Consider the following 130,890-nt stretch of genomic DNA (forward strand, 5'->3'; position numbering starts at 1 on the left):
TAAGACCACTGAAAAACACTGACATTCACATTGCAATTCAGTACAGTAGCAAACTTACAGTTATAAAGTAGCAGTGAAAATAATTTCATGGTTGGGGGGGTGGAAGCACTAGGAAGGTTGAGAACCACCGTCCTAGTGGAAGTTGAAACAAAGTCTGAATGTATAGCAGAATTATCTGGTTGGTTAAGTAGTGCTAAGTGACCTCCATAGGTATTATAAACTTACCTGTGAGTGCCAGCAAAAGTTCCAGTCCCTTAGAATGTAAAAGGTATTTTCACAAAAATAATATCAGTACACCAGATCACCACAAATAGACACTCGTGGATCGTGCCCCTAATAGTCATCTATTTGGAGAAACCGTCAGATTAAAAGTAAAATTGAAGCCACAATCTTTCTAAATAAGTAAGTTATGTTGTTTATAAAAATAGAAATTAAAACCACAATCTTCTTCCTGACTGAAAGGACAAGTTATTCATTCTTTTTTTTTCAAGTGTTTACTTAAAAAAAAAAAACTTTTATTGAATGTCTATGATTTACACGTCTAAATTATTCATTCTTAAAAATAAAAATTTGAACCAGAATCTTCTTCCTGCCCCAAACAGCCAAAGAATCAACAAATAAGCTTTATGTATAGCAGGTTAACTTAGGACCAAAATGGCAATAACACATCCTTTCTTCTTTATCAATGGAATCTCTGCTGCTCAGTTTTCATTCTATGTAGCTCTGTGTCCTGCTTTCCCTTCATATGTGGGGATAGTCGCTGGTCTATATTTTATACATTCTATATTGAAAATATGTAATCTTATATATAGTTATATTGATACAGATTTTAATTGCAGTTTATATTTTTTAAATGTTACACAATTGTTCACTATAGACAATCTGCAAGGGGAGTGGAGAGGTGGATCAGAGGTTTAAGGCACTGACTGGCCTTCCTGGGGACCTGGGTTTGATTTGTGGCAGCTATGAAGTCACAACATCTGTAACTCCAGTTCGAAGGGATCCACACTTTCCTCTGGCCTCTGAGGGCACCAGGCAGACACATGGTACCCATAGCCATGAAAAGAAGTTATGCAAGACCCAGGAAGAGACAATGGAAAACACAGGAAGAAAACACACAATCGGCCTCACCTTTTGAATCTCACTTGCACAATTTGGAGGACAAGGTAGTTATCTTGGCCATGTTAGTTTTCCAAACCCTTGGCATAAAACGTGAAGCATACGGAGTAACATCTACCCGTAAGTTTACATGGAAGATGGGCTGCTGTTGTATGTGGAAAGAAAGGCTCATTCCTCTGGCCAAGGAACACCACACTGGGGCTCTCTGTTTTCCCAGAATGCTAGGCAGTTGGCTTCTTTTAGAGCAAATTATTTAAGAGAAGGAAAGCCACAAGTTGCAATGTCTTATGTTGCCTTGATCAGATAATCACACTGCTTCATTTTACATTTCCTTAGTTACCTGATCAATGTCTGAAAGCTTGGAGAAATGTCCACAGAGTGAAAAGTATTTTGTTTTAGGCAAGTATTGATGAGAAAAATTATTTCTTGAAAGTTTGAGAAAACCATTTAAGTATCACTATGTGTGTATACACTTAGAAATATGTGTGTACATACATATAAGTATATTCAAATGCATTTAAAATATGAGTTACATGGAGACTAAGTTTGGAAGAAGTTACCAAATACAAATACTTAGGTATAATTAGAGATTCTTACACACATATTGGGTGACTGTAAATGATTGTTTAACCACTGATTTTATCTTCTGTTTGAAAAAAAAAACAAAAAACACACAAGTCTTGGTTCATTCTGAAGTATCGTTTTGAATCAGAAGCCGGTGAATTTTTATGTTTTTCTTATATCATTCATTCAGCAGGTTTTAATTGAAACTTTACTGACCTAGCTATTGAAGACATAGACTTTGCTTTATGCTATTGCTTGGTGTTCATGGTCAGGGGACAGATTGAAAATCAAGTGTACAAAAAAAAAAAAAAAAAAAAAAAAAAAGAACCGAACACAGCAACAACAGCAAAACAAAACAAAAACAAAAAACAACAGACCTTGTGAGTTTTTAAGCAGATACAGAAAAAGGTTCCAGGTTTGGAGGGTGGATCAGACAATTCTTCCAAATGCCAAATGTTATGATAATACATTTGAGCAGAGTCCAGAATGAGTTATAATTACACAAGCAGGTGCAGAGAGAAAGGAGAGGCCTTTCCAGGGGAAGGAATTTAGCAGCCATGGATTCCAAGACATGAGAGAGGCTGATGCTATGTGCTAGAGATGCAGAGAGCACCAATCATCAGAGTTGGCATGCAAAGGCTGAGAAAACCACTGCTGTGTGTGTAAAACAGACCACGGAAGACAAGCCTCGTTTACAGGCTGATATTTAACTTGTGGGCAGTGAGAAAACTGCTAAGGAATTTATGGCAAGGAAGGTAATACTGACATTTCAAGGATGGTATAGTAATAGCCATTTGGAGGAACAATCAGAAAGAATGGGTCTGGTAAGCCGGAGAGCAACCTCAGCACAGACAAAGTCATGGAGCTGAGAGCTAACACAGACAATGTGTGTGATCTTCTCTGCCTTTGGCTTGTGTGACAAATGGGCATTACAGTGCTTTATAGGGGAATTTTCCATTTTCTAACCATTTATCATTGTGTTTGGAACTGAGTGTTTGTCCCCTTCCTATGCTGTCTCACCGGTCTTTTGCTTTAGGCTCCTAGTGAGTGAGGTCTTATGTGGCTATTTGCCAAGTGTTTTTTAGTATGATTGTGGGCCTATTTTCCATACAATAAATACAACCACTCCCAGTCAAATTCAAAGATACAGAAAGCAGCATAATATTTGTCAGACACTACAGGAATAGGAGAAGCAGGGAGTTGGTGCAGACATTCAGTTTGGGAAAATGAAAAACTCTGGCAATGAACAGCTATGATGGATACATAGTATTGTCTGTGTATAGCATAACACTGAACTGTACATGCAATGATTAAATAGTAGCTTTTAAAACATATACAGCTTACCATATTAAGAACAACAACAACAAAAAAAAAATAAATAAAACTTCTATGGCAAATCTACAAAGAAATTCACCCAAGAGTGAAACATTTGAATTCAGTGAACTGAGAAATTCCCAATTGCAGCTCTATGACAAAACATCTTTAGTAGAAAAAGAAATGGCTCTCCTGCTTATGTAAAACTTTTTTTCTTTTCTTTTTCGAGAGTGAGACTCACTGTGAATGTAGTCCTGGCTGGCCTCAACCCTGGGATGATTTTGTTACTGGGGCTTCCCCAGTGCTGGGAATACAGATGTGCTCCACCACACCTGGTGAAAACATATTTTTAGAGATGAATAAACTAAGAGTCAGGATGTTGACAAATCATATACTGATTTCCCATAGACAAAACAAATGAATGGATTCTCCAAACAGAAATGAGATCTATAAATATGGAGGCAGGGGTTCTCTAGTTAGGATCTGTGGCTTTTAGTGTAATTTGTTTCTGTTGCATTTGGATGAGTTCCTTAATGTTTATTGGCTCCAACTCTGAATTTTTCCAATACACTATATATTCTGATGATTATGTTGTACTTGACCTTTATTCTGATTTTTTTTTTTTGCAATAGACTCATTTAAGTTAGAATATAATGTGGTTTTCCAGTAAAACTCTATTAGATGTGATTATTAGCCAGTGTGGCCTTAAGAAAATAGCAGAGCCCAACTTCAAAGCAGCCATCTAACGAGACTGGTGATAGTGAAAATAGGCACATATTGGGACAGTTGTCCTGTGGCAGGAACTCAGGGCATATTTGAAATTCCTTCCAAACATTTTCTCCAATGCTAGTTAATGAAATATGCAGGAAACTTATTATTATACAATCATATGTCGAGCCCAATCAGAACTAAACAATTTGATCATTTACCTCATTCATAAGATCTGGCTTCCAGAGACCTCAAACAATGACCGATATGTGACTCAAACCTTAACGACTGCACAACTAATGTAACTGAAACTGTGCCTAAAGTTCCCCTTGCAAGATACACGCCAGCCGGCTCCCCGTCACTGGGAGAATTATAAAAGAGGAAAGATGTAGTCAGTTCCCAGTCTTAGATGTTCCATCATCTAAGATGGTTGTCTGGCCCCACTGCTTTGGGCCTGTGCCCTGTTGAACACAATGGCACGGAGTGTAGCAGAACAAAGCTGTTCACCTCATCACAAGCAGCAAGCAGAGATCTCAAATCTCAATATACTTTTCAAGGTACACCTTGATTGACCCCTAACATGGTGTTGTTGGTCCTGAAACGTACCTGAGGAGAAAGCTGGCGCGTACTAGGTTTGCCTATCTTCTCTGACAGGCTACAGGCTTCTAGGAAAAGACTCTGGATGACTGTTAATCCTGGTGCAAAATTTACACTTTGGGCAAACACATGCAAGAAAGGTAAAAAAAACAAAAACAAAAATGAAATAAACAAACAACTCCTTAATAAACAACAAACAAACGAACAACCCCCCCCCCCCCCGCCAAGAACACAAAACAAGATAACAATGCAGAAATAAATTGTTTTTTTTCCATCTTGGCTAGACCTATGGGGATGCAGAAAGAAACAACTGTGATTGGTAGAAATCTTTAGTATGCACTAAATGGCTTTGAAAGTACATCTCCCTGACCCCTGCATGGATGCTCCAAGCGGCAAATTCATATTCAGATTCAGATGGGTTCATTCCTCTCACACAGAACAGTAAAGATGTAAAGCTTAGACTGCCAGCCATGGGCATTTACAAAGAGCCTTTAGGTGCTGGAGAGATGACTCAGTAATTAAGAGCACTTGCTACTCCTGCAGAAGATCCATTTTTAGTTTCCAAGCGCCGTGTGGTTACTCATAACTGTCTGTAAGTCCAGTTTCAGGAGATGCAACTCTGCCCTCTAGCCTCTGAAATCACTAGGCATGCGTATGGTGCGTATACGTACATGCAGGCAAATGTTCTTAAACAATAAACAAACAAAAATAAATAGCCCAAATAAATAAATAAATATGAGGAGTCAATCACTTTAATGTCTGCTAGGGTAAGATCCTGCAATGTTCTCTAACTATAAGATTAATATATTCCTGAAGTGCCTTTACACTTCCCCTAACAAACCCTTAAGTGCTTATATCAACCTAAAAGAAAAAAACAGTAACTGTTCATTGTTCTTGAGAGTTTGGGCCATTAGCTTATATACGTATGTATGTAGTGTGTGTGTATGAATGTATGTAGATATGTTCTGTGTATTTTGCTTTTGATTATATTTTAGTTTTTTAAAATTAATATGTTTTTATTTTTTGCCTTCTCTTTTTCTTTTCTCACTCCAACCCCTCCATGCACCTGCCTTGATTTGTCTTAAAATCATGGCCTCTTTTTCTTTAATTATCATTACATACATATGCATATATTTTCTACATTCTCTCTCTCCCTCTCTCTCTCTCTCACAAATGCACACATATGTGTGCGCACACAAGCACACAAACACACACACACACACACACACACACACACACACACACGCCTAACTATATAAATACAACCTTCTCAATCCATTTAGTGTTAATTACATGTATCTGGGGTCAGGGCTGACCATTTGGTATTGGCTAACCAATTAAGCATCTCATTGTTAGGGAAGACCATTTCAACTGCTCTCAGCATCTCTTGATTGCCTGCAGTTCTTCATCTAAGGGTAGGGGGCTGTGAGATTCTCCCTTTCATATCAGCATGTGTATTGGTGGTTTACTTCTTCAGGTCTTCTTTAGGGAGCCATTTATATTTGAAAAAAAAAATCACACAGGGTTTTCAAGTTTAAATCAAGTATGTGGCATTTGGTTGGTAGTTTGAGAACAAATTTAATTATTTATTTGCCTTGGGGTTATCTTTTCTCAGAACCTCTCTGGGCTTCTGTAGAATCCTGAGTTAATGGTCATGGTGGGGTTTGCGTTTGGCCTTTTTTCCCCCTTTCGGTCCTCCTCTACTGTGAATACCAAGAAAGGAGAGTTTATTTGCATGCCGAAGAACATAAATGTGGCCAAAGAACACCATCTAACTAAAGTCTGAGGGTAGAAAGAAAAACCACAGTCATGTCCACCATGTGAATATTTGGTGTCCACATCGGGGTATGACCAAATGGCTCTGCTAGCCTTCCTGCTGAAGAAAAGGGAATCCTTGAACAAGGAAGTCAGCTATCCTGTCCTATGACACTGAAATGCTAGTTTCTTTTTCTCTCTTTGCTCCCTGTCCCATAACACTGAAATGTTGGATTGTTTTCTTCCCCACTTGTTTCTTGTTTCCTCCTAAGCAAGTGAATTTTCCAGGCAATAGAAGAGTGTTTTGAATTTAGCTCAGTGGCATCTACTGAGTGTTACTTTGAGCTAGAGAGCTCTCTGCAGGCGATGGAAAGCCTGGATTCTCTGCTGTGCCCGGGACAGCACATTTCTATGAATGTGGGTCCAGCCAGCTAGTGGTCTACTTTCTGGATGTCTTTTTCTTTATACCCACTTTGACTTTCAATAGAAAACTACGTCTGTCTTAGTTAGGGTTTCATTGGTTAGATGAGACATCATGACCAAGGTAACTCTTATAAAGGAAGCCATTTAATTGCAGATGGCTTCAGTGTCAGAGGTTTAGTCCATGATCACCATGGTGGGAAGCATGGTGGCATGCAGTCGGCCATGCTGCTGGAGAAGGAGCTGAGAGCTCTGCATCTGGACCCATAGGCAGGAAGACGATACTGACTCGCAATTCCCCCATCGATGCTATACCTATTCCAACAAGGCCACAACCCCTAATAGTGCTACTCCTTCTGAGCCTATGGGGATCATTTTCTTTCAGACCACCACAATCTCCTACCCCCATTTTTCTAAAGCAGTCCTGATAACCGATTCTTTCCTCCTGCTCAATTACTATGCAGTCAACACCAGGTAGTTTCCTGCCTCAAAATCTCCAAGTTAGATTTACTCTTGTTTGGGGTAAGGAGGGGTACACCTCTAATTCCAGTACTCAGACGCAGAAGCAGGAAGATCTCTTTGAGTTCAAGGCCAGTCTGGTCTATGTAGTGAGTTCCAGAGACACACAGGGCTACAAGACCAACAACTAAACCAAACAATCCCTCTCAAATTAGTCCATATTTCCTTTTGCCTTTGACTGAGTACACATCCACCCAGCATTGGCATCTGCTCTAGATACGCCCCATCCTTAAACTAAATGATGTCTTTCTTAGGTTTCAGGAAGACAGAGCTTGAAAGAAATAGAAATTCAGATCCTTGTAAGCCACAAATCATTATAGGTCTCCCCATAAAGGGATAGAAGTGAACCTGTTCTTTAAATTCTTCTTACTGGACTCACGCACCCTAGATGTCCCTGGAGAGTTTTTCTGAAGTCCCAGTGAGGGTTTACATTCAAGATGGAAAACTGAACAAGCGAGAGAAATCCCAGTGGCATCAGCAGGTCTGCTCGCACTCATGTGTTTAGTGCGCCATCTACTGGCAAAGTCTCACAGGAGGAAGGAGAGCCTAACATCTGATGAAGAGAAAGGCAGCTCAGAGTGGCTTCCAGTTTGGACACCACCAGCTTGTTGATATAACTGGATCTCAGCTTTACTCTCACAAGGGGCACAGGTTTCCAGTGTTGTGCCTATGCTTGGGGAGTTCATAGAATCCATGAGAACTCAGGAAAAAAGAGTGATATTTTTAAGGAAGGCAAAAGGTAAGCATACACAATTATTTCAGAAAGCAGAACTCTAAAAGGATACATTAGCTCTGGTTGAACAAATCAACAAAAGACTCTTTTTATGAAAATTGGAAACATAAAGGAACTGAGAGTATATTTTAAAAAGGAAGGACGTAGGCAGAAAATGAGAGGTGAAGGCAGAACAGCACTCTCTGTAGGACACCTGTCTGAACTGCAGTGCCATCACAGTCAATTATTTGTGTAACAACAAGAAATTTATTGAAACATGCCAGGCCTCTGCTGAGTTATAATGTGAGGGAATCATCCTGTAATCTCCCAGGTGTGTGAAATAACACAAACTGTGAAAGCACTAAGTCCTGGAAAAAGCCTGGTAACCTGGAAGCTGCTGTCAGTAGAGGAGAAGAGAAGAAAACAGCAAGAAGAAATGAGAAGGAAGGTTTACTGAGCATAGTGTGGAACACATCTGAGGATAATAAAAATAACATCTAGACTCCATTACTGAGCATGAAGCATTGGCCAGCTTTACGGTTTGAACTGAAATTCTGACTTTAATGTGTTCACAATGGTGCACAGCGAGCAGACAGGGAAACTTCCTGCTTGGTACCCTGTGCACTCTAAACAATGAGATAAAAGCAATACAACCAAGATTGTCTCCACTCTGCACTCAGAACTTCCTGTGCAGGGAAAGCACGTGTGACTGGGAGAGATGGAGCTGACTGAGGCATGCAACTAGGGCTGAGGTTTTTACCCACTGAGAGAAGCCATTTGTTTTGGTGGACCCTGGGTTGCCACTGTTGGTGTAAGCTGACACTGAACTGGAAAGATTGGAAGAAAAACCCACAGAACCTGGGATGTTTTCCATTCTCTCCTAAAGCTGAATCCTCATGGCAGACCTAGACGATGGAAGCTAAAAGCTGCCACAATCTCTCCTGTAGACCCTGATATGATCCCCCCCCCGTGTGTGTATCTGTGTGTTATGTGTATATGTGCATATTTGTCTGTGTGCACACATGTAGCAGGAAGTGGAGCTCAAATAATGATGTCAGTCATATTCCTTAGTCGCTCTCTACCTTATTTATTTAATGTGTATGAATGTTTTTCCTGTACACTCACACATAATATATATATATATATATCATGTGCATGCTTTGTAGTGGCCTCAGAAAGGTCCAGATTGCCTGGAACTGTAGCTCTGAATGGCCGTGAAGTACCAAGTGATGCTGGAAATCAAACCCAAGACCTCTGCAAGAGCAATGAATGCTCTGAGTCTGCCTAGCCCCTTGGCCTTACATTCTTGAGAAAGGGTCTCTCACTGAACCTGGACTTGTTGATTCAGCTAGGCTGGCTGGCCAGTGAGCTCCAGGGATTCATCTGTCTCTCTGTTCCTTCTCTTTAGTGAGGGGGGCTATACCTGAGTGCCCAGTTTCTATGTGAGTGCTGAGAATCTGAACTTAGGGCCTCATACTTAACAACTGAGCCATCTTCCCAGCCACTCAGACAACTGCTTCTAGGGACTGACTAAAGAATTCCAGATTCCTAAAGTATCTGGAGAGCTGAACATTGCAACACACACACACACACACACACACACACACACACACACACACACACACTTTCTTCACCATCTCTGGAGAAGCTGGAAGCCAGGATGCCCATTCCCTGATGTAATGTCCAACTGCAGTCTCAGGAGGCAGCAGCCTTTGCCTGCATTGCCTGCCTTTTACCAGCTTCCACCTACCCCAAGGAGAAATAAGGACCAAGAATACAGTAACATGAGCCCAATTAGCATAATATAAAAACAACTTAGTCATGTTTTCCATGGGCTTTTCCAACCCCAAACTCAAAGCATAAAGCAGGCAGAAGGAGATAAAAAATACACGTGTGGAACTATAAATAGATGCATACTGTCTGGATATGCAATGCCAAGTTCTGTGGCCCAAACGAGCAGCTGTCTTTTAGAAAACCAGTCTGATGGAGAAATCTGAGGATTTCCCCCCTTCAAACCATAGTTTGAGAATCCACAAAGGGGGAGGGGGAGCTGTCTCATGGCTCGGCATAGAAGGGGTTAAGTCCTCGGTCTTCCTATTCTGAAGTGATTTATGATGATGATGTGCAGCATTTCAAAACTTTTCCCAGCCCAAGCTCAGCCCTCTCCTTCCTCACCAGGTTCACTGACTCTCCATGTATTGAAACGGGAAGGAGGCGTGTTTCTGCTGATCTGTTAAATTCTTAGCGAAGTTTCTTGATTTCCAGTGGCTGCTGTTGTTTGAGTTTGGTTTGGAACAAACCTGAGGTAGCCCTGACATTTCTGGGATGGAATCCAGATGAGGAAGAAGAAATAGAAGGAGAAGGAAAAAGAGAAGGAAAAAAAAAGGTGGGGAGAAATAAAGGGAGGAGAGACCGAAAGGACGGGAGAGATTGCTCCCTTTTTTCACACTCACGTTCCTCTGTTTTCCCTCAGCCTGGAAAACATATTAATCCCAGCGCTCTTACGCTCGGAAACAAAGGGGCTCAGCCAGGCTGCTGGAGAAAGGGTGATAAGAAAGATCTTGAAACTCCTCAGAGGGAAAGAGTCAGAAGTCTCTAGGAATTCACTTGCAGAACAATCCCTGTGGCAGCAAAGGACTGGCACCCGGAGACCCAGGAGAAAACTGCAGATCAATGGAGATCTGGACAGTCCCAAGGACAGCAACTTTCACCTCATCCCACTGGACCAGAAGGTAAAAAGACACAGCCAGAAAGAAAAGGAGTCAGCTCAGGCTGGGCTCCCTGGGGCTGCTTCACAAACACCTCCTTTTGTGTTACTCACCCTCCACAAGGAGACAGAGGGCTGGAAGGAACCGATCTCAGCTAGGAAACTGTCCTTGGAACCAACCTTCAAGTTTCTTTTTTGAAAGCCTCCGCATTTCCTCTCCATGAACCACGCACGACGTGAGTGTGCGATCTTGGCTCTCTGCTGTTTGTTTGCTTGCTGCTTGCTCGAAGAGACAAGGTGTGAATGCTGTTAGGATTGCAGTGCTTGGCTTACATGGTGTCTGGTGTACCCGGAGCACAGCTGAGGCAGAACTAGCATGCCTGCTGCCTGTGAAGCAAAGCTGGATTTCCTGCTTAGAATCTGCTAAACACTAACAATCACGGCAGCTTGAAAGAAGCCTTTACCCTGCTTTCTCCCCTCTACCCGCCCCCCCTTTTTTTCTTCTTTAGCAACCCCCTGCCCTTTCCCCTTGGCCAAAGTAGAGAAAGCGATAATAATGCCCAGCTGTGTTTGCAATTAATGTTTTTCTTTCTTTTTCTCCCTTCTCATTGTATTTAATTTATTTTTATTTTTATTTTTGTATTATGACCCCTCTGCGTCCCCAAGTGGATAACACAATGATGTGGAAAATGGGACCCCATTTCTCCGTGCTGCTTGCCGTGTGGCTGGTGTGTGGATCAGAATCTCACTCCCCTGGCTTGGATAGCGACAGCCTCACAGGGCAGAAAGTACCTTGGGCCTCTCCTATTGGCAGTAGGTCAGCTCGATATCTGAGGCACACGGGGAGGTCTGGTGGAACTGAGAAATCCACTCAGGAAGAACCAAACCCTCAGCCTCTCCAAAGGAGAAAGAACGTACCAGTGTTGAGATTAGCTTCCCCGACCATGAGGCCAGCGCCCTCAGGTATCAATGGAGTCCCAGTCAGACCTGAGTTGAGACCCATAGCTAGGAGCTCCCCGCGTGAGATGGTTCGAGATGAGGGGTCCTCCGCTCGGTCAAGAATGTTGCGTTTCCCCTCTGGGTCCAGCTCTCCCAATATCCTGGCCAGCTTTGCAGGGAAGAACAGAGTGTGGGTCATCTCAGCCCCTCATGCCTCAGAGGGCTACTACCGCCTCATGATGAGTCTCCTAAAGGACGATGTGTATTGCGAGCTGGCAGAAAGGCACATCCAACAGATCGTGCTGTTCCACCAGGCAGGTGAGGAAGGGGGCAAGGTACGGAGGATCACCAGTGAGGGCCAGATTCTGGAGCAGCCACTGGATCCCAGTCTCATCCCGAAGCTGATGAGCTTCCTGAAACTGGAGAAGGGCAAGTTTAGCATGGTATTGTTAAAGAAGACTCTCCAGGTGGAGGAGCGCTACCCTTACCCGGTTAGACTGGAGGCCATGTATGAGGTCATTGATCAAGGCCCCATCCGCAGGATCGAGAAGCTCAGGCAGAAGGGTTTTGTCCAAAAGTGTAAGGCCTCGGGCATGGAGGGGCACGTGGTCCAGGAAGGAAACAATGGCGGCGGAGGGGCGGGAAGCACAGGCCCGAGCAGTGAGAAGAGGAAAGAGGACCCAAAGAGAGCCCAAGTCCACCCGACCAGAGAGCCTCACAGAAAGCTGGCCATCACCAAGGCAGCCACTCCCCAACCTCCCCCAACTCCAAGGGCCACCACCCTTCCTCCTGCTCCAGTCACAACAGCCACTCGGGCCACATCCCGAGCGGTGACAGTAGCTGCAAGACCTACAACCACAACTGTCTATCCAGCCACCCAAAGGCCCTGGACATCCCGGCTGCATTCCTTCTCAGTCTCCCACAGGCCCTCTGCAACAGCTGAGGTGATCACCACTAAGGGCCCCTCAGCCTCAGAGCAGCTCTACCCTCTGCCTCGGAAGGGGCAACAGAGGGAGAAGCCACAGGCCACCAAGAGGCCCAGCAAAGCTACCAACTATGGGAGCTTCATGACCACCCCGCCTACCACCCTCTGGGAGGGCAGCACAAGAGTTGCGGGCACAAGCCGCTTCCGCGACAACCGGACAGACAGACGAGAGCATGGCCCTCAGGATCCAAATGTAGTACTAGGTCCTCACAAGCCAGCAAAGGGGAAGCTGTCCAGAAAGAAGGACAAAATTCTCAGCAATGAGTATGAAGCTAAGTACGACCTCAGCCTCAGCCGGCCCACCAATCCTCACGGGGAGGAAGAGAGGCAGGTGGATAACATTCCCTCCCAGAATGCCAAGGAGTCGAAAAAGCACGAGAAGCTTGAGAAACCCGAGAAGGAGAAGAAAAAAAAAGGGAAGAGTGCAAAACCAGACAAGTTACTCAAGAGTGAAAAGCAAACGAAAAAAGCTGAGAAAAAGAGCAAGCAAGAGAAAGAAAAGAACAAGAAGAAAAAGGCCGGCAAAACAGAGCAGGATGGCTATCACAAGCCCGTGCCAAAGCATCTCACTCCAAGTCCCAGGAAGTCAGTGACCGACCTGCTGGGGTCTTTCGAAGGCAGACGAAGACTCCTCGTAAGTAACCCATTTGGCACTTTCTCCTGTTAGCTGAGGTTGGGGCATTGATACATTTGTTTTATAGGTTTTTAAATCACTTCTTGGGACACAGACAGGGATTGAACCTGCCTCACGTTCATGAAGATTGGGGGCAGGGTGTTGTGGCCGATGCCTTCAATCTTAGCACTTGGGAGGCAGAGGCAGATGGATTTCTGGGAGTTTAAGGTCAGTCTGGTCTGCATAGTGAGTTGGTCGCTGTGAAACTCAAGAGCGGTTATTAAAACCAGTGAGCAGATATCTTCTCTCCAGGAAGGTGCCTCCTCCATCATTGCTCTAATTATTAGAAAGAGCAGAAAAAAGCCCAGGACGGCATGTGGCCTGAGTCGTTTGCTCCAGTTTCTAGCGCCCCAGAGGTGTGCATGATTTTGAAGTCAGGTGTCAGTTTCTTCTGAGGCTGTATTGGAAATGGGCATGTGTGGCCATGTTGGGAAGGGAGATATTCAATCCTCACCTTTTTGCCCGGCATTCTGAGTACCATCAGTGTTGAGTGTGCTCACATTCATCTCTGGAAGCTTCTCTGTGGCCGTTAGTTGCCACCATCTGTAAAACGGTGAAAGGGTCTAGATAAATTGGAGGAGGGTTTTGGGCAGGAACAGGCCAATCCTAAATGAAAAGTCTTTTCCTCATCAAGGACAGAGCAATGACTCCTTCTGTTTATGACGCCTTCTGTATGTGCCCATGTTTTGAGAACACCTCCAAGATGTCTACCCTAACCCTGGCTTCTTAACACCATGGTATTAGCCTAGGCTGCCAAGGAAAAGTTTAATATGTTACACATAACACGTAGTAAAAGATCAGCAAGTTCATTTTGGGTGAGGCTTTTTTTGGATGTTGGTTGAGGGAGCCATGTCAGGCCATTGTGACCACGCCCATTCCCCCAAACGTAGGAGCTGGCTCCTGGCCTGCATCCATCTTGCAAGCCAGACAGACACTCCTCTCTAGGGCATTTCTCAAGAGTCTTTTAGTTTGTCCAAAGTGTCCTAAATTTGGATTAATGGCCTGAGCAGAGAGACTTTGATGACAATGTATCTTTTAGTGGTTTCACCATTTTTAAAATGCACATTTGAAACGTTAACCAGGACAGAGGCCTTTGTGGAATTTGTTCTGGGTGGAGTGTGTCCTGGATTTTTCTTTTCATTTATATCAATAGTGGTGTTAGGGATTAGAATAAAACCTAACCTCTGGGGGAGAGAGAGAAGGAGGGAGGGAGGGAGAAAGGAAGAGAGAGAAGAGAGAGAGAGAGAGAGAGAGAGAGAGAGAGAGAGAGAGAGAGAGAGAGAGAGAGAGACTGACTCCCCCCTTTTGTCTTTTGTGTAGTTTGATGGTGTTTTAAAGCAGAGTTTTCAAGTGACTGTACAAATTTGGGTCATCAGATGGTAGGTTATTTGTTAAAGTCCTTTAATAGCTGCTTGTGTATTTCCAGAACACATAAACTGAAATGGAAATATTCCAGTTAGTTCTATAAGAATCACTGACTTCAAAGTACAGCTCAGGCTGCTTGGTACCTGAATGTTTGTGTGGCATCCAAGGAGCCAAGCTGCTCTCTTGGGGGCATGGGAAAGCATTAGCATGTTGGCTGCTTTGCTCTCTGAGTACCTGGGACTTTGCCCAGCCCACTAAAGCACCCTCTCACCCAATTCTGCCCATTTAGCCAACAAGGCTGGCAGAGCATGCCTCATGGCTAGAAATTAAACACAGAAAGAAGTCATCAAGGGTAAAATGCCAGGATTGTTACTGTGCACCCGCCTGATAAACACTCTCACTGCCCCAAGTGGGTAAGTCAAAAGAATGGGATTTCACGTGCCATACCGGATGTTAGCTGTGCCTTCGACTTCTCCTGCCTGTTCCCAGCTCTCTGTTAGTTTGCAATGCCCAGCTGGGGCTTCTCTGCTTTTAACAGTATTCCTTGTCATAAATTGTTATCAAATGAAACTCAAAGGACAGTTTCTGCTGATGTGATACGAGGCAAAAAAGAAGCCAGCTGGGATTGCTTCTGCCTACGCTGGCTCTTTGGAGCTAGCCAGAGAATCAGGTTTGTTATTAGAAAGAAAATCCCAGCAGGATACAGTTTAGTCTGTCAGTCCTGTGTGTGACCAGCTGATCATATCACTAGTGTGTTTTCTGGAGCTCTAATGATGTATGAAGGAAGGGTGGGGTAGGAAAGACAAGGTGGCACCATCACGACATCAAAACAATGCTTCTGGGTGAAAGGCTTTACTGATGCATGCATCCCTTCCCACTCACTTTTTCCATCAAACTCAGCTGACATTATGCAGGAAGTGTGGCGATTCAATTAGCATTCATTAAGGCTTAGCAGTCCTGAGCTGTTAAAGTATGGCTTACCTCTAGCTAGCCTTAACTTAACCCGTGTGCTCAACGTATGAGTGGGGCTGCGTTCCAAGAAATGGTGTGGACTTTCTGGCTCACGTCTCTAGCTTTTCAGTAACTGGATCCCTGACTCTAATTTATCGTAAAACCCTCTGGTGCTTTGTATTCATTCATATCATTCTTTAGATTAAAAAACACCCCATAGCTGCTATTTAACCAATTAGTTAGGGGAACTCTAGCAGCAACTGTGTAAGTTGTGGTTGAACCAATGGCTTCTTCCAGGCCTCCAAGCACATTGCAGATAGATCCAGGTATCCTGCTTTTAGGTCAGAGCTCAGTCCTTTAAGCCCCCCTGCCTCTCAGTTCGTTTAATTAAAAAAAAAAAAAAAAAAAAAAAAAGAGCAGTTTCTACTCTGTTGAAACTGCATGGTTTAGTTCTCACAATTGCTACAAGGAATGATTTTTTAACCCCCTTTCCCCAATGAGAAAACAGAAGTTTAGATTACTTGAGATGGTCACTCAAGGCATGCAGCTATTGTATAACAAAGATCTTTATCTGTCAATCAAAGTCAGTCCGCACTCCAACCTCCCTTCTATTGGGTATGAGCTTTGCCAGGTATGTGCCACAAAGAAAATGGAAAATTGGAAAACAAAACTATTCATTAATAATTATGAACATTTAAAACTTCATATTAAGGTTAGTGAAGTGGCTCAGCAGGTAAAAGGGCCCAGTACCAAGCTTAACAGCCCGAGTTCAACCCCCAGGACCCACATGGTAGAACCAGAAGTTGTCCCTGACTTCCATATGCACCACACACCTACAAGCCCTACATACAATAAATAAGTAATATATAGTTTTGAATTTTCATTTTGAGCTTTGAGTTTTTGAGACAAGTGAAGAAATAGCCACATTGTGTAGTAAGTGCAAATATGGAGTTACTGTCATTACCACACAGCCAGGTGTTGAAGAACATTTCCTTATTCCTTCAGACTGCTTGATGTCCATTTGGGGTTGGCTACAGAGACAGGGGATAGCTTTTTATTACTAAAACGATAGTCTTTGTAAAGGAAAGCTAACAGATAGTCATTTGGTGGCTCTGAGATCCACCTACTTGTCACCATACAGGGATCTTGATATGCTGAACAGCATGAATTCAAGCTCAGCTTTCTTTGACCATGGGATCTCCTATAATCCAAGTGAGTCAATATTTTCAACATTGCTTCAGATACTTGGATATTGAGATGACCATCCACTTACACGGTTTAGTTTTAGAAAAGGATTGAAGGTTCTGTTTTACAAGGCAGAAAGTTAGCTTATGGAATCCTTTCAAAATCTAATGTTTTGTGCCAAATCCAGTACTTAGACTAAGTGGAGACTTAAACTACTCCATAACTTCCCTGGTATCTTCTGAATCTTGTTTGTTCCCTTTACTTTATACAACCAGACTTCATTCTCCTCTGGGACTCATTGGCCCAACACACCATTGGAACAGAAACACAAATAAAATCACAGCACACTGTAAATTCATGACACATACCCCGAGTTACTGCCATTAAGCTGGAAAGAAGGCAAAGGACAGGACCGGTCTCTGAGGAGTGCTGTGGCACTCTTTCTAGGAAGAGAAAACTGGAAAGAGTTTCCATTTTAAGCCCTGTTAGAAACTCCGCCAAGCTAGAAAATGGATGTGACAGGGATGTCAACACACAGGGAAAGGCTCTGACATGTCAGATGATCAGCTGCTCCCTTTTCCCTGTGCAGACTCCATCAGCCGATTAAGTGTAAGGAGGTTTTCATCTGGTTTATGAGCTCTGTCTTGATTTTCCTAGTCAGGGATCCCCCTGTTCCTGGTACGGATGGACCTGATCTCTGTAGCTTGAGGAACGTAGGCAGGCCAGCATGGATCACAGAATAGGGAACAGGGTCCAAGATCTTAATGCCTTAAGGAACTTGATGTCAACATAAAAAAGTACATATAATGGGGATACAAAACTTTCATGTGAGATGGGCAGAGAACTATAGCTATAATTAAAAGCAGTAAGAGTTTGGAGGGTGTAAGAAGCTGGAGAACATGGACAAACACAGAGAGTATGAGAGTGGCAACTAGTCAAGGGCAACAGACATGTGTGTGCTTGGATGCACAGCCCATACAAAGATCTATGCCTATTGCTCAATCCCTGAGACTTTATGAAGTTCACACAGAGGTTTCTCCATGGCAAAGGTGACGAAGGTAAGAGGCCACAGGCTACCCAGGGATTGAGCTAAGCCAAAAGTGCTAGACTTTCAACAGCAGACATCACCTTCTCCTTTGTGACACTCTGCCTAAAGTGGCTTTTGTTTTTGTCATTGAGATTGTTCTGATAACAAGGGTAGAGAGGGCTCATAATTATGGCCTGGGGAGAGAGCCTGCTAGGCCAGAAGCCAGGAGGTGAGTTGTGCCACGTGGACATCACCTTACTGGTGAGTTGCAACATCCCTGGGCAATAGCTCTGTGGGAGAAGCTGCCGTGCAAGGGAGGAACAGCAACTCTGAGATTACATATTGTCTGAAATTCTTAATTAGACATGCCCAGGAGGGGAACACTGGAGGAGGCTTTGAGAACTCTTAAAATATGATCATGGACCACAGGGCTCCATGACAAAGAATGAGGCAATGAAACGGAGCTGGAGCAGGGATATGAGGGGAGTGGATGATAATTATCAGTCATCTAGCGTCTGGGAGTCCAAAACCATGAGCAGCCAATCTCTTTATCTTTGTCGTCACTGTTTTATCTTCTCATGTACACAGCATTTTGCTCATCCCAAAATGGTCTACTTGTGACCAAAGACAAGGCACAAAGGGAAACATCTAAAATGTGACACGTTAAAATAAAATTTCAAAACTCATCCTTTCGTATCAAAACATACAGCTAACGAAAAACAAACTAACAACCAAACAGATGGTCAGCATATTATTTTAGAACCCCACCCTCGCCCGCATAATTTTTTTTCTCAAGGCTGTGTCTGAATTAATGGATACATTTTAGGTAGTGTGTGGAATGTTTATACTTTTTCTCATGGAAATTAGCTTTTTAAAAACATATTTTCTGGCTGCTATGTCCATCCAAACAGGCACGAAACACAAAACTGAAAATGAACTGCAACATGCCTGCTTAAATTAATGAACTAAGAAAAAAAAAATTAAAAAGCAAAACCAAAAACCTTTGCTAATGTTCCACTCACAGGCTTCCAGAAAACACTTTAATTTCCAAGAGACACTATTTTGTCAAAGCCAGAAGCTACAGCAGGAAAAGTCTGTGGGCATCAATAAACAACTCTGATGGAGAAAAATAAACAGCAAGATAAATTTGGAGCCAAGTTGACTGGCCACTCTTGATAAAACGTTTGACAGAGATTAACAATATAGTAACATCTCCCACTCAAAATGCTAACCTGGTAGACACAGACTTTAGAAATAGCTTATAAGTTTTGGGTGGGTGAATGGAAAAATGACTGTTAAATTTGAGCATGGCTAAATGCAAGAAAATGTTTACAGAAAAAAAGAAACATATACGGCTTGCCTCCAAGCCCAGGGGTGAGCCAACAAAGAGGGATGGGCAGGCCTTACTGCAGACACCTGTGTTATGAGGTCTGGTTCAGGGGTGGGGGTGGGGCAGTGTCAAGAAGGACCTGAGCATCATCAGAAAACAACCTCATGTCTTTCTGCTTCCAGAGCAAGCAAGATTCTGTTGCCTGTTCTCACAGTGTGGGAGATAGTTTTGCTTTCAGCTTGGAAAAAATCTGTGACAATGGAGAAGGCAACTAAAATGACCAAAGGACCAGAGAAGCTTCTGTGTTCAACTAGACTCAAAACAGTGAGACAGAGCAGGGGTTCCATGTTTATTGCTTGTATTATCCTTGGATAATGCAGTAGTGTGAGCAGAACCCCCACCGGGCCCTACTCTGATCTAGCCAATGGACATGACATTCTCCACAGTTATGTGGAGAGTGGGGACTGACTCTGACATGAACTCTGGTGCCCCATATTTGACCACTTCCCCGTGGTTGGGAGGCCTGGTGGCACTCAGAGAAAGAATAAGTAGGCTACCAACATGAGACTTGGTAGCCTATGACCATATAGTGGGGGAGGAGGTCCCTCTCTGTCTTAGACTTAAAGGATGGGAATAGGGTCAAATCAGGAGGGAGGGAGGAACAGGAGGATACAAGGGATGGGATAACAATTTAGATGTAATCTGAATAAATTAATAAAATAAAAATTTAAAAAGTAAGACATTCTTAGAGGGTACAAGAAGACCTAGGTAACTGACTAAATACACACATATATACATGCATACATACCCACACATATGTGCATTCATACACAGAATAGTCAAAGAATACTCATTTTAACCAAAACAAAATAAATAAAGCTTCTTGGATGGCTAATGACCAAAATATCTTTTAAGTGTCTTTTCATCAGAAGAGTCATAAACTATGGGTAAAAACACAAAACAAAACAAAACAAAACCCAGGTCTGGTTTAGAGAAGGCTAAAGTAAGACAGTTAAAGCCATGTGATGGGGTGGGTCTAGGTTCTACTATCAAAACCCCCTCCTTGTGCCTGGGGTGGCAATGAATATCACCTGTGTGGCATAATGTAGCCCTAAAAGCCATCATAAAAACTGTCTTCAAGTTTACCTAATAAAAATTCTACTCCATAGTGTTCAAGGGCTGGCTGTGAAACTCTATCCACATAGTGGAAGTGATTAAAAAAAAAAAAAAAAAAAAAAAAGGATTGAATTAGTCAGTGTCTAATTACTTAGTTGGGATAATGAGGATCTAAATGAGGGAAGAAAGATAATTAGTGAGTGTCAGTTATTCATGGAATGTGGCATACTTGAAGAATAAATATTTCTGTGTACCCACAAATAGGAAAACCATGGCACAGATGAAATGAAGGTAAAGTAGAAAACTGAATAAAGATGTCTAAACTATCAGAACTAGTTTTTACTTTATTAAAAAAAAAAAAAAGAGTGTCTAAATGTCTGTTTGGGTTTGATTATGCAACTCCCTAAGAGAGCGGTTAACGGTTTGGGTGCCCTCTGCTCTCAGCTGTCTTTGGGTTTGGCCTAACGGTGACTTGGGCACTATAAGCTAACGCTTGCTTGTCCTCCTATACCTCCAGCTAATCACCACTCCCAAGGCTGAGAACAACATGTACGTGCAGCAGCGGGATGAGTATCTGGAGAGCTTCTGCAAGATGGCCACCAGGAGGATCTCTGTGGTCACCATCTTTGGTCCTGTCAACAACAGCACCATGAAAATTGACCACTTCCAGCTAGGTGCACTTTAGTATTTTATTGTTTGTTTTTGCCTCTTAGCTGGGGTGGGACAGTTGTTATGGGAGAGAGCTTGAGTGAGGGGTTGGGTATCAAGAGACATTGGGATGTTTGAAGGGTACACTAATCGTGGTGGCGTAGATGTTGCATACCTATCTGTCTATCTGTCTGTTTGTCCATCCATTCACCCATCTATCCGTCTACCCATCTTCCCATCCATCATCTGTCTATCTGTCTGTCTGTCTGTCTATCTATAAGATGTCAGCATTTGAAAACAAAGACATGAAGGTACTCTTCTTTTAAATCAGAAAGAAAGGGAAATGAGAAAAGTATTACATGATTGGGGGTAATGAAAGGAGTAGGTTCTTTTCTTTCCTCTTGGTTTCTGGGTCCTCTTGCCTGTGAGCAGTACCAGCGGCCATGCCTACAGGCTTTTTGCTACAGGTGATTTATTGCATATGGGAACCTACAAGACACCTAGATGCTGGCAGGCCTGCAGAGGTAATTGGCTAGAGTTAGAAACTGTTAGTTTAAATAAAAAGCCACAGAAAATATGGATTGAACCTCACCCAAATCCTCTTGAAAAGCAGAAGAACTTGGCTGAACTTTATAGAGTTTTGCAATTTTTCAAGTTGCTGATGTATATGAGGTTCATGAGGCGCAGCTCATGCAGGCAGCTGAGAAATGTTTTGCAGTAGTTCCCATGGGTATGATGCTAGATTCGCTAGTTAGTCAAGCCTCACACTCAGAAGACTGGGACCAGAGCCAATGGCTTCTTTTATAATTCTTTTATCTATAAAACTTTCCATGTGGCAAGTGTGTGTGTATGTGTGTGTGCGCGCGTGCGTGTGTGTGTATGTCTATATGTCTGTGTGTGTGTGTGTGCCTGTGTGTGAATTTGGTCATTTTTACCCCCAATTACCCCATCTCATTCCCCTCCCTATCCCACTAAAGCCCTTCTTCCCAACAAAAGTTTTATTTTTTGAGCATCCTTTCTGAAACATTAGTTCACTGATTTTGTTGTTTAGTTATAAAAAGTTCTTTGAATTAATTATTTATATTTCATTACATCTATATTTTTTCATAAGATACATTTCTTCTGAAAAGATGTGAAAGTATCTTTCCTACTAATTAACATTTACACAAAATAATATAGCAAAACTCAGATTTTTCTGATACAAGATCTCTGTACAAATGACATACCTGTCCTAATTATGATGTCAACTTAATTTGCATATGGACTAGTTTTCTAGACTATTCACTTTTAATTGTGACAACAATCGCTAACATAATATCTATTGTCTTAACAAATCTTTTAGCGTAAAATAAGAGTGGCCTAAGTACAGGCACAATGCTACACAGCGGCTCTCTAGAACGTGGCTGTACATTTTCAGTTACACATTCTCTTTCCTTAGCTCACCATTCCCTGAGCTGGCTGCAAAGGATACGTGAATAACACCCATTCCAGGCCCCCAACATAAATCATCATGTACCAGTAACTGATGTGTGAACTCCATCCCTCTGCCATGTGCATGTATGAGGGAGAGAACAACGTCCTCAACAACAGCTGCATATGGTGACACACGTCCTTAATCTTGTGAATCTGAGGGCAGCCTGGTCTACATAGTGATACTTTGCCTCAAAACAACAAAAACAACCACAATCAAGAAAACCAACGAAACCAAATGAGTAGTTCTTGGAGGCCAGTAGGTTCACATCCAGAGTTACAATTTATTCATTATCTTAGGCAGGTTAAATCTTAACTCTTATATTTTTGGTTGTGAGCCTAGCCTTTAATGGCTGAACCACCTCTCCAGGCCAGCTCTTAAGTCTTGAAAAAAATCAAACCTACTTCATAGGCTGTGGTGACGATGACGTAAGAATGTGTAGACACACCCCTATACTGATAATGGACACTGTTCTTGTGGCCATCTTGTGGCCATTGTTTTTGTGGCCATTGGAGCTGGTGATCAATGTGGTCTGATCGAAGTCATTTGGAGATCAAACGAGCTGTCACAATTGTCACCAGGAAAACAATTGCTATCGCTTCCTGCTAACTATAGAATGCTGACTTGCAAGTGCTGTTTCATGTCAGATTGCATTGGTATTTTGCATAAATGAGAAGCCCAAGTGACTAACAACATAAAGGTGTATTTGGTGGTTAACAGAGATTCAAACCATTTGTTTCCTGGAGTTTCACATAGTAGCTTGAGCCAGCAGGCTTCATGATGTTCCAGATGTCTAGAGAGGAAATAGGCATTCAATCCAGCACAGACTGGTGCTGGCAGGTGATGAAAGTCCTCCTCAACCAGGTCTTCCCAGTGTCACATGTGCTGCCTACCAACGCTTCCACCGTGTGTTCCCATTCCTTAGTCCAGAGGAGTGTGCAAAAGATGTTACGTCGTCTACTTCAAACTTGATATAGTCATATTATAAACATCTGGTACTGCCTTGGAAACATTTTTAGCATTATTCTGGTGTTTCCTAGAAATCTGGATTGAATGTGAACTGTAGGGGGGCTGAGGGCTTTATTTGTTTGTTTTTAACTTACTGGAAGTCAGGTCTTGGATTCTGTATCTTTGTCTCAGAGTGACAGCATTGGACTTATTTGGGGGGGGGGCGCTTTTTTCTCTCTCATGTAATTCCTGGAAGGCCCTTCCCTTCCTGTGTTGTGTCCCAGGTTACCTTTATGAGAAAGGCTTATAGGTCTTTCATCCAAGACTGTGAGTCAGTTATGGGAAAATAAAACTTGGCGTGAACCACAGTTTCAGTGAACCAAATCCCAGCTTTGTTTAGATTTTCAGCTGGAGATCTGTAAAGTGGCTTTACTCCTTAAATACGAAGCAAGTACTCTGTATGTCTCCAGATTTTTTACTAGACCTTGAAAGGAGACACTGATAAGCAGGCACAGTGTGAGCTGCCCTTATCAGCTAGTCCATATAGCTAACAAGAGTTGTAACATCTGGTGTGGGCCTACACACGCTGGGAAATTTAAGGTTTTGGACATTAGTGTAAAGAAAGTTAGGAGACTTGGGGAAATTCTAACGCCTGTATGGGTTTGCCAAGAGAGAAGGATATTATGCATGAGATGCTAAAATGGATTCACACCTAAATGCATTCTTTAGTGTTCGTATTTAAAATGTAACTCTAGCATAAGCGTATCGGTGTGTGTGCTGAGTAGAAAGACCATAGCATTGCTTAGACAGGAAGAAGTTTCTGGGTAATGATTCTTTATAAAAAAAACAAAACGAGGAAAGGGTAGAATACAGCAGGTGATCTTTTTTTTTTTCTCTAGAAAAACATAAACTGAAAAATATTTCGACATTTATATTGGTACCCAAATACTAAGGGCTAAAAGGCAAGGAATACTTTAAGTGAATACTCCTCCCCAGTGTGTGTGTGAGTGTGTGTGTGTGTGCACGCGCGCGCGCACGTGTGCACAGGTGTAGTGTGCAGATGTCTCACCTTCCTCCAGTATGTCTGCATTCAGAGGCCAGTGGAAGACATTTGATGTTTTCCTCTATCACTGTCACCTTATTTGAGACAGATTCTCTCATAGAATCTGAAGCACAGTTTCCACTAGAGGTCCTAATACCTGCCTGTTTCCACCCACTAATGCTGGAGTTGTAGGTTTTTACATGGGTGTTGGGGACTTGAACTCGGGTCTTCATGCTTGCAAAGCAAGCGCTCTTACCCATTGGGCTATCTCCCCAGCTCTGGCAGCTTCTTCTGAGGGAATGAGTGGTTAAGGGTAATTAATCAAAAGGAGGTAGAAAAATTGATGGGTGTGGAATACAATACAAAAAGAGACAAAGTATAAAATGTTTATGTAAATAAAGAGCACAAAGAGGTGAGTTTTAAACTAATGTTTACAAATCACAATGACAGAATACATTCTAGCCTGAAGTATGTTCTCCTTCGATTCTACTGAAGAGACTCACATTACGTGGTGAAGGGCACTCATAATTACCCATAACAGGCCCCCAAAGCCTGCTTTCCCTTTGAGGCAGTCCAGGAAAACTGATCCCCTGACTCCAACTGTTGTTTTCGTTTGTGGTACTATGTCTGGCAACTGCCCTTTCTAGACCCCACCAGCCTTAGTAAGGCAGGGAGCTGGGAGAATGGGATTCCAGTGTCTGGGGGTTTCCTGTGTCTCCAACAGTCAACAATCTCAATAGGCTACAAAGCCCAGCCCCGACTCACTCACCTTATTCCACCACTCTCTGCATTTATGATCAAATGTATCAGTGCTAAGATCAACCCTGATAATCAAGGGGATAAAAGTACATAGTCAAATGTGCAAAGTAGGTGATTGGACAATGTGGTGGGGAGATCAGGGAATCCCTCTCAGAAGATGAGCAAACACAGAGAACATGGTATATAAACCCAAGAGAATTTTAGTAACCATTAAGAGACTTGATACCCTATGAGCATATACAGGGGGAGGTAATCCCCCTCAGGAACAGTCATAGGGAAGGGGAATAATGGGAAAATGGGGGAGGGAGGGAAGAATGGGAGGATACAAGGGAGGGGATAAACATTGAGATGTAACAAGAATAAATTAATTAAAAAAATAAATAAAAATAAATATTTTCTTTTGGCAAAAAAAAAAAAAAAAAAGAAAGAAAAATGAAATTTGTGGAAAAATGGATAGAACCAGAAATCATGATAAGCAAAATAAGCCAGACTCATAAAGACAACTAGTACTTTCTCTCATGTGCAGAAGCTAAATTTAAACTTTTATGTGTATGTGTATACATATACATTAAAAAAGTAGACTCTTCCAACTGCCATACTCAGGAATAACACCATAGACAACAGAGAAATTTTAAATAGTGGTTTTATTAATTGAGAAGCCTTGGGAAATCAAATTTATACCATTCTAATTTTGGAAACCGAGGTATCTTTTTGATATTGATACATGTTATACCATTTATATAAGACATTGTACATAGATGGTTTTTGAATCTATGCCTGATCTTCTTTTATCATATTACTCTCTGCCCTCTGCAGGAAACCATATGTATAATTCTTTCTTTACTCATGTGTGCTTCTTAATACAAGTACAAATAAGTACAAATATCTATTTTCTATTTGTTATATATAAATATGCATTTGATATACAACACATACATAAAACAGGAGACACACCCTCCCATATATATATAGTCCAGATTGGCCTTGAACTTGCCATCCTCCTTCGTCAGTCTCCTGGGATTCCTCTAATAATTGAAAATAGATAGTTGGAGCATAGTGTGTGGAGGCAGTCTTAATAGATATATTCGCTAAGATACACTGGGTCCATAACATATACGCTGTGATGAGAACTCAGAGTTCTTCTGGGAGATAGTGGCTTTCTGCCCATTGAGTGCAGTACAGTTAGCTAGGAATTTGTTTAAATGCAGCCCACTTGGCCTTACTGTGAGTGATTCTAATTTGACTGGTCTGGATCCAAAGATTGTCATGGTGAGTTTCAGTGCCTGTGATGAAAATAGGCAATGGATTTCCCTCTTTTAAAAAAAAGCTAGAGAAAATGGGGGAGCACTGCAGCAACAGCAGAAGGTGAAATGGTCCTGGCGTTGGTGACTGTAAAGTGCAGCCCTTGCCCTAGGTAAACAATGGAGCTCATCATGATATAAATATGAGGGACCACGGCCTGTGAACATAGATTCACGTCACCCTGAATGGTATCATCTAGTATGAGAGAGGATATGAGCCTTCATAGTAATAGAACAAAAAGAAAACTCAGAAATCAGTGTACTTGGCAAATACATTAGTGGAAGATGAAGTTAGTGAGTACATCAAGGCGATGGTGTGTGTGTGTGTGTGTGTGTGTGTGCGCGCACGTCTGTTGGTGTGCATATATTCTTATGCATGCCGTTCTGTGCAGTGATCAAGGGCTGATGTCATATTTCTTTTAAATCACTTTCCACCCCATTCTCTTTTTTAAGACAGGGTCTCACTGTGTAGCCTGGGCAGGCCTGGAACTCTATATGAACGTCCAGATTCAGGCTCTTGTTCTTGTATGGCAAGCCCTGTACTGAATGAGTCATCTTTTCAGGCCCAGATGTTATCTGTTAACACTCATAGCTTTCGGGTTGGTGGAAGCTGCAGATCTGCTGAGTACCACATTCCAGAAGTTTTACTAATAGTCAGGAAGACATTAGGTCAAAATCATGGTTTGGGGAGTAAGTCGATATTAACGTAACTAAAGATAGCCTGGGAGAATTTTGTCTCTTAACCTGCAACATTCCATCTCTCCATAGTTACAACATTCTAGTCAGGCAGTCAGTCAGTCAGTCAGTCAGTCAGTTGTCAGTCAGTCTGTCTGCAGCACAGATATGGCATCCGTAGAGAACTTCAGTTCACAGCTTGAACATAGAAAAAAGTGAGAGGAAAAAAATCGTGGATGCCACAGTGCGGAAGTTGTCACAAGAGGGGAGTTTGGCCATAATGCCAGACATACAGTTGTTTAATAGCTTATAACTGAAGCTAATTTTTTAAGTGTCACTGTGGTGTCAATAGTCACTCACAAACATGAAGAAATGTACTGTAACACAACCTGAATTGTGCCACTGGTTTTTGGAATTGGGATTCTTAAAGGACAAGGAGCCAGGCAAGCATCGCATTCCTAGGCTGAGTGTAACAGTGTGAAAGAGACTTCCCCTCATCTGGCTAACCCTTTCTTTCTTTCTTTCTTTCTTTCTTTTTTTTTTTTATTAATTTACTCTTGTTACATCTCAATGGTTATCCCATCCCTTGTATCCTGCCATTCTTCCCTCCCTCCCATTTTCCCCTTACTTTAATAATCCTAGTCCAGGATGTGGACCTGTGAGTTGTGTTAGCTGGATCGGGAGAATGTTAACAGTTTCTAGGACTTCCTTAAAGAATGCATTCTTGTAAGTCCTCCACGAGAGCTGGTGTTCTCAGACAGAAGTGGGTAAACTTCAGAATCAGTACACTGTGTTTTTCCCAGACTAAAGAATATAATTGCCTAGCTCTGATTTGCACACAATGCGAGGATTGCATGGAGCTGCAGACAGGAGCTGGCTTTGCTCTCACACACCTCCCTCAGAATTTGGCCCAGAGTGGATTCTTCCCTGCTGTACACTTGCTTCCATCCTCCTTGGATGCAGCGCTGATCAGAGCCTTCACTGTTTTCCTTTGGCAGATTTTTTCCTCTCAGGGTGAACATGTAGACATTTCAGGAGCCTGAGAGTGCAAACTATTTTATTTCTAATGTTTGGCCAAATTACTTCGGAAAACATTTTGCTTGAAAGGAGAAACCAGACTGTGAAATCAGCTTCTTGCTGGTTAGAACAAAGTTTTGTCTTAAGGCCTTGAGCCAGGGTCCTCTTGGCCCATGATTGTGAGCTGTTTGTATAACACAGAGAGAGCTACAGGGGAATAGGTCTTGTTGTCTGAGGCCTACTGCCATTTTGCTTAGAGTTAGCAGTGTGAACTTGAGCTAGTCAGTCCTCTTTTTCTTGCTCAGAGTCTGTTCCAGATTGCGTTCTCTGAGAAGGAACCCCCTGACTCTCTGAGTTCTGAATGTTGGGGGGTTAAGGGAGTGTTGACTCCTTCCTTCTGTTCCTATGAGAGAAAGGAACGCAAGGACAGACAAGAGGTGGAGTTTGAACTCGAATGTGGTTGATACTCAGGGATGACAATTTTGAACTGGGCAGGATGGCTTTTATATCTGTTATCCCTGCCCAACCATGCACCCATCATTGCACATGTACAAGGTCAGGCCAGCACATGAGCACCACTTAAAGCCTGGTGACCTGAGTCTAACCCCTGGAGCCCATGTAAGGTGGAAGCAAAGACCAGATTGCACAAATTTGTCCTCTGACCTCCAAATATAATCATAAGCACCTACTTACTCACATCATGAACACACATAATAATAATAATAATAATAATAATAATAATAATAATAATAATAATAACGTTAATAATAATAATAATAATAACAACAACAATAATACATTAAAAAAAGAATTCAAGGCCCATTTTAGCTACAGAGTGAATCTAAGACCAGCCTGGGCTACATGAGACCCTGTTTCAAAAACAAGCAAACTAAAATAACAACAAAACCTCTCAAAATTATAATTCCTAGGCAAAGATGAAATCTGTTTGTAAAGATTTAAATATTCACTGCAAAGGATATTTTTATTTTTTCATAATTTTATTAACTATGCGTAATAATGGATTTCATTGCGACATTTCACATAGGTACATAATATATTTGATCATCTTAGTATTATTTCCATGTCTTGTCCTCTTCCCATTCTCACTTACCTCCTTACTCTTCCCAACTAGCTCTCCTGCTTTTATGACTTTTGTGTGTGTGTGTGTGTCCCAATTAGTTTCATTACTGTTGTTTACAGAAGCACAGGTAGGAGTCTGTTTATAGAAACATGGCTACCTTGTCAGTGTCTACAGCTCCAAGGAAAATGGTCTCTCAGCCTGTTTCCCTGTCAACCATTAACTTATAAGTCCTGATAGAGCAATAGAGCCCTATAGTCCTCTCCTCATTTGGTGACCAGGTGTTCATGGGTACCATCTTGTGTAGGTAATCAGGTTGGCCATGAGTATCAACAGTGAAACAGCCATGTCATCCCTAGGACTCGGGGTTCATCTCCTCTGCCTTCTTCTGGAACATTCTTTCTGTTCCTTCTTCTCTGATGTTCCTTGAGCCTTGGCGGCAGGGCTAAAGATGTCCCCTTCATGTCAACAGTCATTTATTCTCAGTAATTTGATTAATAGCAAGTCTTTGGAGTTACCACTTTACTGCAAAAATCTGACAAGCACACTATCCCGTGGGCACAACACAATCATTTAGAAGGCAGTTTGATGGACGTAGCATAGTTAAGGACATTTAAAATTTTCTTCATTATTATTCACAGAGTAAATTATGCCTTGTTGAAATTTGAATAATATAGACATGGAATAATATATAAACATTTGAATAATATAGACAAGTCAGTGTTCCACCTTATGTTTCCCACTCCCATGTCACAGAGGAAACCACTGTTAAAACTCTTTGTCCTCCACAATAGCTGCCTCATGTTATGTATTCCCATGCCCATTTTCTTTTGCCTTGTTTTTAACCAAGAATAATGTCATACTACACATTTGGTCCTGCAGCTTTCTATGTTGAAGAAGATATTCTAAAAACAAGCAAAACTACTATATCAGCCTGGCAGATTTTTAATTAGTATATATTTCATCAATAACAAACTGTACAATTGAAAAAGGAGATATGTGATCTATAGAATATGTCCTATCATATCCTTCTGCACACACACCACCTGCACACACAAATATATCAATGAAACGGAAAGTAATAAGTGCATTTAACCTAGTGCAAGTCTAAGCTGTGACGTGCAGTATTGTAATACATTGCTTGACAGAGTCAGCTGTTACCCATGATTAGATGGCTTCTGGTGCCTTTACGTCATGAGAGAATATTTGGAAAAGATAAAAATTCAAAGCACAGCTTCACTGAAATTTCATCACTTTCATAAAGTTGAAAAGAAACTTTAAATCAAGTTACAAGGTAGTGACAATCTGCAAAGCTGCCTTGTCCTTAGAAATGTTTTAATACTTTCAGATATGTAACTTGCATGAAAAGCCATAGCTACTTGTGTCTTGTGTTCTGGCTAGTTTTATGTTATTTTGACACAAGCTAGAGTCATTTTGGAAGAGAAAATGTCTCCACCAGACTTCCTGTGGGAAACCCTGCAGTGCAGTTTCTTTATTGACCATTGATGTGGGAGAGCCCAGCTCACTGTGGTACTTGTAGTGCCACCCCTAGGCTGGCAGTCCTGTGCTGCAGTCCTTCTGCATACACAGTACCTGCACACACAAATATATCAATGAAATTAAAAGCAAGAAGTGCACTTAACCTACTGCTAGTCTAAGCTATGATGTGCAGCATAGTAATACACTGTTTGACCGAGTCAGCTGTTACTCATGATCCAATGGCTTTTGGCGCTTTTACGTCATGAGAGAATATTTGGAAAAGATAAAAATTCAAAGCATGGCTTTGCTACAAGAAAGCAGGCCTAACAAGCCAGGAAGAGCAAGGCAGTAAGCAGTACTCCTCCATGGCTTCTGCATCAGCTCCTGTCTCCAGATTCCTTCCCTGTGTGAGTTCCTGTCCTGACTTCCCTCAGAGATGGGCTGTGCTGTGGAGCTAGAAGCTGAAATCAACCCTTTCCTCCTCAACCTGCTTTTGGTTAAAACACTGTTTTAACACAGCAATAGAAATCCTAGTCAAGATATTTGAATTTTCATGTTTCCCATTTACTCAGTGACAACTTCAGGAACTATTCTGAATTATAATGATTTTTTTTTTTTTACTAAAAACTTGCAAAATGCTTAAAGCTTTCCAAAAGACCTTAAACTGCTTGAAACTGTGTTCATTTTAGACATCTGTATAGCTTCTTGTAGAGCCAAAATGAACCTGTGGTTAGTTTTGAGCATGTTTACTGAGCTCCAAAGTTAATTATATGCTGAAAAAAGGAGCGAACAACACAGGCTTCAGACTCAGAATTATCTATAGTGGAAGTGAGCCCTAACAAACATGTCTGGTCTTTAGACAAAGACTCTTCCCCTGGCAGCATGAACACTTTTCTATCAACGCTAGGCAACATTAATGCTAACACTTCCGGTTCACATGAACAGAGTGGACATAGATGAGGTTGCTGTCTTCAGAGGAGTGGTTTTCAATACTATTTTATGTATTCCTTTGCTTGCTTTATACTTATTAATTCACTACAGAAGTGTTTTGATTTAATCCACTATAGAATTGTTCATACAGATTGTGAGTTAAGTCTGTAAAGCTAAAAAGGACTGTCTGGTTTGAGCTGGGTGAAAGTTTAGGGTACCCACCCAGCCTTACTCAATGGTTTCTGTTTTCCATACTCACTTATATTCACATTTTGTTTTCCTTAAGATAATGAGAAACCCATGCGTGTGGTGGATGATGAGGACTTGGTAGACCAACATCTCATCGGCGAGCTGAGAAAAGAGTACGGAATGACCTACAATGATTTCTTCATGGTGCTGACGGATGTGGATCTGAGAGTGAAGGTACAGGCTCTCACTGTGGGTGATGTGGCCCAATCCTTGGAATAGAACTATGGTTTCTTATGGTCAATGAGTCCACTCGATATATGATTACGCACAAACTATGCCATAATGATAAGGTTTTGAAAAGGCTCTGGAATTTCAGTTGTCCTATGAATTTTCATTCAGAAATGATCCCTCCAGAAAAAGACTGGGTTGAACTGAACCTAGCCCAGCTGCATGACTCAGGCTGAATCTTTCCATCACACTAAGGCTGTGAATTTATCAGACACTAGTTAAATAGCTGTAGTGATCCAAGCCCTGGGAATAAAAGAGAAAGAGGAGACCCTTTCTTCAAGAGACCTACACTTACCATAGTTCCTTCAGGGTAGTGGTTCTCAAACTGTAGGTCAAGACCCTTTGGGGGAGTCAAATGATGCTTTCATGGAGGTCACATATCAAATATCCTGCATAGCAGACATTTACATTATAATTCATAACAGTAGCAAAATACAGTTATGAAATAGCAACAAAATTCATTTTATGGTTAAGAGGTCACCACAATATGAGGATCTGTATTAAAAAGTCATGGCACTGGGCTGTTTGGAAGGCCCCTTTGGAAGGAAAATTGAGAACCACTGCTTTAGGAATAGGCTAGAAGTTTACCTCCTGATTTCAGATAAAAAAGACTGCAAGAATTTTCCATCTATTTTCTGTAGCAGCAAAGCTACTGAACCATCAAAAATCTGAGTTACACAATCACAATAATAACAAAAGAGCTAACTTTATCGTGTACTTTCCTTGCACCAAGTACCTTGCTCAAACCCTTGCAGTCCTTGTCCTAAAGATCTAAAATAAATCCCAACATCTTTCTTGTTTCACAGAAGAAAAAAATATAGTCCCAGAATGAATAGGTAGCTTGTCCTAGTTGATTCATCCTCACAGATGAAGTCTTCAGCATTCTAGGATACTGACAATATAGCAAGCTTTCAGGAAGACCTGAGGGTAAAGGAGTGTTGTCTGCACCATCAGAACAGCTGACTTGACCTGCAGTATCCTTGCAGTTCTGGGAAGATTTCATGCTATAATGTGTTCTACACAGGCATCGCATCATCACTCATGGGAGAAGTTGGACCAGATGATTTCTAAAGTGAAACAACACTGAGCAAAGTTGCAAGCCAAACCAGCTGGCCTGATGTATTGGTTCTGCTCAATAGGGCCCATGTCCACACCAGGTGCCTTTTGAAAGTCTGCGTAGCTGGGAATGAGTTTCACAGTCTTTAACTTGGCTCCTCACCTGTTTCTGAGAACATGTGAGCAAACATGACCTAATGTTAAATGACTCTATAAAACAGCATCTGGTGGGAAAGCTAACAGCTCTAGCATGCCACCTCCCTTGACTCTCTATGGTGGTATACTGCTCTTCACAACTCTGGTTTTGTCATAAGCAGGAACCAACTTAGTGTTAGGAGTATAGGTGTGCATGTAGGATTTGTATGGTAAAAAAATTAAATTGTTTTTAGTAAAAGAAGGCCAGAATAATTCTCTATAACTATACCAATTGCTTCCTGGGCTCCCAGTTTCAAGCAGTTTGTAGACAGTAGTATTTTAAGAGAGTACTTATAAAGCATCAAGCCCTCTACTCTATGCTCCAAAAGATCTTTCCAGACCTCTGTGGAAGGTATAAACTAGCTGTATCCTATGCTTGCTTAAACAGCAATACTATGAAGTGCCAATAGCAATGAAGTCTGTGTTTGATCTGGTCGATACTTTCCCATCCCGAATCAAAGACATGGAGAAGCAGAAGAAGGATGGCATTGCCTGCAAGGAGGACAAGAAGCAGTCCCTGGAGAATTTCCTGTCCAGGTACATCATCTTTGCGTACCCAGGAGATGCCAGTGGAATTTTGCCTGGAGGTTTTCTTCTTTTCTCTTCTCCCTTTTATTTTTGGAAAACTTGATGGTTGAATTTGATGATTCAGAATCAAAGAAACACAGAGGTTTGCATGTGCTTCTGGGAGACTGCTTGTCTCTTTCCGGGTACCCTGGCTATGGGACTTAGTCTTGTGTGTCTGGAAACGGTTCTGGGTGCAAGGCTAGCTAGGTCCAGCTCTAACTAATGAAGATTGATTCAGGGATATTGGATGGCTCTCTTCTGTTTGTTTGTTTTGGTACAGAGTATAGAATCCAGAACTTCCATGGCGATTGCTTCATGCTGTCAGTGAGTCTGAGAAGTTATGAGGGGGTGACGTTTTGTTTTACATGCGTCCACTTCTACTTCCAAATGGGACTGATACACTGTAGTTGTTTTCCAATTCCTTACAGCACAACTGTGAGAGCCCCACTACGGCCCTAGAAGTAGGGATCCTCCTGACCTAGATTCAGGATTCTCTGGGGAGTAGTCTTTACTCAAAGCCCTTTGATAGCAGGGCTGGGAGGCATGCCCCAGAGGAGAGCGTAAGAAAAACAAAATAACATTTCTTCTTTACTCCAAGCCCTTCCCAATGTTGGGTGAGAATTCACAGGGACTTTCACAGGGACTTTCAGTCCCTACGAGGGATAAAACTGAAGAACATGCTCACAACAAATAAAACCACAGAGACCTCAACATAAACATCACCCCAAGTGTACTTCATGGCTGACAGCCTCCAGAAATGAAACAAACATTTGCTGGAGGCTCATTGTTAAATGTGTTAGAATTTACATACTGCCTCGTGTCAGTCAGGATCCCAGGAAATAAAGAATTAGTAAGAGAGTGACTTGAATCCTTGCAGACTCAAGAGACTTGGGGGCTCTCAGGCATAACATCTCATTGAAAGAAGGTAAGATTTATCACATGAGGATTCAGTCGGCAACATATTCATTATGTTGACCCTGTGCTTCTCAACCAAACAGCCTCAGAAACCTCTCCACTATAAAACTGAAATAATAATGAGACCCTTCTCCGTCTGGGGTTTTTGTATACCCATCCATGTTGGGACCAAGAACTTCACCTGTTAAACGTGCAGATGTAAAATGTTGCCCATAGGTTCATGTGTCTTAATATTTTCAAATACCCCTGTGCCAACAATTATGTTCACTTAGATTTCAACTTGTGCTATACTTCCTCATTATTCAATTACACATCTTCATTTGTAGTTGCATGCTTGCCAGTAGGCCGAATTCTTTAAAACTTACCAAGAACGTATGTGTGTGTGTGTGTGTGTGTGTGTGTGTGTGTGTGTGTGTGTGTGTGTGTGTGTATACATATTTATCCACAGGTCTTATTCATAGTGTCACAATCTCTTTAAGGTTGTATTGCAACTGTTCTGTGTGTCCAGAAAACACTTTCCTTAGACTCAACCATCACCTCTAAATTTAAAATCTCCCTGTACCTCTTTCACGTTAGACACAACAATCCAACTAACTAGCTAAAGAGAGATTGACACTTGATGGCAGCTAGGGAGGGCGAGCCAGTGTTCTTTAGTAGTGCTCTGTGCTGGGCTGACCACCCTGCAGGGCAGGCTCCACTCCTAAGAATAGTTGGGCAATGCAAATGGCGCTTAATGGGTTTAAAAAGAATAAGAATAAAACTGGAAGTTGAGCTGGTATGAAGTTATGGGTAGACAGGGCAAGTCTGGGAGATTGGAGGGTGGAGAATATGATCAAAATATATTGTATGAAATAGGCAAAAATTAGTAAACACATTATTTTAAAATTTTAAGCAGAATAATGCAGTACTCAGAGGCAGGAATAAAATAGTCCTGTGTTGGAATTCTGCCTTTTTACCCCGCCTCATTCGCTGGCTGTGCAATCCTCAGACTTTGATTTTCTAATTTGCAAAATGATAATAATAAATGTTCTTGTTTCTTAAAATCATTGTGAAAGAGCAAAGGCTAGCTAATCCAGTATGTCAGTGTGTTGTACAAGTCCTGTACCATACTTTGTCAGTGAGAGAAGCTCAGTAAACAGTTAAGAATTGAAACCCAGGATAAGAGAAAAAGGAAAAAGAAAAAAGCACTGAAACCACCCCCACCCCCCCAAAAATCTATGACTAACCCAGTCCCTAAATGGGAATTTTCCTTAAATTTGCCGACTTGTTGTTGAGACTGTACAGCCTGGTTTCAACTGACCAGACCCTGAAGCCAGTCTGGTCTTCAGCACTGTACTTTAGGCTATAATTACCCTTCCTGAGACAGAAGTCCCAAAGAAGAGGCAAATGCACACTAATTTGGGATGCCAGTTAAAAGAAGCAAACACATGCAGAGCTTGTAGGGTTTCATTTACTGAGAAGCTAAAGTGACAGAAGAACAATTTGCCCCAAATGGGGACCTAAGCAGGGTCACAATTCTTGTCACAGGCCTTGGAAGTTGTTTCCTTCTACTGCCTTTGAGCTGGGGCCATGGGTCCCCATGTCCAATCATTCCCTGTGGGGAGCAACCTTTTCTGGGTTGTGTCTGAGACAGGGCGTCTCATCCCTCTCTCATCAAAACCTCATTCAGTGGTACATACAGGTAAACAAGTTAAAACGAAACTCACCAAAATAACTCAATGGCTCCATGTAGGCCAGAGGCAGGCCTGGTTAGAGCCTGGCTAGGGGCCAGCTCTGGTCTGGCATTCCTCCTAAGGAAGCAGGAAGATTCAGAGATCGTGCCTGTGACCCAGCAGCTGCCAGTGGTCCCTTTCCCAGGAACCTCTGTACTGTCTCATATGCTCCTTTCCCTCTGTCTGTGCCAAAACAGTCATCTCCTTATCCCCAGTGGAGACATGTTTTCCTTTCCTTTTGAAGACAAACAAGCAGAGGAAGCAAGTGTAATGTCACAGCAAGCAATTCTTGGCAGGTCTTAGGACATAGGCATCCATTGAGAGCTTGTATTTCATTAGATTATTATTTTCTCTCATTCAAAAAAAAAAAAAAAAAAAAAAGCCAAAATCCCACAGTTCCTTCTAAGAGGCCATTTTCTTTGGAGTTGAAAACTCTTGTGTCCACTTTGAAGCTAGGTGGGGTGGGCATAGGGAGAGAAACCATGAGCAAAATGGCTGGCTGTCAGCTCAGTGACTGTTAACACCTGCTGGTTGCCTGTATCTGAGGCAGAAAGCAACATTTCTTCTCCAGTTTGAGACAACTCTATTCAGCTTTCCCTTGGAAGCACACTGTATCATTTCATACCACACTGGGGACTCTGAGAGGACAAATACAGCATCAGCATTTTTAAGACTATATTTTGGTACCACTACCACCTTATATTTAATAGTTGTGCAAATTAATCACTTCATGATGGCTCATCATTCATAAAATTGGGAAAATAAAGCTTGCTTTCTTGAGCCTCAGTGAGGGACACTTACTATGTAGTGAAAGTGAGCTTTAAAATGACAAGCCAAACACAAGGATGGAATAGGTTGTCATGTCGCGTTGTGATGGATGTGATGGATGTCCAAGCTATGTTAATGACAAGGGGTTTTAAACTGGAAGCTGCAAATGAAGACATGATTTGCTAGTTCCATGCCATCGTGTGGCTAACTTACTGATGGGTTTTGGGGTTTAATTTTGTAACTTGAATTTAAGTCTCCAAGTATAAATTAAAAAGCTCTACTAGTGCACCGTGATAGCCATACTAAAAGTAGAAACTGGGTTTGCCAAAATCCCGTACTTCATAGGAGGAGTTTGCATTGAATTTTATTAATGATAATAAGATAAAGATCAGAACTTGCATTTGCTTCTAGAATAACAACCTCCTACTAAGGGACGTACATGGGTTTTATTTCTCTTTAACTCCTTTAGTGATTTTTCCATTTTTCTTCTTGCTGCCATGGCCATGCACTTAAAACTTACCAGTCTTTTTCTAACCTTTTCTCCTTTATATTCTAATTTCCCAACTCCCACTGAACTCCAAGGGGAATTCTGCTGGGACTTCAATTCTCTTCAGCATTCTCCTGTAGTCTTTGGCTTTGCTTCCTCCCTTACCACTTTGACTGAGAGCTTCACCTTACCCTAAGTGTCCTCATCAGGCCTGATGACCATGAGGCAACACATTGTGCAGGCAGACAGAAAAACTAAACGCATGTGGTAATTCAGCTAAATGGCTTTCAGAAACTGTGGGAGAGTTCCACGGGTCAGGGATTTTTATTCCGGGAATGGAAAAACCCTGAAGCCAAGGCTGCTCTGTTTTGTTACACTGGCCTCTGTTGTATGAAACAGTCATGTCGGTCCTCTGAATCTTTTCCAGGTTCCGATGGAGGAGGAGGCTGCTGGTGATCTCTGCCCCTAATGATGAAGACTGGGCCTATTCACAACAGCTCTCCGCCCTCAGTGGTCAGGCATGCAATTTTGGTGAGTAGGAGACACTTCATTTCTACTTTCCCATACCACTTTCTTTCTGGATGGTTCTCAGATGGATCATAGAACCTCAGCTCATGAAAATACACCCCAATCCAGATATAGATTCCCAGACACACACTCTATTATCTTGAGTGTGAAGTTGCTTTCAAAGTGCTGTTCTTGTCAATTATAGGCCCCCGCCTCTTCCTTTCACATTCTGCTCTGAAGTGTTTACAAGTATCCACTGCTTTACTTTTAATTAATTTTTATTTCTTTTTAAACATGACATCAGATGATGAACTACAGTTACTATCTCTTATCTGATACTTGGGTGCTGGCTACTAACACTGGATTCTTCTGCATAAGTTGGCCTTTTTCTGGGAATCAATGAAACAGGACCTTATCTTTTTAGAGACAGAATGTCACTCTGTAACCCCAAATCCTCCTACCTTATCTTCTTGTGTGTTGGAATTATGGGTATGTGTCACTGTGTCTGGTTCTGAACCTTTTTAAGCCAAGTCAGAAAAGAAAAGGGGAAAAAAAAAGTTTCTTTTCTCCTTGTTGCAAAATCCCTTAAGAGTTTGAAAAATAACATTGCACCTTACTCACTAAACATTTTCTGTTAGGCTAACTGAAAGCACCAGTATCATTTTTAATCAGGCCACAGAAGCATGCGCACAGTACCCAGAACTTCCTGCTAGGTTCAGTGTGAGAGGTTAATGATGGCAAGATCAATAGCGTCAGGGTTACAGTTGCCATCCACGTGCAGGGCAGCTGCCGACGGGGCACCAAGTCATTAGGGATATGGAGCGCTGGCTTCTGGTCACTGATTTAAAAATTCACCATTACAACATTAAAAAAAAAAATCAAGACTGTTTTTATACTTCTAGTAGGAAGCATCGAGTCTGTAATCATGGCACAGCTATATGACTGTACTTGGTTTTTGAAGGAAGAGTGTTCATAAGTTTTGTGAAGCATTATCAGGACCCGGTTCTGTGGTATGGCTCAGTACCTCTAAATTATAAGTAATTATTGATTGTAAGATGTGAAATAACTCAAAGGAAGGCAGAAAGCAAGATCAAAATGTTACAGTAACTCAAGAATTTCTCACTTATCATCCATCTATCAAGGCTAATAATTGACGACTATCAACACAATATCTGATTGTGTCAATATTCTGAATTGTATTCAAAACTCTTTAGAGTCATCAATGATGCTAATTATGACAGGTATTCTTAAAGTAGCCTCGGATCCATCTCAGTAAAAATGTAAATCAAAAGAAAACCCCCACTTTGATGGCACAGAGCTCTAATCTCTTGGCCAGGCGGCTCAAACCAGGGAATTGTGAGATCCGGGCCAGCCTGGATGTAGAGTGCGACCCTTGCCACAAACCAATGATGACAGACAAAATGACGGTTTCCTAGCTTTCTACAGATGCCTTTTCAAGAGCTAGGAAGTGGTGTTTGGCTTTATATTCTAGCATATGAGGCCTGTGCCGCATGAGTGTAAGCAACACCTTTTGTGACATGCAGGAAATGTGAATAAATCATGCTTTCCAGGGACTCATTAAATTTGTGGTCTTCAGTTCCTGAAAATATGACTCACTGGTGTTTGGAATAGAATGCTTCACCTTTCCGGAAAAAGATAAAGGTGGAAAACAAAACAAAACTATGGGAAACGGCAACTTGCTTTGATTTTTAGCTACTCCTGAATGGAGCTCTCCCATATAGAAGCTTTTAATTTTCTCTCCTGGGCAACAAACTCTGCTGATCTTATCACTGGCTCCAAGCTATTACCCCAGCCAGACTCTCATTTTGCTGTTTTCTTTCCAATCCCTTCACATGCTTTTCATCTTCAAAAGCATTCCAACAAGCTATCAAGGCATGGCCTTTCGTCCTTTGCTGAAACCTTAGCTGAAGATGGCAGGCAAGCTGTGCTTGCCTGGAGTTCCCCTGTGTATCCATCCTCTGTGAGTGAGACCCTGCCAGTCAAGTAAAGCATCTGTCCTGTGACTGGCTCTTTAGCCATCATTGCTTAGATGGTTTCTGTGGTTTTTCTCTCTGAGGGGAACTTATCCATAAAAGGTATAAAACTTTCAGGTTTCTTTTTTTTTTTTTTTTTCAGAATACCAGTCATTGTGCTTAGGTCACATTAGGTGTTTTACTTTCATATTTTGGCATTTTATAGCAAGAATCATTTTAAGAGCAAATCTTTGTATTTCAGTCCATCTGCCTCGCACCCAAAACCACCTGATTCTTGTTAATCCTAAATCTGTGACTGGTCTTTTCATCTTTACAAGTGTTTCCTGTCCTTGGGAAACACTGAAGACAACTTGTTCTAGTTGGCTTATTGTAGTCTACATACTTTTCAAATTTTAAGTCACTTTAAAGCCATCAGCTGTCAGGTCTGTGGAAGTGAAGGGTCTTTTCAGATCTTCTCTTCTGATTTCGTGTTTTTCACCTCTCATGTCAGGTCTGCGTCACATAACCATTCTGAAGCTTCTGGGGGTTGGAGAGGAAGTTGGAGGAGTCTTAGAACTGTTCCCAATTAATGGTAAGATCTTATAATTTTAAACCATTATGTCAAGCTATGTGCAAATTATATACCTCAAAGGAACAGGCTGTGTATACAAGCATGCTTGCGTGCTCATGATGTGTATGGGGCACGGGCTGGACTAAGAACTAATCTCAGTTTTTATATAAAATTATTCAAACTAAAAAAGCAACAGATTGATTTCCAAAGTGGTTGTACAAGTTTCCACTCCCATCAGCAATGAAGGAGTGTTCCCCTTTCTCCACATCCTTGCCAGCATGTGCTGTCATTTGAGATTTTGATCTTGGCCATTCGGTTGGGTGTAAGACGGAATCTCAGGGTTGTTTTGATTTGCATTTCTCTGATGCCTAAGGAAGCTGAGGCCTGGTAGCACTCAGAGAAAGAATAGGAAGGCTACCAAGATGAGACTTGATAGACTGTGAACATATGGTGGGGGAGAAGGTCGCCTTCTGTCACAGACACAGGGGGTGGGAACAAGGTGAAAGAGCAAGGGAGGGAGGAATGGGAAGAGATAAGCAAGGAGATAAAAAATTAAAATGTAATCTGAATAAATTAATAAATGAAAAAGAAAACAATTATTCAAACTAACAGGAAGCCTCCATTTTCATAATCAAAAGCATGCTTTTTGTCTATAAGGAGTTTTAAGGTTTTCAAAGCATTTTATGTTCTACCATTTAATCTCATAATTGTTTTATGAGGTTGTATCACCTTGATTTCCTTTCAAGAGATAAGGAAATGCAATAAAAGGTTCATAGAAGATAAAAAAAAAAAAATGACCAGACTGAAGGTTTCAGAAGGCATACCTACTCCTCCTTCCTATGGGCCCTTCTTTTGTAATAAATGCCAGAGTGTGAAATGACTGGCAGAGTATCAGAGTAGATACCCTGCCCACCACCACCAGAAAGCCTCAGTTTCCCATCACTTCTGTTTTCTTTTTATATGTACTACTAGTTGAGATACAGTCATTGGTTTTCAATATAATAGTAATTTTTTCACTCTGGACAAGAAAACAACCTTTCCATCATCCCTTGCAGGGAAAACTGGAATGAGAAAAAGCAAGCTACTTGGAAAGATGCCTAGAAATAGAAACACCGTTGTTTGTCAGTAAGATTGTCAAGATGTTAATGTTGCAGGACTAAATTAGGGCATGGGTTCTGTATTTTGTAACACTCTCAAAAGAGATGTCACTTGTCCATAGTTTGACACAAACAACCTTGTGCAAGGAGGCATTTACTTTCTAGTTGGACATTCCCAGAAGATAAGTGGATTTTGAGCTAAAGAGAATGGGTCTGTGAGTCTTCTGCTGTCACACTGATTTCCTCCTGCTTTGTTCTATCTATGAAGTCTGAGTGTTTAATCCACTAATGATCATTTCAATGCTATTTCAGGGAGCTCCACTGTTGAGCGGGAAGATGTGCCAGGCCACTTGGTCAAAGATATTCGCAACTATTTTCAAGTGAGCCCAGAGTACTTCTCCATGCTTCTAGTTGGAAAAGATGGGAATGTGAAATCGTGGTATCCTTCTCCTATGTGGTCGATGGTCATCGTGTATGACTTAATTGATTCCATGCAACTTCGGAGGCAGGAAATGGCCATTCAGCAGTCACTGGGGATGCGCTGCCCGGAAGATGAGTATGCAGGATATGGCTATCATAGTTACCATCAAGGCTACCAGGATGGCTACCAGGATGACTATCGTCATCATGAAAGTTACCACCATGGATACCCTTACTGAAGAGAAATATGTAACCCCATTCCCATCCAGTTCCCCCTCATCTGTTGAAGCTGTGTGTGGCCAGCTGCATAAGGGAATTCCTCCATACTCTACATGCTCTGCCTTTTTCTTCCAGTGTTCTTCCAAGATTAAAGAAATAGCAAACTTTCCCTTACTCATGAGTTGTCATTAAGACATTTAAAAGAACTCTTTAACTTGAGAGAGGAAAATCTGGTGCTAAATAATTTGTACTGAAGAAAATAAGTAGTTTCATTTCTTATATAATAACTATTATTTGACACGTGAATGTCTATAAGGTGTTTATAAATATTTCCCTCATTTTTATATTGATTTGTAAGTGAAAACTATGTTAAAGAAAATTAAAAATCACAGTACAAATGTTTTCATAAGACATCTGGATAGGCAGAGAGGACAACAGACAGCTTATTTTTTTTCTTTTCCAACATGGACTCTATGTATCTCTGACTGATCTAGAATTTATGTATATCAGGTTTGTCTCAAACTCACAAGATCCATCCGCCTCTGCCTCCCAAATGCAGGGATAAAAGGCATGAATAACCTGGCTCAGATGGCTTCTTAACACTTGAAATATCAACCTAAAACTATTTACAACAGTTCTATGCTGTTTTATGAAACCTGGTGGCCCCAGAGTAGTGATATTGGCCAACAAACCAATTGTTTGTTATAAAAAGGCAATTTCTAAATTCCTGTCTTATTCTGTGACATTTATGATATTTTCAGTAAAATGCTCAATCCAGAAATCCAGAGGTTCTGTATTGATGTTGCTTTCTCTAAGCATGGTTGACGCCTTTCTTGGCTCTGGTGGCCTTAGCCTGGGAGACAAAGGTGCCCTGATGGTCATCAGAGTCATCTCTTGAATTTTCTAAAAAGAGTGAGTAAAATGAAAGTAGGTTTACTAAGGAAAAGTAAGAAATATTCCAAGGACTAGGAGAGGTCTCAAGAGACAGAAAATGGGTTTGGCTTTATGGGATACTTATGGCAACACTGAAAATTCACTTTGAGAAATAAATTTTATTATCAATAAAAAGGTTGAGCTGTGTGTAGGGGCTTCCTAAAGGTTTTTGGGAAGAAACTAGATAAAGATTGAACATATTGTGACTGAGCCATTGGGAGCTCATATGCTCTGTCACGTCTCCCTGTCTCAACCTGGGACATGACCATGCACTGTTTGCCCAATCAGGGGAGTGCCATGAGTTCCAGCCACCTCTCTTCACCCTCTTTTGACCTTTGTTTGGCTTGCCAGTCTATCTGTCTTGTCTGGGTCTGCCAGTTGCTAGTCAAACAATGCTCATTTTATCCCTAAGTTTTGTGACCAACTTGTAGTTTATTGTGGACCCTTTCACTGTCTATGGTAGCTAACTCTTACCACAGACACAAAATGTGTTGTAGCTTTTCTTGGCACTTCATTCACAGGTCTTTTGGCTTGCTTCTTGCCATGGTCTGTCTTTAGAAAGATGAAAGAGAATGTGGGTGGGCACAGTTCAAGAGGCAGTACTAAATTTGAGAAGACCAAGTTGAGAATTACTGCAAGACTTGGCCTATGCAAGTAATAATGATTTGGCATTGCCATTAAAAATATACTTATTTATTCATGTTATATTCTGATTGCCATCCCCATCCCAGTCCCCCTGTTGCATACTCTTTCCCCTAATTCTCCCCTTTCCTCTTAGAACGGGGAAATCTCCCATGGGCACCAACTTGCCCTGGCACATTAAGGCTTTGCAGAACTATTTGCATCCTCTCTCAGAGGGCAGACAAGGCAGCCCTGTTAGGAGAATGGGATCCAAGGAGAGGCATCAGAGTCAGCGAGGGTCCTTGATCGAGTTGCTGGGGGAATCTACATGAAGACCAACCTGTACATCTTCCACCTATGGTGGTCCAATCTTTGTGAGCCCCCATAGACCCAGATTAGTTGACTCTATAGGTTTTCTTGTAGAGTCCTTGACTCCTCTGGCTCGCTCGATTCCCCCCCCCCCCAACTCTTCTCTCAAACTCCCTGAGTTCTGTTTAATGTTTGGCTGTGGGTTTCTGCATCTGTTTCCAACAGCTGTTGGGTGAATCCTCTCAGAGGAGTTGTGCTAGGTTCCTGTCTATAAGCATAGCAGAGCAACATTAATAGTTTCAGGCATTGGTTCTCTCCCATGCAATAGAGCAGGTGGGAGGGATTAGGAACAGGGAGAGAAGGCCAGGTGAGAGAACAGAAATTGGAGGTGGAGGGCATCCCTGGGATTTTCCAGACACCTGGGATAGGGGAGGCCTCAGGAAGTCTATGGGGGTCCCCCAAGCTGAGACTCCTAGCAGTGGGGGATGTGGAACCTGAAGTGGCCACCACATGTATCCAGGAAGGATAAGGCCACCAACCCACCCACAAAACTGTCCTGCCTACAAGATGTCTAGGAACAAAAATGGAGCAAAGATTGAGGGAATGGCCAACCAAAGAGTGGCCCTACTTGAGACATTGCCATCCTTAATCATGTTGTTACTCTGAAGGTTAGACTCCACTTAGTATTAACGATTCAAATAATTTATGCTATTTCCTATACATTCTGCTAGAATCCAGAACACAAAACCGGAAGAGAGCTCTTCTTACACAGAAGCTCAGATCAGTAGAGAATAGTTACAAAGATGGCTAACTGTAACAGTAGTTCAGAGATGGAAAGGGGAGGAAGAAGTGGCTAGGGAGGAAGGACGCGGAAATGCAGTTCGGTGGTCATCTTGATGTCTACATTGTTTCTCCTTCATGTTCTCTGTGATCTTAGCAGACGTCTTCCATTGGCTCCACCATCACCATTGTCAATGGTCAATGGATTTTAGATTCTCATAGTGTAGTCACAACTTCCCTAGAAATGTCATGTCTTTCTCAGCTTTAAGAAGCTTTTTGGGTATCCATGAGAGATGGTGGCACTAGTCCTAATTCATTTATAAACACTGTCTTCTTTTCTCCTGAACTAAAAACACAAATGAAGAGTGAGTTCATTAAAGAGCATTTCATCAAGGTTGAACCTAGGGAAAAGTTTTAATCCTACTTTTAAATAAATATGTACCTATCTACCAACTACAACCATGGGAAATCAGTCAGCTAGAAAGATAATCAACATATAGTCTATTGCCCATGCTATAAAGATCATTTGTAGCTGAGGCCAAAGACAACAGACATAGCTATATGCCTACATTTCCTCGTCTAACTTAAAGAGAAAGGAGTGGGGAGGCTATGATTTAAAGTTAGAGCATCAAAGCTCTGTGAGAGTGCCAGAATAGTTTTTTTTTTTTTACTCTCAGCCAGGATAAAAGCAGTAAAATTTACAATGTATTGTTTACAGTCTGAAACTGTAACAATACTGGGGTCAGGTGGTTTCCAACTGGTCTAACATTAAGCCTAGTTGATTAGACAGCCAAGAAAATATTTAAAATTCTACTTAGAGGTTGGCAACATGGCTTAGCAGGTCAGAGGGATTCTTGGGGTTATGTCTGATGGCCTGGTTTGATTCTCAGAATCTAGCTGGTCGAAAGAGAAAGCTGACTCCTACAAGTTGTTTTCTGACCTATCTACTCTGTCTCTCTCAGTAATTATAATAAAAATTAAAGAAAAAATTTTTACTTTGAACTTTTCCAAAGTCAAAAGTGCATTAGATCTTGGTTGTTTGAGCTGAAGATAGAGGAAGAAGTGTAGTCTTCACCACGTGACAACCTTGAAAAGCTTATGCACGCAATGCCCCTTGAATCCTCCTTCAGTGGCCGTGTTCTCCTTTGCTTGCTGCACTCTACCCTTTGACCTTAAATGAAAGTCTTACAGAAGTATGACAAGTGAGTATTTGTGAAGTTTGGGAAGTGCTTCAAATAAATGAAATATGGCTCATTGTATGAACTTTCCCAGGGTGCCTGAGGCCCTGGGTTTCTTGAACCCCTAGCACTGTAAACAAACAAAAACAATATATGAACTTGGAAACTCTTTGTAGGGTGGGATATTTTTATATATACAACACACAAAGTACTAAGCCTAAAATATAAAAATACTTTGCATATCACAAGTACACACATAATATTAAAAGCTATACTAAACATAATGAAAATTCTAGTCGTCATCTTTATTACTGCAAAGAGGGCTGAAGCTGCTCTGAGGCATTTCGTTTAACCCAGCTTACACCGTATCAAAGTAGGGGGCTTACTCTGAACCAGGCAAGCCAAACCAAGCCCAAGTGCTCATACACACATATAAGCTGCCTCATATACAGTAAATGGTACTACTCCTGTCCTCGTGGAACTGTCCCTAAAGGCTCGAGTTTCAACCAGTACAGAGGAAAAAGAAACAGGCACGGTGCCCTCAGGTAAAGTTCTCCAGCCTGTCTCTCTTCCTCCTTGGGGTGTCTATGTCAAAGACCATCAAACAGTATTAATAAAGCTAGAAGGGACAAGGTGAAGGAGGCTCTTCTACATCACTGTATGGTAAATGACAGGCTCATTTGGAATGTGAAGCTCTGTTCACGGTGCACAGAAAACCTGAGGGAACTTGTTGGACCCTGCTGTTAGGGTCCAAGTCTGGCATTGCCAGAAAGCCCCTGAGCTTGGTGCTAAAATGACTGACAGACTCCCTTCCTTAGCTGGGTTCCCTCCTCTCCACCTGATCTGAGGAAACCCCGGGATCCTCTAAGAAGTGCCATGTAGCCTTCAGGGAGATTACAGGCAGACCTATCCTTTTCCTATAAGAAACCCCTTTAGTGTGCACCTCTATTCCTGGAAATATCCCCTCCCCATGCTAATAAGATGTTTTGGTACCTTAGCTTTCAGCCAATGACCTTTTCTCATACTTTTAACTCTATCTGGAATTCTCCCGCCTCCCATAGGGTAATTAAATACTGCTTTCCCCCTTTTATGATAAGATTGTGCTGCCGCGTGTAAATGAAGTGTCCCTGATACTCCTAGCCCCAGTGAATCAAACAATAAACCCCATCCACTGCCCAAGGTTTAGAGTGTCCCTGATTCATGAATTAAAGCTCTCTCACTCCATTCCTCCACCATGACAGTCTGAGGTTTCTCATTTATTCTGGGGAAAGAGGGGTTCCCCTCCTCCCGGAAACTTTCACTGCTGGCCCGGGCTTGGCTGCCGGTCAGGTAGCCATGTGCTGCTGGTCGCTGAGAGCTTCTGCCATTCACGTGTGTCAGTGCAGATCATTGCCACATCCTTTTTAAAAAATTTTTTAAATTTTATTAATTTATTCATATTACATCTCAATTGTTATTCCATCCCTTGTATCCTCCCATTCCTCCCTCCCTCCCATTTTCCCCTTACTCCCCTCCCCTATGACTGTGACTGAGGGGGACTTCCTCCCCCTGTATATGCTCATAGGGTATCAAGTCTCTTCTTGGTAGCCTGCTATCCTCCCTCTGAGTGCCACCAGGCCTCCCCATCCAGGGGATGTGATCAAATATGGGGAGCCAGAATTCGTGTAAAAGTCAGACCCCACTCTCCACTCAGCTGTGGAGAATGTCCTGTCTATTGGCTAGATCTGGGTAGGGGTTTGAAGTTTACGGCCTGTATTGTCCTTGGCTGGTGTCATAGTTTGAGCAGGACCCCTGGGCCCAAGTCTGCCTATCATAATGCTCTTCTTGTAGGTTTCTAGGACCCTCTGGATCCTTCTACTTTGCCATTCTCCCATGCTTCTCTCATCTAGAGTCCTTCTTACACTACTCTGCCCTCTGCGAAGGCGAGGGGCCAGCTGTTCTTGAAGGCCCCATTCGTCTGCCTGAACCAAACCAGGCTCCTGCCACCGCCTCTTTGGAGCTTTGGAGCTCCGAGCCTCCATTCCCGGCTGTTCCTGAAACAGCCACTGACTCACCTGAGTCAGGCTGGGACCTTGTTGCCACCTGTCCTGGTGCTGGCAGCTCAGCTAAAATAGTGGTAGCATGTTGCGGGGAAATCTCTGGCACTGATCTTAGTTCAGTGTTCCATTCCTCTCCTCTCAGAACTCAGCCTTCTTGGGAGAGGTGGAGCATTTGACCCTATGCTTCATCCTTTTCTCTTAGGAAGCCAAGTAGCACTTGGACCGTCTCAAGCGAGAAGTGCACACTTCTGGCTGGGCAGTGTCCAGGCCTCCCGGGAAACAGAGTGACAGGAACTGTTAAAAAAGACGTCTGAGCAGCAGGGTAACACACCCTACCCTGGGGAGGAGGCATGTTTATTTATACACACATAAACCCATACATATATATACTTTCATTGTGGTAGAAAGCCTTTCCCTTTCTTCTTGTTATTTTCATCTTCTAGTTATCATAAATATTAGGTTCATTATATATTTTTAAACAAAATTGATGATTTTTCCTCCTTACTCCCTCCCCACCTTCCTGGCCTCCCCTTGCACCCTTCCACCCACCCACCCCATCACTTCCTTCTTATGTCATGTACACTATAATGCCTTACCATGTTCCTTCCACATCTCCTTTCTTTACCCTCTTTCTAGTCGCACACACTGTACTCACATTTGCTCCTCATATAGACAACTTGATATAACAATTCCTAGTTTGCTTTGCTTTACTTTACTGAACATCTCATTTCATTTTTCTTTATGGCTGAGTAAAATCCTATTGTATGCCATTTTCTTGCCACTGAGAACAATGCATCAATAAGCATGGATATATAGGTATCTCTGAGTAGGGTAAGAGTCCTTCAGAAATTGCACAAATGGATCCTAGGAGAGTTCTATTTTAATATTGGGTCATGTAAGAGGCACGGAGGTCTCTGTGCTCACAGATAAGCACTGGGGAGCATGGAATGTTAAACACACAGGATTGTCCCTTCTAAGGAAGGAACGTATAACTGTATTCACCCAGAAGGCTGGGAGTGGACATGTTTAATATAGCCTGGTGTCCCTTACTCTATCTGTGCACAGGATCCCCAGACCCTTATCATAAGCTTGTTTTTCTCAGTTGGTCTATAGAACCTACCTTTGTAGACTTTACAAACAGTTTGGAGATAGTCATGACCAATGTGTATTTGGCTTACTTAGTTCCTCAAAAAGATTTATATATGCTTTGCTGTGCATATGAGATTGAGTTAATTATCACCAGAATAAGTTTTCACCAAATAGTGTTGTGCTTAAATATACCTAAAATAAACTCTTTAGGGTCAGACTCCAGAAGTCTGTACCCACCCTGGCTACTTATTCATGTTGAGCTGAACTGCCTTCTTGCCTCCTATTTCATATTGTGTTTAAGTCCTAGAGCAATGAAACAAGAGAAAGAAATAAAAGGGAGAAGCCCGACGGGAAAAAGAAAGACGTCAGTGTATCCCTATTTGCAGGAGACATGAATCTGTATACAAGAAAAATCAAACAAACCAAAGACTCTATCAGGAAACTGCTAAGGCTGATAAACACTTTCAGCAAAGAGGCAGGTTATAAAATCAACATATCCAAATCAGTACCCTTCCTAAATGCCAAAGGCAAACAGATGAGAAAGAAATCAGGAAACAATCCCATTCACAATAGCCCGCCCCCATCCCCCATTGAATACCATGGAAAAAACTCTAACGAAGGGGATGAAAGGGGATGAAAGACTTGCACAATGAAAACTTTAAAAGACTGAAGAAAGACCGCAGAGAAAGGCCCGGTGATCCACCTCCTCTTCTTTACACTGACGGCTTGAAAGAAGACTTTCCTCCACAGGTTTGGGTGTTTGAATATTTAGTACCCAATTGGTGGCTCTGTTTGCAGAGGCTTTGGTAGTGAAACCTTTCTGGAGGATATATGTCACTGGGGATGGGTGTCATACAACTGCCAACATATCTGCTACCATACCTCCCTGCTAGGATGGAATCGTATTCACCTAGAAACACAAGATAAAAATCTCTCTTACATAAATTTCCTTTGGATGATATTCTATCATGGCAACTGAAAGGAACTATTATACTCGTCAATGACAGTTTTGTGCTACTTTTATATTCTTGGCCTTCCACTGAAGTATGGTTGACCTACTCAACTGGCAGCCTTAAAGAAAGCTCAGAGGAAGGATGGCAGGCTACCGAGAAGAGACTTGATACCCTATGAGCATATACAGGGGGAGGTAATCCCCCTCAGGAACAGTCATAGGGGAGGGGAGTAAGGGGAAAATGGGAGGGAGGGAAGAATGGGAGGATACAAGGGATGGGATAACCATTGAGATGTAACAAGAATAAATTAATAAAAAAAAGAAAAAGAAAAAGAAAGCTCTCCATCTCCTAGTGGCTATTAATTGCCAATAGTTCCTTAGCTAAGGTTAGGATTTTGTGCCCATCTCCTTTCTTCATGTTTGGATCAGTCTGTCTTGAGTTTGGGCAGGTTTTGTGCATGCTTCCACAACCACTGTGAGATCATATGTATAATTTCCCTGTTGTGTCTGGAAAAGGTGTTACATTGTAGGTATCCAGCATTCTGGCTCTTACAAGGTTTCTGGCCCCTCTTCTGCAATGATCCCTAAGTCTAGGGAGGAAGGAGTTATGATATAGACATCTCATTTAAAGCTGAGCATTCCACAGCATCTCATCCTCTACATCTTGACCACTTGTGGGTCTCTGTTAATCAACATCTACTATAAAAAGAAGCTTTGATGATGAAGGTAGACACCCACTAATCTATGGATATGGTAATAATAATAAAACTATGGCTATTCAGTGGAATGGTTGTAGTATACTTTCCCCTAAGGTCAATGACATGTCTAGTCAGAGATTCATGCCTTGTTAACAATTAGAGGTGTGGGTGTTAACTTATGATGCTGGCCTTAATTCCCATGTTGATTACTCCCATTATTTTCATGCCACTCTTACCCCAGTCTAGCATGCCTTGCCAGACAATCATTATTGAAGTTTATTACTATTATTCAAATCTGGATGAGGCTGATGATTACTTTTCTCCTCTAGTAGCATGCAGTCTTCCTTCCAGCACCATGGAAACTAGGGGTAAGCTTCCAGGAAGCTTCTTGTTTGAACTTGATACCTTCATGTTCTATGACTCAATTACATGGTGTCTTTAGCAATAGTGTCCTACTGTCAAGTTCTGAGGTGGGTGTCTAAGAGCAATGGAATAGCCTGTAAAGGAAAGCCTTTGGGATCCTGCTTGCCAACAACTCCTAAAGATAAAAGTTTTCATGCCACTGGACTATTTGTTGGTCTGTGTATAGGGATATTGTTGCCTCATTATATGGTGCTTATATCTGAACACGTTAAAAATAGATGTGTATGCATATATCTTAGGATACTTCTCAGTCATAAATTTCCATATGACTTCTTTGAACTGTTTTAAGTGTTACTTATCTTTTCCTGAGTTCCTTCCTCTACCTTGCCCTCCCAACCTCACCCTCCTCAATCCATCTTCCATTATTCCCATTTGTTCACTATGCTGGCTTTTCTATGTATTGAATCAAATCATCTTCAAAATGAGATAACTTTACTTATTTCTTTCCACTGTGTATGCTTTTTATTCTTTCCTCTTTCCAATTATAAAACTGCATATAATAATTAGAAGTAGACATCTGAGTGTTATTTCTGATATTCAAGGAAATGCTTTCTGGTTTTCCCTACTCAATGTGATATTGGATATATATCTGTGCACATATGGATGTACATGTGTCTCCTTTATTATGTTGACATATGTTCCCTCCATACTTAATTTATTCTAAGTTTTATGATGAAGAAATACTGAATTTTATCCAAAACTTGGAAACTACTAGAAATGAAAATACTTTGAAACATTGATATAGGCATAGAGTGAATTCAAGGCTAGACTGAGCTACACAATGAGACTCAAAATTAAGTTTATACTTCACATTGTTTGGATGTACTTTAATAAAAGTAAAAATTCATGCCGAGACTTTTATCAAATATTTTCTTCATTAAAAGTGGAAATACATTTTACTTAATTTCAAGAACTCTGATGGAGGCTTTAGAGAGGGGAATATGACCCTTTTACCCACTATGTTTAGCCTTCTCTGCTTGGAAAATTAAGAGTTCATAGATAAAATCATTGTACATAAAAAGGAAAGGAAGTGGTCTAATAAGACCGACACCCCCTTTCCCCCCATCTTTCTTTCTCTTCTAACTAGTGTTGGGGAGTTCAAAGGGTTTGGAGTGGAGAAGAGTGCTAGGAAAAAGAACTCGATAAAGAAGCCAAAAGTCTGGTTACAACAATATCCACCTCACAAGCAACAGGGCTTCCATACAGGGATTTAAAGGGAAAACAAAACACAAGCCTTACCTGTGTAATTACGCCAACATGGCCACTTGGTACACAGATCTTGAAAACCTATGGAGCAAGAAGCAGCTAGGAAAAAGACTTCGGATCTAAGCCATTTTTCCTCTCATAATCAGCATCCACATTCTTGCTTCCCTATCCACTGTTGAGAAACATCATTGGCTGGGATCTGTATCCTCTGTGTATGAATAAGGGTCACCCTACTACCTCACTGCCATTCCGTTTCTGGAGTAGGAAGCATGCCTATTCCCTCTTCTGTGTGACAACTGTTCTTTTCAGATCACACAGTTGCCTGACTCCAACAGTACCAGGGAAATGGCTTCTGGACGTCTTACCTTCACTGTCCTTCTTAAAACAGTGATTCCCTGAAAGTATTCCAGTGCATTTACTTGATGTTTTATTTCCAGCTCGCCTTCTCAGGAAGTGGTAAGTTAACATGAATAACCCTGATGGTGAGCAATGAATGCTTTCCAAAAAGTCTGAATGTAAAACAGTAACCATAAATAAGGAGCATCAAAGTACCCCACATCAGACACTAGTGCTTGCTATACTGTGCTCTGCAGGGGACACTTCTGCAACTTTGTCTGCTCAGTAAGATGATTCGCATGCTCTTGTTCCTGCTCTATCTTATATTCCTAATCTTTAAACTCAATTGCCTTGTGGATATACTCTTCCTATTTCATGTAACTGGTGAGAATGCCTATGACAAAATACAGAATGCAATCATTCTTTACACACCAAGACTTAGTCAAAGACAAAGTTTTAAGTTGCTTGGGTTTTTGCCTTACTCCGCTTTTTGTTTTTGTTTTTAAATTTAAAAGCACTCCACACCTGACCTCATATTACAGAGTACAAACACAAGATAGAAGTTTAGTATTATTTTAATGAAAAAGTTTTAGCAATGACTGCTAGTTATATCATTCTGGGTAGACAGGTGGATTATAATAATAGTAATATCTTATATATAAATACACAGAAACTTGAAGAAGGAATGTGCAAACTGCATGGTAGCTTATATTCACATTTACAGTGTAGGACTTTGTAAACACACAGGCTTGAAATTTATTTCTATCACCATCTAGCTGGGACAAATCACTCTATTTTCTTACGTTTTAATTATCTGTCACATGACTACTCTACCAATGAAGAGTCAATTAGCTGCATGCAAATATACCTTGAAAACTACCATGCACTTGTATAAGCTTAGGTATAAGTTAGGAGTCACTTACTGATTACTGGCCCTCTGTTAGAGTAACACAACTCTGTTTCATTAAAAGTCATTATTTTTACAAAAGGATTCTTATAAAGGTATCCTAAAGCCAGGATCTTGACTTTTAGGATAGGCTATTATACAAAGATACAAGGTTCAATTAATAACTCAAAATAAAACAATTTAATTCTCAACATAGTAACTGAACATCAAAAAGGAATAATGCCAAGATTTTGTAAATGTACAAACTGAAGAGGATGGAGTAAACAAACAAACAAATCTACAATCACTTAGGTTATTTAATACAAGTGGTAATTATGATAACTTGGCAACCACAAACTTCCATGTAAATAAAGCTTTAAGAAAAGGGAATGACTAAAAATGCATTTTCTTGTAAGTCCCAAAAAAATTCTATTTCTGAAGAATAGCTTTAAAAATATTTATCACAAAGGATGCTATCCAAAATCTATGGCACAGCCAGATACTTAGGTCTTTCAGCCAAAACTTTTAGAGTCCTGTTGCTTTAATAAAAGCAAAATGACTATTGCTAAGGCCTCAAAATTTGAGGGACAACCTAGACAATATTTATAACAATGACAGAGAAAGATAGAGAGATATAGATAAAGAGGGAGAGAGAGAGAGAGAGAGAGAGAGAGAGAGAGAGAGAGAGAGAGAGAGAGAGAGGAGAAGAAGAGGAGGAGGAGGAAGAGGAGGAGAGAAGAGGAGGAGGAAGAAGAGGAAGAGGAGGAGGAGGAGGAGGAGGAGGAGGAGGAGGAGGAGAGAACCACAGACAATATGCCATAATGATTAGTACCTGGCAAACTGTCTCCATTTGCATATCTGTATAGTTAACATGATTTTTGGAACCTGGAGGCCAAGGAAGAAAAATCTGCATATGTATCCTGTTGACTCATCAAGTATTGGGTTACTCATAGTCCTATGTTCATGTCTCAGAACTCTGCCACCCTGTGGCTGCTATAAATCTTGGACGGAGATGTTCACACAGTGGTTAGATATGTGTAAAGAGTATTATGCTTTCAACACGACCAGTTTATCAGAAAAGACAATTGCCACAAATGTTGAAAATGTGCAAACACAGTTTGGGAGAGCTGTCAACCAATCAGGTACAATTAGAAAGTGTCCTCATCTGACTCATCACTCTTGGTTTTGGTGAGTCTTTCCAGCTCCTCTCCATCCTAAAAAGAAACACAAAATGAATAGTTTGTTAGAATTAGAAATGTTTCATTTTCAACAATCACTAAAGGAATGCTTTACTAAATACATAGAGCAAAGGTTTATTCTTTAAATTGTGAGTTTTGGTTTGTTAACCGTGAATATAATCTCATCAAATTGAAGAGTTGAAATGCTACAGATAGAAGTACATGTGATGATCAAAAAATAAAGAGGGAACTGGAGAGAAAGCTCGCTTATTGCTCTTGTAGGGGACCCAGGTTTGGTTCCCAGCACCTGCATGGTACATGACAACTATCTGTAGATAACAATCAGCTGTAACTCTAGTCCCTGGGGAATCTGACATCCTCTTCTTACCTGAGGGCACAAGGCTTGCACATGCCATATACACATGCAAGTAAAACACTCATACACATACGATAAAAGAAATCTAAAAAATTTTAATGAAAAAAAGTGATGTGCATTCAACTCAGACCAAGAGCACCACCTGCTGGTCTTGGAGGGAAGTGATTAGAGGACGATCAATGAGTCACAGGATTCCTGGTACCTAATATGATTTTATTTTCCTTAAAAAATAAGGCTAGCAGTTATCCCCAGACCACTGTAAAGAACAGAGGACTTTGGAGTGTGAATTTTTGCTGACTTTTCAAAGGTTTGGGACACATCCTTTTTTTTAATCTTAAAATCTGTTGTATCTAATCTAAGAGCATATATAGGGGGAGGAGGTCTCCCTCAATTACAGACATAGGGGGAGAATGGGGGAAGCGGGAGGGAGGGAGGACTAGGAGGATACAAGGGAAGGGCTAACAATTGAGATGTAATATGAAAAAATTAATAAAAAAATTTTTAAAAATCTGTTGTATCAAAACCTCAGAGATCCAACACCTGGAGGTTTGCTATGAACCCAGTAAATGACAGGTTTGTTCTAAAGAGTAAAATGGGCTCATGATGTGAAATAGGTCATCTCTGTATTAACAAAAATTATAAATTCAGGATAACTAAATTTTTGTTTTTTAAAAAGAATATATTCTTGTATGAGAGAGTTCTTGTTAAAAATCACTTTTATAAGTGAAATAAGCATATAACTACAGGGAAGATTAAGGTTCCAGCTTTTCACATGATTTATCAATGTAAAAGATTAACTTCTTTTTTCCAACCACTGTGCAGTGGAGAAAGCAAGGAGCTAGGAGTCAGACTGCACAGCTTCGCTCCCAGTTCTTTTACCTGCTGTCGATAAACCATTTAACTCACTCTCTGCCCATCAATCTAGGGGAGACAGGATGAGATAAGGGACAAGTACCTTTGAGGTCTACAATTCTATGTGATACAATTACACAGTTAACACAAAATCCTGGAGGTGCAATGGTTTGCCTAGTCCTTACCAGCATCCAAAGTCCAGTGCACGGCTCCTGTAAGTCAGACAGCTCTAATGCACCTTCTTATAGACTGATGTTGTTTTCTTTCCTGAATAAATGTGTTTTAAATTTAGGAACAAGCAGAAAGTGCATTTACAACAACTCACCCCACTGGAACGCTCCCAGAGGTTGCCACTTAGATCTCGGACCCTTTCTTGCCGAGGTGCACACTCTAGATTTTGAGGCTTGCTAGCATTATAAATAAATATGGAAAGAAGGACTGATGGGGCTTCCAGGAAAAAGTCCAGGGAGGGCCTGAAGTCGAAGACCAGGACAGACACTGCTGTGATGATGACTGTTGTCACCTGGGCCATCAAGACATGGAACATGTTATCTAAGAATTTCAAGATAAAAGCCACGGAAAGGCCTTGGAAGGCAGTCACAAAAATAAGGGCTACTGAAAATGCATTGTGGCCATAAAAAAAGCCACAGTTCTGAATCTGATCACGGTTACTGCTCTGAAGGACCAGGGTCAGCCCATTAAAAACAATGCCAAAGAAATAAAGCTTGCTATTCTGTATGAATATGCTCTCAGTGAGCTGGGTCCCCTCCTTCAGGATCTTCTCGTTATAGATATTGGCCATTGAAGAAATGAAACACTGAACTATGATCAGAATATGGCCCAAGCCCAAACGGATGTGGCTAAAAACTCTGGCTGTGGTGTTCCACTTGACGTCGGTCAAAGTCCACTCCTTTGCTGTACAATTGTCTCTTAGGGAACATTCTTTCTTGAAATGAAGGCAGGAATTGGATGGGGTGAAGAAGGCATCATGATGAAATCCATGTCCTTCCAAGTCATGCTGAGAAGTTTTGGTGCTGGCAGTCAGGGCGACAATAGACAGAAACAGGATCAGGAGGGAAGCCCACTGGATCCAGTTCAGATGCCGCCTATCCAAAGAGGGAGAAAATAAGATTTTACCATTTTTCCCATCTTGTCTTTCCCTTGTTAACTGTTCTACTGAACATTCAGAAACTTGAATATTTGGTTGAATAAATTACACCCAGTTGCTAGCATTCCCTACAATTCAAGTGCACTATAAATTTGATGGGTCTGCATCTCAAACCTGACCCCTCTATTCACTTTCAGAATGCCTTATGAATGTTCTCAACTTCTCCTTCCTGTAGATCACCTTTGAATGTGCAGCTGTAACCCAGCTGCCTGCCTTCCAAGGCTATCTTGAGCCTCTAGCACAGTGATTTTGATTGTGATAAACTGTAAATTCTGACAGCCGAGTCTCTGAGAATGAGAAAAAGCAGCATGAGTAAGCTTTAGTAATTGATGCAGATACATCCCACGAAATAGACCCTTCTCAAAGGGCTTCATGACACACAAAATTAGCTCCTGGGCCATGGGGCTAATAATAAGCCACTATATGGCAGAGTAATGGAAGATAAGGAAAAGAAAGCAATTATAATTGGGTAGTATTTCTGCTTATAAAACCCAGCAAAGCTTTATTACTTGCTTTACCTGATAATAAAGTTGTGAAATACAGAGGATATGAACTTGTTACTCTACTTGTCAACTTACTGAGTTCAAAAGACATGGAACAGACAGGCAAACTGGGCTGGTACAGACTTGACCTGCCTCTCTAGGGAGCTCACATATAATCAGGAGAGAGCCATGCAGTTAAGTGATGGCAGAATGTAAGACATACGACCCAGAGGGCCATCTGTAGGGCAGGGCATAGAAGCTTCCATGCAAAGGCAACAAAGAAGAAGGTATATCTCTCCAGCCTGCAAGGACCTTGAGAAGAATCCAAAAACAGCCAGGTGTGGTGGCGCATGCCTCAACTCTGAGAGGCAGAGGCATATGGATCTCTGTGAGTTTGAGGCCAGCTTGGTCTACTAAGTGAGTACAGGACAGCCAAGGCTATACAGAGAAACCCTGACTCGGAAAAATAAAAACAAAAAGAAAAAGGAAAGAGGGAGAGAGAGAGAGAGAGAGAGAGAGAGAGAGAGAGAGAGAGAGAGAGAGAGAGAGAGAGAGACAGAGAGAGACAGAGAGAGAGATATCGAGATCTAAAACTTGATGTCTGAAAATTAGGTCATCATCAGAAGCTGGGATACTTATTTATTTATTTATTTACATCCTGGTCGTAGCCCCATCCCCCTTATCTCCCAGTCCCATCCTCCCTCTGCCTCTCAGAAGCAGAAGCATAAGAATGAGAACTTGGTATTTCCTTCCTTCTACTAGGAAACTTGTCTAGCTAGAGGGTGTCCTTTTCAATCTCTGGCCCCTGCTACTAGGAATCTCTACTAGAGTCCCCCTCAAAGCCTCCCAAGAGCCTACCCTGACTTAGGTCTCCAACTTGTCACAAAGATGCCTCCATCCAGTTTCTCTTTTCTCTACAGGCTTTCTGTCTTTCCACCCCCCAGGCTCCCCAGGTCTGATATCCACCCTCATCTCTCTCTGCACTCCCTCTCCTACCTTGTTCCCTCTCTTTAATCATTACCTCTGTCTATTCTATTTCCTCTTCTGAACTTTGACCCCAAATTCATCTCGCTTATAAAATGTGCAGGGAAAAAAATAGAACAGATAAAGCACAGATTGAGGGAATGTCCAACCAATGCCTGGAAAAACCCAAGACTCACCCCATGGGAGAGAGCCAACCTGTGACACTATTAATGACACTCTACTATGCTTGCAAGATAGGAATCTAGCAGAATTGTCCTCTGAGAGAGTCTACAGAGTAGGGCTTCAAAATAGATGCTGACACTCATAGCCAAACATTGGGTGACGCATAGGGAGCCTTACAGAAAAGTAAGAGTGAAAGAGAAAAGGACCTAGAGGAGACAGGAGCTCCACAAGACCAATAGGGTCAACTAGCCAGGTTCCAGAGGGGCCTGCTGAGACTGAAGCACCAACCAAGGACCTTGCATGGACGGGACCTAGGCCCCCTACACAGATGTAGCCGATGGGCAGCTCAGGCTTCATGTGGGTCCTCTAGTAAGGGGGGCAGGGGCTGTCTCTGACATGGACTCTGCTGCTAGCTTCTTGACTAATTACCCTTGGCAAAATGCCTTACCAGGCCACAGAGGAAGAGGACATGCTCAGTCCTGATGCAACTTGATGAGCTGGGGTGGATGGGAAGTGGAGATTCCCTTTTCTGAGGAATAGGGGAGGGAAATAGGGGAGAGGGTGGGAGGATGCGACTGGGAGGAGAGATGGGGCTACAACCAGGACATAAAGTAAGTGAATAAATAAATAAATAAATAAATAAATAAACTGGAAGTGATAAGAACATTTTTGAGCACCTAGGGCAGTGTAGGAATTCCTGCTCTTAGGGAAAAAGCTAAGTGAGACACAAATGATTTCCCGGCTCATGTTTTTGAGAGAATGAGAAAGATGGCTTAGTGTATCCTCTTCTAGTTAGGTATAACTTTTAAGACCCATTCTAAACTCCCAGAACATATGTGGAAAAAGGAGCCTGACTTCAATTCTACAGCTTCATTCTGTGAAATTGCTAAATGCATATACTGGCTTAGAAAGCAGCACATCTGTATATCATGTCTTCTCATGTATGATTTTTACATAATTAGATTTATATCCTAGGAATAGGGATAGCCATAGCCCTATGACATGAAGTTAAAACCATGGACAGCCACAAAACTGCTAGACTGCTAGAGGTGCAGGTGGTACACACTGAGCAGCAGAAAGTAATGACTGGAAAGTAAGAGAGAGAGGGAGAGAGAGAGAGAGGGAGAGAGAGAGAGAGGGAAGGAGAGAGAGAGGGAGGAGAGAGAGGGAGAGAGAGGGGGAGAGAGAGGGAGAGAGGGAGAGGGAGGGAGAGAGAAGGAGAGAGAATGGGGGGAGAGAGAGGAGGAGAGAGGGAGAGAGAGGGAGGGGAGAGAGGGGAGAGGAGAGAGAGAAAAGACAGAGGGCAGAGAGAGAAAGTGAAAGGGCGGAGATCGAGGGGAGAGCGAGAGGAGGGAGCGGAGAGGTAGAGGGAGGAGAGAGAGGGAGGAGAGAGGGGGAGGGAGGGAAGGGAAGACGAGGGGGAGAGAGGAGAGCGGGAAGAGGGAGGGAGAGAGGGGGGGAAGAGACAGGACGAGGAGAGGGAGACAGGAGCGAGGAGAGAGGGACGAGAGATGTAGCTGGCGGGAGAGAGAGGGGGAGAGAAGAGAGAGGAGAGAGAGAGGGAGAGAAAGAGGGGAGAGCGAGAGGGGGGAGAGAGAGGATCGAAGGGGAGAGAGAGGGGAGGGAGAGCGAAGGAAGAGAGCGGAGAGAGGGGAACGGAGTGAGCGGAGCGAAGGGGGGGGGGAGAGAGAGGGGAGAGAGAGGGAGAGAGGGAGAGGGAGGGAGAGAGAGTGGGGGGAGAGAGAGGGGGAGAGAGGGAGAGAGAGGGAGAGGGAGGGAGAGAGGGAAGAGAGAGAAGAGAGAGAAAGAAAGGGAGAGAGAGAGGGAGAGAGAGAGAGGTAGAGGGAGGGAGAGAGGGGGAGAGAGAGAGGGGAGGGAGGGAGGGAGGGAGGGAGAGAGGGGGAGAGAGGGAGAGAGGGAGAGGGGGAGGGAGAGAGGGGGGAGAGAGGAGAGAGAGACAGGAGAAAGGGAGAGAGAGAGAGGGAGAGAGAGGTAGAGGGAGGGAGAGAGAGGGAGAGAGAGAGGGAGAGAGAGAGGGAGAGAAAGAGGGAGAGAGAGAGGGGGGAGAGAGAGGGAGAGAGAGGGAGAGAGAGAGGGAGGGAGAGAGAAGGAGAGAGGGAGAGAGGGGGAGAGAGGGAGAGAGAGAGGGGGAGGGGGAGAGAGGGAGAGAGAGAGGGGGGGAGAGAGGGGGAGGGAGAGGGAAAGGAGAGGGAGAGCGAGAGGGAGGGAAAGGCAGAGAACACAAATCTGGGCAGTGGGATGGCTCAGCAGGTAAAAGGGCTAGACAAGCCTGACAACCTGAGCTTGATCCTGGGACCTCAGGTGGAAGGAGAGAAACAATTCCTGAGAGTTGTCCTGATTTCCACAAGAGCTAGGGAAAGGAATCCAAACGTAGGCAGCAGAGTCAATGACAGCCCCTATTCCTGTTGTTAGGGGATCCACATGATGACCATGCTGCACATCTGCCACGGGACCTCGGCCTGGCCCATGCAAGCTGTTTGGTTGGTGGTCCAGTCTCTGTGAGCCCCCTTGGGCCCGGGTTAGTTTACGCTGTAGATTTTCTTGTGGTGTCCTTGAGCCCTCTGGCTCAAATGGGCGTATTACTAAGCTGGCTCCTAATAACTCACCATTATACCCACAGATCACTCTATCTTTTAACCCTCATCAGAGAAGTTTTTTGTTCTGTTTTGGTTTTGGTTTTTACTACATGGTGATTAACTAAAGACCCACAGATGGTCAAATTTCAGAGCTTAAGAGGTGATTTGTTGAATTGTCAGCTCTAAATGTGAAACTTAAATCATATTCCTTCTTCTCAAGGCTCAGGGCTGACTGGGGAAGAGGTGACAGAAAGGATATGAGAGCTAGAGATGGTGAATAATTTCAAGGGAACAGTGTCTTCTGGACACTGCAGGGCAGGTGCACACAGGAACTCACAGCAGTTGCGACAGCATACACAAGACCTACGCAAGCTTAAGGGAGAAAAGAACCGCCAGCACAGGCGAGAAGGTGTGCTCAGTCTTATCCCTGCATAAGGAGCTGGCAGCTGCACATGAGTGAGAATTAGTGTGTCTTAAGGGTGCAGCTGCTGTTGGATTTGATGTGGCTACTAATCCTAGCACTTGGGAGGTTGAAACTGGTGGATTATGAGTTCAAGATTATTCTGGGTTATCAAGTAAGACCTTGTCAGAAAACAAACATTAAAAACAAAACAAAACACTAGCCGTGTGTGGGGGTATACACCTGTAATCCCAGCACTCAGGGAGGCAGAAGCAGGTGGATCTCTGTGAGTTTGAAGGCAGCCTGGTCTACAAATTGAGTCCACAACAGGCAATGCTATAAAGAAAAATCTCGTCTTGAAAAAGATAAAACAAACAAACAAAACAAAACACCCATTAAAACTTAAAATATCAACAAACAGTAATCAAATATCTCAGTTTTGAAAAGTTCAAGATATTTCATATACCTGATGGCAGTGGATTTAAACAGCACTAGAGTTGCTTTCCACACTGGATAAACAAGGTATCTAATATACAAGGCTAATGAGAAATAAAATCTTGGCCTATGGGTTCTGAGAGCTCAGCATTCTGGGTAAATTATCAAAAGCCAGACTGGCCCACTTTAACGGATGATATATGCTTCCACAGTGAATTACTTACTTCAGCACTACCCTGAATAGAAGAGCTGTTGTTATAATGCTAAAATTCGAGAAGATAACAGCCATGGCCTAGAAAGAAAGAGAAGATAGGATTACAATCCAAGCAAAGCACTGGCCTCAGAACCTCCCAGCGTCTAGTTCACCTGACACAAAAGCCTTTTAGTCACAAAGCAAAGGGTTATTAGGGCAGCTTTTTCACTGAGGGATTAAATTCTGTTTTTACTGCTTGTTAAATTTATGTAAGTTTATCAAATTATTGCCAGAATTTGACAATATGTGTTTAAATCTGGGCAATGCCTGTATAAATGACCTGGATGTATAGTTCAAGAAACACAAATTGTAAAGGTTAAAGTTTAGAAATAAGTTACCATGCTTATGAAGCACACTTTTTTTTTTTTAAACAGCCAACAAAGCCCTTTATGGACGTCTTAAAAATGATTGTTTTTGAGTGTGGTTCTGTGAATCAAGTAAGAGATATGTACATGAGACATGCACGTAACTTCTGAGCTATAACCATACTCCCCGTAGAGCTATTTAATATTGGCTTCATGGGCAAAGCGAAAGACACATGTTAGTCCTATTTATATGGTAAGAAAATGAAGGCATAGGTTTAAGCATTTTTATTTTTTTAGAAACTGAATCAGTTTTCCAGTTGAAATGACATGGCTTAAAACAGATAGACCTCTGGATTGATCTAAATTACTCTAAACAATTAGAAATGTACTACCTAGATTTTATAGTGGCTTGTTTTTATGAACACAGTCGTATTTCTGTTTAAATTGGACACAGTAACACATACATAGATATGTATTGTTCAGAATATATGAAATTCTAGTACTATTCTCTATAAATGTATCTGGCAATACTAATATTTTTAGCAATAACCATAGGGTCCAGTTCATCTTTCTTTACTTCTTGCTCCCACTTTGGATGAATACACAGAGAAACAAGGTGTGCTATTATCTCTCTGTGGTTTTAGCAATCAGAGGGCTACGACAGGAGGATCTTGAGGTCCTGTGTAGGCCGAGACATAGCAAAACCCTCTACTGAGAAATCCAACAAACAATAGAGACTACCAAGTATTACACAGCCACTGATAACAGCAAACACAGCAACAATCATTAAGAATAAAAAAGTAAAGCTGACTAAAACTAGTAGTAATTCTACGAATCTTAATGTTTTCCTGTTTTTCTATTGACATTGCTAGTAAGATTTATAATACAATCATATATATTTACTAGTCATAAAAATAGTAACTTACTACATGTACGTAATGAATCATGATTGAATCAGGGCAATCCACATTTCTAGCTTCCTAATGACTTATTGTTGTCTGTGTGGTAGATGATGGATGGATTTTCTCAGTGTTCCTCACGATAACACAAATGTTTGTGAACTTCGGGTTAGGAAAAGAGGAAGAGACGATGAGAACAACTGCACTAAGAGCAGGGAAGTAGCGCCCCTGAGCAGTCACACAGGAGCATGTAGACGCACACAGCTAGGCAGTCTGGATGTCTTCACAGACTCGGAATATACTTCCTATGTTAACACCGGAGAATGAATCTAATCATAATCCTTTGTCCTAAAATTTCTATGAGCCTTTATTTAAATCCTTAAGTAGAACTTGGCAAGAAATACACAGACTAAATCATATATTGTTTCATAATATTGTGGTTACAGCTGATCAGGAAGACCCAAGCAATAAATACGGAAGAAGAATAAGGAAGTTGCAATTTTGCTCAATACTGGGCAGGTAGGAAAGGGTATAAATGTACAGCTAATCTGTTGGTTTCCAATACAATATAATAATACTTATTATTGAGTGTGAATAATCATGTTGCTGTGACCGGAATTATCCAGTCTGAAAAAGTGCGAAGAAGGACTCAGAAGAAGGCACGCTACATGAGCTGACTTCTCACTTACTCTCATGCAGTCACGGAGCAGACAGGAACACAGGTGCTCAGCTGGCCTGCACCCTGCCTTCGGGCTGAGTTAGCATTTTCTCTTCTACTTTATAGACAGCAAAATTGAAACCAAGAACAAACAGGGCCTTCGAAGTTACAGAGGTTTCCATGTTCAGAGAGTGCCAAGCTCTTGATTCCCACTATCTTCTATTGCTCCCGCCCCTCCTTTATCCGTTTCTAAAACACATCTGGGAGGTTTTACATAATGGTTCTGTGCCAATAAAAATACTATTTATGATTAAAGTGCCTAATTGTATTATTTTTTAAAAACTTAACACAACATAGGCAATAAAAACTCTCATTTTAAAAAAATTGGGGGGAGGGGAGCAATGGAACCCAAACTGAGTCTAGGTAAAAGTAGAAAATAGTGTTTGGTTTGTTTATTTGTTTGTTTTTGAGTGAGCATCCCTCAATATAGCCCTGGATGCGCTGGACCTCACTACGTAGACCGGGTTGGCCTCAAATTCTCAGAGATTTGCCTGTCTCTGCCTTCGAAGTGCTAGCTAGGATTAAAGCCATGAGTCACTGCCCAAGCAGAAGACTTTTAGTTGTGGATACCAATGACTTCCCAAGCTGATACACAAGATGTACCAGAGGTGAGCAGTCAGTGTTATAAGTTGAATTGATACAATTTCACACTCATGAGGAATCTGTAGATAAGACTAACATAAGAGGGGCCAGCAAGAAGGGAAAAGGCGCTTAGAGCCAAGTCCGATGACCTGAGTTTGATCTTGGGACCCATATAGTGAAAGGAGAGAACCGAAGTCCACAAGCTGTTCTCTGACCTCCACTTTTGTGCCATAGTACATGTGTATGCATATACATGCACAAACACATACATGAATAAAAAGTATAACAGAAAAAGGACGTATAGTAAATATGGATACAAACACAGAGAGTAAATAGATAAACTACATTAAAACAGATGGAACAAAGGCAAGTCCAACAACTGTATTATATTCCGAATTAATACTGGAAATCTGAGTGAGGTCTTGAGTGGTTATAGGATAACTCAAACTAAAGGCAGACTGGTCAGGGTGGCTTATGAGGCCTTGTGCCTGGGAGCAAATGCCCTCTACCCACTCAGCAGCCTGCACATGAATCATTAACAATGTGAACATCGGGCACAGCCAGATAAATTAGTATCAGATGGTTCTAGAAAACCTCAGGAAGGCCAGTGGGAAAGAGAACAAGTACGATGGGTTTGGGACTCACTTCTCTGTATCTTCTCAGTGGCATTTCCTCTGTTACTGTTACTTACCGGCTGAAGATAGGACAGGACGTAGAAAACAATCAAATTATCCAGGAAGTAGAGAAAGGCAGGAACAGACCACTTCATGAAACTTGAGAATTCTTTCCAAGAAGTACACCTCAAATGTCTACTTTGACGCTCTTCTGAAGAAAGAAATATACATTCATACAAATCACCTTCCTCGAGAATGCTTTCTGTCTCCACTGAAAGTACACTAACCTTGATTACTAGTACAAGTTTATAAAACAGGCTTTACTACATTGCCTCTGTAAGTGACTTCAAGTCCATAGAAGTAAAAGAAATATGTCATTTATTGGCATCGTTTTTTTCCTCCACTTGTGCCAATGAGCAACCAGCCAGACCCTTAGCAAAACAGAATCATAACTCCTCCTAACTCAAAGCAGAAGCATCGCTTAAGGTGTCTCCAGACGCACTGTGTTGTTGACTTCTCTGAACATACAAGTTAGAGTAAGTAGAAAAGGAAAACGGAGTCTTAATTCTTTCACTTTCCCCTCAAGTGGTGACCACAGAAGGGAACTAGTAAGTGAAAACTTATATACACTGACAATGAGATGGTTGATTTTCACTAATCCTGGTTTTAGCTATTATTCCCATTGAAGCTTTCTAGAGACTTAGGAAGGCATGCTGCAATAAATATAATAATGGAATGAGAGAGAGAGAGAGAGAGAGAGAGAGAGAGAGAGAGAGAGAGAGAGAGAGAGAGAGAGAGAGAGAGAGAGAGATTAAATATAAATCCTCCAAGCAATGTACAAATTTCATAGAATTACGAAATGCACTCAGGTAACTAGGAACTCACCACAGACTGAAACTCTCTGGTGTGCAAGGACTTCCTGTGCAAGCACTTTAATGCTCTAAAAGCAGTGTTTAGCTTACATGAGAAGAATAAGTAAAGCTATAGTGCCAAAGCCTATGGCTGGGAAACCGAGATGGAAAATGAACACAGATCCACTGCGTACAGCCCTCCAGGAGCAAGTGATGAGGTGGGACACTGGGATTTAAAATGGCAACCCTCCTAGCTCCCTTCCTTCCAATAAGACTCTGTGTAACATTTTCTTAGATCCCATTTCCCTAGCTATAAAACATACTTATGCTTGGACTAGACTAAATTATAAACACTGTGGCAGTTCTGATGTTTTTTGATAGAGTACTTTAGCAGATACACAATGGTTTAGTAATTACCTTTCTTTATGACACAGAGTGACACAAGCATACAGAGAACCAGCTTCATCAGCTCTGAGCACACATTCACTGTAGTAGGGAGGTAGTCATACTTGTTCTCTGAAATGTAACAGGAAAAATTAAAACTATTAAGTTTATTCTGCATGCTTTTATATGTGATTAATACATTTTAAATTTAAAAGCTAAAATTTAATACTTGCTACAGTAAACGTCTTCTGGCTGGCCCAGCTTTTCTCAACCTTTGGATAAGTATGTTGGGAGGTTAGGATCAAGGGCTGAGATAACTCCATGGGAAGGAGAGCAGAGACTGATTGCTAAACAGATAATTAGCATTCACACCTGACTTATCAAGTTATCAATTTACCAGCCGATTTAGTACGCAGCTTGTGATTCATCAAGCCTGACTCCTTTGCCTTACCAAAAAAAAAAAAAAAAAAAAAAAAAAAAATCACGACATACGTTGTCTGTGGCATTTCCTTAGCTCAGATGTTTCCAACCTGGTTCCTTATCATTGTACACACAGGAGCACTGCTTGGCTCCCCCACCCCTGGCACACATGGGAAACGTGGGTGGAAAAAAAAAAGCTATCTGGTAAAGGACTCTGCTGTTTTTAAGGCTGAGAGGAAGTAAGTTGGGTTACCACACCCAGTAACCATTTATAAAGCATATCCTGGGTAATAGAGTGACGTTTGGTTAGCATGCCTTGATCTTAGTTATTACCTGTCTTTTCTAAATACTTAATGACAACTTCCTTTATAATAGTGACAAGGACAAATAGAATCTTTATTAACGACTATTTTTAGAAATGTATTTCCCTCTCTTTACAAACATTTGGTTGCTTCTCTTAGTCATATTAAAACTTGGCAAACCATGGCAGGAGGCTTGCTAATGTAACCTTCTCTCGCCAGGATACTTCTCCCCTCTTTTCTGCAGATTCCCTGGAACATTCAACATATGACAAATTGACTACTTGTCTGTTTCTAGGCGATCTGCACAACAGCACTTGACAAACTATATTATAATTATTTATTATGCTTATGCCATATTCTTAGAAAGTAAATGTCTTATGACAAAAACATCAGGCTTTGGTCACATTCATGTAGGTGGTACTTAGTAAATGTCCATCTGAATTTAGGTATTTGCTTGTTCAACTATTCAAAGCCTAGTTGGAATACCTCCTCGTTTTACTCAGTAGAAAGGTAGACTTAAATCACATTCTTATCCTCAAAAGATACTTTTCATAATCTTTATGATAAACAAACAACTAAAATGTAACACCAGGAAGTGGGTAGGGAGGGGCTTCAGATGACAATGGCCAAACCTTTGTCAATGTTCTTTACCCCGCTTTTGCTATTGCTTCTGGCATTCCGCTCAGATATTCCCAAACTGTGCGGTAGCATGGACAGCCTCAGTTCACTTATGTTACACATACTTAGAAGTGGTTTTCCTCTAGTCTCAGGGAAAAGGACCATGGCCCTACCATCTGCCCATTCTCCTATCAAAATTGGCCCTTCTCAGAGATCAGTTTTAGTAAATACCTACTTTGATTTCAGCTAGCTCCTTAGTTCTCCTAATAATCTTCCCTTTTTAGCATCCAGAAAGCTTAAAATTTGATAAATAAAATGCAAGACACCAGGCCCTATGATACATTCTCTTCCCCATAAAACCTTATCAGGCAGCATCCATTTGGTTTCTTACTCTACTGGTATATTCAAGTTACTAATTTTCTTTCTTTCTCTTTTGTTTTGTTTTGTTTTGTTTGTTTTTCAAGACACTGTTTCCTTGTGCAGCCTTGGCTGTTCTGGAACTAGCTTTGTAGACCAGGCTGGCCACAAACTCAGGGCTCCTTTTCCTCTGCCTCCCAAGTGCTGTGGTTGAAGGTGTGTGTCACTATTGTCTACTTCAAGTTACTTGTTTTCTGATAAGCAAGTATCTTCTAGTTACAGATGTTATTTGGCTTGATGTAATTTGTACCTTTATACCGTATGGCAATTTTGTCTATTTTCTTGTGGTTAATTGGTTAATCTTTATTAATGTCAAATCCCCTTTGACATGCCTCTAGGTGCACTTGTAGCAATGTTTCCAGAGAGGTTTACAATAAGCAAAGATAACCTTGATGTGTAAAGTATCCTAAGATGTTGGGTCCAGATTGAATAAGAAGGCAAAAGGAGAGAGTGAACTCTCTGATAGGATTCACCTCTCTGCTTCCTGTGGATTCAGTAGAACCAGCTGCCTCACTCATACCTTCATGGTTTCCCTGCCAAGATGCACTTCATCTTCTCACACTGTAGGCTTAAATAAACCCTCCCTTCTTTAACTGCTTTTGCTAGCTTTTATATTCACAGCAACAAAGTAACTAAAGCATGTGATGGGGGGGTCCCCCCACCTCTCTTCCCTTTTCCAACCCTCTTTGTCTCCCAGGCCACTAGCAAGCCCGTGTATAGCTCAGACTCTAGAAGTTCTCTTGCCTCCTGTGATCCTCCTGTCTTTACCACCCAACTCCTGGGGTTAAAAAACATATCAAATGTATGTGACACTGGCACCCAGCTCTAACAAGGTCTTTTTAATGGTGTCTGGAATACTGCCGTCCCATTTAAATGTAATCTCCACTTCTCTTGTTTTCTCATCTGCTCCTAGAGTCTTAAACACCAATTCAGCAATAACGGAGATCTAAATCCTGCAACGTTTAGTTTGGAGCTCACTGAGGACATCTGTGAGTAACTACCTCCTTCTACTCCAAGGCATTTTCTTTACGTGCATTTGTGCTAGGCACTGTAAGACATTGCAGTAAATAGGGCACAGCCTCTGACCTCATGGAAGGGAAATAACTTAAGAATAACTTTTTTTCCCCAAATTTGACCCAACTTATTTTTCCTACTAACAATCCTCATATTTCAGCCAATGTCACCCCTTCAGTGGAGTCTGTGTGACAAGTACTACACAGGCCTGAGACTAAGACCTCAGAAAAGGGCAGAGTCTCCTGGGTTGATGTTCCTGACAGGAGAAATCTGATCACAGTTTTTTTCTTCTCTCATTGTGCTGGCAATTCTCTGTTTCTATCCTATTTCTTAAAACTTCATTCCCTCTATCCTATTTCTTAGACTTCACTCCCAGGTCAAGACCTTTTTCAGGTATACACGTTGCTACGAAACATTGCTAACATGGGCTACAGCCAGGGACCGTTCAAGCTTAAAGTTGTTCGTCAAGCTCCGCTCGTCTTCTCCACTCACCAAAGAAATATAGCTAAGAATTAGTCATTGGTACTATCTTGTGACATTTACCAAAAAACTGTTTCAAAACACTATCTTGATTCCCGTGACCTCAGCACCAGGTGCTGTATAATTAGTAAAAGAACGCTGAGCTTTGACGAAAATGCATCTGTGTACTGATACCAAGCTAACTGCTTAAGAATGACGACGTCTGAAGTTGTAATTCAAATTATGACAAAACTATCTGTACCTGTGCTGGGTATGCTTGATTGCTCACTGACTCTATTAAACCTACACCACAAAAACTGTAATCAAAACAAAACCCCTGTTTCAAAAGAAAAAATGCATTTAACCCTAGACTGCTTGCTTAAAAAAACACACACAGATACAGACTTGATCTTGAGTTTTTTGTCTGTTTGTCAACACTTTATCTTGTGTAAACTGACGCTCCAAGACCTCCCATTCCCAGGGACCTTTTCCTGAATGAGCTGGTCCATGGCAAGCTAAAAACACTATCAAACTACTTGCAACTTGAAAGTTTTGAGGTTTGAACTATTGTCTTTAATCCTCACACTTAAGACAGTGTCCAATCACATATTTTTGTGTGCTTTGAATGTTTCTTGACTCTGTCCTCTCTATTCTGAGAGCACAGTTAGTTAGTCTTCATCACCTGTGGCTTGACTTTCAGTACGCAGCTAACTAGCCTTTTCCCAGGCTGTTCTACTGGCACCCAGCTATAATCTTCAAGTATTTCTTATTTGCCCTAGGCCATCAAAACAAGGGTTTCTCTGTGTAGCCTTGGCTGTCCTGAACCTGCCTCTAGAGACAGAACTCTACTTGCCTCTGCCTCCCAAGGGCTGGGATTAGAGGTGTGTGCCACCGCTGCCCAGTAATCCTTCACTACGAATTCTCTCCCAACTCTCTTTGTTCTTTTCCCTGTTCCTTTCTTTAGAAGTTGTTGTCTTTGCTTTCAATATCCCACATCCCTGGTTTTCTGCTGAATCAACTGTCACCTAGTTAGAAAGCGTCCCCTGCTCCCTATGCACGCCCCATCATCCTTACGCAGGCATACTCATTATTTTTTCATGGACTATCTCTGCATCTTGGACCTAGCCCTTTTATTCCATTTCTTAGACTGAACTTTTATAATGTATTTACATGTTTATCTCATTGTCTGTATCTTATGCACTTTGAACTCTACAATTGTGATGGCTGATATTACCAAGGATCTAGAACCATTTCAGGGACTGGGCCTCTGGTCACATCTGTGAGGAATTATGTAGATTAGCTTCGATCTTGGACATGCCCGTGAGGGACTATGTCAATTAGAACAGCTGAGGTGGAAACACCCACCTTACTTGTGGGAAACAGCATTTCATAGACTGGGGTCCTAGACTAAATAAGGTGAAAGTGAGTTGAGTATGACTATTTGAAAGTGTTTTTCCTTTGTATTATGTTAATGGGTGTTTTGCCTGAATGTCTGTGCATCATGGAGGCCAGCAGGAGGCTTCTTATGCCATGGGAAGTTGCTCGGACTAATGGTCTAGAGTCTGGGAGAATAAGAAATTATTTGAAGGATTATAGCCAGGTGGCAGGAAAATATAGTGGAAGAAGTACAGTTAGGAGATTTGGGTTGGGGTAGTACATTTCAACTCCCTGGGGCTGCAGTTACTGTTGGTTGCCACGTGCATGCTGGGAACTGGACTTAGGAACCCTTGACAGGAGCAGCCAGAGTTCTTCCTGCTGAGCCATCTCTTCAGCTCCAAGCATATTTTCTCTCCTCCTGCTTGATGCCTGTGGATGCCATGTGAGTAACTGCTACAAGCGCCTGCCACTCTGATCTCCCTGTCAGCGAGCCAAAACCAACCTTCTTCCCTGCCCTACCTGCTTTGGTCAGGTATTTTTTGTTAGAGCAACGAGGAAAGAAATTAAGAGACGATTAAAACTTAGCCTAGGGCTTGAAAGGTAAATATTAACTGAAGTTAAAACTTACGTTCTAGGCAGAAGCCCCAAGCAGACCATTAAAAATCACAATGTCACGATTTCATACCTCTCAATAGTTCAGAAGTAACCGTTGCAGTTTTGTGGAAATATCTGCATAAACCCTTACGTTAAAAAAAAAAAAAGGACTTCTTGGAAAAAAAAATATATGTATATACATATATACCAAACTTTTAATTTTTACTGTCCCATTGATAAAGTAACTATATCAACTCACAAATGCCAAGAAACCAAACAAACATATTGTTATTTCCAAAGAAGCTACAAGTGTACATTTTGCAGGGAATCCAGAATGCTTGTTGGGCGGACTATACACTGTGTTTAACTTTGCACTTGAATGATCCAAATTTCATCCAGGGTCAAAACATTCTTGCCAAAGAGCACAAGGTTGAAGTATAAAAATTAAATACACTTTACCACTCACACAACGCACTGTACTTTAAAAGGTTATCATGTATAATTTATTCATAAGGATACCACAGACAGGTGATTAAGAGTACCCCATGCACGTCGTCCACATCGTAACTCACCTTCATTGGCAGAGTATTTTACCAGTAAGATGCGACTTGAACTTAAAGTAATGAATATAACCCCCAGCAGAAATGTGTACAGCGCTGGTGGGGTGAACCCAGGACGTCTGAAGCATTTTCGTTCCATCCCACTGGTTTTTAATTGTCTTAAAAAGAATACTTTCATGAGCAATCCTGTTGGCAGACCTAAAGACAAAGCACAAAGCAAATACTGTAGACTGTGCATAACAGAAGGGGAGATCTGTACATGTTTGGCCACGACTAAGTTGGAACTTCGACAGCACAGAACAGAGAAAACTTAAAGGAAACAGCAGATGCTGCCAATATCTGATTTGGGAGATAATTCTCGATGCAAAAAGGTTGCGGCCAGATTGGAAATAAGTTACAAAGTAAGTAATCTACAGTTCAGGACTGCAGAAAAGCAGTTTATTCATATTAACTTTTCACCAGAATGAATAAATTTTGGAATCGCGGGGTTTTGTTTGTTTGTTTGTTTGCTTTTGTTCTTTGGTTCACTCTCAGTTGCAGCTCTTCCTTCAGAGTAGAAACAGCGCTTGCTGGGAATGATTCTTACACAGTAACGACCCCAATGCAAATAGTTGAGAAACGGCTAATGGCTAATGGTTTTTACTGAACCAAGACAGGGACCGAAGGCTAATCTTAGGTCAGTGGAGCTTAAGTGGTCAGTCTTTTGCCGACAGGTGGACACGGAACTCAAGGCAGGGTAAATACTTGCCCAAAGCGCACAAGGTGGATGGGTACATAGAGCTGTCGAGGACCGCAGACAGAGGTCCAAACTTGAGGCCAGCTGGGCGCAGGCGTACAGAAGGCCAATGGGTCAGCACCCCTCCACCACCGCCAGGTTTTCTCGCTGTCAGGGAAACCCTCCCACACATGCGCAATAGGAATAGCGGGCGGCGCCCTCGCCCCTCGCACGCACGAGCATCACTGCCTGCGGGGCGCGGTTACCTCAGTCGCTCAGGCAAGGTTCTAGTGGAAGAACGGACATCATAGAGCTGAGATAGTGACTGCCTAGCTCCGTAGTAGCAGCAGTAGGTTTTCAAGGCCCATTGGTAGGGAAACTATGAGCCGAGGACGAAGGCGGCAAAACACCCTCCTCCCGCCGCCGCCGCCGCCGCCGGCTTCCAGTGCTGGAACACAAAGCCGAGAACCACCCCGCAGGGAAGAGCCCCCGCGCGCCCATTGCGCAGGCGTGTTCTTTCCGCCGCTTCCGGGGGGCGGGCCGGTCCCGCCCCCATGACCCCTACCGTTGTCACGTGTCGGGGGCGATTGGAGTCACGTGAGACCCAGGTGGCGGCGGTGCTTGTTGGGAGAGAGTGTAAAGAGGAAGGGGAAGCCGGAAGGGGTGCAAGTGGAGCTAGAGGGCGAAAGACAGCTCGTCTTGGGGGAAAAGAAAAGGCCGGCGGGGTGCTGCGCGTGCACCCGCCTCTGGCTCAGCGGGCCTGGGCCTCGGCCACCGCGGGCCAGGTGACAGCTGGGCCGGGCCACCGCGTGCCGCCGCCCCTCCCCCCCGGCCCGGCCGGTGCCGTCTGACGGGCTGGGTGCCAGTCGGCCACGTCCAGGGCAGTTTTTTTTTTTTTTTTTTTTTTTTTTTTTTGACTCCCCGGCCCGGAGTGCGACTGTCCCTCCCTGCCCCATCGCTGTTCCAGTCCCAGGATGCAGAATGTTATCAACACGGTGAAGGGAAAGGCTCTGGAAGTGGCCGAGTACCTGACCCCAGTCCTCAAGGTAAGAGGGCGGGTCTGGGTCCCCGGTGAGGACCGGTGTGGAAGGTGGAGGGCGGGACGCGCGGCCCGGTGCAGCCCCTTGCTCTGGGCTCCTGGGCCGGTCCCCAGGTTTGCTGGCTCCCCAGCTTCAACTTGAGCGGAGCTGCAGCATACCTGCTGTCTCTACCGCTCATTGCTGCGCTGTGCCTTGGAGTGCGGGGGCAGGTGGTGCGGTGCAGAGGTAGGAACACTGAATCAGCGAGGGCATCCATAGTCGTTTGAACAGGTATCTGGGTTAACCTTTGAAAGGATGACAGCTCCGTGGCTGACAGCATGCCACTTTTTCTTTCAAGCTTCATAGTCAAGTTTTGATTATCAGGCGGTCTAATTCCCAACTTCTTCAGGTTTCAGAGGAACGTAGTAAATTGTAACGTGTTAGTAACTTTGAGCGGAACTACAGCGAAATGTCTAGTTTCCTAAGCTTTTAAAGTAACCGCAACTAATTATTAATCGGTGATCCAATAGCAGCAATTCGGCACACTTCATTGTATATTGTATAGATGGGAAACCCTATAACGTTTTCAGGTGAAAGTTTCCACAAGTTAGTTGTGAGCAGAGACTGGATTGCTTATTTTCAAAAGTACATTCCCAGAGCTGCATTCAGAATTTTCTTACACCCGGTAGGATACATCCTTTTCTGGTAACTTCATTTTGCTTTGCAAAAAGCAAGCAGTAATAGCAAATGAGTGGCAGATATTTGTAGTTTTTGTTATGTATTTAGCTTTCAGGTAGAATTTTACCAATCTTAGTGCAGGCATGAAATATGCTGTTACGCTGAGTAGGCTGATGGAGCTTTCCTTGGCAAAGGGGAATGCTTGGTCTTTTTTTTTTTTTTTTTTTTTTTTTTTTTTTAATGTATACATTTAGTGGAAAGCAGACCAAAAAAAAAAAAAAAAAAAAAAAAAAAAAAAAAAAGAAATGAAATAAACACCCATGTGTGTAGAGGAATTTTAAGCCAGCAACAAGGCTACTCTACTGGAATACAGACACACCTTTAATCCCAGGAGACAGGGCAAACCGATCTCTGAGGTCAAGGCCTGGTACAGAGGAAGTTTCTGATAGACAATAGCTTAGGTCCAGGCCTGGTGGTACACACCTTTAATCCCAGCACCTTGGAGACAGGGGCAAGCAGATTTCTGAGTTCTAGTCAGTTCTGTTCAGTCATTGAGTTGAGAGGCAGTGAATGCTTGGTCTTTATCCTCCCTTTTCAATACTTATTTCTGAGACACCTTTGAAAAAATATACACACATATGATTGATATATATATATATAAAAAAGCCGGGCATGGTGGCACACACCTTTAAGTCTACAGAATGAGTCCAGGACAGCCAGGAGTACACAGAGAAACCCTGTCTCACAAAACAAAACAAAACAAAACAAAACAAAACAAAAGAGTCTGGAAGAAATATAAGTGGGGATCTTAGCTCTTGGTTTGTTTATATGTTTACTGTAAAAGTCACTTTAGTTACGATTACCCTCTATTTAAGAATTGGAAGTAATTTCAGCATTGGAGTCAAATGCTTCTATTGCATGTTATAATATATTTCCAAAATATTGTATCTGTTTAGATTTCCAGTGCTTTAATAGTATACCATCCATTCAACTTTTAGTCTCTGGGAGAGATGAGCAAAACACTTTCCAATTAAACATAAAATGGCTATCTCATCGATAACTTGCATTTTGTTGAACTTGTAGAACTGTTTTGAGGAATCATTTGTTCTGTTCACCAATCTGAAAGGAATGTTAGAATATCAGTATATATGGTATATATGCAAATATATCATACTGTTTTTTGAGATAGGGTCTCACTGTGTAGACTGGAACTCACTATGTATAGCGCAGGATAACCTTCAAATCTTATGGATTCCCCTGCCTTTGCCTCCCAAGTGCTGAGGTTAAAGGTGTCTGCCACCATGCCTGGACGCAATGTGTGGCATAATTTTTTGTATAAAAGAAAGAAATAATGTCTCTCCTTGTCATTCCTAGTTTGCAGAGAGAGTCCTTATAGATTCCTCCTAGATAAGGAAAGGCAAAGAGAAAAAAGGAACTATCCAGAAAGAAATGATGGCTTTTTCTTAGGAAGTGAAGGGTTAGAGAAGGCGTTCTTTGTTCATATGACATCCGTGATCTTGAAGGGCCTCAAATCAGTAGAAGCCTGAGTCGTCTTTATTTTGTGACTACTTTGGTGGAAGTTGACCTTACAGTAGCTGCTTTAGGATGCCACTACTGTCAAGCAGACTCTTGGTTCTAGAATTTTCTTTTTTTCCCCCCTCTCTTGGCCAGTAATGCTTTTTCCCCAGGCAGCCATATGGTTTGGTCCTTTGTCTATCCTTTATTTATTTATAATATATTTTGTACTTTAACATGTGTACAATGTTTTTTGGTTATATCCATCCCCCACTCCCTCCTCTAATTCCTCCCAGTTACCCCCAACATATACCTCTGCTGACTTCATGTTCTTTTCAATCCTCTGAGCCCAACTACTGCTGCCTCCGTGTGTGTGTATGTGTGTGTGTGTGGGGGGCAGGGTGTGGGTGTGAGTGTATAGGATCACCCACTTGAGCATGGATAACCTACCAGGATCCACACCCTGGAGAAAATAGGACTTATCTTCCCCTACCAGCCATCAGCTGCCAGACGTTAGGAGGAGTGCTTTGAAACTACCTTTTGGAGTTGCAGGGCTCAAACTCAGAGCACCTGTGATTACCTGTGCAAGACCAAGCCAGTCGAAATTCAGCTAGGTACTAGAGGTGCTCACTGAGTTGAACCCGTGGCTGAGGACTTATTTTATTGTAATACCACCTCTTCCGTAGTTAATATTTTTTCCTTCATGGTATGAAGATGAGTTCCTCCCCCTCACCCCTGCCCAGGCATATAGCACATTGTCTCAAATAGTACTAGTATATAGTGGTAAATATTTGTTAAGTAAATAATAGACTACCACAAAGCCTTATTTTATAGACTTTTAAAAAGTCTTATACTTGAAAATATAGAACAAAAATTAGCCAATAGCATTCTTGTGTTAGAAGTGTGGTGAAGCTTGACGTGGTGGTGGCGGCGCATTGCCTAGAATTCCAGTGTTCCGGAGGCTGGGGCGGAGGGTTTGGGGCTACACAGCAGCGTGGCCACAATAACAAATCCCTGTCCAGAAGAAGAAAAATAAATAAATAAATAAAAGGAAAAAAGTTATAGTGCAAATGAGAATAATGGTAAATATTACTTGGTTTACATTAAACATTGGTTGTGTTAAAGTGCTAGAAAATTACTTGTTCACCATGCAGGGCCACTGTAATCTGAATATTAGTGTGCTTTTTTAGCACCCATGTTTTATTGTGCGTCAGGTCAAATTATACTGCAAGTAATTTCCTGTAACTCATCTACCTTATACCTGTGTATCTTTGTAATCAAGGACCAGTGCTATTTCATACAGTGGGTTGGGTTTCAGTATTTTGTTTGTTTCGTAGAATACTCTTGTCTAGGAGGGGCAAATATTAGTCCCTAAGACATTTTTTAGTTTAATGTAAAGATGTTTTAATACCTTTATTTATTTATTTATTTATTTATTTATTTTTGCTCTCTTTAGGAATCTAAATTTAAGGAAACAGGTGTCATCACCCCAGAAGAGGTGAGTGTTGAAGATACCCTAAAGCCTTTATATTTTCACAATTATTTTAAACTAGTGCTCTTTTCTCTTTGTTAGAAAACATCTTGAATTTTTTGAAGAAAATTAGACTTAGGTAACTATAATAACTAGGTTAAGAGAATTGCTACTGCCCTTAGCAGATGAAATATAAGGTCTTTTCATTTTCTGCTTCTCATATTTCTCTGTAGTCAACCTCTGTTTGTAAGGGGAGTGGAAAAGATAGTTTTGCTTACTTATCCTTATTGTTGTGTGAGGATATGTTCTGCAGTGGGCTCTGGCATTAGCTGTCTTGGCTCTGTTTAGACCAAATGTATATTTTATGACATTGTGTTGGAAACTTTGATAGTGATTTTTGTCCTAACATTCAGCTTCACTGTTATATAGTTGATTTTACTGTGTTTTCATTTTGTCTCATAAACAAGTTATATTGAAAGTTAAATAATGCTAAAACTATGGGGCTTTTTATCTGTCTCCTATGCTTTTTAAATGTTTGGCATAGAGTAATATTTTGAGTTTACTTGTTCATTTCACTTGTTCACCAAGTCTGTATTATGATCTCATTCATTTAAGTAGTTCACCCCTAGAGAAATTGATCCCAGAGACTTCAATTTTATGAATAGTTATGTGTGTATTACTTACTTGTTCTTAATAACAGTAAATAACAGTTTTGTTTAAGCTTGAGCTTCAACTTTCACGGAAAACATTAGTCATTATATAGTCATATTTCTTGTTTTGATAGACACATTATAAAATAAGCTGTATTATATGATGAGCCTCGGCTCTGGCTATAAATTAAAAGGCTTCAAATGAGAGAATGATATTTCAGTTTAAGAGTGGCTTGGTTTACTGATTAGATTTTTTTTAACTGCCATTATTCTTAATACAGACATGGGATGGTGTGGAAAGAGCCTACAGCACGTGTTCTTAGAACCATCTGTCTAGTTTCTCTTAATTTAGGTAAATCAGCTGGCTATAGAGATCTAGGCTTCTTATTTGCCCATCTGTAGAATGAAGGGTTTGGAATAGACTTCTTTTGCTTTAGAGGTCATGAATGTAATACGTTGAATGCCAATTAAAAGTCTCATTAATTTTCCTCCCTATCAGGCATTGTTTAGCCATGGCTTTTTAAATTATCTGAAATCAAGAGCAGAGATAAGCATATGCTGTGCTTGCACACTTTGTCTTTATCTCTACTGTGTGAATATAACTAATTGTCGGATGCACTTATATAGAATTATGCTGTTTTCAAACAAAAACTCATCCTAACATGAATAATTTAATAGTCTCATGAAGCATGAATTTTCCCTTAGGAAATGTAAGGCAAAACTAGCTTAATTTGATACAAAGCATGTAATGCTAGGCTCAGATAGAGCATAATTATAGGATTGAAATAAATTAGAATGAGCCTGAGGGAAGACAATGGGAAGGTATGATTTGCTTGGGATAAATACTACATACTGAATTGAGTTGTTAATTTGTTTCTTATTTCTGGGCTCTTACCCATCAGTTTCCAGCTATCTTTTTGTTTTCATTGATAAATGTGGAAATAGTTATGGTTGAAAAGAGAGGCAGCCCATATCTAATACAAATGTTGGTATAACTAATATAAATAGTGACACATTGAAGGCCAGTTGAGGAATAATATTGTCTGCTAAAGGGCAAATATTGATTGTATCTTATATGCAGTATTAACCAGAATTGTGTATTAAAAAAATCAGAGAAGAATATTTACTATGAGAAAGGTACTATAAGCAATTGGTAATTTGAAATTTGATGCTAACATGTTATTTCACTTGAATCTTTGAAGCAAGTAATAGTGGCTATTGCTAATGAGGACAGACATCAACATGTGCTAATTATTGGTACAATTCTGTGGGTTTCTTTTTTCAGTTTTATTTCATAATGTTTTGTTACTTTAAAATAATTACTACCAAGAAACCACTAGATAAAAGTAATGCCTTATGACTTGAAGGCAATATAATGAAATTAACATTTTAAGTTAATTTTTTGGCTTGCATCTGTTAACGTGTTTCTTTGATGTAGTGATAAGTTCTTGACAACCACAGAGCTAAAAGCAGCACTTGGTTGTGGTAACCCCCAAATGCTCAGCACTGAAGGCAGAGAGAAGCTGCTGTCGTTATTTTGGCCTTTGTCATTACAAAACCACTTTAAATAATTTTTAAAAAGATATTAAATGAACAAAGGAAAAGTTTATGTTGGGAGTAAAGTTGCCATATTTTAACTTTGGTGATATAGCATCTTAAATAGGATATTTTCACAGCGCTTACATGGCTGAATTCTACTCTTTCAAATGAAAATGTACTTTTGGATAGATACACTTTTTCAAAAGGTATTGAGAATTGAAATGTATCCTAATTTTCTGCTGTGTAATAAACTCATAAATGATACAAAGTTCTAAGTTAGAGCAGTTGCGAAATAGAAGCACTTGGGAAAGCATTTTCAAGTCTTTCCAGTTACACTGCAGCTCTGCTAAGCAGACTCTTGTTTTCTGCTTTTAAAAAAAGCAGCAAGGTTTATATCTTCAGTGAGATTACCTTCTATTCATGTGAACTAGACATTTTTCAAATATTAAATTGTTTGTTCCTGAGTCTAGTTTTTATTTGTGAAGAAAAATGAAAGCTTACATAATGTTCAGCTTGGTCAGAAAGCTCAAGGGACCCATTATTTCTTTTTTCCTTCTTTTTCTCTCCCTTTTGCTTTGTACCTCTCCCTCTCAGAAACTTTTGGGGAGGTGTCATGTATCCCCGGCCAGTCTGGAGCGCACTAGGCAGCTGACCTTGAACTCTGATCCTCCAGCTTCCACCTCGGAAGTGCTGGGCTCCAGCCTGCAACTCACACTTGAGTTTATAGTCGTTTTCAGTTAGTTATCTCCCCATCCCCTGACCATTGTTTGTTACTATAATTTTGTTTCCTTCTTAATGAATCCCTTTAAGAATGTAATAATGTTTTCAACATTAGGCTGGAAGATATAGCTCAGCCACAGAATGCTTGCTTGGTTAGCATGCCCCAAAGTTTTGTAGAAAACCTGAGTTCGGTTTCCAGCAACCACATGGTGGCTGACAACCGTCTCTAACTTCAGTTCCAGGGGACTTGATGCCTTTTTCTGGCCCCTGTGGACACCAGGAATATACACACATGCAGACAAAACACTTAGAAAATAATTCATTAAAAAAATTAAGAAATAATATAAGAGGAACAAGAAACAGCCACTATGATTTAATCAAGTAGGCTGGCATTATAGACCTAGACCTATTTATTTATTTAAACATTTTTTTCTTGAGTTTCCATCCTTAACAAGACTCTATTTATTGAATTGTAAGATCTTGAAACTTGAAGTTCATTGCCTTGTCTTTGGTGATTTCATATCAGGTTTGAAACATGATTTGATGATGAAAATTGAATTAAAGATAACAGTGTTTGCCTGCCTTGGTGGCACAGTGAAATAGTGGAAGGCAGAGGCAGAGGTGATAGGCCAGCCTGGTCTATAAAGCAAGTTCTTGAACACCCAGGGCTACACAGAAAATAAAACAAAAAGATAACAATGTTCTTCCAAAATTAAGTTGAGTTTTTATGGGTGCTAAGTAAAACTTTAAGTTTATAAATTGAAAATGAATCTTCAGGTTGATAAAGCAGGTTTTGTGCTATTTGCATTTTAATTATTAAGTATCAGAGTTATCCAGAGTGATGAATTTGGTGTTTTGCCACTCTGTACTCAAGTGATGTTCTATGTTTCTTTTCCGCTTTTTCCATATTCCTTGCACACCCTGAATAGTTTGTAGCAGCTGGAGATCACTTAGTCCACCACTGTCCAACATGGCAATGGTAAGTACTGCTGAGGGAAACTTGCAATACTGCTGACAGTGTATAGCTTTAGAACTACAGGCGGCTTGTAATTAGGTTACTATATGAAAAGTAGCATGGCAAACACAAACTTCTTCCTTAGGTTTGTCTACTAAACAGTACCACAGTAATACACCAAGGAAAATACGGTGTAGGGCGGGGTAGTTGTATTTTACTTTGTTCTGTTAGCACAAAGAATAAACAGATTCAAACCCACTTCTTTGCTGGTATTTTCTTTGTTTGCTCTAGGTCTGATCTTGTGATTCTTTTAAAAAATGTGATTAGGAGTTTAATAAATTTCAACACTTTTGAACATTTTTATGACAAATGCAGATATTTTGTGGAGTTTATGTTCTTTAAGACATAATGCCTGAACTTTATATCCCAGGTGAGGGTTATGCTCCCTCTGTAGAGTACTCAGCTGAGAATAGGCCCATAATGAATTACAATTAATTCTTCATTAACGTTACTTTCAAATACTAAAGTAATTTAACATAAATATGCTTTAGAATAAATGAATTTTGTTACTTTTAAGTACTAATGGATGAGGCTTCTAAAGTGTTATTTCAGTACTGGCTGAACTGTTTTATGTTACAATTGTCTGTAATTAATCAGCTATTTTCATGCATATATTGTATGCAAGATTTAACATACTGTATTCTTCTCATTAATGTTTTTCAATTATACTTGAAAGATACAGTTCTAATGGTTGGATTCTAGAATGACAAGGCTGTAGTTGCCATCAGTTTCCTTTTTGGCTAAAGAATTGAATTACCTGAATTATTTTAAACCATAGTTAGAAAATTCTTTCATTTGTGATCTGTTTTAGTTCCTATTATTTTTATTTTTAACATGTACCCAAAGTTGGCTTTTCTCAATTGTTGTGTATCCTATTGGGTATTAATTCTTAAGTACCAATAAGTGCAAGGTTGTTAGCTTCATCTGTTTGTATGTACACATGTGTTTATTTTTGCTTTAAAATTTAAAAATCAAGTTCTTGCCGTAGAACATGATTTACCGTGTTCATGTGTGCATGTTCTAAATTTCTTGCTAAAATTTGGTTCTGATGTATTTATACAGAAACACACACACACACACACACACACACTCACACACACAAGTAAGTAAGGTAACACTTACTTGATTAGAAGAACTTATTTGACTTTTAATATGACAGACCCACATTTCATTATTGAGAATCTGTCTTGTTGCACAGTGAGGAGGAGCAGTATATGTAGAGACTATTTTTTTACAGGTGTTAGTAGTTAAGATTACTACATTTATAGGTTTAAAAAAATTACTGTGCATGTGAGTGTGTGTTTGAGACAGCATGCCAGAGTATGCATGTGGAGACCACAGAGCAATGTATGGAGTCAGTTCTCTCCTTCTGCCTCATGGGTGCTAGAGATTGGACTCAGATGGTTGCAAGCACTCTTAGCCACTAAGACATCTTGCCAGCTTTATTTTTATGGATTGTGATTGTTGAAATAATTGTACTGTAACTGAGAACTCAGTCATACTTTGTGTCAATGCCCACACTTTTGTTTGAATAGCTGGGATGAAGAAATAATTAATTTAAATTAGTCCTAGAAGCAAATATTCTATGCTAATATATTCATGTACACAAGCCATCATGATCTTATTTTAACTTCTTCCCTTAAAACTTCAGCACTGATGTTGAATCCTGATAGTTGAGCTTGTTGGAAGAAGATTATAAGATTTTCGAATGCTATTCCTGGCTTTACCTTTTCTCAAAATCTATGGTGTTTAAATGTAAAAAGCTTGGAAAGGCGGCAGAACTTCAAGCTTATGTGTTGGTAGTTCTGAAGGTACCATATGCCAGCTCTGTCCTGGCCAGACCTAGTAGATGATGCTCCGAAGACTGTATGCATTCTTAATGGAGATGCCAGAATAGCTCTGAATTGCTAGCAGTTGGTCCCGACTCCCAGCAGAGTCCTGGAGTCACTGGACTTGATCCTGGCTCCTCTAGCCTCTTTTACAGACTGTGAGCACTCTGAACCCCTTTAAACATCCGTTTTCTTATTTATAAAGTAGGAACAGTAGTATTCCTTGCCTCTTACTATTATAAGAATGTACTGATAATAATAGCTCATGTTAGAGCTGGAGGTCCTGTAATTACATGCTGTAACTTGAATTTTTCATTGTTGTTTGCTTTTAAACATTATTATTCTCAGTATTCCCATCTTTGATTCAGGCATCTTTTATTTTCAATTTTGAACACTGGTAGGAGGAGGGATTCAAAGCACTTTTAGTGTATGGTCATTGTACAAAGTGATGTTTCATGAAGAAATTTCCCTTTACATAGACCATATTCAGCCATCACCCACTTACCCTTCCCAGCCCCTCCTTATAGGGCATAAGGGATCTTGCTAATTGTCTTGTGTTGTATGTAATACCATACAGTCTTTCCTGTCCCTTGTCCTAATCGAAAAAGAAGCAGTACTTTGATATTAACCATCTGAGAAATTGTACGATGGGATAGGTTATGAAAGCTGTATTTTAAATTAGTCCTAGAAGCAAATGTTTCCATGCTAATATATTCATGTACACAAGCCGTCATGATCTTATTTTAACTTCTTCCCTTAGAGGCAAGTGTAGTAGTTTTCTAGTTCTATTATTCTACTATTGTAGCCTAATATTAAATACAAATTCCCTTCTGTCTGCATCTCCTCATATATTTCACTCATTAGTATATGGTTTTCTATGCCCTTACTTAATCGCAGACTTCCCTAACCAGCCCTAAAGTAATTTCCACAGAAATGCAGATCTATGTAGTCTTAGATTTTCATGTGATATCTTCTGTTACATATTTAACTTTTAAAATATTTTGTATGTTGATGCTTTTTACTGTTTTTAAAGGGCTACAGGGGAAGAATTGAAAGTGAAGGCATATCTACCAACAGGGAAACAATTTTTGGTAACCAAAAATGGTAAGATGTATAGTATTCTATATATTAGTATATTGAAACAACAAAATCCCAGTTACAGTTATTGATCATAATTTATGCCTGAAGTTGTGCTTGAAGCTTCTTATAGACGGAAATAGAAAATTTCATGAATCTTTAGGTTTTCTATTCCAGGAATGTTTTCCAGTTGATTTTTATCCCTTTCTTTTTAGTTCTTTTTTTTTTTTTTTTTTTTTTTTTTTTTTTTTTTTTTTTTTTAACCAAGAATATCTAATTGTCAAGATATGAAAGATGTCGTCCCCAGGATTCCTCTTAATAGTTTTTAAATTGATTTCATACTCATATTTAGCTGTTTAATTTTATTTTTATGACATGAATTTTTATGGAACATGAAATTGAGTCCACCTTTAACATGTAAAAGCTCAAAGATGAAGATTTTATTACCCATTATGCCATCAAAAGTTTACACACAGGCACAAAAACTTTTCTAAACAATGTCATCTTATTTATGGAAGTTAATTTTTGAAATATCAGAAGATTGTGATAATCTTAAAATAACTATAAAACAATACATTGACTTCTGGTCTAATTTAATGTATGCTAGGAAGGGAGCGAATATGTAATAAGTAGCAATTTTTGTAGACACGGTGTCTGTGTGCATTGTCCTGCACAGAGGAATGGAAGAAGGCTAGCTGGACTGTATAGTAAGTGCAAAGCCAGCGTGACCTGTATCAGGTGATTGTGTGGTCTCCTTCAATTTCAGTGGTCAAAATTCCAATTCTATTTCAATGATTAAAAAACAGCAAAAACAGCACCTCTCTGGTAGAGGGCTTGCTTATTTCAAAGTCTTGTGTTTGCGATACAGATCCTCAACGCAAGCAAACAAACAAAAGTCCTAGAAGTGATTTATTTTTGAGGTTGATAATTTATATCCTTCTTGTTTAATCAGGAAATTAACAGTGGTCTCCTGCACATCATGTTTATATCATATGATGTCAGTTATAGGTTTCTGAAATAATAGTACTTGTTAGTTAATATATCTATATTTAGTACCTGTGTTGTATTAGGAAGTAAAATTTAGCAGGTTGTGGAATTTTAATCTATTTATCCTTTGTAAATAAATGGAACCTAGATATGAATTGTGTAATTCATATTGACAGTTACTTTAACCTTGCACTCGGAGGTCACCTTTACTACCTTTCAGTATGACAGGTGGTGTTTGTGTATTCTGAAACCAGGGCCATTAGTGTGAAATATTCATTAGTTATTCATTAGCTTGGAGCTGAGCAGCAGCATCTGGCTTAAGCCACCTGTTCCTCACAAATCATCATGGCAAAGGAAGACAGATGCTCACACCAGAGCCTTTTTACTTGTCTTCTAATAAGGCAGATGGGGAAAGGGTTAATAGGGCCAGATGATGATGTGAGTGTGGGCTGAGTATAACTCTTAAATTAATAGTCTCATTGGGAGAGAAAGGCTCACTTAATATTTTGGTAGTATTCAGTTTTTTTCTTTTTATGATAGAAGGTTTCTCTTTATAATGGTTTTATTATTAGTGGGTTATATACTAGTAATTGGATTTGGTGTTTGTTTTTTAAAAAATAGTTCCATGCTACAAACGGTGTAAACAGATGGAGTATTCAGATGAATTGGAGGCCATCATTGAAGAAGATGATGGTGATGGGGGATGGGTAGACACATACCACAACACAGGTAAGAGCTATACAGAATGACATGTATTTAGTTTACATTATTTAAAATGTTTTCATAATCTTTTATAATAGACTTGATTTAAAATTTAAAAAAAGATACATAAGATGCAGTTTTGTCCCCAAAGTCTTCACCTTGAAAAAGTAGTACCTGCTGTTTCAGTTGCAGTTTGAAACATTCATTTACTTTTATTATTTATAAATAGAAGAAAAATAATAAGTTCAACAAAAAGTACTGACTGTGCATTTGAGTTTGTTCAGAATCTGTTGTGTTAAAGCCTAGAGGAAGTGGTAGGTTCAGCATAATTATAAACCAATTCCATCAATCATTTCCCCTGACTGTTTTGTGTTAGGGTCCCCTCTGCCATCCTTCGCCCCCACCCCCCATCCCAGATCTTTTAAAGAATGTTTAATCCTCTTCATCAGCTTTATCATGGCTGGAAGATACAGGTAGTACATTGGTAGTAAATTGCCTGTTGACTGACTCTAATGATTATTTACAGTGTGGTTTCCTCTGAAAATCTGCAAAGGTACTTTATTTTCTAGCTGTATTTCAGAAACACTATCCTAAACTTCAAGAGCCTACATTTAAGGTCATAATGCACAGAGCTAAGTGGGTATTAGTATGTTTGGACTGGCAAACATGTGCAAAAATGTGACAGCTAAAAAACATTTGCTTAAGGATACACAACAATACGTCATTTTTCTTATGTGTAAATTAATAATTATATTGTTCTTTAATTTGTTTAGTGCATATAATAAGTTTAACCTTCATTAGAGACTGTCTCAGGATAAGGCAGTGCTCCCAGCTGAGGCTAATTTTCCTCACTTTACTTTGTCCACATTTCATTGTTGCTTTTTTCTGTTACTAGCCCCCATATTAGTCAGTGCTTTAGAGGAAAAGAACAATAGGAGGAGCGTGATGACACACTATAAGCACAGGCATGACAGGAGAAACTGGAGCTTTCTGTTATGTTAAAAGAAACCATGGGCTATAGGAGTGGATTTATTTATTGGCTTTACCTTCTCTTCAGTGATGCTATAATTTTATAAAAAAGATGAAATAAGGTCCAGGAAATAGATGATATGATAATGTAGATTTAGTTATGATATAATTGTCAAGCCTCAGTGTAATAACCCTCCTTCTTCCTCTATAGCCAGAACTTAAAGTCTTCCTCTCCTTCAGTTGATTGGATATGATCTACCTACTTTTTCTTTTTTTTTTTCTTCATTATTTTTTACTTTACATGTCAATCACTGCTTACCCTTCCTCCTCTTCTCCCACTCTTTCCTTCTTCCTTCTCCTCTCCCCACCCCCTCCCTTTCTCCTAAAAAAAAAAAAAAAAAAAAAAAAAAGGAGAGGCCTCCCATGGATATCAACCCACCTTGGCATGATAAGCCATAGTAAGACTAGTCATATCTTCTTCTATTGAGGATAACAGGCAGCCCAATTAGGGGAAAGGGATCCAAAGGCAGGCAACAGAGTCAGAGACTGCCTTTGCTTCATTTGTTGTGGGGACACACATGAAAACCAAGCTGTACATATGTGTAGGGGGTCTAGGTCCATCCCATACATGCTCTTTGGTTGGTAGTTCAGTGTTTGTGAGTCCCTATGCACTCAGGTTAGTTGATTCTGTAGGTTTGTTTGATTTTATATTTTTCAATGTCCTTGACCTGTGTGGCTCCTTCAAGCCTTCATCCCTCTCTTCCAAAAGATTTCCCAAGCACTGCCTAATGTTTCTGTAAGCTGCTGTATGACGCCTCTCGGAGGATAGGTATGCTAGGCTGCAAGAACAGCAAAATATCACACTAATGGCTCCCTCTCACAGGATGGGTCTCAAGTGGGCCAGTCATTTGTTAGCCATTCCCTCAATATCTATTCCATCTTTATCCCTGAACATCTGTCGGTGGGACAAATTTTGGGTTGAAGGTTTTGTGGTTGAGTGTTAGTCCTCATCCTGCTATTGGAAATCTTGCCCAGTTACAGGAGGTGGCCATTTTAGGTTTCATATCCTTTGTTGCTAAGAGTTTTAGCTAGGGTCACCCTTATAGATTTCCTGGCAGTTTCCCTTATCCTAGGTTTCTGGCTCAGCCTGGAGCTGCTTCCACCCCAATTTCAGTTGTTCTCTCCCCACATGATCCCTTCCCATTCCTTTCCCCTCTCCAACCCAGTTCCCTCCCTCCATCTACCGTGAATGTCTATTTTATTTCCCCTTCTGAGTGAGATGTAAGCATCCTCCCTTGGGCCCTCCTTGATACTTAGCTTCTTTGGGTTTATGGATTGTAGTATGGTTATCCTGCAAATTATGGCTAATATACATTTATAAGTGAGTACATACCATGTGTGTTTTTCTGGTCTGGGTTATCTCACTTAAGATGATCTTTTCTGGTTCCATCCTGTTGTGTGCAAATTTCATAATGTCCTTGTTTTTAATAGCTGAGTAGTATTTCATTGTGTAAATGTACCACGTTTTTTTTTTATCCATTCTTCAGTTGAGGGACATATAGGTTGTTTCTAGTTTCTGGCTATTACGAATGAAGATGCTATGAACATAGTTGAGCAAGTGTCCTTGTGGAATGGTGGAGCATCTTTGGGTATATGCCAGGGATGGAATAGCTGGATCTGGAGGTATTACTATTCCCAATTTTCTGAGAAACTGCCAAATTGATTTGCAAAGTGATTGTACAAGTTTGCACTCCCACCAGCAATGGAGGAGTGTTCCCCTTGCTCCACATCCTTGCCAGCATGTGTTGTCACTTGAATTTTTTATTTTAGCCTTTCTGATGGGTGTAAGATAGAATCTCAGAGTTGTTTTGACTTATATTTCCCTTATGACTAGGAACTATAACATTTCTTTAAGTGCTTCTTGGCAATTAGAGATTCCTCTGTTGAGAATTCTGTTTAGCTCTGAACCCCATTTTTAAATTGGGTTATTTGGTTTGTTGGTGTCTTATTTCTTTAATTCTTTATATATTTTGGATATGAGCCCTCTGTCAGATATAATGTTGATGAAGATCGTGTCCCATCCTGCAGGCTGCTGTTTTTTCCCATTGACAGTGTCCTTTGCCTTACAGAAGGTTTCAGTTTCCTGAGGTCCCATTTATTAATTGTTGATTTAGGTGCCTCCGCTGTGGGTCTTCTATTCAGGAACATACTGTATCAGTGCATTCAAGGCTATTTCCCACTTTTTCTTGTGTTATATCTAGTGTATCTGGTTTTATGTTGAGACCTTTGATCTACTTGGACTTTAGTTTTATGCATGATGATAAATATGGATCTATTTGCATTCTTTTCCATGCAGACATCCAGTTAGATAAGCATCATTTGTTGAACATGCTATCTTTTTTTCATTGTATGGTTTTGGCTTCTTTATCAAAAATCAAGTGACCGTAAGTGTGCAGGTTTATTTCTGGCATTCAATTAGATTCCATTGATCAGTCTGTCTGTTTTTGTGCCAATACCATGTGTTTTTTATTACTATTGCTCTGTAATACAGCTTGAAATCAGGGATGGTGATACTTCTAGAAGTCCTTTTACTGTACACGATTGTTTTAGCTATCTTGGGTTTTTTTGTTTTTCCATATGATATTGAAAATTGTTAGTTTAAAAGTCTGTAAAGAATTGTGTTGGAATTTTGATGAGAATTGCATTGAATCTGTAGATTGCATTTGGTAAGATGGCCATTTTTACTATGTTAATCCTATTGATCCATGAGCATGGGAGACCTTTCCATCATCTGATATCTTCTTCAGTTTCCTTCTTCAAAGACTTGAAGTTCTTGTCATCTAGGTCTTTGACTTGCTTGGTTAGAGTTACACCAGATATATTATTCATGGCTATTGTGTAGGGTGTGGTTTCCCTAATTTCTTTCTTAACCTGTTTATTGCTTGTATACAAGAGAGTTACTCATTTTTTTTTAAGTTATTTTTTTTATCCATCCACTGTTCTTAAGGTATTTATTAGCTGTAGTAGTTCCTGGTAGAATTTTTGGGGACGCACACACTTGCACGCACACACACAATCATATCATCTGCAAATAGTGATACTTTGACTGCTTCCTTTCCATTTTGTATCGCCTTGATCACCTTTAACTGTCTTATTGCTTTAGCTAGGATTTCAGGTACTATATTGAAAAGATATGAGAGATTGGGCAGCTTTGTCTTGTCCCTGATTTTAGTGGAATTGCTTTAAGTTTTTCTTTATTTAATTTGATACTGACTTTTGGCTTGCTGTATTTTATCATGTTTTATTGTGTTTAGGTATGTGCTTTATATTTCTGATCGCTCCAATTTTAACATGAAGGGGTGTTTGATTTTGTCAAAGGCTTTTTCAGCATCGAATAAGATGATCATTTGTTTTTTTTTCTTTCAGTTTTTTATATGGTGGATTACGTTGATGGATTCTCTCTCTCTCTCTTTCTTTTTTAAGATTTATTATTTTAAAGAATTTTCATATATTGAACCATCCCTGCATCTCTGGGTTGAAACCTACTTGATCATGATGGATGATGTTTTTGATGTTGGATTCCATTTGCGAGTATTTTACTGAGTATTTTCACATCAATGTTCATAAGGGAAATTGCTCTGAAATTGTCTTTCTTTCTTGAGTCTTTGTGTAGTTTAGGTATCTGGCTGACTCTGGTCTCAGAATGAGTTTGGCAGTGTTCCTACTGTTTTCTTTTTGTGGAATAGTTTCAGGAGTATTTATATTAGCTCTTTGAAAGTATGGTAGAATTTTGTACTGAAACCCTTTGGCCCTGGGATTTATGTTTTTTATTTTTATTGGTTGGGAGAATTTTAATGACTGCTTCTATTTCCTTAGAGGTTATAAGACTATTTAACTTATTTACCTGATCTCAATTTAACTATGATAAGTAGAATATATCAAGAAAATCTCCCTTTCATGTAGTGGAGTACAAGCTTTTGAAGTAAGATCTAATGAGTCTGGATTTCCTTACTTTCTATTGTTAATTCCTCCTTTTCATTTCTGATTTTGTTAATTTGGATATTCTCTCTCTGCCTTTCAGTTACTTTAGATAAGGGTTTGTCTATCTTGTTGCTTTTCTCAAAGAACCAGCTCTTGGTTTTGTTGATTCTTTGTATTAGTCTATTTGTTTCTAATTTATTTATTTCAGCCCTGAGTTTGATTGTTTCCTACCATGACTCCTCTTGGGTGTGTTTGCTTCTTTCTGTTTTAGAAGCTGTCAGGTTTGCTATTAAGTTGCAAGTATGAGAGCTTGCCAATTTCTTTATGAAGGCACTTAGTGCTATGAATTTTTCTCTTAGCACTGCTTTCAATGTGTCACATAAGTTTGGATATGTTGTGCCTTTGTTTTCATTGAATTCTAGAAAGTCTTTGTTTCTATTTCTTTCTTGTCCCAGTGGTCATTAAGTAGATAATTGTTCACTTTTCATGAGTTTGTAGGCTTTTTGTTGTTTCTGTTGTTGAAATCCATCTTTAATTCATGGCAATCTGATAAGATACAAGGGGTTATTGCAATTTTCCTGTATCTTTTGAGGATTGCTTTGTGACTGACTTTGTGGTCAGTTTTGGAGAAGGCTCTGTGATGGGGTGAGAAGACATAGTCTTTTGTGTTTAGGTGAAATGTTCTGTAGATATCTGTTATGTCCATTTGATAACATGTTACTTTAATTATTGCTCTGTTTAGTTTCAGCCTCCATGACCTGCCCATGGGTGAGAGGGGTGTTGAGGTCTCCCACTATTAATAAGTGGGGTTTCATGTGTGGTTTAATCTTTCGTAATGTTCCTTTTATGAATGTGGGTATCCTTACACTTGGGGTGTAGATGCTCAGAGTTGAGCTGTCATCTTGGTGGATTTTTCCTTTGAGTATGAAGTGTCTTTCCTCATCTCTTTTGATTAATTTTGGTTGAAAGTCTATTTTGTTAGATATTAGAATGGGTACTCCAGCTTTCTTCTTGGGTCTGTGTGCTTAGAAAACCTTTTTCCAGCCCATTATTCTGAGGTAATGTCTATCTTTCTGTGTGTTTCTTGTATGTAGCAGAATGATGGATCCTGTTTTCACATTCGTTCTGTTAGCCTGTGTCTTTTTATTGGGGAATTAAGTCCATTGATGTTGAACGATATTAATGACCAATGATTACTAAGCCCTGCTGTTTTGATCTTGTTGTTGGTAGTGTGGGTGTTAGGTTTGGTCTTTTCACAGTGTCTCAGATTTCTTGGATGTTTTGTGTCAGGGACTTTTTCGATTTAACATTTTCTTTGACTTATGTAAGATTTCACTTGTATCTTCTATGCCTGACATTTTCTCTTCCATCTATTGTATTGTGTTGGTGATGCTTGTGTCTGTAGTTCTTGTTCTCTTCCCTAGGTTTTCCATTTCCAGGATTCCCTTAGTTTGTGTTTTCTTTATTGCTTCTATTTACATTGTCTGGTCTTGAACAGTTTTATTTATTTCCTTCACGTGTTTGATTGTATTTTCATTTATTTCTTTAATGGGTTTACTCATTTCCTCTTTAAAGGCTTGTATCATATTAATATAATTTTATTTGAGGTCATCTTCTTTTGCTTTAGCTATGTTAGGATATCCAGGACTTGTAGTAGTAGCATAGTTGGGCTCTGTTAGTGCCATATTGCCCTGGCTCTTGTTAATTGTGTTCTTATGCTAGTCTTTAGCCATCTGGTTGTCCCTGGTGTTGGCTGTATGTTTCTGGTGCCAGCAGGCCTCCTCAGGAAGGCAAACAGCCATGGGCCTGACTGCAGAGCTCAGGCAACAGCATGCTGCTCAACTCTGCTTACCGTGCCCCTGGTGTACCTGAATTTTCCTGGAACCCAGCAGGCCTCCTCAGGAAGGCAGACAGAGCTGTGGGCTGGAGGTTGGAGCTCCAGGGACAGCATGTAGCTCACCTCTGCTATTTGTGCCCCAGGTGAATGCAGCAGGCAGGGGAGGGGGATTGGCAGGGAGGGGTCTAACCTTTATGTTTCAGGGATCTGGCAGTCCTCTTGGGAAGGAGGCAGAGCCATGGGCTTGAAGATGGAGTTCAGGGACAGTGAGCAGCTCACTTCTGCTGTCTGTGGCCTAGGTGGTCCACCTATTTTTTGAAGGGTGATCTGCTTTATTTAATACTGGTTATAAAATTTATTCAAAATCTCTTAAAAAGTACCTTCAACACAATCCGTGGACTAGTTTTTGACCAGATATATGTCTATTATAACAATAACCAGGATGACTATGTTACTTTTATTTTTATGTGCATGAGTGTCTTGTTGGCATTGTGTGCACACAGTGGAGTGTCTGGGGAAGCCAGAAGAAAGAGTATTGGATTCCCTAGAACAGGAGTAACAAATAGTTGTTAGTTACCATGTGTGTGCTCTGAGCCTAACCTGGATCTTCTGAAGACTAATCAGTGCTCTTAACCTCTTAAGTCAACTCTCCCCCCATTGCCATTTTTTTTTTTTTTCTTTTTAAATAACTTCACTGAGTCCAGTTAGTGTAGGCTAAATGTGCATGGATGTGGGCTCATGGATGTGGGTTGCTTGGGCAACCCACCAGTGGCACCTCCCTCCAAATCAAACAAACAAACAAACAAACAAACACTTTACTCCATCTCCGTAAGTGGCCATTACCACCATTAGTACTTACCTGGGGTGGGACCCCATGAGCAGCTTTCCATGCTGTAAGGTTGAGTGGCTCAATCTTATGTAGGTTTTATGCAGATAATCACAGATGCTCTGAATTTATGAGTGCATTATCTATGTCATGTCCAGAATGCAGCTTCCCTTCGCATTCCTTCCCAGCCACCAGCTTTTCCTTTCTTCCTGCCACTTCCCTGAAGTTCCCTGAGCATTGGGAGTGTTGATAAAGGTGTCATATTGAAGGCTGAGCACCTAATAGTCACTAAGTTTTAGCCCTTTGACCTTCATGAGTCTCTTCATGACTGTTTCCCACTGCAGAGAGGAGCTTCTTCAGCCAGTGCCTTGTGGTTGGATTGAATAGGACACTACTACATTATTATGTTTTGACTGATTGACTACATTACTATATTTTTGTAGATTAATGGGGGTTTCTTTTTATGTTCAATAAATAATTTTCTATTAGTGGTTTGATTGGCTAAGATTTGGGTTTTACCATCTTGATTGATCATATCTATTGTAGGATGATAGTCAAACTGCTATGAGATAAAAGACTTGTAGTGCTGGTCTTTGGAGTGTGCCATCTTCCATTTGTGAAGGTGAGCTTGTCATCCTTTGGTTTAGGAATGTGAAAGGCATGCCAGTTTTAGATTAAGAAAATATGTTTGACTTACTAGCAAAATACATTTTGAATTTAGGATTTTTTGAACTGTAGTAATGTTGAGTACTCTCATCTTACTGACTTTCCCATACTGGTTAAAGTGTCCATTTCAAAACCCTGATAGGTGCTTGGGACTAGAATACCATGGCCGTGGTGTGGTGCTGTTGCTTATCTGCATTATACTTTTCCGTAACAAGGGGCTTCTGAGGATTTACCCAATGAATACAGTGAGAGTAATTAACCAAGGTCTCTTTATATGAACTTTAATCCCAACTTCCTAACTGCTGTAAGCTCATTTAACCTGTCTGTTAGCTTCATTTCTTCATATGGAGAAATTGTTACTCCTTTTTATGGTTGGAGTTTGTAAGGATTAATAAGATGTGGAAATACTTGGTAAAGTAAAAAGTCCGTAAGGGTGTGGTGTGTTCTTATTACATCCAGATGGCTGAGATTTTGAAGCAAATAGTATATCAACACAACCCAAACCTAATTTTGATGCAGGGTTAATTAACATGCAAATATCATATAATCTCTTGATCTTAGTGCACTGTGATAAAATGCAAATGAAGAATAGTAAATGAGTGATTTCATAGGACAAGTCATGGTAATATAGGAAAAATTTTAAATTAGAGTTCTTTTTGCTTTGTTTTTGAGGTACCTTTTGGAATTTGGAGGTACCTCTGAGATTATTTGTAAAAATTCATTTGTAAAGATTCCATCAAGATATACCTACTTCAGAGTTGTGAGAATTTAAATAAATGTTTTATTCAAGTAAATGGAATGCTTTTGGCTTAATTTTAGTTTTTTTTTTTTTTTTTTTTTTCCTGAATTTTAAACAGGCATCACAGGAATTACTGAAGCAGTTAAGGAGATTACACTGGAAACTAAGGTATTGCTTAACATTTTTAAAGTTAGTGACTACCATACTTTTTGCCTATATATAAATTTTAAATTGTATTTCTTTGTCTACTTTGAGTGTGTGTATGTGCATGTGTGTGTTTCCCAGCAAGCATGTGGAAGTCTGATGGGTAACTTGGAGAGCTGGTTCTCTCCTCCTGTCACGTGGGCCCTGGGGATGGAACTCAGATAGTCAGGCTTGTAACTGGTACGAGTAGATGTATATATAATGGTGAAGCTTTTGTGCTAATATATTTTTGGCTTAGGTTAGATGTATTAGATCTTTTCCCAGATTGATTTCATCTCTCTTCATATTTTTATATGATTGTTTGAAGTGCTATGAAAAAAATATAGAATACCTGCAATTCCCCCTCTCTGAGACAGGGTTTCTCTGTGTAGCCCTGGCTGTCCTAGAACTTACTCTGTAGACCAACCAGTCTGTCTTCTAACTCACAGAGATCGACATGCCTCTGCCTCCTGAGTGCTGGGGTTAAAAGTCTGCACTACCACTTTAACAAATGAAAAAATATGGAATGCTTCATTAATTTCCATATCATCCTTACATAGGAATCATATAAATTTTCTTTGTGTTGTTCCAGTTTTAATATATGTGATGCTGAAATATTTTTCCTCAATCTTTCTCTTTTGTGTGTTCTCAATTTTTTAATAGTCAGATCTGTCAGAGGTAAACTATTTGGCTAGAACTACTGTGTCCCCAGTGCTTTTAGGAAACATTCCTTACAGAAATTACTAATGTAAGGCTTTTCTGGTGTGTTTTTCTCACTGTATCTTTTGGAACTTGTTCCCTAAAACTTAAAGGATAGGAAAGTAAAATAATACTTTTTTATTTGGGAGTAATGGTTCATTGCCTTAGGAATTTATCCTTTTGAATTTCCAATTTTGAGAACTATGACCAAAAAGAAATCTCACAGATGGTTTTGTTGCTTCAGAACATATTGTTTATTTTGGCTATTATTGTGTCTACTTCAGATTTGTAATGACAGATGGCAAAGTAATATGGTTGGTGTTTTGTTTGTTTTGTACCCGGAGAATTGATGTGGAACCTTGCGCCTGCCTCCCAAGTGCTAGGCAAGTGGTATACTGCCGAGCTGCTTCCCTTTTTACTCTGTTTTTGAGACAGGGTTTCACTAAGTCACCTGTGTTGGCCTACAACTTGCTATGTAGCCCAAAGATACTTTGAGGCTGAGTTCTTCCTGCCATAGCGGTAAGAAGCTATGGCTTCCCAGGTAGCTGTAATTATCTATTTTAAGCCAGCAAGCCTGCCTAAAAAAATATTTAAACAAATACAGTAATGGTTATTTTGATACCGAAGTTTCTTGTTCTAAAGGAGGAAGAGGTGTACTAATTTTTTAACTAGGTGTATGCCTTCTATAATTAATTGTTTAGAATTTATGGTTTTTTAAAATAATTTAGTCCTTAGAATATTCTCCATCTGAATCCAAGTGTTCATTTCTACCCTATTGTATCAATGTCAGATACAGTTCATGAAATAATTATCTTCCTTGGTTTACATTTTAAATTTAATAGGAATATATTTGATTTGTTTCTAATGGTAAATAACCCCTAAGTAGGCTCATTATTCTTTCTTAGATAATATTACTAACAAATTGAATGAAAATAATGATATAATTATAAGATCTGATAACTTTTGATCAATTCAGCCTAGGATATTATTAGTAAATTAGAATATAATAATGCTTTATAACTTCATCTTAACTTATCAATATATTTAGCTTATAAATATATGGGTTTTGTTTAAATTGTAAATAGGCAGGTTAATATAACTTTGAACTAATTTTGAATATCAGTGAACTAGTTAACAGTAGAAGTACTCTTTGAGGCTTGTACGATGACTCAGTGGGTAAATGTGCTTAGTGTCAGGTCTGGCCGCCTGAATTTAATCTCCAGGAGCCACATGGTGGAAGGAGAGAACCAATTCCTAGAAATTGTCCCCTGACTTCCATACCTATGTGTTTACACACAAAATAAATGTTTAATAAAGTATGTACTATTGTAATGGGAGTTTAGTTGGAAAGACTTTGAAATGGTTACCTAAGATGACTTTAGTACCTATTACAATGCCATCATTCTCAGTCACAGCACTTAGCATATTACTTCCAGTGGTTTATTATGGCTTTGTCATCGGTGTGTGAATTTCTAGGGGGCATAAACTGTTGATTAGATGACATTTATTTTGACAGTGGTTAGTTATCATTGTGCTCAGTGTTTAGCGTGAATGTTTATGAGGATGACCACACTAACTAATGCTTGAGTTTTTGTAAGGTGGTGCCCTCTGGTAATGTCAAGACTTCCTTAGTTACACTCTACGGCCTTACATTGATGAGGTCATCTAAGAGTGACTTCTCAGAATGTGTCCTCATCAGTTTTAAAACCATTCACAGAACCAGCACAGGCGGTCAGTCAGAGGGAGGACACTGCCTGTTTTCTTCACCTTGCATCACCAGTGTGTGTGATGGGCTGTCCAGTAATGCTTGTAAAGACAATAAATACTGCTATAAAAGTTCCTGTTAAGTATGTTTAATGTTTGAACTAATGAGCATACACTTGCATAACTTAAGTCTAATTTATTTCAAAGGACAGTATAAAACTCCAAGATTGCTCAGCATTGTGTGATGAGGAAGAAGAGGAAGATGAAGGGGAAGCTGCAGACATGGAAGGTATTACTGTTTTAGATTTGCTTTAATTCCTTTAGACTGTGGATTCTAGAATATTTCACATGGAATAAGAATTCCCTTCTGTTGGTGTAGTATTTAAGAGCTTTGTGAATATTTTGTTTATTTTAAATTTTATCAGGGCAGAATAAATCTTACTTTGATTTCAGATTCTTCTGTTTTACTTAGAACATGATTTTGAGAGCATATTTCTACTAGGACTATTAGTCATAAATTCTGAAAGATGCATAGACAGCATCTTCTTATATTATCTTAGAGGGTTTAAAACATGTGGGGTCAAGAAATTCTCCCACTCAGGCTTCTAAGTGTTAGGACTGCAGTCCTGTGCTTTTAGACCTAGAAAGATGGTAGTTTTGTTGTTTTGTTTTAAAACAGGAACTGCCCTAATAGTCATGGGCCCTACTGCCTCAGCCTTGTGAGTAATGGGACTACAGGTGTGTGTCGTGCCTGCGTAAGACAGCGAGTCTTAATGGGGACATTGGAGCTTTGCAGAATCCCCTTTTGTTCCTTTAGATTTTGAAATAAGAATCCTCATGTACAAAACAACTCACACAACTCATACTTGGGAAATATTACCAAAGTGTGTGGGGCGGGGCAGGGGAGAAAGATAATATAAAAGCAGTTTATATTTTGATATTTATAGTTTTTGCTGCATGCAAGAACAGCAGTTAATGAGAAAAGAGGCATGAATTTGAAAGAGCAAGGGAGTATATTAAGGAATCATTATTACAAAGGAGCAACAACAACCATTCTAACAGGATGCTGTTGTAGTTACGTTCACATCAGCATGATAGATGACAGAAGCACAGGAGGAAAGATGTAGCTTGGTTCAGCTTTGAAAGCTTTCAGCTCATCATTAGTGGGAAAGACATGGTGGAGCTGACCCTGTTAATGATGCAAGGAACATGTGGCAAACGGCTGTTCACGCGCAGCAGACTAGGATGAAGCTCTAGCGTTCAGAAACCCACTCCTGCTGACTTATTCCTCAAAGAAGCCCTACCTCTTCAAGGTGTCACAGCCTCCCAAAACACTGCTGTCAGAAGGAAGCACTCAAAACACGAGCCTGTATTGGACGGTGGTTCAGATCCAAAGTATAATGGAGTAATAGAATTCCTTCCAAATACATGACTATTCAAAATTTCCACTTTATCTTTTTATATTTATTTATTTTATGTGTATGAGTGTTTTGCTTGCATGTATGAATGTGCATCATGTTCATGAAGTTCCCATGGGGATTAGAAAAGGGTGTTGGATCCCTTGGAACTACAGTTATGGATAAATTGTGAGCCACCATACAGTACAGGAAATCAAGCCCTGGTCTTCTGCAAGAGCAGCCAGTACCCCTAACCATTGAGCCACCTCTCCAGCACCTTCTCTTTAATTAATATTTAATAGAAATGAAGTCTCAGATAGTTAAAAACAGGTAAAGGAATTTCTATTACCATGCCATGACTTTCTTGTTAAATATTTAGTATTTAATGTCTCTGTATTGTTTGATTGTGTTAAACACATCCTCTTATTTTTTTCCTCACTTTATTTCTATGACATTGATTTTTCTTCTTTAACCTTTATATCTTCCGTTAGGCCTTTTATTAGTTTGTACACCTGTTAAGTATTACTGTGTCATTGTTACTCTTGAGACCTCACATTCATATTTTTCAAATATGTATTGAGATATAGTTTAGTGCTGGAGAAACAGACATGATCTCTTGGATTCCAGTTTAAATTAGGTAATAAAACAGAAAATAGATAAAATGAAATATATAATGTGTTAGGTGTTTTCGGTGTTAAGAAAGGCGAGACAAGAGACTGTGGTGTCTTGGGGAATACTATTTCAATATTTTGCTAAGTTGATCAAGGAAAATATTTTGAGACTATACTTGCAGTGAAGTTGGTAAACAGGCTGGTTATGTTGGAGAGGACTGCAAAGGTCTTGAGCTGGGAGCGTATGTGGCTTACATAAAGTATTCCAGAGCTAGGGAGGAGTAAGAAGATAGTAGAGCGTGGAGTCAGAACAGTACCTGGAAGCCAGATGGTACAGTGTCCTAACTGAAGAGTAGAAGCTACTGAAGCAGTTTTCTAAGTAAAATGACTAGTTAACATATTAACAGAATCAATGTGACTATAAAATTGGGGGTTGTATTGGTCAAGGTTCTATAGAGTAACAGAACTTACAGAACATATATATATATATATATATATATATACATACATATATATATATATATGTACATATGCATATATGCGCACATATGTGTGTTTATATTATAAAGGGGACAGGTAGGTAGGTAATGGATAGATAGATTATATAGATAGATAGAATGAAAATCTACACACACACAGAAGATCTATTGGAATGACTTACAGGCTAGTCCAGCTAACCCAACAATGGCTGCCTATGAACAGAAGAGCCAAGAATCCAGTTCAGTTCATGAGGCTGCATGTCTCAGCTTATCTTCAGCGAACATCAGAATCCTGGTGAAGTAGGCTCCCGTGCCAGTGAAGGAATGGGCTTGCTAGTGAGGGTAAGAACAAGCAGGCAAAAGGAAGCGGCTTCCTTTATATAGGCTGTCAGCAGAAGGTGTGACTCAGATTAAAGGTGTGTCTTCCCACCTCAAAGATATGGATTAGGAGGTATTTAATTAGGAAAAAAAAATCTCTCACAGGTGTGCCCAGCCATTTCGGTTTTAGTTAGTTCCATGTGCAGTCAAGTGGATGAACAAGTATAGTAAAAGAAAAAAAGACAATAGGAAGCTCTTTTTTATAACATAGGCAAAATAAATAAATTAAAAATTAAAAAATTAGTAACTAAGTTCGTAACATTGGTAGCAGTGAGAAACAAAATTCTGGGAATATTTTGTGGATGGAACCAAAGAGATTTGATGCTTGATGATATGTGAAATGTGAAAGACAAGGTAGTCAAATGTGACTAAATTATTTTGACATGAATATCTGCAGAAATGCCTTTAACTGAGAGCAATTAGCTTTAAAGGAGTCAGGTCAGTTTTACATATACGATTTGTAGTGCCCATTAGTCGTCCAGTGAATTTGCAAAATAAAGTTAGGTATTCATGTCTGCACACAGGGAATACATGTTAGAAAATGAAAGTCAAAGAAAGTAAGTATTCCAAGGGTGCAGGAATAAGCTACACTGGTTTATTAATGGCCTATGCGTCCACTAAGGTGGAAACTAGTAATGCACCTCTAGGCACAGTGAAACTGAAATCACAACTTTAAAGAACACATTGTAGGCAGCTAGCTACAGTTGTTACCATGTAACGACTTCAGTGGTCAGTTACCTGCAATTAGCTGTGGCTTGAGAATATTGAATGTGAAATTAATTCCAGAAATGGGACAGTTTTAACCTTTAAATTATATGCTTTCTGAGTAAAACCATGACATTTTATGCCGCCCAGTGTCTTTTATCCATGATATATAAGTCATCCCTTTGTCCACTGTATTTATGCTGTGTGTTGTTTAGCTGTCCCTTGTAAACATCACAGACATCGAGGCTGTTGTCATGCTTTCACAGTGCTTGTGTTCAAGTAAGGCTTATTTACTTAGTAATGGCCTCAAAGGGCATGTCTGAGAGTGCCTGGAAAGTACTTTAAGTGCTAAGGTGAAAGCCCGTGATATGATAAGAAGAATAGAAAAATCTTACACTGAGTTTGTAAGTTCTATAGTGAGAGCAAATCTGTCTACTAAATTTCAAAAAGAAAGAAAAGCTCTAGCTACTTTGCTGATAATATATCAAACTAAAAAGATTAAGCTTGAAACTGTAAGTTTAACTCAGCTAATGTTTTTTTTTCTTTTTCATATAAGAATATGAAGAGAGTGGATTGTTGGAAACAGATGAGGTTTGTAAATTTGATGTGTTTTTAAGATAATTTTTCTCAATGAACTTGGGAGTTAATGTTTTTATAATGATAATGGTCTTACAGAATAATTTTTAACGGCTCTAAATATTTTTCCATGGTTGTGTGGCAGGCCACTCTAGACACAAGGAAGGTAGTGGAGGCTTGTAAAGCTAAAGCTGATGCTGGAGGAGAAGATGCTATTTTGCAAACGAGAACTTATGACCTGTACATCACGTATGACAAATATTATCAGACACCACGGCTATGGTTGTTTGGCTATGATGAGGTAAAGATACAAAGAAATAGAAAGTAAATACCAACTTAACTTGGTGGATTTAATTCAATTTCCTTATTAGATCCATGAGTACATACGGTCTTTTACATTTTTGAAGTCATTTTTTGCAGTTTTATGATTATTGAACTTGTTTCACATTTAGAATAAACTATTTAGTGTGACAGTGCTGAGTATTAAATACAAATGACATCTTGCATACTGACTCTTTTCCTCTAAGTTTATCACTTCAAAATGCAGGAAGTTGCACTCTGTATAGTTCCTTATATTTTGTCAAGATTACATCTGTGGTGTACGTAAACATTTACAAAATGATTGTGTCATATGCTATTTCCCTTACCATTTTTTATTCTGCTAATATTGAGTTAAAGAATAATTAAAATACGATCAACTCACTTAACTTGTCACTTAGTGACTGTCAAAAGGGAGCAAAAAATGAAATGGGCCTAAGGAATAAATTATTAAAAATTTATAATGTTTAGCATCTTTTTGTGGCTTCTTTTTAACTTTAAGTATTGGCTCCTGTTATAGAGCCTTAGTGTTCAGAATGTTTTCTCAAGCAATCTTGTCATTCCAAATAATTTGAAATTATAAATTGCAAGTGATATAGAGAATAAATGTATATAAACAGGTATAGGCCAAAAGCTTAAATAGTGGTTTCAGAGCATTTTTTCTGCTTTCAGCAACGGCAGCCTTTAACAGTTGAGCACATGTATGAAGACATCAGTCAAGATCATGTGAAGAAAACAGTGACCATTGAAAACCACCCTCATCTCCCACCACCTCCTATGTGTTCAGTTCACCCATGCAGGTCTGGGTGTACATATGTGTATGGGGAAAGAGAGAGAGTGTATATGTTGTTGGTGTGTGTCGGCTTCATGAGTTTATTACTTGGGGATGTGTAACAGAAAATTTAACTTTGTAAGTGAAATTCTCTTTCATCTTTAGAAATGTTCTTGTGCTTAGTAAATATCTAAGAGAAAGGAAAATAAACACCTCTGATTTATTTTAAATGTAGTATTAAAATTTTTGTTTTAGTTTTCTGTGTTTAGTGAGAGACTAGATCTGTTGACCTTTCTCATTTTAGCCAGTAGCTTAGGCAGTTGTGCTGTAAACTCACTGCACTCATCTTTTAGACTGGCATCCAGTGTTGTGAGTGCGTCTTTACATGATTGTGGAGTATAAGGTTCACTTTGTGCTTCTGGTGGCCTGCTTATCTCCTCTTGTTCTTAGTGGAAGAAGAAGGTGAGTCCTATACTCCTTTTCTCTTCACTTAGGAAGTTTTTCTTTAGCCATCCCAAGTCAAGTGAATTTTGTCCTTTGGCATTTTCTTTATGTCAGTGTGTTTTCATGTGTCCAAGTAAAGTCAAACTGAACCTAGATATATGATTTGTTTTAAATGGTTTAACATGCTTGTTTCTTTGGATTAGTAATTTATAACAAGTAATATTCATGATTTACTGAAAAAGACTCATGGAAATGCTGATAATCTCTTGAAAAATTAGGTAAGAATTTTTCCAAGGAAAAAAAATTGCCTAGGCAAGCATGGTGGTTTACACTTGTAATTTCTGAGGCTGAGGCAGAAGGATTGTAAATTCTATCCTATCTTGGGCTACCCTGCCTCAGAAAACTACCAAAGCCAAAAACTGTTGATGTTCTCCTCCTACCTTACAGCCTTCTTATTTACTGAACTTTTTACCCCCACGGAAAGCCTGCTTCTGTTTTCTAGCTTATTTATATCAAGAATTTTAATATTTCACTGAAATATAATTCATTGGGATTCATTGGTTGTGGGATTTTGTAGTTTCATGTTTGATTTTCTTCTCCTGTTTCCCCATTTATATACACTATGCAAGGTCTTAGGCTAAGTGTATGTGGGTAGATTTACTCTGTCTTCCCTTTCTATGTATGAGAACACAGCCTATAATAATCACCAAGTGGCCTACTTTTAATTTATATTATCTAAAGGTGTTCATTTCTGAGAGCCAGTCTGTTTGATGTTTTAATAGGTGCTAATTGGGTAGAATATGCCTCTCGTCTGTGACATGTTTTATTTTGTTGAGAAGAAATAAGTACCTGATAATTATTAGATTAAACATTTTAATAAAATAAATAATTATATGAAGTAGGATGAAATAAGATTTAAAAAAATCTGAAGCCCTATATAAGAAATGGGGACATTTTTAGGCTTTTCCAGGGGCTGCCTTGACCTGTGCTAGTCCATATATTCTTGTTTTCTGATGCTCTTTCTCTCTGTGTGAAGGGTTGTTTATAAGGCCTGAAATACCATTGTATAAACTAGGAAATGTATGAAGAGCTGTTTGTTTTATATATTGATTTTTTTTAGCTTATATATCATATTGATTTGATGTCCCTCAATTTGCATCATAGGAGAGATTTGTATTATCTGTGTGTCTGCATAAGACAAAAATCTTGAGATAATACCATCTAATATAAATCCAAAGTGATTCTTTATGTAGATTCAGATAAATAATACTCATTAATATAGGGGGAAAATATAAGCTTGGCACTGGTCCTTAGCTTGTAGTAAACTCTTCAGATAAAATTTTTTCCTAAGGTAAAATTTAGACATTGAAGGGACTGGCTAGATGGCTTATTGGTAAAAATCTCTTGCTCCACAGCCTGGAACCTGCTATGGAAGGAAAGAATAGAGTCCTGAAAATTGTCCTATGACCTCACATGTATATGGCACGCACATACTCATCTTCATCCACATGGTGTGCACATACCCCTATTCAAACACACACTCACACTGTAGTAATAACACACATGTAAAATCATAAGATTATAGGGCTCTCTTTTTTGATTTGCATACCCTGTTGTTTATGTTTCCAGAGCAAAGAACAGTAGCTTTACATTTACCATTGGCAGGGTTTTTCCCTGTGGTTTCTGCCTCCGTTATCAGAAAGCTGATGGAAGCCATTGTGCTTATTGTGATGATTATAACTTTTAGAAATGGCTGCTCACTCCAATGAAAGTGTCCTTATGGCTCAGCAATTGAGAAAGAATATTTTATAGTTCCATCATTTTATATTAAAAAGTAATTACAATTACAATAGGCTTTTTTGGGGTTATTTATAAATAAAACCTATTTTGATTGAGTTGGCCCATGCTAATGAGATTTGTTGTTTCCTTTCAGGCATGCTGAAGTGATGAAGAAAATTATTGAGACAGTTGCTGAAGGCGGGGGAGAGCTTGGTGTTCATATGTATCCTTACCTGTGTTTATGATTAGTAGCAAATGGTTTCTACATATTTTTCCTTGTTCACTGTGGAATTTAGTGTACCCTTCATGACAGAACCTATAGTTTGCCTTAGCTCCTCATGTATGAAAGTCCTAGTGAAAATTTAATTTATCTAGGATGTATTATTCTACTATGAAAAGTGGACTATGCTCAGTGGCTGGACTTGTATCTGTGTATGCCAGTTACCTGTTCCTTGTTACAGAGGTAATACTTAGCACAGTGTATGTTCCCATCATGTGACAGTAAAGTTAAGGTTGTGTCAACCTGCGGCCTTCTTGAAGCAAAGAATCCAAGTTAAACAGGTTAATTAAAAGAAAGTATAACATAAAAATTTTTCTCCTATGGCAAAGTATTTCTGGCTTTTCTGCTCAGTCTCCAGGGTGGATACTTCTATTGACACACAAATTAGTATCAATGTCCAAGCAACTTGTCATAGCCCTCCCAAGGTACGTGTGTCCATATGAGAGAATTCAGTCAGTAATTGACATGCCAAATAACCTGAATTAATTTGGACATAGGTTTGTATTGAATTTTGTGATTTATATCATTCAGTGAGAGACAGAGGTTGCCTGTGCCTTAACAGTATGATAACCTGGGTGCTGCTAATAAAACATCTTCCACAGAGGAACTTTGGGTTGATTTGATACTGGAACAGACAGCAAGAGCTTTCAGTCCAACAGGACTTATGTCTGGAATCTTGATGTACATTAATTTGTACATTTCCCCCTCTGTTGAAGGCTAGGTAGCACCTTAGAATGCTACAGGTGATTCAGAACAATTTTGTTGCTTATTGACAAGTAAACTCACAGTGTTTCTAGGTACAGTAGAAGAAGAAGCTTCACTGTCTTATTAAATGAGAATAATGCAGTAAAGCTCATTCTATGGTTAAGTGTCACTTATGAAGTGTTTGCATCTGATTTATTTGTCATTTGCTACAGTGTTTGCATAGTTGTTTTGTTTTAAGTTCATATAAATTCTAGAAAATTTGTAAGCAGTAAAGAGGCAAAGTAAGTGAGTGGGTTTTATACTGATTTAAACACAGACAACGTTATAAGTATTGAAGTAATTCAGCATATATTAATTTCTCATTAAGATTTTCCAGATTCAAATATTGAAGTAGATAGTGAGGCAGGCAGTTGTGAGTACCTCTCTTAAGTAGACACACATGTGCATGACTAGGTGAATTTAATAGGCTCAATAGAAGATCTTATGATTTTTTTGATAAATTAATAAAATAGTTACTATGGATTTAGAAAAACACTATTTACAAATCTTATTTTCCTTAGCTACAGACCTTCAGGTATCTTTTAATTTTTTTGAAATTTGTACAAGCTGTCATTCCAACAATAGAATATGACTACACAAGACACTTCACGATGTAGTCAAGAGGACATAGAGTCTATCCTAATTACTGCTTCTGATTTTTAAAGAATTAATACATAGATGTGACCATTGACCATACTTACCAATACGTATAATTTCTCTAATAAAGGGACTATATGTTTATGCATTAAATAAAAACTGTTCCACTACCAGCCTTATTTGTTTAATAAAAATAAGTGTGAAATGCTGTTTTCATTTTCCATCAAAAGGTTATAGAATGATTTGCCCTGTCAGAGCTCAGTTGCAGAGTCAAAGTGGGATTGAACATCTCCTAGGGTCAGAACTAGCTCTAGAAAGCACCCCGCGCCAGACTGTGCGCTCTTTTGCTCTTAGTCCTTCCCTGTTTTGGTTTTTGTTAGCGTTCTTTCACTGTCCTCTTGTCATTTTGGTGACTCTGGTGTTGGGAGGTGGTTTGTAGTGACCTTCCCTGTTTGAAAGTGGATAGTTGATGCCTGATTATAGGTAGGGTACCCTTGCCGGTGGGGATCATGGAGTATTTCCCTGGACCAGGCAGGTGATTCAGGTTCTATTCCTAGAGATTTTTCTCAGCACCTTAGGCTCCAGGCTGAGTCTTGCAAAGTACGTTTCTGTTTGGGCCTTTTCACCTTACTGCTGTAATTCAGACCAGCAGTTTTGGGCTCTAGAGTAAGGTCAGCACACAAGCTCTCTGGTTGTGTAGGTTGATCTCAGCTGCCTGTCCTTCCTGTTGCTTTGTAGTCAAGACCCCAGGTGGATCAGATCTTCTGGGCTGCAGCTGTCTTTTAGCTCTGCCTCTATACTCTGTAGGAGCGTGCAACCTCTCCCATGAATTTGGGAGTTCTTGCTGGGTCTGCAGGAGCTGACCCAGCTAGGATCTGCCTGTTGGAGATTACAGGATCAGTGCCTGGTGGGCCTGAGACAATATGGTTTCAGGCCACTGGCAGTATCCAAGGAGGCAGCAATTTCCATGCCCCTGTAAGCCAGGACACTCCCAGACAATGGAGATTGAGACCGCTGGCGGGAATCCCCTGTATCTTCTCTTTCTGCCAGTGACAGTCAGTATACTCCCCGCTTGCTGTAGGTCAGCAGTTGGGCCCTGCAAGCACGACCCATGGCTCCCTATATCGAGGGAGGTCCTGTCGCGCCCGCCAGAGTGGACCCCACTAGGTTCTGTTGTTTGAGGAGTGCCGGTTCAGTGCTGGCAGCCCGGGTGGGCGGCTGGCGACGATGGCGATTCAGACTGCTGGAATCCCCTGTATCTTCTCTTTCCGCCAGTGACAGCCAGAATGCTCCCAGCTCGCTTTAGGTCTGCAGGTAGACGCCGCAAGCAAGACCCACAGCTCCCGAAAACATGTGCAATCCCACTGGGCTGTGGGAGCAGTCCACGCTGGTTTCTAACTGCCCCTGTTTGCAGGGTCAATCCTTTGTGTCTGGGTTCAGATTGGGCCCAGGACGCGGAGCACGAGCTACACGCCAGCTCTAGCTGTTTTTGTTGAGTCCCACCACCTGTGTTTCCACTCCGGCTAGGCAGGTGACCTCCGCAGTTTGGCGTGGTGTGGATGGAGAGGTTCAATGGTAGTTTCACCCTATTTGCTGAGACTCCTCAGGTTGGGGGCTCCAGAAAATCCCCTCCCCAAATGGTGAGTTTGGGTTTTATGTGCCGGCTGCAGCTTGGTTGTGGATTCCGTTTCAGAGTTTGGGGTGTGCGTTTAGCACCTCCGGGCTGTTGCTTGTCCCAGGGATAGACCCACTGGTGGTCTGCAGAGTTTGGGGCCCCACTCACCTACAGTTCTCAAAATCCCGCAGTCTGTGGCTCCATTCATGTCCCTGGTCACCTCAGAGTAGATCAGCTATGGTGCATACTGGTCGACGCCATCTTGCGAATCTCCCTTGTATTTTTTAATTAGCTTATGAAATAGTGGGTTTCCATATGGCTTCTTTATGCATCCTTAATATGATTAACCCATCCCTTTGCTCTGATTTCTCTACCATAAGTCAGGATCCCTGCTTCCATTCTTTTATGCTACTGCTGTTCTACCTTCTCTACTTTTCAAGTTGGCGTGCAAGATATATCTCATATAGCTTGTTCAAAGCACATTTAAGTTAAGCCTTCTACCCCCTCCACGTTTGAACCTTTCACCCTTAATATTTTGTGTTTTATTTTCTTACCTCAAAGTCTCTACTCCCAGTAGTCTCTTGGTAATTACCTGGCTTTCACATGAACTCCAAGTTAAACATAAAGATGATCCAAGACTGGAATCCACATAACAGAGCGTGCAATATTTGTCTTCTTGATTCTGGTGGTTTCAGTGTAATATTTTTTCCAGTTTAATCCAGTTACTTGCAAGTTGTTTCTGTTTGCTCTGAAACTGTTAGAGGATAAAGTAAGGTGCTTCAACTTGTAGGTAGAGGTATGGACTTTGTGAGCAGACTCCAATAACATGGGAAGCAAAGTCAGCAGTTGACAGGATCTCATGTACAGAAGATGACTTCTGTACAACAACGAAGACTGTCATGGAGTGAAGACGCAGCAAACAGAATGGCAGGAAACTTGTCAACTATATCTAACAGATGACTAGTATCTAGACTATACAAAGAACTACAATATCTAAACATGAAGAAACAACCCAACTAAAAAGTAGGCTTTGTGGAGAGATGGCTCAGGTTAGGATTACATGCTGCTCTCATGAAGGATCTGTGTTCAATTCTCAGCACCGTTATTAGGTGCTTACACCTTTCTATAACTTCAACTCCAGAGGATCTGACACTGTCGTCCAACCTCTGTGAGCAACTAAGTAAGTGTGCACATGCACACTTCAACACAAACAAACACACACGCATACATGCCCATAGAACCCCCTTTGAAAGAAGTGATCAAACTGAATAGAAAGTTTCCAAAACAAACAAACAAACAAAAAAATACTTTTAAAAATGTTCAGCATTCTAGGCTGTCATGGAAATGCAGACTTAAATTATTTAAGATTCTGTCTCACCAAAGTCAGAATGGCCTTGATCAGGATGACAAATGGCAGCAAATATTGGCATTGATGTGGGGAAGGCATCATTTTTATACATTGGTGGTAGCTGTGTAAAACTAGTGTAGCTACCTTGGAAGTCAATTTGGAGGTTTCTCAAAAAATGAAATAGAACTGCCATATGACTCAGTTATACCACTGGTTGTTAAGGAAATGAAAGGAGTTTACATCCTTCAGAGATGCATATCCAGGTTCATTGTTGCTCAATTCACAATAGCTTGGAAATGAAATCAGTTTAGTCCCACTGATGAGTAGATGAGAAATGTCCACAGTGGATATCACTCATCTGCAAAGGATGATGAAACCTTACCTTTAATGCCTTTGCCTTTCTCTTTTTAAGTTGCTACCCAAATTTTATCAAAAAGAACAGTCTATAATGAAGGTAATGACTTAATGGGTGTAGTATGGTCCTTGTTATGGTATAAAATCAAGATTTAAATCTCAAAGCTGTAGGCCTGTCTCCATTTTCTTTTAACCATTTAACATAACCATGTTTCATTGTGGCAATTTTTATTCATATATACATTGCTCTGCAAACTAAATCTTCCTTAATTTTCCAAACTGATTTTACTGGATAAGTAGCTGGTCATGTTTATCGGAGGCCACTAGATGGCGTGTGTTCTTGTTAGAGTCATATTACATTCCAGTGATTTTAGGTGGGTAGAGACACAACTCTGAAGCTGACTGCTTGTTGCTTTTGCCGAGAACCCAAGTTCACAACTGCCTGAAACTCCAGCTCCAAAGGGTCTGTTGTCTCTTCTGACCTTGATGTACATGTGCACTTAGATGCAATCCCCCCTCCCCCACAATAATTAAAAGTTCCAGTGATTGGCTGATTATCTTTCAGATCTTCCTTTATTGAAAATTGTCACATGCAAATAAATAGTTTCACTTTTTTTCTAATCTGTTTCCATTTTCTCTATTAAACTGTCTAGGGGCTGTCAAGTAGGAGTAATAAGTCATACTTGCCTTTGTGATCTTTGATAAAGATTATTTTATCAACTCTGTAGCATTGGCTGTAGTTTTGTGTGAGTGGCCTTAGGCTGAGTTACTCTGAATTTTGAGATTTTCCTTATGTTTATTGAAACCTTTTTTTTTTTTTTTAATTTAGCAAATGGCATTGATTATTGGAACAACTTTGCGCTCTGGGTGAATTGCATAATCTCGAGTTCAGCTTCCTAGTGTATTGATGAATTTTGCATCTGTGCTCACTGAGCATATTGGTGGGCAGTTTTCTTCTAAAGCCTTGCTTGATTTTGGTTTGGAGGTAATGCAGGTCTCAGTGTGAACTGAAACGTCTTTTCTGGATTTGGAGAGATGGCATAGGAGTTCTTGCTGCTTCTCCAGAAGACATTGGGTAGCTCACAACTGCTTGCAACTCCAGCAGCAGGGAGCCAACACCTTCATGGGGTTTCCCATATACCGTCACACAAACATATACACAAATATATACATACATGTACAGTTTTTTCTTATATTTTCTGAGGTTATTTTTTAAATCGGGATTTGCTGGTAGAGCGTGCATTTGTGGTGGTGGTGGTGGTGGTGGTGGTGGTGGTGGTGGTGGTGGTGGTGTGTGTGTGTGTGTGTGTGTGTGTGTGTATGTGTGTGTATCATATAGCCTGGGCTGACTTCAAACTCACTATGCCTTGAAGTTCAGATCCTCCAGCCTCCAGCTACAGAGTTTTGTGATTACAGGGGTACATCCCCATGCCCCACTTATGAAGTACTAGGAATTGAATTCTGGGCTTCTTTTAACCTAGGACACTTTCTTCTTGGGCGAATTTGGTGATTCTTTTTGAGTGAACTTGGCCACAAGGGAGATGTCCTGGTGGAATGTCTGCATGTGATGCATGACTACCATCCCACCACACCTCTAGTAATGGACCACAAAAGACACTTCTGAATGTGCTTTCTGATGTTTTCTATTGAGTGCCAGATAGACTTGATGGAAGGAGAACCTGAAAAAGAATGAGGACTCACCAGATTACATTCAGTTTTCCACATTGCCCACTCTCTCTTCACCACGTCGTTACCTTGTCTTGCTGACATACATGGAGAGCAGGAGTCCCTTCTCTCTGACCAGGCCATGTTTTGTACCAGCTAATTTTATTTGTGTTCTCAGGCTTCCTACATGTTTGCATAAAGTCTTGAATGTGAATTTAGTTCTGTTGTGCTTTGCTTAAAGAATGAAATTAACACCTCTCAGCTTTCTACATTCTGAGGCAGAAGTTTATTTTTTTTTTTAAAGGACCAGTTCAACTAGCCCAAGAGGCATGTGTCATGAAAGTCTTCACTTACCACAAGATTGGGATAGATGTGAGGATATCCTATTGGGACTCTAGGTGAGAGAAGTATGGGAGAATGGGGAAATAGAAGGATCCAGAGGGTCCTAGAAACCTACAAGAAGAACATCATGATGGGCAGATCTGGACTCAGGGGTTCTGCTCAAACTACTGCACCAACCAAGGACAATACATGCAGTAAATATTGAACCCCTACTCAGATCTAGCCAGTGGACAGAACATTCTCCATAGGTGAGTGGAGAGAGGGGACTGACTCTGTCATGAACTCTGGTCCCCCATATTTTACCACTTACCCTTGGTGGGGAGGCCTGGTGCCAACTAAAAGAATAAGCAGGCTACAAAGATGAGACTTGATAACTTATGACCATATAGTGGGAGAGGAGGTCCCACTTGGCATAGACCTAGGGGAGGGGAATAGGGTGAAAGCAGGAGGGAGGGAGGAATGGGAAAATCCAAGGGATGGGATAACAATTGAGATGTAATCTGAATAAATTAATTTTTAAAAAAGGACCAGTTCAATTCCACAATAGGTTACTCAGTTAAGATAAATGGGAAATATGCTGCTTTCTGCACAGAAGGCGATGCTGTGTACTGAATTAGCACTGTGCTTGCTACATAACATTTTGATACTTATGTTTTTAGCAGTGTACAATGGTGCATTTAAAAATGTAATTCAAGTAAATTGATGTTTTGGGAACTCTGCACTCCCTCCTCAGAACTCAGCTATCTATAGGACACATGCTTTATTCTATAGAGTTTGGACTTAGAATATCAAAGGAGTGGCACCAGGTAAGGCCAGTCACATCAAAAATATATATATACCAAGACAATCAGTCTTCAGTAGGAATTGTGTTATATGGATGAGCCCAAGAAAGTTAGTTTTCATAAAGTTTGTTGTTAAATTACAGATCAGAAAACTTAGACTTTTCCTGTTTCCCAAAGATTAAAGAGAGCATGCTAAATTTCCCCTTAGAGACTGGCATTAAGGTTAAACTCTTGTAAAGTATAAAAGCACAGCTTTCTAGAAGAAAATATAAGAATATCTTGTGATCATAGATGTAGCAGAATTTTAAAGATTTTAATTAAAATATAATTACATTACTTTCCTGCCTCCATCTCTTCCCCCCAGGCTCCCCCATGCTTCACTTTCACTCCTCAAGAGAGCCTCCTCAACACCAGCCCTGTCCACCCTCTGCCCATTTAGCATGGACCGTCAGGCAGGGGGAAAGATGTGTAGCTATGCCAAAATTATTATTTTAAAAATACGGTTAGATTTTGCAGGCGAATAGTAGTTTGAGAGAGGGTGTTTGTGAAGTCCAAAACAGATGTCTGGCTTACCTTTATACAGAGAATTCCTGAAACCCAGCAATGAATTCAGTGGAATCTAATGTGTTTCTGTATAAAAATTACCCTATAGCTCAGAATCTTAAAGCGATCACCAGCACTTGTTTCTTACAGTATGGATCCTATGGGGGTTTGAATGGGAACGGCCTTCATATTTGAATGTTTGGTCATCAGAGAGTGGCACTACTTGAGTCGGAGGTATGACTTGGTTGAAGTAGACTTGACCTTGTTGGAGGAAGTGTGTCACCGTGGCTGGGCTTTGAGGTTTCAAATGCTTAAGCTAGTCCCAGCAGCTTTCTGTTCCCATTGCTTGTGGACTGGATGAGGAACTTTCAGCTCCTTCTCTAGCACCGCACCGGCCTGTGTCCTTCCATGTTTCCATCCATGCTGATAACGGACTAAACTTCCGCACCGTAAGCAAGCCCCAATTAAATGTTTTCCTCCATAAAAGTTGTTATGGTGATTGACTTAAGACAAAGTCAGATCTCAGGAGAGCCCCACGTGTTTTTCTGGATCCGGCCAGATGCTGCACTCTTCATTTTAGTGCACCTGAATGCTCAAGCTGCAAGTTTCACTTGTAAAATTCACATAACAGGTCTGAAGAAAGCCAGTTATTGTCCTTTTGGCTCCCTCTACTTTCCGCTTTTATTCACTTAATTATTTGGCATTTCATGTTTCATGTATGTGTAGCTTAAAATTCTTGATTTCACAACTTCATAGCTTTTTTGTCACTTGTGATTAAATAGCATGACGGGATGGGAGCATGACCTCCTCATGGCCAACCAGGAAGCACAGAGGCAATGCTGGTGCTTGGCTGTCTCTTGTTCTCCTTGCATCTAGGCCTTTAGGGGCTCAGCGCATGGCCCCGGTCACATTCAGAGTGTACCTTGCAGTACTCAGCCTCTGCAGATACCCTCACAGACACACCTTGAGGTGTGCCTGTCTAGTATCCTCTCTGATTTTAGACCCACTCAAGTTGACAAGATTATAACAACAAGCAAGCTGGTGATGGTTAAAGGCTGGTTCTTACTTTGGGAACCTCTCTAGATAGCTGTTTAGTGTCCCCAGACAGAGAAATTTATCTAAGAGAGTGGGAAAAGAGCCACAATCTCTCCCATGACATAATCTTAGGATTCACATACTGCATGTCCCTCGCTCCATTGGTTATATAGGTCCATCTACTCAATGTGACTGAAAAATACACTTTCGTGTCAATGTCATGCATCAAGGATCATAATGGGTCATCCTGAAAGCCTACTAACATGGTTAGACATCTCAAATTTAAAAAAAAAGATGAAATACCAATAACAAAGAAAAAGCTCAAAGGCTCTCTGTGTGGACAGCTGTTCATGTTGGCTGGTGCAGCATTTTGAGAGAAGAATTGCCCAGTATCTGGTTAGGCACACCCCCTCTATGGTATACATCCTAAAAAGATGCACGAAGAGCACCATCGGTGAGCTGTAGGAGGACACTGGCTTTGTGGTGGCATTAGTGGAAGGAGCCTAGTCATTAATCACAGATTTATAAGGTACTATATAGCAATTGTAGCCATGAAACTGTGACTACTTCTTCAGCATTGATCTGAATAAAGCCAGTTATTGTCCTTTTGGCTCCCTCTACTTTCCACTTTTATTTGCTCATTTATTTGGCATTTCATAACATTTCATGTATGTGTAGCTTAAAATTCTTTTTTAAAATATATTTTATTGATTTATTCAGATTACATCTCAGTTGTTATCCCATCCCTTGTATCCTCCCATTCCTCCCTCCCTCCCATTTTCCCCTTACTCCCCTCCCCTATGACTGTGACTGAGGGGCACCTCCTCCTCCTGTATATGCTCACAGGGTATCAAGTCTCTTCTTGGTAGCCTGCTATCCTTCCTCTGAGTGCCACCAGGCCTCTCCATCCAGGGGATGGGGTCAAATATGGGACACCAGAGTTCGTGTAAAAGTCAGACCCCAGTCTTCACTCATCTGTGGAGAATGTCCTGTCCATTGGCTAGATCTGGGTAGGGGTTCGAACTTTACTGCACGCATTGTCCTTGGCTGGTTCCATAGTTTGAACAGGACCCCTGGGCCCAGATCTGCCTGTCATAATGTTCTTGTAGGTTTCTAGGACCCTCTGGATCCTTCTATTTCCCCATTCTCCCATGCTTCTCTCACCTAGAGTCCCAATAGGATGTCCTCACCTCTGACCCACTTTCCTGGTAAGTGAAGACTTTCATGGGATATTTCACAACTTCATAGCTGTATGAACAATAAGACCTCCATGTCCCCACTAGTTCTTCCTTCACTACTAAACACTCTGTTTCTGAGCCAAAGCTAGGCATCCTCTTTAATATCCCCCTCTTTCTCTACCTCACTCATATTTATCCCTTCACTACAAGTCCTGCCTCCCTACCTCAGAAATATCCCACTGCTTGGGATGCTCTATGGTGATGCCAACTCAGGAGAATCATTGGTTACACATTGAGAAATATTTGTCCAGCAGGGGGCAGTAGAACAACACAAAATGTAAGCATCTAGGGGCTTGCTTGTACCTATTGAGTCTTAATCCCATGACTATTGTAATTCACGTTTAGCACAGAATGCTTGAATGCCCTCTTGTAAAATGAAGAGAATGGACAAAACCAATTATTTTTCCCTGGTGATATTCTTAAAGTCCTGTTTCCAAGAGCACTTGGTATTAATGAACTTAAGCAATGCCAGGAATTTGAGGGCTCCAAGCCCTCCTTTCCACTATCTCTCCCTACCGCTATCAACCTACTAAGATAAATATGTTTTTGCTTGGTATATTGGAGTTTCTCATATCATTTGTGGGGAGGGAAGAGTTTTATACTTAAAGAAATAGACACCTCTATTATTGCCAACATATTCTCTTGGGCTGTGTTTTCTTATTTGAGACTGGTATTTTTGAATCTAGGGTGTTACATATGCTTGGCAGATGCTTGACTGCTGAACTAAATATCCCGCTCTTTTAAGCCTATCATTTTTTGGTGAGACACGAGGGTCTGACTGGGTTGTGAAGCCTGGTCTTGGGCTCACTTTATAGCCCAGGCAGGTCTTGAGGCTGATCCTCCTCACCCTCTCAAGTAACTGGGTTTATAGGTGGGTACCACCATCTTTCGTGTTTTCATTATAGTTTCTTGGCATTTAAAAAAAATTTCTACAGCAAAGTATTGGAAACTTTATAAGGAAAGAAGGCTTGTGTAGCATACAGCTCTTGAAGTTTAAGAGGGTGGCACTTAACAGTTGCTGGGCTACAGTGTAGGCCTGGTGAAAGATAGTATTAATGGCAATATGACTTGTGGACGAGACTGTGTAATAAAGAAAACACTAAGCCTTGCTTTAGAAACAGCCTGGTCTCACAGGAACCCAACAACACTGGCCATACTGGACTCAAGCTCACAAAACAAAGTTAATCCACTTCTGAAGAGACAGACCAATGGCCTTTCATTTTTTGAGAGTTTCGCTCACTGATTGCATGCGGGAGACCAATCGTTTTATCACATGAACCTTTGGAGAGCACAAGTCATTTTCAAGCTGCAGCAGCAGCCACTGTAAGAACTGTGAGAGAGTAAACATTGTGGTTTGGGTTTGATTTAGTTGATGGGCAATGATTATAAGCATCTTTTCATTTGATTATTGGCTACATGACTTCTTTGGAGGAACGTCTTCCAACTGTGCCCATTTTTTTCATTGTTGAGATTTTTTTTGAAAGCAATCAACACAACATTTTTATATATTATTTGTTTTAATTATTTGAGAATACCATCCATGGATACAATGTATTTTGATCATATTAACTTCCTACCACTCCCCCAACTTACCCTTGTTGTACCCCACTTCCAACTTCACATCCACATATATATTTAGATATATATATTTGGAGCTTAGCATAGATTGCATTCCCACTGAGAATGATATCTATATCTCCACCCACTGGAGCATGGCCCGCCTACCAGAGGCCATACACTTAAAGAAAACTCACTCTTCTCTTACCCAGAAGTGATCAACTGTCAATGGCTCCTTATCTGGGTGTAGTGGCTCATGGGCTGATTTCCATGTTGGAATGTCGACGGATTTGATCTTGTGTGGGTCTTGTATAAACAGCCACAGCTGCTGTGATTTCATGAATAGAGTACTTTCCTTATGTCCAGAAGACATCATTTCACCCTCCTCTTCTAGACCTCTGACACCTCCAATCTTTCTATGCCTTCTTCCGTGATGGTCCCTAGCCTTGGAGGGAAGAGATGTGGTAATGTAGATGTCCCATTTATGGATGAGCACTCTATAGACACTCATTTTCTGTACTTGACCAGTTGTGAGTTGCAGTGTCAATCACTGTTCATTGCACAAACAGACTCATCTGATGAGGCTGAGAACTGCACTGGTCTATAGGTACAGAGATAGGAATTTAGAGCACAGTTTGACACTAGGTCAATTTAACAAAATAATATTAGTAGGTTTATCCCTGGAGACTATGAGCTCCTACCCGTGGGTTCTTGTCTACCTTTACAATACCAGCCATATGTTCCCTGTGGAGAAAGCCTTAAGAAAACGGCCTATACTTAAATTATATTATTTTTTTTCTGTTGAATTGTAGACATTCCTTATATATTTTAGGCATAAACTACATATCAGATAAATGGTTTGAAAATATTTTCTCCCACTTTATATGCTGCCCTTTCGGTCTTGATTGTCCTGATGGTAGTTTAATGTTTTAAAACTACCTATCTACCTCTAACTGAGGTATTCACTCTCCTCCAAATGAAACAAGTTTTAAAAAGACTTGTACAAGAATGTTCACAGTATCTTCCTATTAAAAAGATGACAATTGGAAGTAGCCTAGGTTACCTTATATGAAAATTAATAAACTTTGGAGTTTAGCATAGCTGCATTCCCACTGAGAATGCTGAAGAGACATGGTTGCTACAAAACCTCACCAACATCTGGTGCTATTTGTCTTTGCTGATAAACATTCTCTCAACTTGTCACAGTAACCTATGGTCTCTAATTTGCATTTACACAACTAATTATAATAAGCATAATTTTCATACATTTACTGGCCCATCTTGGATCTTTTTTACAAATATATATGTAACTATATTTCCCTGTTTTTAATTTAATATTTAATAAATTGTTCATTTGTGGTTTTTATATATCTATATACTAGACTTAGTTTTCTATATTTTACAAATATTTTCTTGTTTGTGGGTTAACTATTCATTACTTTTTTTTCCTTTTTCTTCCTCTGTTTGAGATTTATATTTATTCATTTTTACTTATTTGTTTTTTTTTGGACAGGGTCTTACAATGTAGAACTGGCTGACCTGCAACTTGCTATATAGAACAGGCTGTTCTTCTTGCCTTTGCCTTCTGAGTGCTCATGTCAGCTCTTTGAGACACTGAGAGCGTAAGAATGTTGGGAAGAAAAGTACATATCTCATTAAGGGGATAGTTATTCGTCCCACTTCTTTAACATAGCTTCAAGTAGACCTGCTTTTCTGAGGCCAGGTGATTGACCTACCCACTGAGATAACCTTTAAGGGAGGAAAGAATGGCATATGTCCACCCAGAGGTAGATTCCACTTCTTATTGAAACAAAACCATAAATGATATATTTATATGCAACAGCTTGATAGCTTTAACTGTTAAGTTTATGTTAGGTGTGGATGAGGTATGGTCCATGTTTATATTCCCTATATTTTGTTTAGATGATTTTCTTTACTGGCTTATCTTGAATAACCAATGAAAAGTTAGAGAACCTTTTAGCTTTTTCTTCTGTCCTTTTGATCTGTTTGTCTATCTTGAGACCAAACCTTGATTATATGGCTCTGTAGGAAGACTTGACAGGAAATAATATGTCCTTCAAATTTGTTCTTTTCCTCAGATTGCTTTGGATATATTGGGTCCTTTCAATTTCATATACATTTCAAGTAGGGCCTGGAAAGATGGTTAAGAGGACTGGAGCTGAGTTCTCAGTGTCTGTGTTGGGTATGTCACAAACATCTGTAGTGAAATCATTGCCATTCCCAGGGTTTCAGAGACCCTCTTCTGACCTCCAAGGACACCTGCATTCATGTGCACATAATCACACACAGACATATACATGTACATGTAATTTAAAATGAAATACTTAAAAAATTTAAAAGCAAATTTCTATAAAAATTACCCTGTTAGATTTTTATTGAGATTATTTTGATTTTGTAGATATATTTGGTAGAGAAGTAACATTTAAATAGTGAATTTATGTTTCACTACACGAATGTAGTATTGAAAGGGGCCTGACAGGGAAATAGATATTTTGAAGAAACACTTGTGTCCCTTATTTTGGCTTCTAGACTGTTAACATGATTGGCCCTGAGAAACTGAAATTCTCTCAAGAATCTCATGCTGGGAACAGAAAAAAGCCTAAAGGGCCAGTTGGAAGGTAAGCAGAAAGAGATTTACCACTGTTAGACTACCTTACAGAAGAGACAGTTATTGGCCCAAAGATGGGTCAATGGTGGGCAGGAACGTGCCTTGACCAGGACTGCTTAGATAGTCTTACCTTTGGCCTTCACCTCAGATTGCAGAAGATGGACTTGTAAGGGGGAGGGTGTCTCCATATCCCTTTGTTCCTCTTCCCAGTGTGACCACATCGAATGCATCTCCTTTCTCTGCTTTTATGATTAAATCTGGCTGTTCTAATCCACTTATTGAGGATGGATGGCAGACCATGGCTTCTTGACTCCCAGAATGGCAACAGAATATCTCATTGTTTATTTAGGACTGCTGTTTACTTTGATACTTTTAGTTTATCTTTCTAAATACTTTTAGACATATTTAATTGATTGCTACAGTATCTTAAATTATAATTCTTAAATTCTTCCTTCTATAAGTTTCCTTGTTTATTCTGTTTTATTGCAGAACCAGAAAAGTAACTGATTGATCAGGACATCTGGGAAGACAAATATTGAATTGAGATGATATAACCACTTAATATTCTTACTTCAGATATTACTTTAAAAGCATTCACTATTTTATTATCAGCCAGGAGAGAGTTTTCCTGTGTTACTGTATCTTATGCACACAAGCATCAGTCACTCTTTGCTATGAACTATTTTTTCTTCAAGGATACTTAGTGAAAAGCCGTGACATATACAGCATCTAAAGAGTAAGGGTGCTCTGTTTATCATCCCATTCAATGAAGACAATGTCTCTCCCTCTCGGTAGAGTGGGGCATTTTTAGTTATTGTTTATCACAAGAAAATCTAGTTCCTTTAGTTCAAAATTCTGTAATATAAACCACCTGGCCTGCAAACTTTCTCTGGCTCATGTGTTACCTTTTGCTAACTGGGGCTTTGGAACCCTGACAAAAAGATATAATTAATACTACTTTTCCTACAAAAGCAACTCTCCTTTACAACTGGTTCATGGGGCTTACTTCCTCTGCCAGCATCTCTGAGGTGTGATAGGCTAATTACTAAGTTATAAGAAGAACAAAATATCATATTTGGAGTCTTAATTCTCACCAACAACCTCATCAGACTGAAAAAGTTTCCTCTTAATTATAACTTGATATGAGGTTTTATCCTGAATTAATGAATTCAATACTACATTAAAAAGATGCTGTTTTGTTTTAAAATGTTTTACTAATTACATTGAGTTTTAAAAGCTAAATTGCTTTGATGTTTCTGAGATATGCACTATTTGTTTGCAATGTATTATTACGTTTTATTTTTTCATCCAGTATTTGATTTTCTAATATTTTGTAAAGGACCTCTGTGTTCTTAGGAATCTTTTTTTCCAGGAAGATTTTTGTTACATATTTAATCTCTTCCTTTAGGCTTATTCAAAAGATGTCAAATTTGTTTGCATAAGGCTAGTCACTATATTTTCTTACCTTTTTTAATATGTGGGAGCTGTTGGCACACATTCCTTTTCATTTCTTGTGCTTGTAATTTCTAGTCCTCTTCACTCCGGATGAATCAGTTTAATTTATCTTTGCAACAGATTGAACGTCTGCCTTTCATACCTTTGTTTTATTTAATTAAAAAACAACCTTTATCATTTTCTTCTACTACTTTGGACTTTTCACTTTTTGCTTAAATTTTTGTTCTGAACATACCTCATTAATTCTGGATTTTTTTTCTTTTCTAAAATAAGCATGTAAACTATAAATATGTGTAATAGGGGGAGTGCTCAGTGGTTTAGAGTGTCTCCTGGTCTGGGAGAGGATTGTTCCCAGCACCCATCTCAGGTGGTTCACAGTTGCCTCTTACTCCAACTCCATGGGAACTGATGCCTCAGTTCTCCAAGGGTACCTGCAGTCATGTGCATATACCCACATGAAACATAGACACATAATTAAAAATGAATAAATCTTTATAAATATCCATGTAAGCAGGGCTGAGGCCTCATTCATAGATTGTGGGGTGCTGTATTTTACTCATCACTCAATCCATAATAGTTTCTCTTCCTATAGCTCAAGTTATGTATTTTTGATAATGAAATTGTGTGTATTTACAATGTACAGTTAGGTTTTGACATATTTATTTGTAATAAAATGATTAAACTCATGGACATACCTTTTATAATATATACTTGCCTATTTCTTACTGTGAAAACAGTTGAGGTCATCCTTTTGCAAATTAAAACTATCCAACCATTGGTCACTGTAATCACCATTCTTTAGATTGAAGAACTTATTTATTCTAATTCAAATATTCCAGGGATTTATAGTTTTCCTAAAGATCTCTTTGACCCATCAACTATTAAGACATCCCTTGTTTTGTTTATTTATTATTTTTAATTTTGGAACTTTCCTAGTCTCTGAAGATTGTTCTAAGTTATTAAATCAAAGGACATGCTCTGTGGTTGCAATAATCTTAGAACTCAGTCTCACTGCATTCTAGCATTCCTGCTACTGTTCTTCCTTTTACGGCACGAAAACCTTACATCATGTCTTCCTTACAATTAAGTGAACCATTTGATAGTTCTCACCATTGGGAAAAGCTGAAGCAGTGAAAAGGTCATGGCTAGGTCATTAGCCTGTCTGCTCTCCTCACGAGGTAATGAGACTGTAGATAGGAAGAACCCTGAATACCCATGCTACCAATGAAGGACTCTTGCTTTACATTTATTTAGAATTCCAGAAGATGGTAGAAATGTGAAGGATGCATATATGTTAAGCCACTGGGGTTTGAAGGTTGTTTACAGTTGTATTAAGGTCTGGTATATTCTGATTAAAACAGAAGGCTTATCTGAACTCAGAATTTTTAAAATTAATTTATTCTTGTTACATCTCAATGGTTATCCCATCCCTTATATCCTCCCATTCTTCCCTCCCTCCCATTTTCCCCTTACTCCCCTCCCCTATGACTGTGCTTGAGGGGGATTTCCTCCCTTCTTATATGCTCATAGGGTATCAAGTCTCTTCTTAGTAGCCTGCTATCCTTCCTCTCATTGCCATCAGGTCTCCCCTTCCAGGGGACATGGTCAAATATGAGGCACCAGACTATGTGTGAAAGTCAGACCCCACCTCAAGACCCAGCTATTCCACTCCTGGGAATATACCCAGAAGATGCTCCAGCACACAAGAAACTTTGCTCAACCATGTTCATAGCAGCCTTATTCATAATAGCCAGATCATGGAAACAGCCTAAGTGTCCCTCAGTAGAAGAATGGATAAAGAAACTGTGGTATATTTACACTATGAACTCAGAATTTTAAAACTCTGAAACCTAACACTTTTTTTGTACCGCCTTTTCTCTTTCCCTACAAGCACAGGAATCAGGGTGGTTCTTGTAGTAGCCAGAGAGGAAAATTAAAAAAAGGTGAAGAAAAACTTACCGAGGTCAAGCTGGATATAAAGGCTTTTGAAAGAAACAAGTCATTATCATTCATTCATTGACGTAGTTGAGAATGAGATCAGATGCTTGGCATTGGTTATGTATAAGAAAAACACTACTATAAATAACCGCTGACCATTCAAGTGGGCAGAGGTTAAAAACACTAACAGATTTGCATAAGATGCTGGTACCTAGGAATCTGATGTGAGTCACAGATCCTGTTATGTAAACAGGGGTCTGTGATTCAAGGTAATATTTTGTTGTTGGTTTCCTGTGGGGTTTAAGCCACTGTGATTGCAAATTAGTTTAGATTAGTTTTACAGAAAATCTGGCCCCTTCAAGGTCTGACTAAACTTCTGGCCTCAAACTGTATCATTTTTCCAAGTATGGGAGAAGAATGTAAACACCTCCAGAAGAAAAACCTTTCTCTGGCAGAAGGACAAGAACGTGGGCAGAATGACAATTTAGTCAAGCTTACAAAGCTGTAAGCATCTGCAACTTAGAAAATTTTAGGGCGTGTTTAATTTTCTATTTGTGATAGTATCAGTGAGACAATAAATGACCAAGCCACCATTAGTCCACTGCCACTTATCACCACTCATATGCATTTGTGTTTATTTTTATGAACTAAATATATAAAACATAAGAATTGAAAGTGAGTTTGCAGAAAATTTTATCTTTACCTAAGCACTTGATCTTTTTTTTCCTAGCAACTATTATTGATTTTTACACAGGTATTGAACACAATAAATTGGGAAGACAGAAGCAATCCTTTTCTGCAGGTGGGCTGTGAAGCACTGTCGGATGTAGCATAGTCTTAGAGGGAGTGTCTCGGCTGTCCAGGATGATCTGCTGGCTTAGTTTCATCCCTCTGGTCATCTGTAGCACCTGGAGACTCTAGCATAAAAAGAACAGTGCCAAGTCTCTTCTCTCTTCTCCATCCCTGTCTCTTGTTTCCATGGAATCGATATTTCTATATGACTATAGAGTTTTGATTGTGTCTCTATGATGCTACTTTCTATTATATAATTGTGTGTACACCTAAAGTCTTAAGTTCTTAGCTCCAAAGAGGCAATCTCATGGCTATTAACAGGTAAGCTAAATAAAGATGACTCGTGGATTTTAATTAAAAGGTAAGTTTATTTTCAGCCTTTAATTTATAATTAAAAGGTAAGCTTATCGCTGGAAACTAATAACAAAGCCTCCAATGGTTGTCAGTTTGTAGGCCATAGTGAATCTGCTTGCTTTTGAGACCAGCCTAGAATCATTCTATGTAACCCCAGTGATATTCCAGTAACCACTGTTCTATGCAGTATAGAAGAGAAAACCTCCAACTCAAAGTCACATGAGCTCTTCTCTTAGTCCCGAGATGGCATTCTGCTTTAACTTCCTCCTACCCTATTCTCTCACATTTGATGGGTCTTAATAAATTGTGATTATTACCCATTGAGAAGAACTATCATCTCACCTTTAGCCAATGGGACCTCTTCAAGTTGTCTTCAATTCCCTTTGATATACCATTGTGACATCAAACTGTACTCACTTTATGTGTGTTGGGGAAAACTCTCATTTTGCCTCTGATTATATACCACAATCAACACAGGCTTGTATGCTGACTTCTCATCACTCATGAACAAAGAATTCTCCAGGGGGAATAACTGAGTACCCTTTAATTCAGTTGATCTTTGACATTACCTACCTTGAGTTTGAATGAGATGATACAAGTTTTCTCTCACTGGATATGTCAGTCACAGCCCCAAGCTGTTTATCTTGTTTTCTGACCCACTGAATATAAACCAGGATTCTTATAACTCTTTCAGGTTTCATTGAGAGGATCATAAAAACTCAAGGAATTAGCTTTACTGGTTTATTATAAAGAGCATTCAATCACAAGTGATTAATGCAGAGCTGTGATCTCCTCCCCTCTCCAAGTGTGCCACCTACAAAAATGCCCATGGGTCCATCTAGAAGCTCTCCTTTCCCCTCCTCTGCCCTCTCCTCTCCCTTTCTCTCCACACCTCCCCTCCCCTCCTCTCTTTCCTTCTTCTTTTGTCTCCACTTCCCTCTTCTCCCCTCTTTTCCTCCTCTTTTCTCTTCTCTCCTTCTTTCTCCTACACACTTATCTTATTTTCTTCTTGGCCTCACCATCAAGTATTCTTTCCTACATGGTATGGGTCTGGACCCTTCAGGAATGAATGTCCCAGAACCTCTTAATCAGATTAGGGTAGATAAAACAACCCCCCCTCTTTCTCTCCTTTTACCTCTCCTTACCTGCTCATCTCCTTCCCACTCCAATCAATCCTCCTTTCACTATACATCTCTTTCCCATATTCATGAGCTTTTAATGACCTCTTTAATCAGGACCACTTGTGTGCCCATTAGATTATGACTATCCATTGGAGCCCATTTAAAGTAATACTTTTCTCTTTCCCTGAATCCAGCAGGAAATAGTTTAGCAGTGAATGGTAGGACCCACTGAATCCATCATCCATCCATACATTATTGTTGATGGATCCATTCTTGGGTAGACCCAGTACGCTCATTTGCAATTGGAGGTTCATGACTGTGATGGCATTTCATAGACCTTACGCCTATGTTGCAGCTTTTACATTCTTTTCTTGTTTGATTTGGGGGGAGGGTGTTTGTTTGTTTGTTGGTTTTTTGAGACAGCGTTTCTCTCTGTAGCCTTGGCTGTCCTGGACTCACTTAATAGACCAGGCTGGCCTCAAACTCACAACAATCCACCTGCCTCTGCCTCCAAGTGCTGGGATTAAAGGTGTGTGCCACCATGCCTGGCTAGCTTTTACATTCTTTCTGCCTCTTCTTCAGTAGTATTTTCTGAGCCTTAGGAAGGATGGTATAAATGTCTTAGTTAGAACTAAACACTCAACTGTCACTTATTTCTGACACCTTTTACAGTTATAAGGCTCTGTATTCAGTGAAGTTCATTGAAAAGGGAGGCTTCTCTGATCAAAGCTGAGAGTAGCTAATTATCTATGGGCATAATCTGTGCAGATAACTGTGTGTGGGTATAAGACCTACAGAAAAAAGTGGTAGTTTAAACAAACCGTAGAACTAAGTTTCCCGCTGGGGTCTATGACTGCCCTGCCTTGTACTTTTGAGTGTCCTTAAATACGGGTATGGACTCAGTCTTGTAGAGTAAGCCTCACACTTAATTAGAGAGCAGGTGGTCACCACCATAGCAGTTGCACTACTATTACACAAGGGGGCACATCTTGTTTAGTAAGTTGGGATTCATATTTCTTAAGGTTCACATCTGAATGAGATGGTTGATGCCTTTTTCTCTCCCAATAGGCTTCATAGTACTTTTGGGTACTATGAAATCTAGCTGGCAGGGAGAAATCTTCCATCAGAAGATAATTTTAAAGTAGATTTTCAGTTTTTGTTATGCAATGTTTTTCTTCTCAGTGCTTTCTATTAATCATAGATTGATTCTTGTTTGTATAATTTAAATATCTGTTAGTTCATTTTTAAATCCATTTTTATTGTCTCCTTTTGATTTTGCAGAGTTCTTATCTAACTTTCATTTTCATTTGTTCTGGCATAATCATTATGTCATATCACATTTGTGTTCTTGTTTAGATTTTGCTTCTGAATTAAGCTATTCTTTTTGTATTTTTTTGAGTTACTAATTTGAAGCTTTTCTCATGCTAAATTGTTGTGTGAATCTGTGTCTTCTAAAAATCTGTTTGCAGACAAGTATTTTGGATGTGCTTTCATTCTTGTTTTTTTTTTTTTATAATAACTTTGTATATGACTTACCCACAATATTTTCTTGCCTCTAAATTAGTTGTACCAAACTTTTCTAATGAGGTAGAGTCTCACAGCCAGCCGGCTGGCCTTAAACTGCTGGTTACCCTGCTTCCTCCTCCTAAGTGTTTGGATTACAGATGTGAGCCAACCTGCTGGCAGCCTTAACCAAACTTTTAGAATGAAGAGCGGCTCCAGGTGTCTCCCCTCCTTTATTATCCCTGTCCTATTCTATTTTGACAACTATGGTCAATTTCACATCAGTACAGGTAGAGTCCAGGCATGGAAGGCAGCCATGGTAGCTCAGTCTTAAAGCTCACGACGAGCACCTTTCTTCAGCCCCTCCAGTTCCTATAGAATGCCATGGTTACTTGCTAGTGGAGTGGCCAAACCACCCAGGTTAAATTCCAGTTTGCATTTGACTTGTGCTCTTCCCCAGTAAGTTCCTTTGGGCTCTTTGTGGTTCTCCTGTTTTTGTTTGTTGTTTTTGTTTTGTTTTGTTTTTGGTGTGTCAGTTGTCCCATTGGTAGCTCTCTCTCTGTGCATCTTCTTCTGGTCAGGAGACAGACACAGATTTATAGTGTTGGTAGTTTTTCTTTTTTTCCATTGGTCTGGGCTTTGTTGGATACTTTGTAGTCTGTTTAGTTTTGTAAATATTGTTTATGAGCTTTGTATTTTGTTATAGTAGATGCTCTCTGTGTTTTGATGTTAGGATTTGATATCATGAAAAACATCGTCACTGTCACTACCATCTCCCTCAACTAAATCTTTCTTAAAGAATGAGCATAATGTCGCAAAAACAAAGCAAAACAAAAAACCCAAAAAACTATGTTCCCTTCCTTCTGTTAAGTCTCTTTCAATGGAAGGAAATTCCATTCATTTTTCAGAGTCTCCCTCTGTTTTATCTGCTTCTGTCTTTCTCTTCCTCTCTCCTATGTTAAAAATATGGCCAACTTTATGCACTTAGTGTCCCCTTTCTATCAATCTTTGCGTATATATCTCACATATAAGAGATTTTTTTTTAAATACACAGTTGGGGCTTTTTGACTTTTTGCCCTTCCTTTCACCTTTCTTCCTGTTATAACACAAAAACTAAATAAGGATCAAATGTTCCTTCTAAGTGCTGACTTACATCTAAGGGGAATTACAGCCCCTGTCCAACTCCCACCTATCTTCTATTCTCACTGCTTTCTGCAACTGCTCAAACTCCAGTTGCTGACATCTGCTTCTCTGGTCACAACCTTGTTCAGCCTCCCTGAGCACAGTCTGGAGTGATAGTATTTCTCTGGGATTAATCTTCTGGGATTAATCTTCAGCTAATGAGAGTAGGTGTATGCGGTACAGAATAATGGCCTACCTAAAGAAGGCTGTAGCCCAGTCCTTCAGCTGTTTAGATGTTGCCTAATGGCTGCAGATACTCTGCAGATGTGAACGAGTCCTGACCTTTAAGTGGAAAAATAGCCTGCATTATCCATGGGGGCTCAGTCCTTATTATGGGCCATCCCATAATAATGGAGGCCACCACAGTCAAAGGTGAATTTGGTAAAGTTGCACTCCTGGCTTTTAAGGTGGATGACGGAGACAGACAGCTGCTTAGAAATACAGGTGGCTACTAGAAACTGCAATGGCAAGTAAGTAGGTTCTCACACAGAGCTTCCAGAAGCTTCACACTTTGAAAACTGCTCTAGGAATAAGGTCTGGTTAACATTCAGTGGCTTTTCTCAAACTGAACAGCTATCACCATAGAAGGACAGAAGGTCTGCTGTCATGTGTTTTAAAAGAGTTCTTCTGAAAGTCTTTCACTAAGGCCTTTATCTTGAGTTTATTTCTGTGTACAGTTCGGTTCTTCTAAATGTACATAGCTAGTTTCAATTTAATGTGCAGAAAAGATGCATCATTGCTAGGGAAGATAGACAGAAATTTAGCTTTTTGTTTGGTATACTGTGATAATATACATTGAAGTAGGAGAATTTTTTTTGTTGTCATGGCAGCAAATAACCACAAGTTTAGTGTCTTCAAACATAAAGATAGTTTCATAACTTCCTAGAGATCAGAAACCAAAATGAATCTTATGAAAATAACATTAAATGACAGAGAGTTGATTCTCTGGAGATTCCATGGGATTATATATAAGGATATAATTCTTATATACAACTATATATTACACATGTATGCACATTATTACATGTGTGTATGTATATGTATGTATACACAATATCTCGACTTCTTGATTGCAGATCATACAGAGAAGAGTTTTTATAATTTATAAACAACAGATATTGTGAAATATGTGTACTTTAAATACAATTTCTATAAATCAAAACGTAATGTTAAAATGCTTTCCAGCAAAAACAAGCCACGCTGTGTATGCAGAATATTTTTTAATGTTCTTATCTTCAACCTATAGATTTATCTGGAGGAAGTCACTTAAAATATAGTAGAGGAAAAAATGCTTATATTAAACATTAGAAAAATGTAATGTTTTACAAAAAGAAAAATCTTAGGATCATAATATGTCCCAGCTGATCAAATCTGCACTTGTGGAGAATGTGCTTTCACTTAGAGAGGGTTACGACAGGGCAGGAGAGCGCTTTGTCAAGGCAGGGGAGCACGTAAAATCCACAAAGACAGGAGGAGCATGCTACCCAGACCTGCGATTTCTGCGGTTCCTTGCAAACTGCATTTGCATTGGTGACTTAGGTAGGAGGTTATTGGGATTTGTTTTCACTGACCTCAAATAACACCAAACAAGTAAACATGGCTGAACCTCCACCAGGGAACTGCTGTGGCTCTGACAGTGTTAAAATGTGCAGAGTTGTATCTGAACTAGTTGGTTCAGGACAAACAATTTCTGCTCTGAGTCCTTGTGTAGTCCCTGCTGCCTTGGCTTCCCTGGGCCCTTTCTTGGACCTTCGTCATGATGTACCTCTTTATTAAGCAAGTAAAAGGTCCTGCTTCCGGCTTCCAGGAAGCTGCTCCAGCGCTCTGCATTTCATGTGATCTCACTAGGGCCTCCCCCCTTTCATTTAATTTTGCACTGAATTACTGTCATGTACAAGTCCCCCCTCTTATTGTTAAGCTCTGGAGGGGTTGGAGGTGTGACTCAGTCGATACAGTGCTCAGTCACCTGGCATTCCAGAAACTGGGTTTGATCCCTGTAAGTAGGTCATGGTGGTTCATGCTTGTAATCTTGGCACTCTGGAGGCAGGGAGTGAGTCCCGGAGATCATCCTTGCCTACGTAGTGAGT

General features: G+C 40.2%; 3 protein-coding genes and 1 non-coding gene across 7 annotated transcripts; 2 read left to right on the forward strand and 2 right to left on the reverse strand.

Moving 5' to 3' along the window:
- The first annotated feature begins 11,056 nt into the window (after nt 1-11,056).
- On the forward strand, nt 11,057-42,471 carry Ccdc80 (coiled-coil domain containing 80). Its single transcript, XM_051149982.1, has 7 exons — nt 11,057-12,973; nt 20,504-20,660; nt 31,621-31,757; nt 33,451-33,599; nt 37,939-38,042; nt 40,503-40,583; nt 41,972-42,471. Exons 1-7 carry the CDS (start codon nt 11,060-11,062, stop codon nt 42,316-42,318), a joined length of 2,889 nt encoding a protein of 962 aa, XP_051005939.1. The 5' UTR covers nt 11,057-11,059; the 3' UTR covers nt 42,319-42,471.
- A 12,061-nt stretch (nt 42,472-54,532) lies between these two features.
- Nucleotides 54,533-73,890, reverse strand: Slc35a5 (solute carrier family 35 member A5). 4 transcript variants are annotated; one of them, XM_051149986.1, is made up of 7 exons: nt 73,731-73,890; nt 72,762-72,947; nt 67,022-67,120; nt 65,831-65,964; nt 62,607-62,674; nt 56,480-57,260; nt 54,533-54,962 (listed from the first exon to the last, which is right to left on the reverse strand). In XM_051149986.1, exons 2-7 carry the CDS (start codon nt 72,925-72,927, stop codon nt 54,897-54,899), a joined length of 1,314 nt encoding a protein of 437 aa, XP_051005943.1. In that variant the 5' UTR covers nt 72,928-72,947; nt 73,731-73,890; the 3' UTR covers nt 54,533-54,896. The 4 variants fall into 4 exon arrangements, with proteins under 4 accessions (XP_051005943.1, XP_051005944.1, XP_051005942.1 ...); XM_051149987.1 differs by having other exon boundaries at nt 73,711-73,890; XM_051149985.1 differs by lacking the exon at nt 73,731-73,890 and having other exon boundaries at nt 65,831-65,961; nt 72,762-73,036.
- A 356-nt stretch (nt 73,891-74,246) lies between these two features.
- On the forward strand, nt 74,247-107,564 carry Atg3 (autophagy related 3). Its single transcript, XM_051149988.1, has 12 exons — nt 74,247-74,510; nt 78,133-78,174; nt 81,986-82,035; nt 84,934-85,004; nt 86,586-86,693; nt 95,803-95,852; nt 98,478-98,559; nt 102,397-102,431; nt 102,562-102,717; nt 103,407-103,534; nt 105,884-105,952; nt 107,289-107,564. Exons 1-12 carry the CDS (start codon nt 74,439-74,441, stop codon nt 107,368-107,370), a joined length of 945 nt encoding a protein of 314 aa, XP_051005945.1. The 5' UTR covers nt 74,247-74,438; the 3' UTR covers nt 107,371-107,564.
- LOC127193531 (U6 spliceosomal RNA) lies at nt 96,383-96,485 on the reverse strand. The gene has a single exon (XR_007831166.1). It is a non-coding gene; the product is annotated as a U6 spliceosomal RNA (small nuclear RNA).
- Nucleotides 107,565-130,890: the final 23,326 nt, after the last annotated feature.

This window comes from Acomys russatus, chromosome 8, assembly GCF_903995435.1.
Source record: "Acomys russatus chromosome 8, mAcoRus1.1, whole genome shotgun sequence".
In the NCBI taxonomy this organism is placed as follows: domain Eukaryota; kingdom Metazoa; phylum Chordata; class Mammalia; order Rodentia; family Muridae; genus Acomys; species Acomys russatus.

What these genes read in the sequence shown, in the direction of transcription:
- Atg3 (XM_051149988.1), top strand. Translation starts at nt 74,439, where the DNA reads ATGCAGAATGTTATCAACACGGTGAAGGGAAAGGCTCTGGAAGTGGCC. An exon ending in GTGTCATCACCCCAGAAGAG is followed by an intron (nt 78,175 to 81,985) that starts GTGAGTGTTGAA and finishes CACCCTGAATAG; the next exon opens with TTTGTAGCAGCTGGAGATCA. An exon ending in TGTTCAGTTCACCCATGCAG is followed by an intron (nt 103,535 to 105,883) that starts GTCTGGGTGTAC and finishes GTTTCCTTTCAG; the next exon opens with GCATGCTGAAGTGATGAAGA.
- Ccdc80 (XM_051149982.1), top strand. Translation starts at nt 11,060, where the DNA reads ATGACCCCTCTGCGTCCCCAAGTGGATAACACAATGATGTGGAAAATG. An exon ending in CTGGAGAATTTCCTGTCCAG is followed by an intron (nt 33,600 to 37,938) that starts GTACATCATCTT and finishes AATCTTTTCCAG; the next exon opens with GTTCCGATGGAGGAGGAGGC. An exon ending in TGGTCAGGCATGCAATTTTG is followed by an intron (nt 38,043 to 40,502) that starts GTGAGTAGGAGA and finishes CTCTCATGTCAG; the next exon opens with GTCTGCGTCACATAACCATT.
- Slc35a5 (XM_051149984.1), bottom strand. Translation starts at nt 72,987, where the DNA reads ATGCACAGTCTACAGTATTTGCTTTGTGCTTTGTCTTTAGGTCTGCCA. An exon ending in AAAATACTCTGCCAATGAAG is followed by an intron (nt 67,121 to 72,761) that starts GTGAGTTACGAT and finishes GTTACATTTCAG; the next exon opens with AGAACAAGTATGACTACCTC. An exon ending in ACTCTGTGTCATAAAGAAAG is followed by an intron (nt 65,965 to 67,021) that starts GTAATTACTAAA and finishes TTCTTTCTTCAG; the next exon opens with AAGAGCGTCAAAGTAGACAT.